Source organism: Schistocerca gregaria, chromosome 7 (assembly GCF_023897955.1).
Source record: "Schistocerca gregaria isolate iqSchGreg1 chromosome 7, iqSchGreg1.2, whole genome shotgun sequence".
Classification (NCBI taxonomy): Eukaryota; Metazoa; Arthropoda; class Insecta; order Orthoptera; family Acrididae; genus Schistocerca; species Schistocerca gregaria.
This window is the reverse complement of record NC_064926.1, coordinates 358,945,556-359,073,838: the sequence shown is the minus strand read 5'-3', so window position 1 is coordinate 359,073,838 and position 128,283 is coordinate 358,945,556. Positions and strand designations below refer to the sequence as shown.

General features: G+C 40.5%; 1 protein-coding gene across 10 annotated transcripts; it reads right to left on the bottom strand.

Moving 5' to 3' along the window:
* Positions 1-26,475: 26,475 nt before the first annotated feature.
* On the bottom strand, positions 26,476-127,448 carry LOC126281213 (SWI/SNF-related matrix-associated actin-dependent regulator of chromatin subfamily E member 1). 10 transcript variants are annotated; one of them, XM_049979951.1, is made up of 14 exons: positions 127,296-127,448; positions 122,782-122,857; positions 90,413-90,457; positions 89,057-89,103; positions 88,865-88,954; positions 86,474-86,680; positions 79,871-79,946; positions 62,485-62,595; positions 50,654-50,826; positions 50,479-50,580; positions 39,792-39,935; positions 35,876-36,700; positions 28,480-28,585; positions 26,476-27,185 (listed from the first exon to the last, which is right to left on the bottom strand). In XM_049979951.1, the coding sequence occupies exons 2-14, from the start codon at positions 122,843-122,845 to the stop codon at positions 27,115-27,117; spliced, it is 2,061 nt and encodes a 686-aa protein (XP_049835908.1). In that variant the 5' UTR covers positions 122,846-122,857; positions 127,296-127,448; the 3' UTR covers positions 26,476-27,114. The 10 variants fall into 10 exon arrangements, with proteins under 10 accessions (XP_049835908.1, XP_049835907.1, XP_049835909.1 ...); XM_049979950.1 differs by lacking the exon at positions 79,871-79,946 and adding an exon at positions 76,850-76,934; XM_049979952.1 differs by lacking the exon at positions 79,871-79,946 and adding an exon at positions 76,859-76,934.
* Positions 127,449-128,283: the final 835 nt, after the last annotated feature.

Sequence of the window (128,283 nt, the reverse complement as noted above, 5' to 3'; positions counted from 1 at the left end):
GTCAGAATATGCTTTATCTCTTTTAATTTTAAATATGATGATGCTAATGTTGTGAATAAACATTTACAATTAACAATATGAAAATAACAGTTGCCACTCACTATATAGCAGAGATGCTGAGTCGCAGATAGGCACAACGAAAAGACTGTCAGAAAGTGAGCTTTTGGCCAACAAGAATTGCATCGAAAATAAACTATATACACATACATACCCAAGCAAATGCGATTCACACATACGTGACCACAGTCTTTGGCTGCTGAAATCAAACTGCGAGCAGCAGTGCATGATGGGAGAGGTAACTATGTTATATGGGAAAGGAGGTGGTTGGGGCAGGGAGGGGGAGGGATAGCAAGGTAAGGGTGGGGGATGCTCAAGTGCTGCTTGTGGGAGTGTACAGGAATGAGGTGGAGAGAGGGTTGGTCAGCTAGGTGCAGTCGGGAGATTAGATGGAGAGTAAGAGAGAGGGGGAGTGGGGGTAGTGAAAAAGGGGAGAAGTAAAAAAAAACTGTTTTGTCCGCAGCTCGTGGTCGTGCGGTATCGTTCTCGCTTCCAGCGCCTGGGTGCGATTCCTGGCGGGGTCAGGGATTTTCTCTGCCTCGTGATGACTGGGTGTTGTGTGCTGTCCTTAGGTTAGTTAGGTTTAAGTAGTTCTAAGTTCTAGGGGACTGATGACCATAGATGTTAAGAACCATAGTGCTCAGAGCCATTTGAGCCTGAACTATTTTAAGCTAGAGAAAAATATATTTTACGGCAAAATATATATTATTATACTGAAAGGAAGTATCTAGACATGTTTTCAATTTTTTCACCTCTCTTCATTTTTAAAAAAGTGCATAATTGTGCACAAAATGTCTCAAAGGCCACAAAGCAGGGTCGAATACAATACAATACAATCGATCTTCATGCAAACCCTCATTTAAAAAGATTCATATTCTCTCATTACCATGCCTATATATCCTAAAAACGATAATGTTTATAAGTAAAATCGTCGATGTAAATAGCAAGATTGCTTTACAATGTAAATATGTGAAAAATGCAAATACTTTATACAATTAAGACCAAAATAAGAAATGTGTACATATAGATTTATCTGTGTGTTATGTGTGGTCTGTTACATATGTGTGTGCATCTGTATAATCAAGGCCAAAAGTATGAAATGTGTGCGTGTAAAATTTATTTGTGTATTTGTGAAATGTTATTCCCATATGTTATAGTTAGTTATATTGCTATATACTGAAAGCCATACAACAGTTTTACTGTTAAACTTTATTGCAAATTATTTCACTTGTCCTATATCATTATTTACCCCTGTAAGTGTATGATTCACAGGACAACAAAAAATAAATATAGAATGTATGTAGGTCTTGGTGAACAGTGAAGTTGTAACTAGTCATCCATTTAACATAAAAGCAATCATCATACAAATCAGCTAAAAAACGTAAAAAAGTATACAGTTCTATTATACCCCAATTTCCCCCATGGCAAAAAACTAGACAGCTAACTGGTCCAAGTAATTTTGATAACAGTCCAAAATGTGTATGCCATGTACAGCAAAGCATGAGAACATTAACACAGGCACAAATCTAAAGCAGAAGAGTAAATAACGTTCAATCAATAAAAAGAAAGTAGTTTACTTTGTACAAATTTATTACATGTAAACTCCTTTAGTATGCTATTGCTTAAATTAGCTTACCTTCTGAGTTCATTTCATGAGAGTGATACTCTCGATATTTGTCACTGCCACAGCACTCTTCACTGGTACTGGTACTGGTACTACTGTTCTTCTTGTACAATAATTCATCACGGGATACACGTCTTTCTTTAGACATGATTGCTGAGACTGGATTTTTACAATACATTAGTCTATGTCTGACTTAGACCACTTTAACGTCAACTCTATCTAGGTTTCATTCAGCATGGCAAATAATGCTGCCATCTGTTGGTCTAAAATCAAAGATTGATTTGGATAACTTTTTCACATATCAGAAAACGTGATCATATGTCCATGTATGGAGTTAAGTAATTTCCATAAAAGAAGTGAGCTAGACTACTTCGATTCTGAACTTGCCACATTTGCTAAGACTATTTAGTGTACAGCAAAAAAATATTTGTATTCTGGCGGTTTCCGGTGATTAAGGGTGGCAGTGTGGTACTGGTGTGCAAGACTCACACTCCCCCTTGGCTATTGAACTTACTTGGAGTTGCTTTGCTGATCTTCTTTTCAGGATATCCGGCTGAAATATCCTGCACAATTTCTTCACCAAAGATAAGATGCTACTTTGTAGCAATTTTTTCTACTTTTAAAATAACTCTGTACACTCGAGAATACTTTAAGCTCAGTCTCACTATTTTCATCACACAAAACAGTTTTCATACAACTAAAACATTTTTCGTAAGCTCGGCACTTTTCGGTCCATCGGAAACTATCATATTCATTTTTCCATAAATACAGTCTACAAATCTCTCCTAGTTTAAATCACTCCAGGCAAATGCCTGGATGGTTCCTCTGAACGGGCACGGCCGACTTCCTTCCCCATCCTTCCCTAATCTGATGAGACCGATGACCTCGCTGTCTGGTCTCCTTCCCCAAACAACCCAACCCAACCCTCTCTCCTAGTTTAACAAGACAACTGTCCGGACCTTACGAAAGTAAGAGAAAGAATGAAAAAGTAATTGTCTCTCCTCTTCTTTCAACATTCAAATGTTCACACAATAATGTATGACTTCACACTGTCTCGGTGCGCTGGACATATAGCTTTTTAGGCAGGCTCGGCGACTTCCTGCCCGCGCCAATCATCTGTCTGATACACGTCCATGTGAACACAAATAATTGTGGTGCAGTAGACACAGTTCTACTTTACCACACCCATCTCTGAAATAATGCGTGTTCGAGATGGTGGAAATACGAGGGTCTCCAGAATTTACCCCGAAATTCTCGAGGCACAACATATACATGTTCGTTATGTACATCAATATTGTATTCACATATTATTACTTTACGTTTCCATCAATTTATATAACTTCTTTTTAGCCATCGGGTACTTCATATATAGCTCTCTTTCCTTTTTCATGTTAACATCATTATAATCATGGACCTTATGATCAATGTAAGCTTTGTAAGGACAAGAATATTTCTGTTCCCTTTCCAAGCGTAAACTCCAAGTGTGCATTACCCAAGCATATGCTGTTATCTGCTCTTACTTCGTGTGATACTTTTTCTACATATGATTTATTCCATACCTTTTACAACCTGGAGGAACCCTGGGTAAATAAAGGTGTTCTTTCCAATCACTTAACTTCATACAAACATAATAATGCGAGTGAAAACGAGAATTCAAACTTACCAGAATAATCTCTACAAAATGTGTGACTTTTGTCATGATACTGCCCTTTTTCTTTAGGCACAGTACCTATACCTCACATTTGGGTTGATACTATGAAAGCACTTCCTCCTTACATTGTGGTAGGTATGCCCCTTTAAACAAATTCCTAATACACTATGGTACGGGTCAATCCCCTTCTTGGTCCCGTGCCCGCACAGTATAGGTCAGCCTTTCTTGGGTCTGCCTACCTGCCCTTTTCCATCCAATCAATGGTGGGTACGACCTCCTCCTCCGTCCTGAGTAGGCTTCATAGTCCATTGCCCTAGCATACATCTTTGTGTACCCTAGAATTCGAATATCTCTTAGAGAAATTAACATCCTACTTCACTCCTTTCACTCGCATCTCAATACTTTCTTTAACCCTTTAGAGTCTTCCATTACTCTTCCAGTTCTATGTTCCCAATAGACACCACACTCCTACTTATACTCTGCTTGTCCCATTATCTTACAATTCATCAGAATAGTAGTTAGACTGACACCAATTCTATCCACTTAAGTAGACGATGTAGCATAACGAACCACAAAATGTTCCTCCTTTTCTCATGTACACATACTAGTGTAATACCGGCATCATAACCATAAATACTTTTAGCTTTTACATATAAAAATATATCCCTGTACATATCTTTACGTGATGTGGAACTCTCACCTCACTTACCCAGGTGCGCATACCTATTACTATATGCACAATTTCCCCCTCAAACACATGACGGTTCCCACATTACCTTAAACAGTACTCTTCCTGTTTGTGTGTTTGTGTTTCATTGTGTGTATGCATATGGGTAGTCATGTAGCCTGATTCTTCGGTCAACTTATGGAAAATAAGTTGAAGGTTATAGAAAACCACAGAAATCGAGAAGGACTTCAGCGATTAGGAGTGCATGCATATGGACAGAGGGAAAGATAGACTGGTACTCAAAAGAGAAGTAAGATAAGAAAAAGTAGAAATGGTTGCCGATCTAAGAAATGAAAGAAGATAGTCCCATAGACAGGAAACCCTTCCCACCCCCTTTCCCCAGGATCCCCACTTCACCGGTACTTGAGTGAGAAGCCAGAGGAGGTATGATGTTAAACGTCTCCTGCAGAACTAACATTCTCGCCGTCACCTTCGAAGTCCCCGAAGAAAGATCTTAGCAACTCCTATGGAATGGCAAATGGTGAAGAATCAGTCATGCTTGCCTGTGAGGGTTGTGTGAAAGATGTGTGTAGTTTGTGTATGCGATTAGTGTTAACCTTGTGTACCTACACTACCCACACCCTTTCAAAATCAATACAAACCCTCCCCATTCATATGATATCTCACCAAATGGTATCAAATATTCTATAAAATTATACACTACAATCAAATAGTTTTTCAGCCAGTCACTTCATACTATACCGTTCTTAAATATACTACTATTATTTATTTTATGTCATCAAGATAGCACTCCGCTTACCAACAGATTATTATTCTGTTTGATCCAAATTATATCTTGAGATCATTGGTTATTTATGATTCCCTAAAGTAGTCACAACTGTGTACTAATGTTCGGTCACTTAAATACGAATATCACATAATAGTTTAAGAGGTTATTAATAGATTACAGAATAGTCGAAGATTTGAAGGAAATTCGGTGTAGGAAAACCAATTTGGAAGTAACAGCGAACCCAACTCAGGAACTGACGGTCGTCAGTCTACCCATTATCACAGAATGTTAACGTTCCTGGGGTATAATGTGACTCCACCCAGATCCCATGGATATGCTCTTAACCTCACTTGAGCAATTGCACACCAGCACTTCTCATTACATTTTGTGTGAAAGTCTCCCCTCAACAAAACAATTACCACTTTACTAGTCAACACTACATTCTGTGAAGCTATCCCATTCTTTATCTTATTCTGGGTAAGTTTAAATTGAGTCCACAAATCTCCTATGCCGTTTTTAGTATCAAGTTCCTATGCTAAACGTGGTGGAACGTTGTCTGTGTTTACCCTTTCGTAAATTTACGGTCGATTAATTCGTCTGCCTGTCCCTCCAGACTGCTTATATTTATGGTGTCAGAGGTTTCTAGCTTTTCATTAAAATTTCTCCCTACTGCATCTACACGAGTGTTGACCCCTGCAATTTGCGATTGGACAATAGGGATCAGTGTGTCTTGTCTTTCAATGGTATCTTTTAAGGTATGTAATCTCTGATTCACTGCGTCGAATGTAATATTACACATACTTTGAAATGACCCTAACTTCTCATTAAATTCAGACTCTATATTGGTACACCTGTCCTTAATATCAAATTCTAATCTTTGGGTCAACTTCTGAAATGAATCATCCTGCTTTTGGTCAAAGTCCGTAAACATTTTATTCATTTGTACAGTTGAAGAATTGCTTAATTCATTCTTTAAATCTACTCGTAAATTTTCCACTTTATCACTTAAATCTCAAATTTAGAATTTAAAGCTTTACCCTGTGTTTCTAACTTTTCATTTAAAGTAGTACTTAGTTTATTTCTCAAATGAGCAGTCGAGCAGTTGAAGTTACAGTCTGTGCTTCTAACTGTTCTCTTAAAGTAGCACTCTGTGCTTCTAGTTTTTCATTTAAAGCAACATATTGGTCACTTAGTTGTGTTTCTAGTTCTCACTTAAAGAATTATTTTGGTCACTTAGTCCTTGTCTTTGTACATCCAACTTAGTATTTAACTGAGTATACACTGAGTCCAACTTCAGACTTAGGTCTAGTCCCTTAATTAAAATTTGTTACTTCAGTCCAGTCTGGCATGTCCTTAGTCACTGTCATCGCCTTGGCTGTTTCTATAGTTTCTATAGGTTGTTGTTCCTTTTCCATAGTCCTAATTTTCTTCGATTTTGTGATCATTAAAAAAAAACCTCTGTAAATAATGACCACCCTAGTTTACATTCAAATAGTTATTATCTTGAGCCTACCCGGCATAGGATTGTAGGATACGTCGGTAGAAACAGCACCAGTGAACTGCACAGGTGCTGGCAGACTCAAATGTTGGTCGCAGCGTCGGCATTGGCGGTGACAGGCGCGAAGTTAGCCACTCAAACAGCAACCAGCAATGATGGTAGGTTATTGCGACTGCATCGGCTGGTTACTGCGTGTGTGAGGGTTGCTTCCTTCCCATAACCAAATCTTCTTAATCGAATATTACAGATCAATTTTTTCATCTCGTTATTATATGTTGCTATGGCAATTCTAAACTTTTTCTCATCTCAATCTTCATCAAAAAAATTCCTCCTTTCCATGTCCTGCTCTCTTTGGTCACCACGTTCTGCCAGTCACCGGTGACTAAGGGTGGCAGTGTGGTACTGGTGTGCAAGACTCACACTCCCCCTTGGCTATCAAACTTACTTGGAGTTGCTTCGCCAATCTTCTTTTCAGTATAGCCAGCTGCCCTGCACAACTTCTTCTCCGAAGATAAGGTGCTACTTTGTAGGAATTTCTTATACTTTTAAAATAACGCTGTACACTCGAGAATACTTTGAACTCAATCTCACTGTATTTTCATCACACATAACAGTTTTCATACAACTAAAACATTTTTCGTAAGCTCGGCACCTTTCGGTCCATCAGAAACTATCACATTCATTTTTCCATAGATACAGTCTACAAATGTCTCCAAGTTTAACAAGATAACTGTCTGGACCTTACAAAAGTAAGAACAAGAATGAATAAGTAATTGTCTCCTCTTTCAACAACATTCAAATGTTCGCACAATAATGTATGACGTCGCACCGTCTCGTTTACTCCTAGTAACTTGTTAGGCGGGCTCGGCAACTACCTGCCCGCGCCCATCATCCATCTGTCCCGCACACTCAAAATTGCGGTGCAGTAGACACAGTTCTACTTTACCACACTCATCTCTGAAATAATGCATGTTCGAGATGGTGGAAATACGAGGGTCACTAGAATTTCCCCCAAAATTCTCGAGTCACTACACTATGCTGCTGTCAATTCATTCTCATTTGAAACAAGAACAAATCACTGGACACAAAACACAATTTGGAAAGATGTGTTATGATATTGGGATTCTGTTATAAAGGAGATGGTGAGATTAGGATAAACCACACTAATTTTAATAAAGGTATGGTAAACACTTAGTAAGTCATGAATGATGGTGTTTGGAGATTGATCGAAAGCAAAGACAGATGCTTAACACTTGTAGGGAGGTGCGAGCAGCAGTTTCAAATGTGGCACAGGCCCTCGCTCCACTTATCATCGACTGTGTAATACACTAGAGCTGCTACAAGCTGACCAACTCGTCTTTCCATCCATGAGTAACTTCAGCCTCTCTGTGCAATCAAACCATATAAGTGGGACACCGTGCCAGCCCCAGCAGTCCTAAATATGATGGCAGGGAGAGCTGTTGAAAGCTTGAATGTTTTATTTGAAATAACACAAATTGTAAACAGAGAATATGTCATTCAGCCTGAATGTGTCATGCAAAACATGTTTTGAGGAGTGAAAAGAATTATAAGGAAATTAACAAGTTTAAGGGCAAAACAGAAGTACTGATGCAATGACACAACTCTAGCCAATTAATGCTAAACATTTGTGGAATTTATTGGCAATCACATTTTGGTTGATTACCTCAAGGCACTGCAGTAGCCTCCCTGTTAGTAATCTTCGAATTCTAGTCAAAGATGGTGACGCTACACCCCTTCCCAAAAAGGAAATGCTAGAACCATGATAAACTGGATTAAGAATAAGTAATTCAAGGAAGCAGGATGCCGAAACTGTGTGTCATCCGATAACAGTGCAAAAGTTTAAAAAAGTAGTGAATGAGCCACACATTTGGCATGCGAATACTTTTTATGGGGGATTAAAATTGTATGCTGGACCAGGATTCAAACCTAGGTTCTTTGCCTTTCGTTGATTCAAGTGCTCTATTGGCTGACCTATCGAAGGATGATTCACCTTCACAACTCTTTGGAAATCTGAATGATAGGAAAAGAGATACTGGCAGAAGTAGAGGAGTGAATGTGAGTTGTACATGGATGGCTCACAGGGTGTATACATGGACAAGGAAAAAAAATTCCCGGATTTCCCGGTTCAAAATACACTTTCTCCCAGGTGAAAATGCACTTTTTCTGCGTTAAGTGACAGTATACTCTTCCTCTGCACTGTAATACCCATCAATCTTTTGAATGTTTAAATGGTTATGGTTTTACATACTGACATATAATTTCCTGGAACTTTGGAGAAACAAAAGCCGGGGGGGGGGGGGGGGGGGAGGAGGACGTGTTTTGAAAGACCTTTGATGTGCAGCAACATGTACGCTGCATATTTTCTTATTACGAAGGTATAAATCTGAATTCCAGCAAACACCACAAGTCACTTTCCGAAGCATTGAAATCGAGTTGCGATGCCGCTTTTGTAAGCAAGTGTCACGTGATGTCGCCAGCTGATGACAGCATATGACACGCGATGCAGTTAGTCAATAGCAAGATCACTCTTAAGTAGCGCGAACACACAAGTAAGGAAAGTTAATGGTTTACATTAATATAGATAGCATTCACATAAAAAGATTAATAAGCTGGAAGACAAGCTAAGCTTCCACATATAATGTTGATCTTTTTTGCGCGTGTTACACTTTAAGATACATCACACAAATGTAGCAGTAAATTTTTAATAACGATGTAAATGTCTGATCTTCTGGGCTCGAAATTCTTCTAAATGGCCGTCCTCAAAGAGTTGATTTTTAAATGCGAGTCAAACGCTTTGTGATTAAATAAATTCATCGTACATTCTCGCACATAGTTCATCTTGCGTAAACGGAAATTTACTTTGAATGTAACGCTTTTGAAACCACCAGTGGCTACATGTTAGAAATAGATTCGTTGCAGCAGTTGCCAGACAGCGCCAGGTAACGGGCGTCAGCGCGCTGGTGCAACTGCGATGACGAAGGAAACCCGATCTTCATACGTGTAAAGCTTTTAAAAGCTCTTACATTATGACACAAAAGAAAAAAGACATCAGAGGATACGTCAAGAGCATCGGAATTCCGTGAACATACTAAAATGCAAAATTCGGCTTAAAGTGCACATTCGTGAGTCCAGATTCGGATGCAAATTTTCTTGGAGTACCAGAACTGTATTATCTCATGTTTGGTTCTTTATTATGGCATAATGCCATACGTGCACTTGAAATGCAGAGAACTGTTGAAACTAGCCAACAGTGTGAAATTAAACACTTTGTTTCAAATAAATTGACTGTCTCAGCGGAAAAGATTTAATAAAAGCCAAATCTCTTTAGCAAACCGACAAAAATAACTTCATTGTTCTGTAAGGCGATTAATGCTTGACTGTCAGAGAGGTGGACATAAAATCTGAAATTAATAACATACTTTTGGCTTCTGTAATTACGCGAACGTATTTTAATTAATTTGATAGCTCCCGGCCATAAAAATCCGTTTTGTTTTCATTTAGCGTGAGAGTAAGAAACGAGGGGGGAAAAAAACCACTGAACGTGAACACAGGTCAGATATTTTGGAACCGGGACAATACTAGATAGTGGCAGTCAGCCACATTTCTGTAACCAAAAGCAACTGTGCATACCCAACAGTTCGCCGCAACTGCTCAAACGACTCTAATTTAAACAGTTGTCACGCTCATCGGAGGCAGTTTGTTGTTGAAGCATTGCACAGTTTTTCTAAAGCCTTTGCCACACTTTGCTGTTGGCGGACACTCGTCTGAGTACTGTGTTTTGTTGTTATATATGGCACATTTCCTTTGCAACTTAAAATTTCATTTCCGTTTTCTTTTCTTTTTCTCTCTCGTTCATGTGTTGTTGCTGCAGAATTATTCTGCAGTAGCGGGATACAGTAATATCCTTTGTTAGAGTATCGGCTCTTACCGGCCAAAAATCACAAAAATTTAACAGAAAACTACAACAATGAAAAATTCCCGGAATTCTAAACTATACCCTGTTTTCTCCGGGATGAATAAATTCCTGGGTTTTTCCCGGATCGTATACACCCTGGGCTCAGTTACAACAGCACTTGCCTGTGAAAGACAAAGGTGTTGGTTCACGTTCTAGTCTTACAGGAAGTTTCAAATCAGTGCACATTCCACTGCAGAGTGAAAATCTATTCCGGAAACAATCCCCAAGCCTACGACGAAATTGTTTCCTCTTTTTTCCAAGATTGCTACTCCCATGAGGTACTGGAAAATTTTTGTGAAATCTGGAATGTAGGATAAGAGGTGCTGGCAGAAGTGTAGCTGTGAGAGTGGGTTGTGAGACATGCTTCAATAGCTCAGATGGTAGAGCATTTTCCCAAGAAAAGCAAAGATACCAGGTCCAAGTCCTAGTCAAGCATACGGTTTTAATCTGACAAGAAACTTCCATTAAACGCAAATTATGCTGCAAAGTGAAAATTCATTCTGGGGATGCCACAGTCTAAGGCATTAGTTTTGACGCACACTGTAACCTGAAAGGTTAAACGGTTGTACAGTATTGAATATGAAAAAAAAGCCTCCTACAAAAGGGATCGCAACATTTGTACATGAAATTCCGAATTAACTTTCAAAATTATTGGATGAATGATAACATAACCTTTCTAACATTAGTTGATCAGAACAATGTGAAAACATAACCTTTCTAACATTAGTTGATCAGAACAATGTGAAGGGTCTTTTGATGTTGATTATATGCAGAGATCTATCAAGCTTATTAGAAAATTTTAATCTATGTATGACTAAGTTAATAGGTTATCCTGCAATTGTATAACATTTTGTATATTTTATGAGAGGTTAACAAAGATTTCTGGGATTGCTTTCAAAAGGCACTGTAGTGAATGAAGTACACAGGATGTTCAGAAATTCCCATTACTTGTAGAGGGGAGGGAATAGGAAGCCATGTCCAGAGATGTGCCATTCCCAGTCAGCAACGGTTGCAATTCAGATGTTTAACTCACATCCCCTTCTTCTTGAGGAACTGAAGAAGGCATGACATAGCACAGTTATTAGTCAACAATTCAAAACTGAACATAACAGGGTGGCTACTAAAAAAAAATCTGTCGATTCCAGGTACGATGAGGGAGATGCTGCCATACGAATCTCCTGATAAATTAATGGTGAGCAGGTGATGGTGGCAGCAGCAGTCTTACAATAATAACTATTCTAAAATATTTAAACATCAGCAACTTGTGTGATCTAATATTCAAATAATTAACACACTTTCAAAAATTTGTGATTTACAAACCTCAATAAAATTAAATTCCAATGTTAAGTTAAAAACATAGAATCTCCTTGCAATTTTACAAAATCCCCTGAGATTTCCTTGATTTTTCCTGGTAAAATGCAATTACCTGAGAATTCCCAGTTTTCCAGTACATGATTACATTATCTTGAAGCAAAAATAGAACCCAGATACTATACATACAGAACACTACAGATGCGTTACAACAGCAGCTTGATGTGGTGACCACTAACATTGTTGCAGGATTTGTACCTATGAGGCATCCCAGCTGATGTCTGACCGATTCTAGTGCACCATACGTGGACATGTTACATGTATGGATTGAAACCGTTGTAGAATGGAAACTGTACATTTCCAGACACAAGTTCCTATTCAAAATATTATGTACTCTCACTCCCCTCTACAAGTCCTAGAAGTTTGTAACATAAATTTTTGAATAACCTGCATGGATGTAAAGTACTATTCAGTTCATAGTCCTGGTGCAGTCCACTGGGAGTCTGCTTTCTACAGGATTTTTAGCACCAGTTACAATTTGGAGAAGTTACTTTCCTCTACTTGTACAGAGAGCTGATACACCTTCCACTGTAGTTTCTTATTTGGTTAACAACCAACCTGCTCTTGCATGGCAATTCAAAGCCAGGTGGCTTGGTTGATATGCACAGCATTTTTAGTTGTTCAGTAGTAGCATTAACCTACCATGTGTTCCTGCAGCATTCATTAATATCAAAGCTGTTGTCAACTAATATCCGTCTGGATTCCAAGGGTGGGTGATTAAAACAAAGCCTTTCTTTGCTAACAGTTGGAATGCGTGCATGATGGAGGTGAGGAGTTTTCTATGGTCCCAGGCAAGTCCACTTTTTCCAGCAGAGATGGAACTCGTATGCAATTAAGTATGGGTACACCCAAAAGTACGTGTAGGTCTAATTAAACCAGTTATAAGACACACAGTATGGCTGAGCTCTGTGTTGACAAGTCTCGTATTATACATCCATTTTGGGGAGCAATATTCTGCAGGAGGGTAAACCAAGCCCAGAGCTTAAGTATGGAGTGTAGATGCAGAGGAGCCCCACAAACTGGCATTGACTTCTGAAGAATGTCATATCGAGTTTTGATTTTGGCAGCTGCTTTTAATACATGTTTGTAACAGTGTTTTATCAAGTGTGTCCCCTAGATATTTCAGGTTGCTGTTATTTCTGAGTAGAGAGTTCTTTGTTGGTGAACTTTTAGTTTAGATGAAATGCATAGACTTCTATCTTAGCAACACTTCCTTACAACCTTCATTTGCAGAAATTTTCACCAATATTTGTTCAATCATTGGTCAGTACCTATCTTGTAACTTAAGATCTCCATGTCTCATTGTGACTGCCCTGTCGTCAGCATACCCAAATTTCCCTGATGTTGTTTCAGGCATATATATGTACAAAATGAATAGGAGAGGGGCCACAGAAGATCCTTGTGGCTGCCCATTGTTTCGCTTAATCTGTGAAATAATCTTGTTTCCCATTGTTTAGCTTCATGTGTGTAGTCATCTTTTTGCCCATTATCACTTGGAAACATTGATTACTGAACATTTCATTGGTGAGATTGGCATATTTTAGGCTTGGGACAACATAGAAGTTTCAATGTGACACCAGGCCCCTCTCCTGCTCATTTTGTACATATGAGATATGCCTGCATTATAAGCAATATAGAGGTTGCATATGATCTGTCTGGAGGCAAGGTGTCATATTAACAACCAGACAATCTTCGAGATCTGGCAAACTTTACATCATTTTATCATAATGTACTATCTCTCAAGAATCTGAGCACTACTCATGCTCAGCCTTTTCTTCAAGGGTTCCCTTGTAGAAGTCAGATGGAGATATCCCAAAATCTGAACAGGAGTCCACATGCACAAGACATGCATTTACCATCAGGTCACAGCAAAAATGGGTATTGAGAGGCCAATTAATAACTGAGTAGGTGATAACAATAATAGCTAATCTCTTCAGGAGGAATAAGCCAGAATATTAGATAAGTAGATAAGAAACCTACTTTTAAGAGGAATAATGTTTAATAATAGCCTATCTCTTGAGGAGGAATAACCAAGAATATTAAGTACATAAGAATCCTCCTTTTAAGATGAATAATGGTTAATCACTACAAAGTAAAGAAAAAAAATAAGGCACCCAGTCTCCTTTCTTAGAGGAGAGATTTTGCCTTTCCTAATAATATTATTGAGAGGATATGTATTTTATTATATGATGGAATGACATGTTAAGCCATTTGAACGGAAAAACAGCACGTCTCATCAATGTAAATATTAATTTAACTATAAGATTTAGCTTTGGACTTACCTGTTCTTGATGCTTGGTGAGAATATATGTTAGTAGCACGGAGACTGGTACAGATGTCACACAGAGAAATCTTTGGCTTTTAGATTATACTGAGCCACATAACAAAACCAAAAAGGAAAAGAGGTGACTAGTACCACTGTCAAAATGCAGAGGCATAACTTTGAAAGATCACACGTGTATATTAGCATGGAGGAGGAGGAGCAAGATATGCTGTGACACTTTCACTTTATTGTAAAGAAATAATAAGGAAAACATTGGTCAAGTATCTTCAGTTTTTAAATATGACTTTTAATGATTAATTTTTTTATCCCCTACATTATGTTATTACTGACCTTCTATGACAGAAAGATTTCTATAATGTGATACTTCAGGTTTAAAATACACTCCTGGAAATGGAAAAAAGAACACATTGACACCGGTGTGTCAGACCCACCATACTTGCTCCGGACAATGCGAGAGGGCTGTACAAGCAATGATCACACGCACGGCACAGCGGACACACCAGGAACTGCAGTGTTGGCCGTCGAATGGCGCTAGCTGCGCAGCATTTGTGCACCGCCGCCGTCAGTGTCAGCCAGTTTGCCGTGGCATACGGAGCTCCATCGCAGTCTTTAACACTGGTAGCATGCCGCGACAGTGTGGACGTGAACCGTATGTGCAGTTGACGGACTTTGAGCGAGGGCGTATAGTGGGCATGCGGGAGGCCGGGTGGACGTACCGCCGAGTTGCTCAACACGTGGGGCGTGAGGTCTCCACTGTACATCGATGTTGTCACCAGTGGTCGGCGGAAGGTGCACGTGCCCGTCGACCTGGGACGCACGGATGCACGCCAAGACCGTAGGATCCTACGCAGTGCCGTAGGGGACCGCACCGCCACTTCCCAGCAAATTAGGGACACTGTTGCTCCTGGGGTATCGGCGGGGACCATTCGCAACCGTCTCCATGAAGCTGGGCTACGGTCCCGCACACCGTTAGGACGTCTTCCGCTCACGCCCCAACATCGTGCAGCCCGCCTCCAGTGGTGTCGCGACAGGCGTGAATGGAGGGACGAATGGAGACGTGTCGTCTTCAGCGATGAGAGTCGCTTCTGCCTTGGTGCCAATGAGGGTCGTATGCGTGTTTGGCGCCGTGTATGTCTTTATACAGAATTTCCCTTTTATTTACTTCAAAAAATAAATAAAGTTTCCTTATAATAATGTATTTCACCACTGACTGATAGATTATTTTTCTGTGAGGCCTACTATAAATAAATGCACACTAAGGGACAGACCAACGCATAATAGGTATCATCTTGCAGGTAATTAATGAACAACAATGGCCTTACCATGTAAAGCTCAGGTAGGCCCTAAAACAATACCTGTATAGTTTCCTGAGTCATAATCCAAGGTAATATAATGCATTCCTCAGTTTGAAAAAGTGATGCTCCTTTAAGCGATGTGACCCATCCAAACACTCATTCACTGTCTGTCTGTCTGTCTCTCCCTCCCCCCCCCCCCCCCCTGCCCCCTTCTCTCACCTTGCATAACATGTGTAGGAGCACAACAAGATGATGGGATATAGGGGGAGCCCCCAAAGGTTAGTGAAGGAAGGTACATTACGTTAAATACGAGGGGGGACCCAAAAGAAACTGGATACCGAGGGCACTGCCAATCGTAGACATAGTGCAGGGTTCTCACGCTAGATGGTGTTAGTAGAGACCTTCATGAAACAGCTGTGCAGACAGCGTCAGTGTAGAGCTGAACGTGCAAGTGTGGTATTGTGTTTCTCAGACTGTTGGCGGGTTACCTTTGCGAAGTGGTTATGGAAACTTTAAATGAACAAAGAATGTGTGTCAAATTTTGTTTCCTGCTTAAAAAAACCTGCAACGGAGACAAACCAAATGCTTCAGGAAGCTTTCCCGGAGGACGCTATGAGCCACACATAGGTTTTCGAGTGGTTTGGGCACTTCAAACGTGGTGAGGTGTGTTGAAGACCAAGCTCGTTCTGGACGCCCTTCAACATCGCGAAATGAGGAGAACATTGAAAAGGTTTGCCAAAAGATCAATGAGGATCGTCACCAAATGATCAACCAAATTTCAGCCGAGACAGGAATCAGTTGGAGCTCGTGCCAGTGGATTTTGAGTTAGGATATGCACACGAGACATGTTGCTGCTAAATTTGTTCGGCACCTTCTCACGCAGGAGCAAAAAACCATGCACATGAATGTGTGTCAGGACTTGAAAACAGAGACTGCATGTGAACCAAATTTCTTGAACAAAGTTATTACAGGGGAGGAGAGTCAAGCAAGCGTCAAGCCAGCGGAGGACTCCCAACTCTCCCAGACCAAAAAAAGCAACACAAGTGAGGTCAAATGTGAAGACGATGATCATTGTCTTTTTTGATGTTCGTGGAATTGTGCATTGGGAATTCGTACTCCCTCGCCATACTGTTAACCAGCACTTTTACTTGGATGTTTTAAGGCGTCTGCGAGAGGGTGTGAGGAGGAAATGCTCGGAACTTTGGTGATCAGGTGACTTGTTTCTGCATCGCGACAACACTTCAGCACACACGGCCTTACGAGTAACCCACTATTTGGCATCTCAGAGGTGGTCTGTCGTTCTCCATGCTCCATATTTGCCGGACCTAGCCCCGCGTGACTTTTTCCTATTTCCACGAATGAAAAAAACGCTAAAAAGGGGAGCGTTATGACTATGTCGAGGCAGTAAAAACAGCTTCGCAAAGGGCACTGGACAATATCAAACTTGAAGAGTTCCAAATATGCTTCCAACAGGGGAAGAGAGACTTGACAAGTGCATCGCATGTAATGGAGAGTATATTGAAGGTGACTGAAGTAATTTTGTAAAAAGGTTCATCGATAAATTTTTTATGACAACAATCCGGTTTCTTTTGGGTCCACCCTTGTACAGTGAAGGTCAAGCAAAGAGAAGCCCAGTTTAAAAATAACAAGCAGCATATGCAATGAATAGAAAGAGGCCTACAGAAGATAAAGTGGTAAAAACGTAAGAATTAATAAAATTTTAAGATGAGAAAGAAAGAGGGATGGAGGAGCAAGTGTGGGCTGGATGAAACTAGACAGGTTTGTGCCTAGTAGACTGCACAACAGTGTAGCAATAGGACAATTTCTATTCTACTGTTTACAAGAGGTGGGTTGCCTACTGCAACCTTCGGATTGTAATGGTCATTAAACTGAGGAACAATCAGTTTGTCACGCTCACACAGAATGCTACTTGGTAGTCACAATGTTATTTCTCAACTCTTGGGGACTGGTTAACAGTGGCCATTAATTCAGTTTCAAAAGTTTCATTGTGATATCTAGATATAATACTGCATTGGCATTACAGAATGACATGTTTACCAGATTTCCCCCAAAACAATGGAAAGAAGGATGGAAGTTTAGGGTTTTGAGTCCCATCGATGATATAATCATTAAAGACAGAGAAAAGCTTGATTGGAGAAAACAAGTCAGCTTACCTTTTTAAAGGAACCAACAGGTATTTGTCTTAGGCAATTTAGGTAAATCACCGAAAACTGAAGGACACAATTTTAAGCATTATTTTGTGTACTGAGAATTTGAAAACTGAGATGTTCGACTAACATTTAAAGCATAATTTAAAGATCGACAAAAATAGTTTTCTTCTTTTGACAGAAGACAGCATTTCTCTCGTTGTGCAATGTAACTATATAATGGCTAGTGAAAAGTCATCTGTAGGCTCTAATAACTAAGGTCTTTTGATGTGACTTAGAGTTCTCGGTAACAACTTAAAACTTTGCTTAAATACTGAAACTGCCAATGCTAGGTGTTTAGCACAAAGACTAAATTTTCTGTGTATTTTTAAAGGTGTTTGATTAAAATCATCCAAAGATTCTGCTCAAAACTGTATATATGCTCTTTTTCAACAAGACCAAGAGGCAGTACAAAATGTTTTATTCGTAGTTCTTCTTTCCACTACAGAAAGTAATAAAATATCTACACATGAAACACAAAAGAAATAACTTTTGGTAAACATGTACATCACAAATCACTTACATACCTACAAAGACAATGATAACGATCTGCGGAAGCGTTCAGCTACTTCACATAATAGGGTTACTGCAAATTTTTGGCAATAAACGTATACATAAATTAGCTCATCGTCATCAGTTATCTGCTACATTAGCAGGTCCTTTGCCTCTCCATTTTCTGCGATCCATTGCTTCCTTCTTAAGGCTGCTTTATGTTGTACCGTCCATCATGTCATCCTGTATCTGGAATCTCTTCCTTTCCCTTCTACATAACCTTCTAAAATTGTTTTTATCAGTCTGTCATTCTTTCTTGATATATGCCCAATCCAATTTCTTTTTCTTCTCTTTATTACATCTAGTAACTGTCTTTTCTCTCCCACTCTTCTCAATACCTCTTCATTTTTTACGCTGTCCATCCAACTTATTCCTTCCATCTTCCGCCATGTCCAGATCTCAAAAGCCTCCAGCCTTTCTTCCTCATAGTCCATGTTTCAGTACCATATAGAAGAACACTCCACACAAGACATTTAGTTTATGAGGCTCTTCCTACGTTCTCTGTCCAGACCGCTGCAGAAAATTCTCCTTTTCTTATAAAACACCTTTTTTGCCAGAGGTATCCTTGTTTTAATTTCTGTGATGCACTTCCAGTTGGTGACTATCCTGCTTCCAAGATACTTAAAATTTTGCATCTGTTATAGTATTTCTCCATTCAGCAGAATTTTGATTTCCTTATTTCCTCCTAGTGCCAATACTTTTGTTTTATTTGTGTTAATTTTCATTCCATATTTTTTTTCCGTTAGTTTCAATGGTGTCCACCAAATCCTGTAATTCTTTTCCTCCTGTGGCTAGAAGGACCATGTCATCAGCAAACCTCAAACATCCTACTCTTTTTCCTCCAATTTCTAAGCCTTGTCATCTAATGAGCATTGGTCAATCATATTTTCCAAGTAGAGGTTGAAAAGAGTAGGTGATAGACAGCATCCTTGTCTCACTCCTTTTCCTAGTCCGATCCAGTTTGTACTTTCTCCTCTCACTTTAACTGAAACTTTTTGATTAAGATATAATGAGTTTACAAGTCTTCTGGTTTTCCAGTCCACTGTCTTTTCCCTCATTATAGTTGCCAGCTTGTCCCAAACCATATTGTCAAATGCCTTTTCTAGATCGATGAAGCACATATATAGGTCTCTTCCTTTTTCAATAAACCTTTCTCCCAAGATTCGTAGGAGCCCTATTGCACCTGTGGTACCCGTATTCCATTTAAAGCCAAACAGCTCCTTGCCAAGATTCTCCTCCATTACTTTTTTTTAAGTCTCTTATTAATTAGTTCACTATGCCTATTTTCATCCACTGCTTTTGTACCGCATCATATTTTGCGATGATAATTCGTCACTAAGGAAAGAATTGTTCATTACACACAAGAGTGTAATAAAAAAATAAAAAAAGGTAAATTTGTTATTAATAACAAATCCCAATTCAACAGCAATAGCAATGTACATGGTTTCAACACTAGGAGAAAGGCCCATCTTCACTACTTTTGGCTAAATATGACTTAGGCACAGAAAGGGGTGAATTATGCTGTGACAAGAGTCTTTGGTCACTTACCAAATAGCATCAAAATTCTGACAATTAGCTGGCTAACTCTTAAAAAAACAAATTGAAAGAATTTCTGAATGCCTTCTCCTACTCTCAATCGATGAATTTTTTGATATCAATTAGTAACCTTAGAACTAAAAATAAAATTTTGAATTATGGCATATAAAGAAACCTTTTGTTAAACTGACATGTTCCACAGCGTTACGAAGTGTCGTGTTCATGATCTACGGAACAAGTATTAAAAAAAAAAAGGTGTGTGTGTGTGTGTGTGGTGGTGGGGGGGGGGGGGGGTGGCTGTTTGTAATAAATGTATTTTGAACACTTTCCCTTTTTCCTCTGTTCAGTGGAGTAATTACATATCTCTCCACTAAGCTGATTGCTCCAGATTAGTAGACTTTCTGTTCTACAGCAAAAGCATTAAAGTTCTTTTCAAAACAATCAAGAGAGCTGCTTAAATACCACAACTTTTGTTACAATGTAATCAGTTCTCCACTGAATTTCTTGCTTAATCATTAGAAGGACATGTCCATTCTATAATAAATCATTCTATAATTACTATTTTATTTATGGATTCTTCCATTACTTCTTGAGAGAAGAATTCCTTATTTAAGCTAAATAACAGGTACACTGTTTTTGTTCTACTGATTAACATTACGTTTGTTATTCAACCTTAAAAATGTGGTATTTGTACTTAGATACTAAAGCAAATTCCACAGGACTTCAAGTACCTGCAATTACATCTTGGCTGTTCTATTAACTACTTTGGCCTTGCACATGCAAACAAAAGATCTAAGCTTTCAAATCTTTCACTTTACATCTGCAAATTCAGTGCTAGAAGGTGGATAGTGAGATGATACAGAGTAGTCAGAAACAATGTATCTCATTGTATATGAGAAAAAGACCGCATTTTGGCATGTCCTAACGTTGCAAACATTTTTAGGGTGCATGTTGGACAATATCAATAATTTTCGTATTAATGTATTTACGGTGATACCTTTCTACCATGAGAAAACTGTAAATTAACAGGGATACCATGTATATTGACTTCATGGTTGCATGGCAGAATCACGTGTGAAAAAAGTGCAACCAGCTACACTGAATTAACAGTTTATTTCGCCATAACTATTCATAGTTTCAGGAAGTTAGTGTAAGAACACCCCTCTCTGTCCTCTGACAATGTGCCAAGGACTGAACTAGTTAAGTTGAAATATACCATGCACTCAAATAGAGTGGCTGGTTGCAAGTCTCCCTTCAGTGATATTTTTTTTAAAAAAGAGGAGCCTGCCATGGTGTTCACAAACCATCATTATCAAGAGTAGTGTGTGTGTGTGTGTGTGTGTGTAGGCACCTGCATGCATGCCCAATGCAACATATATCAACCTAAAAGGTACATCACTTATAATACATATGAATGTCTTAATAAACTCCTCCTCTGTATTTCAGCAGGGCTGACTTCCTAACTCCTGCCCAGAAGCGAGGTCCAACCCCACCTAGAATAGTTTTTAATCACCCTTTACTCTCCGAAATATCCTGGTCATACCTTAAAACTGCCAAAACATATACTTTCAATGGGAGAACCACCTGCAAAACTACACAGGTTGAGTTCCAGTTGTTACATAAACACTGTTAGGCCTTCCACATTGGTGTGAGTACCACAAAGTTAAAAGTTATGACGAATGGAAATAGACAGGCAGTCCATACTAGGCACACACAATTTCCTATCGCAAAGGATGCTCTACAACATGACAGCCATGACCTCAGTGCCGATTTCACCATGTGCCATATGGATTCTCCATCCCAACACCAGTTTCTCTGAACTCCACAGTTGGAAACTGGCTTTAGAACGTGTGCTAAATTTTTGTTAATACTCCTCCTCTTCATCCCTTTCATTTTTCTATTTATTTTTTGAATTTCCAAAGTAACTATTCTTCTCTCTTACCCCACACCTGTGTACAATGTACAGCACACACAGCTTTCCGCAGAATGTAAATAAGAGCACAGGAGACCACTTACTAAATAGAAAAAGTATTGAAACATCATAATGCACACACAAAAGAGTAGGTATATTTGTTTGTTTAGGTCAAGCTACATGAATTTTTTGTCAAGCTAGATAAGCACAATGTCAGGACACATGTAAGAATGAGTGATTGAGTAACTCTAGCTCGACAAAGGATTTATTTTGAAAGCTAACAATTAACTTAATCTTTTTGTATGTCTGTCAATGACTCAAAACTTTTGCTGTTTGGTGAGGGGTCTCCTTTGCTCCTACATTATTTAGATACTGTCAGCAATTAGTTTTCCACTCTTACCATTTCAGGAGCTTTTTTTTCCCCCCACTCACCCAGTTACATCTGCATCCGACTTTTTATGTTCTCAGGTTTTCAAATCTTGTCTGGTGCAGTCATCAACAGTCAAGTTTTTCCTTCTCATCCCATCCAGTAAGTCTCCCAAGACCTGGGATTCTGGCTGGGCAAATTTCCCATATCTATTCTCACTTTCTAAACTTCACCTGTCCTTTACCTTCATTCCTGTTCCTTGCCCTTCAACCCTTCAGTTAGATGAAAAGGCCCTTAAAACTTGAGTGTTTCAACATCTTTTATGCATTTTCTCCTGCCACCATTTGTTCAGTAGACTTTTTATCTATAAATATTATATTTTTTTCACGTTTTAAGATTTCCTGGCAGCAAAATTTGTGTGTAGACTAATGAAAACATAAACACAAAACATCCACAGAAAGAAGAGCAAGGGGAGACAGTGAGAAGGGGAATACATCAGTAGTAGGAAAATATGTTTGGAAACCGGGAAATCACAAAATTATATTGAACAAGAATCGTGCTATGGCAGCCACAAGTAGACACTACAGTAAGATTTACAGACATTATAAGAGATTGTGAAGTATAATGATGATAAGGACTTCCCCCATGAACCATGGACCTTGCCGTTGGTGGGGAGGCTTGCATGCCTAAGCGATACAGATAGCTGCACTGTAGGTGCAACCACAACGGAGGGGTATATGTTGAGAGGCCAGACAAACGTGTGGTTCCTGAAGAGGGGCAGCAGCCTTTTCAGTAGTTGCAAGGGCAACAGTCTGGATGATTGACTGATGTGGCCTTGCTGTGCTGATACTGAAAACGGCTGAAAGCAAGGGGAAACTACAGCCGTAAATTTCCCCAAGGGCATGCAGCTTTACTGTATGGTTAAATGATGATGGCGTCCTCTTGGGTAAAATATTCCGGAGGTAAAAATAGTCCCCCATCCGGATCTCAGGGCGGGGACTACTCTAGAGGATGTCATTATCAGGAGAAAGAAAACTGGCGTTCTACGGATCGGAGCGAGGAATGTCAGATCCCTTAATCGGGCAGGTAGGTTAGAAAATTTAAAAAGGGAAATGGATAGGTTAAAGTTAGATATAGTGGGAATTAGTGAAGTTCGGTGGCAGGAGGAACAAGACTTCTGGTCAGGTGGCTACAGGGTTATAAACACAAAATCAAATAGGGGTAATGCAGGAGTAGGTTTAATAATGAACAGGAAAACAGGAATGCGGGTAAACTACTACAAACAGCATAGTGAACGCATTATTGTGGCAAAGATAGATACGAAGCCCACGCCTACTACAGTAGTACAAGTTTATATGCCAACTAGCTCTGCAGATGGCGAAGAAATTGAAGAAATGTATGATGAAATAAAAGAAATTATTCAGATAGTGAAGGGAGATGAAAATTTAATAGTCATGGGTGACTGGAATTCGATTGTAGGAAAAGCGAGAGAAGGAAACTTAGTAGGTGGATGTGGATTGGGGCTAAGAAATGAAAGAGGAAGCTGCCTGGTAGAATTTTGCACAGAGCATAAGTTAATCATAGCTAACACTTGGTTCAAGAATCATAAAAGAAGGTTGTATACATGGAAGAATCCTGGAGATACTAAAAGGTATCAGGTAGATTATATAATGGTAAGACAGAGATTTAGGAACCAGGTTTTAAATTTTAAGACATTTCCAGGGGCAGATGTGGACTCTGATCACAATCTACTGGTTATGACCTGTAGATTAAAACTGAAGAAACTGCAAAAAGGTGGGAATTTAAGGAGATGGGACCTGGATAAACTGAAAGAACCAGAGGTTGTACAGAGTTTCAGGGAGAGCATAAGGGAACAACTGACAGGAAGGGGGGAAAGAAATACAATAGAAGAAGAATGTGTAGCTCTGAGGGATGAAGTAGTGAAGGCAGCAAAGGAGGTCAAAAGACGAGGGCTAGTAGAAAGCCTTGGGTACCAGAAGATATATTGAATTTAATTGATTAAAGGAGAAAATATAAAAATGCAGTAAGTGAAGCAGGGAAAAAGGAATACAAACGTTTGAAAAATGAGATCGACAGAAAGTGCAAAATTGCTAAGCAGGGATGGCTAGAGGACAAATGTAAGGATGTAGAAGCGAGTATCACTAGGGGTAAGATAAGATACTGCCTACAGGAAAATTAAAGAGACCTTTGGAGATAAGAGAACCACTTGCATGAACATCAAGAGCTCAGATGGAAACCCAGTTCTAAGCAAAGAAGAGAAACCAGAAAAGTGGAAGGAGTATACAGAGGGTCTATACAAGAGCGATGTACTTGAAGACAATATTATGGAAATGGAAAAGGATGTAGATTAAGATGAAATGGAAGATATGATACTGTGTGAAGAGTTTGACAGAGCACTGAAAGACCTGAGTTGAAACAAGGCCCCTGGAGTAGACAACATTCCATTAGAACTACTGATCGCCTTGGGAGTGCCAGCCCTGACAAAACTCTACCATCTGGTGAGCAAGATGTACGAGACAGACAAAATTCCCTCAGACTTCAAGAATAATAATAATAATTGCAATCCCAAAGAAAGCATGTGTTGACAGATGTGACAATTACCGAACTATCAGTTTAATAAGTCACATCTGCAAAATACTAACGCGAATTCTTTACAGACGAATGGAAAAACTGATAAAAGCCGACCTCGGGGAAGATCAGTTTGGATTCTGTAGAAATGTTGGGACATGTGAGGCAATACTGACCCCACGACTTATTTTAGAAGCTAGATTAAGGAAGGGCAGACCTACGTTTCTAGCATTTGTAGACTTAGAGAAAGCTTATGACAATGTTGACTGGAATACTCTCTTTCAAATTCTGAAGGTGGCAGGGGTAAAATACAGGGAGCGAAAGGCTATTTACAATTTGTACAGAAACCACATGGCAGTTATAAGAGTCGAGGTACATGAAAGGGAAGCAGTGGTTGGGAAGGGAGTGAGACAGGGTTGTAGCCTCTCCCCGATGTTATTCAATCTGTATATTGAGCAAGCAGTAAAGAAAACAAAAGAAAAATTTGGAGTAGGTATTAAAATCCAGGGAGAAGAAATAAAAACTTTGAGGTTCGCCGATGACATTGTGATTCTGTCAGAGACAGCAAAGGACTTGGAAGAGCAGTTGAACGGGATGGACAGTGTCTTGAAAGGAGGGTATAAGATGAACATCAACAAAAGCAAAACGAGGATAATGGAATGTAGTCGAGTTAAGTCAGGTGATGCTGAGGGAATTAGATTAGGAAATGAGACACTTAAGGTAGTGAAGAAGTTTTGCTGTTTGGGGAGCAAAATAACTGATGATGGTCAAGGTAGAGAGGACATAGAATGTAGACTTGCAATGGCAAGGAAAGCGTTTCTGAAGAAGAGAAATTTGTTTACATAGAGTATAGATTTAACTGTCAGGAAGTCATTTTTTGAAAGTATTTGTATGGAGTGTAGCCATGTATGGAAGTGAAACATGGACGATAACTAGTTTGGACAAGAAGAGAATAGAAGCTTCGAAATGTGGTGCTACAGAAGAATGCTGAAGATTAAATGGGTAGATCACATAACTAATGAGGAGGTATTGAATAGAATTGGGGAGAAGAGGAGTTTGTGGCACAACTTTACTAGAAGAAGGGATTGGTTGGTAGGACATGTTCTGAAGCATCAAGGGATCACCAATTTAGTATTGGAGGGCAGCGTGGAGGGTAAAAATCGTAGAGGGAGACCAAGAGATGAATACAGTAAGCAGATTCAGAAGGATGTAGGTTGCGGTAGGTGCTGGGAGATGAAGAAGCTTGCACGGGATTGAGTAGCGTGGAGAGCTGCATCATACAAAGTCTCAGGACTGAAGACCACAACAACAACAACAACAACAACAACAATGATAAGGAGGTTAGAATGTATCAGGATTCAGGTGCTGGCAATACCAACTGTAATGGTAATATTGATTTGAATTTCAGGACTAAGTTACCTATGCACGGGTAAACTGGAATGAAACTGTACCTTCATAGTGCACTACAGAGTGCATCGGCTTTACATCAAAGTCATGTGCTTCTGTTCTCTCTGAGGTCTCTTCCATAGTTAGGGATCAAACATTGATTTTCTTTTGAATCACTGGTATCATGGTTAAAATATCCTGCAATATTGGCATAATGACCCAAATGATTTTAGTATGTTTAGCCTAAATAACGTCCAAAAATGTTGACAGTACTTTTTCAAAGTGTAACAGATTTGGAACGTATGCTTGCATATTCTCATCCCCAGTAAAAGTTGTTGCAGTATGTATTCATGAATTTAAAGTATAATTTTAATAGATTGTAAGTGTAAATATTTAATAATGTTTCACATGCTGGAGGACTGTGGATTAGCACCTTCAGCAAACTTTTAAAGAGGCACCAGCTTCAGCTTTTTGCTCAGAGATCTTTATATCTGTAAACATATTCTCGTAAATATTGGTCACCTCACACAACAAAAATCCCTTGATGAGTACCCTAACCTGGAACGATTTCTTGTGTGCCATTATACAGAAGCAGAAAGCTGACCTCTTGCCTGTGGCAAATTCTGTTGGTGAGATTTGAAACCATCATTGTGATGTCACAGCAGAAAATAACTAAAATACACAATTATACAATTGTTAAAAAAGAGTAACAATAACAGTAAACAATGCAGATTTAATACCACATGTTCATTATTGTGCTTTACATCAGAAATATTCTTTTTTTTTCTTGAAAGCAGCATCAGTACTTAAGATGTCCAGTGAATTTAAATAAATGTGTGTGCTGCTAACTAGCTTTGTAAGACCACATTCATGGACCATGGAATAAATATCAGAAACTAAAGTCAAGTTTTTGGCAGTTCATCAGCCGTATATCAATAACACCTACTTTCACTACTGGTATAATTGTCAATTCTGGTACATGCACAGAACTTTATCAAGATGGAATTTGTTGAGATAAATTTATTTTCCTTGTTCTATTTTATTTGTATGAGCTGACAGTGTAGCCCTTAAGTTCATGTATAATACATCAATATTATTTGCTTTTGTATTACAACTACAAGATACACACAACAAATCTCACAAAAACATACATCTCTCTTCTCTCATGTGAGAATATTGTAACTAAATGACTACTCTTATAGTTAATTATCATTCATAAATCAGATCTCAGTAACAAATAGGTATACGTAAACACAGAACTGTCCTTGTGTTAAAGCAGCAAACCTTTATTTAATACATTGATACTCATTTTGAAATCTGTGAATTGTTGTTAATACAACAGCCTTCCTAGCTCAGTCTCCATCTTTATTCTTATCAGAAGCATGGTCAATGTCACTTGGCATTCCTTTCATTACAACAGTATCTGAAACAGCAAAATTTCTTTGTTTATGCAATTAATTTCTCTTCCTTACAAGCATGCTCAACTTTGATAATGCCTGGATGAGGACCATGCACATTCCTTGTAACACCACCTTACACTAGCCACAAAGCATAGTAACAATCAAAGATTAGATCTCTGCATGAAGCTGGCAAGTGGGATTTTCATATCATTACAGTTTAATTTCAAAATACAATATTAGCTACCAAGGAGGAATTACTTCCTAAAGGCTAACATACTGCAAGCATTAATGTTCTATTACTATCAAGCAAAGATAAAATAATTCCATCTTTAAATGTGTGTAGATCTTTGTTGCAAAGTTTCAACAGACGTTACTCTTTCATAAAATATGAAAACATTTTCTTAAATGTTGTTTCCTTGTAAATACTGTACAATACATCAAAGCTTTCTGTAGTCTTTCATGCAAAATAATGTTTGGTTCTTTTCACAGTCATGCACACACATACAAAAGCATCTTTGCAACATAAGATACTTGTTAACAAACTTATGTGCGTGTAAGTGTACTACAAAGAACAAATATTGTATTTTGAATCTCAGAATATAAACTGAAAGGCATTTTATATCCAATAGCCATGGTTTTCTTAATAAGGAGGACGCCATTGCTTGCACAGTATTTTATTTTTACAGGGTATAAGAACAATGATATGTAGGGCAAAAACATGTACAATCAATTGTAGTTATTACCTTGAGCATATGTTCAGCAATGTGCTGTGACATTGTCAACACTCAATGATATGGAATAATATTATTTGTGTGTGTGTGTGTGTGTGTGTGTGTGTGTGTGTGTGTGTGTGTGTGTGTGTGCACGCGCGCACCATTAGTATTATCCTTAATTACAGCAAATCATATTTGTTATTATCTGAAATTTTTTTATCCATGTAACTGCAATGATTTTCAAAAACCTTTGAGATTGTTGGAGGAAAACTTTTCAGACAACATCATAATTTGAAAAAAATCATTTTTTAACCTGTCTATATTTAAGTGTTCCACATCACACTGTCAATAGAGGAAAGGACAACTAACAAGAATCCCATTAAGGTTCAAACAGGTGCACAAAGTTTATTGGTAAATATTAAGATTATTACTTCTTTTTAGCAGTGTGGTAATTTTAAAGCATTGTTTCAGTAAAAGCAATACAATACGTAAAAGTAAAAGAAATATAATAATACAAAGCAGTGTCAAATGCATGCCTATTAAGAGTACAAAAATGAAGCATTAAATGATAACATCTTTAAATTTCCTCATATCTGAATGTTACCATCAGCAGACTGCTCCACTGATGCTCCACGATCGATATTAGCATCATCCATGGGAGGCCGGTCAACCTCAGCCATTGGTGAATAACTAACACTTGGATCAACACCCTGTAAGAAAACAACAAGCACCTAACTGGAGGACGAAATCTGAAAATGCAGAAATATTGACTGCATATACTGCACTTATTACTCTTTGCAGCCGAGCTAGTTTTGACAATCAATCACAAAAGGTAAATCACAGTTTTGCAACTAAGAGTCTTACAATATTATCTGAATAGTGAAAGCACAGATGGGGTATCCAGTAAGTCAGTGAGGGTGTTGAGCAGTAAAAATTATTTGCCATCAAATTTAGAAGAGAATATGACAATTGGTTCATTCCATTTTTACATGTCCCAAAGGAAAATGAATCTACATACTAACAAACGAGAACATGTGTCTAAATATTTCTTGAAATTATTATACGTATGAGCCTATCAAATTATCAGGGTAAATATTTCTGAATGAAGAAATAATGCTGATAGCATGCAATTATATGTGTACAAAACACTTCTCCACTGTGTGCCTCCAAAGGGTTTTTGTCATTAACAGATTGCTTCTTAACACAGGTCACTGGGCCATTGCTTACACTGGAAATTTGTTCATTCCTTCTCTTTATTTAGTTTTAACATGGCATCTGAGTGTTATCAGAGGATAGATACTACTTTCTCTTTTAAAAAAGAGGTTGCCAACTTTTTTAGAGCAGTTGCTGATTAAAGAACCATAAGTAAGAAAATGTGATGTAGTACAACACACACTGACCATTACAATTTAAGGACGTTGCATTCGCCAATGCTAGCAACCGATTGTGGAAAAATTTTACTAGTTATCTATTTATGCAGAGCATAATTTCTTGAATAAAATATAAAACAAACATATCTATAACATATTCAAATTTCATATTTCAATCCTCTAGACTGAACTGTTCAAATCACTAAGGCATGTTCTGACTTCAAGCACAGATACCAATGTTGCAAAGGAGTACAACTGGTGAAGTGTGTGTCTGATATAGTAAAGAAAACAGCATGTTAAACTCCAAACGGAACAGTAGCTAACAGCCCATTTTGGTAATGAAACAGAGCTTCGTAATAAAGGGTCATGAAAAGAAATTCAAAAGTTATTACAGTGATGTCTTCAATTTATAGCATCTATAATATGCCATTTTAGGTATTTTATACCTAACGAAGTGGATGTCCATCTCTTTAGACTGGAGTTAATGTCCAAGCTGTAACTGATCATCCCTTGAGACAGTTGTAAGATGGATGTAATTAGTTTTATACATCTGTATATTCAGCAATAAGTATTATTTACTTGTAATTTTATTGTATTTACGCCTCGTGGGGGGGAAAAAAAGCTTCTGGTATTTTATCACACAAACATGTTGACATTAATTAAATGCACAAAACTTACAAAATCTGTCAGACTTCCAATAAGTGTTCCAACAACAACTGAAACTGGCACAAAACTAAATTAATTGACAACTATAAGGTGAACAACAACAACAACAACAACAAAAACAACAAGAATAATAATAATAATAATAGTAATAATAATAACATGGCGGGACAACTATTTACAGCCTGTAAAAGAGAGAGAGTAATTTTTGAAAGAAAAATGAGTTTTCATATGTGTGCACAGCTATACGCACAATAATTTGCCACAAGTATATTCAGATTAATTTTAGCAAGAAAAAAAGAAATCAGACACAAGAAGACCTTCTTTCCTTCACTAAACTGGATATTGTGTGATGCTACATTTCCTGCTAAAACTCAACTCTCAGCTCTTTGAAAATACATTCAATATTTCGGGAACATACACACCAATGAGAAGCAAATTATAGTTTTTACCCTTTTATACAGAAAACCAATGGACTATAGAAAACAGAGATATGATACTACACTACTGAACATTAAAATTGCTACACCATGAAGATGACGTGCTACAAACATGAAATTTAACCAACAGGAAGAAGATGCTGTGATAGGCAAATGATTAGCTTTTCAGAGCATTCACACAAGGTTGGCACTGGTGGCGACACCTACAACGTGCTGCCATGAGGAAAGTTTCCAACCGATTTCTCATACACAAACAGCAATTGACCGGCGCTGCCTGGTGAAACGTTGGTGTGATGCCCCGTGTAAGGAGGAAAAATGTGTACCATCACATTTACTACATTGATAAAGGTCGGATTGTAGCCTATCGCAATTGCGGTTTATCGTATCCCGACATTGCTGCTCGCGTTGGTCGAGACCCAATGACTGTTAGCAGAATATGGAATAGGTGGGTTCAGGAGGGTAATATGGAACGCCATGCTGGATCCCAACGGCCTTGTATCACTAGCAGTTGAGATGACAGGGATCTTATCCGCATGGCTGTAACGAATCGTGCAGCCACATCTCGATCCCTGAGTCAGCAGATGGGGACGTTTGCAAGACGTCAACCATCTGCACGAACAGTTCGCCGACATTTGTAGCAGCATGGACTATCAGCTCGGAGACCATGGATGCGGTTACCCTTGAAGCTGCATCACAGACAGGAGCACCTGCGATGGTGTACTCAACTACGAACCAGGGTGCACGAATGGCAAAACGTCATTTTTTCAGATGAATCCAGGTTCTGTTTACAGCATCATGACGCTCGCATCCATGTTACATTTCAGATGTGTTATGACCTGTGGCTCTAACCTTCATTCGATCCCTGTGAAACCCTACATTTCAGCAGGATAATGAACGACTGCATGTTGCAGGTCCTGTACGGGCCTTTCTGGATACAAAAAATGTTCGACTGCTGCCCTGGCCAGCACATTCTCCACATCTCTCACCAACTGAAAACGTCTGGTCAATGGTGGCTGAGCAACTGGCTCGTCACAATATGCCAGTCACTACTCTTGATGAACTGTAGTATTGCGTTGAAACTGCATGGGCAGCTGTACCTCTACACTCCATCCAAGCTCTGATTGATTCAATGACCCGTATCAAGGTCATTATTACGGCCAGAGGTGGTTGTTCTGGGTACTGATTTCTTACGATCTATGCATCCAAATTGCGTGAAAATATAATCGCATGTCAGTTCCAGTATAATATATTTGTCCAATGAATACCTGTTTATCACCTGCATTTCTTCTTGGTGTAGCAATTTTAATGGCCAGTAGTGTATGAGCACGGTAAAATATTTGCATCACCTTTGGGAGTATTTTTACCCATGAAAAAGTATTATCTGGTAGTTCCATGACAAAAAATGTAGTTTGTTTCATACTTCTGGGAAAATACTGCTTTATAGTTAAAGGCTACCGCTTGTTTTCACCATGGAGCAATGTAAGACAAATAGTAACTTGCAATAATCTCTAGTGCCAAAAAGTACAAATGCAATTTATTGTGCACAGACCTACTGTTTAACCACAAAATGAGTTACGTAAGACTTGAAATAATGATAACAGCCAGACTTTTTGTGTGAAATGCAAAACATGGCCCTAATACTGCTGCCTTGGAAAGGCAAAAACCAAAGGAGCATTTGTCTGATTATACTGGGGACCTGTAAATTATCTACGATAGGACATACCTACAATACATTTATAAGTATTGCCACCTTGGTAAGTCAAAATAAGTTCAGAGATTTAAACAATACTTGTGTAATTCATGGTGAGAGCATATGTTTGAAACAAAATAGTTATTAAAAAAACAAACAAAAAAAACAAGCATATGTCAATAACAAATGGAAGCAATAAAAAGAAGGAAATAGGAAATGTGCATCACATGCAAGGTCATTTCAAAATATTCTAGTATTATCAGAAAACAGTCTGAACAGATCTTCCCTCCCTCAGTATGCTTTCCCTACATTCCACTTTTTGTAATGTTAAAGTATCTGGGATCCATATACAATTCAATTCTGTGCAATGTTCATCAGTAGAATAAGGAAGGGATACACATTATCTAGTTACCAAATTATCCCCTCCCCCTTTCCAACCAAACTTTGCACTGTTGTTTCAATAGGGTGAAAATGTAAACCAGAGCCAGGATTGTATTCCAGATCACTCTTGACATAGAAAGATATACAGGAACCAAGAGTTTCTGTCATACCTAAAATGAATAACATGTTTGTTGTTATTTTTTTAATTCACTATGGTTACCTTAGCATCCTGCCTGAAACTTCAATTTGATTATTTAGTTTTAATTTTTCACATATTTTACACATCCTTCATCTATTGGCTCATCTAGAGTGAAATAAAATATAGTGATTGATTTATTTCTGCGAAAAGCTACAGAATCAAGCAATAAATAAAGATACTGTTTTTTATGGTTGGTATTTTAAGGTTTAAGCATGTGAGTTCAATAACAACATCACAAACACAATTTCTTAAAAGCCTTACGAGTAGGAAAGTAACAACTATGATTAATTATATAGAGCCAAAAAAATATCAGAAGGAAATTGAGATCAACCTGGAAACAATATAATGCCAAATAATTGCTGTGTTGAACTGTGTGATGTATAAGGTAGGCCTCCTACCAAACAACAGTAACAGTAAGAAGAGAAACACACACAGATACATAAAAACTGTGTACGTGTCACCTGCAGTAGTTTAGAACAGAGTTAGGACTTGTTAACAAAGTTACAAAATGAACAGTTATTTTGCAACGTATATAGATAATTTTTCCTCAAATTATTTTCATTACTTCCTGTGCAGAATGACTTTCACTAAGATAACTTGTGATTAGCTTTGAAAGCCAAATGAATACTTCATAACTGTTCAGATTATGATTCCCCTCCTTCATCCTCTAACAACATGGGGCTAATCAACGTATTAAGATGAAGCCACAATACCTTATATACACACTTGGGAGTAGTGAAAGATTCCTTCAATAGTTGTATTTGGAAGGTGTGCAAGAAAAGTAACGAGACCGATTTTTTATCTATCAAAGTTTCTATTTTTTTCAAACAACGATATTGCCCTTAAACGTAGTTCCCTTTCAGTCATCGTTTCCACTTGGTAGCAGTACTGAAGGGCTTCAACTGATGTGGCCTTTACATGTCAGTCATGCTCTTTTGAATACTCTCCAGAGTCCCAAAATGACAACCTTATGAGACATTTTTTGATTTCAGCGAGGAAAAAGTCACAAGAACTCAGATCAGGTGTAGGGCGGCTGTGCAGCAACAGGAATGCCTTTTGAGGTCAGAAATTCTGTGGTGGAAGTGTAATTGTCATGATGCAGCCTCCACTTGTCTGCAACATCTGATCTCACTCAAATCACCCTTTCCTGAGCCTTCCAAGGACATGTTTCTAACAACCATCATCCTTATTGTTAAACAGCAGGAGCATGCACATGTCTGACATTTTCGTTGGTTTTTGAAGTTGAAGGTCTCTCTGAATGAGGTTCATCTTCAAGGTGTTCTCGGCCTTTCAAAGGACACATGTGCCAGTGAAAAACTTGTGCTCTTGATAAGGAATGTGCACCTTATGCTAGTTTTAACTTTTCAACACGTATAATACAAAACTTGATTGCACAATGTTGTTCTAAATTTCAATGTTTCATTTTTTAACACACAACAAAAACACAATTTCACTGATGGCACTCTCAAAAATCTTGTAATGGCTGTATGGAGCTGAAACATGGACTGAGCATCTGGAAGGGATGAACACCTTGTCACCAGATCGCTCGCAGTGCTGTCTGTATCATTACTTTTCTCACATACCTCATATTTATTAGCTATAAGAGTAGAAATATTTTTATATATTGCTAAAATGTTGATTCCTCTAGTATTGTGTAAAATTACTACAAGCCACCACTCTCCTGTTCAGTCTTATTTGACGTTTTCTGGTGGCAAAAGTGTCACAAAAAATGTGATAGTCTGCTCCTGTAGTATTCTTGAAATCTGGTCCAATGGCCTCGTTTTAAAACTTTTCAATCAAAAATGTTGCTGATGAATAATCGGGCACAATTTGGGAGAAAGCAGTTTTATTTAAGTTATTGTTAGGGAATCAGGAAGAAGTCTTTTTAATTTTGAGATGCACCACCAGGGAAACAGAAACATTGCAAAAGCACCTTTGCAACCACTGAATGAAACTTTGATACCTGGGTGGAAGGGGAAGAACTGTGTTTTGATAATGTGACACACTTCTTTCTGGTTTACCTCGACTTTAAAATACAGCTCTTCAGTTCCTTTGCTCAATAAGCAGTTAATATGAGGGAGAAGCAACAGGCACAGGAACCATTCGCTACTGCAAAATGTTTCATTTATAATGTGATCAAGGCTGGAGAAAAATTTAAGTGATTTTTTGTGAGCCATTATTCCATATATAATTTTAGTGCATTTTGTTGAGTCATGTCACCATAGTGCCATCTACAAAATGGCAGAACCTATCTCAACTGTTGTTTTTTGATGATAGTGTCTGTAAACAAAGAGCAATAAATTTATTTACTTCATTTTTCTTTGCAGTTCAGTAGAAGTAACATCCGCAAAAACAAACAACACATGCAAATGGGACAGTCGATCCTACAGAATCAAAACTTATGCTAAATATTTTGAACCCAAAATGTTTTATAGAGAAAACTTAAAAGAGGCAAATTTTCAAAGCTATAAAAGGTAGAAAAAAAAGTACATTATTGCCTCTCAATACATGTAGAGAGGAAGTAAACTGAGTATAAATTAAAAATAAATAATAATAATAATAATAATAATAATAATAATAATAATAATAATAATAATAATCTAAAATGAGAAGGATATGAAAGTGCCCTGAAAGAATTAATAAATAGGAAATAAAAAGAAACAGATTGAAAATATACAAGATGTTTATTACTAATAGTTTTTACACCTGTTCACTTCTTATTAATTCACATTTTGTGACAGTGAAGAAAATACAACATGTATATGTTTTTATGCGACATGGAAGGGGTGTGTACTTTAAATACCTATTGTCAATTATGGCGGTGGTGGTGGTTGAGGTGGCGGTAGTAGTGGAGGTGTTGCTACCGAGATCACGAGGTTTATGAATGGTATTCCGTAATCATTACATTATAAAAAGTTACCAAATTTTATATGAAGAGAGTACAAAAACAAATCCTGCCAACTGCAAAATAAAAGGTTCTCTGTGTAGTGGTGAAGTAGATAGAAATGAGAATATAAGGATACTTAGCATAGAGTGCACCATTACCCTTTACTCTGGCTGTGAGCACCTTAATCTGCAACTATTTACGGCCCTACATAATAATAAAATAAAGAATCTACTGTTTATGCCAAACATTATTATGTCACACATACATCAGTTGAATTAATGCTGCACTGTATGCAGTATTTTAGGGAGACTATTTACTCCTCCAAGATATTCAATGTTTATGACAGAAAATAATATTAAATGTTTTGTACCTGGTGTGATGCCACATCTGGATGCTGTTGAGGATGATAGTGTCTCGGAGGTATATGGTATTGATAAGGAGGATAATATGTATGAGGATGTGGAGGATACTGCGTGTATGGCTGATAAGCAGGTTGCTGCTGAGGGTATGGGGGATAACCAGTGTGTGTGTGTGGTGGGCGAGGTGGTACTGGCACTGTCTGTGGTGCATTTGGATTACCAGCTGGTCCTGGTGGTGGTGGTGGATAACCTTGATATGGTGGTCCAGGTGGTCCTCCAGTTTGTTGATGAGGGGGAGGCAGCCCTGGCTGACCTGCTGGGTGACTGGCAGGCATGTGGGGTGTATGCTGCTGGGCTGCAATTGCCGGTGGTAAACCTACTGTTGGTGGTGTCGACACTTTACGAGGTGGGGGTGGTACAGAGGGAAGTGCTGGGGATTGAGTAATTTCAGAGGGCAACTTTGTTGGTGCCATAGGACCAGGTTCAGTTTGTTGCGGTGCTGGTTGCTGTTGCTGCTGCTGCAACTGTTGCTGCTGTTGAAGAATATGCTGCTGTTGAGGATGCTGCATCTGCTGTTGCAACTGAGATTGTAATTGCAGTGGCGGATGTTGTTGTTGTGCCTGAGGTTGCTGCTGCTGGGGTTGTGGTGGCAGCTGTGGCTGTTGCTGCTGTTGCAGCTGTTGTTGTGGCAACGTTTGCTGCTGCTGTGGCAATGGTGGTGGTTGTTGTTGTTGCTGCTGCTGCTGCTGTGGCGGCGGCTGTGGTGGTTGTTGTGGCGGCTGTGTTGTTTGCTGCTGCTGTTGTTCAGGTTCATTGCTTGGCTGCACATCCATTGGCTACAACATGACAGCAATAAAATTAATGTTGCTTTAGACTCTCTTCAAAATCGCTAATATCTTGATTTGTGCACAAAATTTCTTCGGACTAGAGACCAGAAAAATGAAGATAAAGCAAAATTATGTGACATGCTTTACACAGCATATGAGACTAAGAGACAGAATCAAGAAAAGTACTAAACTCAGCACTGGAAAGAAAGTATTAAACCATCTGGGGCTGGGAGTAAGATGACTGACAGAGTCACAACACAAACATGTAGCACAGCACTTTGAAAATAAATCATAAAAAGTAAGATGCATCCAGCCAAATACTAAGAATTCAATAATGATGCAGCACATAATACTAACAAAACTATAAAGGTGGTGCTCTTTAATCAGTAACATAAGTGAATAATCTTATGTTGCATCCATATGAATGATACTGAAGCACCAGAGATTTGACTTCTATTTCTATACTTTAAAATAAAAGTTCGTCTCTTTGGAAAAGGAAAACTGGACTACTTGAGATAATTTCTTTCTTAAAAGAATAAATGACTTACAAATGATAAAAACACAAGATTAGCACACTTTTTGATTCCACTACATGTGTTAACTTATGTTTAGACAGTGTCCTGATCCTGTCACTAATTCAAGGTTGTGATAATAATGTAGTTAAAGAAAGGTTTCAGAGCATTGTCAACTGCAAATATTCAAAATGCTGCAAGCTGTTTCCAAAAATGTAACTCTCTTTAAGTTTCAGAAAAATGCTGATGCACATTCACTGATTAACTATAATAATAACTACATGTAAAATTGTTTCTTACAAATGAAAAAACAAGTTTGAGACAGTAATGGTGCATTTTCATATACACATGCCCTCTTTGATCTTTATTCTTTTGTCACTATTAAAGTCAAATATTCAGGCTCTGTAACTGAAATAAAAAGCTCTCAGTGTCATTAACAAGTTTACTTAGAAGCAAGAAATCTGAGACCACATTCACGAACATCGTATCTTACTCCCCCGCCCCTCCAACACATTCTTCATTTACACAGAATTTCAGCAAAACTTTTGTGCAGAGTTCTAGCCGAGTTTTTGTTCTGCCACAACCACAAGTGCCGGAATGAAGATGAAGTACGCAAGACCATAGAAAGCGGTGAGAAGTTGTCAGCCAACAGCGCGCTGATTTGGAGCGGCATCTAGTGGAAGTGAATACAAGCACCGTTCCTGCCAGCCTTGGCCAGATATTAGTGGATAGTATTCACAGAGAATTAGCACAGCCTAGCAGAGCACTACGAGAACAGTTATCAGTAATCCATATCCATTGTTTGTTGGGACGTTGTCTACAGGGGAGAACATTTCTGTTTGCATGTCACTCATCGCTTGTGAGACCCTTGTTATTTCAAAGTTAAGTATTGTCTCTGTCTGCTTTATCGAAATAAAACTACTAATGTTATTTGCTTGAATTGTATAGCATTCCGAGAATGCAGCATCCCTTAGGCACCCTATATGTGACAAGTGGGCAGGACCCCATAATTGACGATGAGGACTCAACAGTTTCAGCAACAAGGGAAATCGAAAACCTCACTGACATTACCCCAGATTCACTTCAAGCAATTTTTGAAGATATAAATCAGAATGGCTAGATCAGGATACAAGGCCCACAGGTTATGATACACTACCACAGTTCTAAACAGACGTGGTATAGTACAGCCAATCTACTGTTGAGCAGTAATAACAACCATTCTTTGTTAATAGTCAAACAATGCACAATGATATGGTAGGATGACATCAGAAATGGTAGGCTGACATCCTACTCACCACATCATTCATCAGATTTAGAAACCACACACATGCCATTAAGAAAGTAGAATTCTGACAGATTCTCACTATTTCCTTCTCTAATTATAAATATCATTATATTTTGTCACACTCAGTTATAATGAATATCCCCATCAACTATTAGTTATTTGTGATCATGGAGGATAACCTTTGTGCTTTGTTGGCTGAGGGGCATCTGATGCTGTACAACAGCCTAAACAAATTGGTGGGGCAAGTCATCCTCCACCCCTCCCCATACTATATGGGTGCAACAATAAATTTAAAAACAACGTAATTCAAAGTTCTTTATAATGTGCAATTTCCCAGTGTTGGAGATAATGGTTCTTACTAAAGCATGCACACAAGTTACAATAACTGGGGTACAGCAAGAGGGGTAGAGTAAAGGTGTACTTACACCTGTGTACCTTGCAGCTAGGTACTGGTAGCTGTATAGCTAGCTTGTTCCACACAGATGATGAGGCACCCAGAGAAAACACAGGTGTGAATGGTACCACTTGAATGCACATGTTGAGAAAGAGGCATGAACATAAACCCGTGCCTTTACTTGCACGTGGGGCAAGCACAGTCACACGGTGACCCGCTGTAAGGTGCACAGGTGTAAACGCACTCTAAGAGAGCCCGCAGTCTGGCCACAGTATCCAGACGCAGTGGCCGTGCCTGTGCATGGTTCTGTGAATGTGTGCGCGTTTTCTATTTCCAAAGAAGGCCTTTTGGCCAGAAGCTTAAATACTTAGTGGTCTTTTCATTGTGCTTGTCCAGAAGTCAACGCCTTCTCTATCTGGTGAGTAGCAAACTATCCTTTTCACAATAGTGTTATTTTCAATACTACTTTATGCCTGAACTTTTTAAAAATTTGAATTCACATCTTCGCGAGTAAAACAGTTTAAATGGCAGAAAATGAAGAGTGATAGTGAAAACAATTTCATGAAATCTGTGCAAGTAGATCAATGAAATATATGGTGTGAAATGCATAACACTGTGGTATGCACTACAACAAGAAGTATAAAACTGCAGCTCTGGGCAATTTCATCTTTAACAAGCAATGTCTGACATTGAAGGTAGTAGTTACATACAAAATTTGTCTAGATTAAAAACTATTATTGTGTGCATTTTATACGCTACACTGTGAAAATGGAAGCTACAGAAACTATAAACTGATGCAATTTAGAACAAAAGAAGTGAAACAAGACAACTAGCAAACAGAATATGCAACAATTTGCACTGCAACTCAAAATACAAAATTATTTCACGTAATTAAAAGCAATTATTTACCTCAGGCTTAGGCTGAGAATCTTCTGTTGTGCTTTCAGCAGTTGGAGGTGCCTCTTCCGTCTTCATGCGTTCCTTGCGAAGCTGTTCATACTGACGTTCCACCATACGTTGGAAGGTTTCATCATCCACAGCACGCACACAATGCTAGAAAAATATGTCTACTTTTAATAGTGAGATCAGTATAGTTCATCTGCAATAATTTATTTATTTTTACATGCTGCCAAGAAAGTTACAACACACACACACACACACACACACACACACACCTGCACCCCTACATGGTACTGGCTGGGCGCACAATGCTGGGATTGAATTTCGGCAGATGTACTGGGGTGGCATGGAGTAGAGATTGTTTCATTCAGGAGGCAGAGAGGGAGATGGAGAGGGAGATGTCAGGTAGGAAGAGGGTTTGGGGATGGGTAGCTCACAGTGTGGAGGGAGGCAACAGGTTTGTGATACACTGGTATTGTAGCCTGTGACATTCTAGCACAAAATGCAGGTGACATGAAGGTGTGAATTAGAAGGGGATGACAGGACAGAAGAAAGGGAAACTGTTGAATGGAGTGTGTGGGGACAGTGAGGTAGTGGAGGTTTTGGCCACGAAGGTTGCAAGAGTGAATGATTTGTTGTGAGGGTGATTCTCATTAGCGTAGTTCAGAAAAAGTAATGTTGGAGGGGAGGATCCAGATGGCACTGGTTGCAAAGCAGCCATTATCTCTAGGATGTTGTGTCCAGCTGCATTTTATGCTGCAGGGTAATCATGTTAATTGTTGGCCATAGTTTGGCAGTGGCCATTCATTCTGGTGGACAGTTGGTTTGTTGTCATACAGACATAAAACACTGTGCAGTGATTGCAGAAGAGTTGATATATGACCTGCTTGCTTTCACATGTGGCCTGCTCTGATGGGATAGGGAAGTCTGTGGCAGGACTGGACGAGGAAGTGATGATGGTAAGGGTTGGAATGAATGGATCTGCACGGGGTGTTCCATAAGAATGTGACCCTTGTGGGAAGGGGTTTGGAGTGGGAGTGGGGTATATGGATTGGCTAGGAAGCTATGTCAGCTGGGTGGGTGATAGAATGCCACTCGAGACATTGTGGGAGGATGTCCCTCATTTCCTTGTACTATGATAGATAAAGCACTGGTGAAGAACATTGTTCACATAATTCCAACATTTTTTGTCCTCAGGTGGCCAGGCCATACGGGAGTGACTTTTTGGTGTGGAAGGGGTGACAGCTGTCAAAATGCAGCTAGGGTTTAATATGGGCAAAGGTATGGATGGAGTCATCAGAGAGGTGGAGGCCAACATCCAGAAAGGAGGCACATTGGGTTAAGGAAGACCATGCGAAGCAGGTGGAAGAGAAAATGTCGAGGTCATGGGGGAATGAGGATAGGGTGTCTTGGCCCTGAGTCCAGATCATGTGGGAGGCTACACTTTATTCAATTGACTGGAGGTGTTGGTTAACAAGAGCTGAAATTCTTTTGGTAGGAGCACATTAACCAGCTACCATGGGGCAACCAGGATTATTGGGTATGTTGATTTTGGGTAGCATGTAGAAGGTGTGTGTGTGTGTGTGTGTGTGTGTGTGTGTGTGTGTGTGATTTTGCAGGGGGAAGCCTTGTGTCAGGTACCCACCGCAATTCATCATGGCAGTGGTGGAGCCTTTGTATGCACAGAGGATGGTTAGATAACGATCTACGTTGGGATAATGAATAGCTGTCCTTTCTTCTGTTGAGAGGTTAGTGTTCTCAGGAGGGGACTTGAGGAAGGATGGTGAGACCAAATTGGTGTTAAAGGTGACCAAGGAATGATTCAGTGGGTTGGGGGGATCGTGGTTGGATGGTGATATGAACTGGGAAAGGCAAGGTTAAATGTTAGGATTAGTTTGGCTTTGGTTGGTGGGATTGGCAGCAAAGAAGTGTTTCTACTGTAGGGGATGGTAGAAGGAGCATAGGTCTTTAGCAAGTGCAACATGGTTAAACTTGGGTGTAGAGCTGAATGTATGACTGAGGTTTTTTGGTGGAAAGTAACAGCAGTGTTTTGGGTTTGTTCGGGTTCTGAGTTTTGAGGAGTGTTGGTAAGAGAGTTTTAGAGGACATGGAAAATTGTGAAGATCAGCTAGGTAGGGTCTGGGCACTGAAATGGTTGACAAGGGGGTTCACTGTGGGCAGGATACATGTTGATGGATAGTGATGCTCCAAGGTGGGAGAAAGGACAGCCATACATCATCTCAAAACAAACTCTGACCTATCATTCTTCCTGCAGACAAAGTCTCTGCCACTGTTGCAATGAATCACACTGACTACCTGACAGAAGGCTTCTGCCAACTGTTGACTCCTTATCCCAACCACAACCCACACTCCATCTTCTAAATGCTACCCAAAATCCATAAACCCAACAATCCTGGACACCACATTGAAGCTGGTTATTGTGCTCCCACATAAAGAATTTCTGTTCTTGTTCACCAATACCTCCAACCAATTACCCAAAGCCTAGTCTTCACATCAAAGAAACTAAACATTTCCTTCACCGACTCCCCACCATACTCGCACTTTTACCACCTGGAACCCTACTCTTCACTGTTGATGCCACATCCCTATACACCAACACCCCTTACGCTCATGGCCTTGCCGCAATCTAACGCTACCTCTCCCACACCTTTCAGATTCAAACATACTACCTCATTAGTTGTACACCTTACAAATTATTTCCTTAAACACAACCACTTCTCCTTTGAGGGGAAGGTATATAAACAAATTGATGAAACACAGCCCTGCACATCAGCATTGCACCCTCCTATGCCGAAGTTTTATGGGCCATCTATAGAAAACCTTCCCAGCTTCTCAAAATGGGAGAGCCCTTGGGTTCAAGTTCACTGATGATATCTTCATGATCTGGACTTACAGCCAAGGCACCTTATGCTCATTTCTCCATAACAACACCTTGTCCCCCATCCACTTCACCTGGTCTCTCTCAACCCAACATACAACCTTTCTGAATGACGACTTCCACATCCGATGGTTGCATTCAACCCTCTCTCTCCATATTAAAATCCTACCTGCATTTTGACAGTTGTCATCCCATTTACACCAAATATCACTCCCAGATAGCCTGGCCACTTGAGGACATTGTTTCGCATCAATGAGAATTTGCATGCTCGGTATGTTGAAGCTAATGATGGACTTCACATGCAGGCACCCCCCCCCCCCCTCTCAAACACAGTTCGCAAACAGTTTATCCATGCCATATCCTCACACATCCCTAATACTCCCACTACCTCTAAGAAAAAATTACAAAGGAGGGTCCCCATCATCACACCATATCACCCTGGACTAGAGAAATTTAAGCATGTCCTTTGTCAGGGCTTTGATTATCTATCAAGCCTGGAAATGAGTCATCCTACACAAGATCTCTGACACCCCTCCAAAAGCGGTATTCCATCATCCTCCTAACCTATGCAACATACTGGTCCACTCCCACTTCCAACCCCTTGTCACATAGATCAAATCCCTATGGAGTACCTAGTTACAAGACTTGCCCTATCCATCACTCCAAACTTCCTACTCATGTCCTGTCATACACTTATCCTATCCCATCGGAGGCAGGGCCATATATGAAAGTAACCATTTTATAAACCAACTCTGCTGCAACCACTGTACGGCTCTCCATGTCCACATGACAACCAACGAGCTATCCATCGGAATGAATGCCCACTGCCAAACTGTGGCCAAAAACAACATTGACCACCCTGTGGCACATCATTTTCATCATGCTTCACACTTCAAATTGCTGGTTGATAATTACTAGGTTCTTCACGTTCTGTTGCCAGTACCCACCCGTTACACATTCAGCACATACAACTGCCACCCCTGCATCCTGCATTTTTGTCCAGCAAAGATGCCGCCTCCCCCCTCCTCTATCTCTCACCCCCCAACCGTACTGCTCTTGGCCTTGCCGCAATCTAACACTGCCTTTCCCACACTCTTTAGATTCAAACATAATACCTCATTGTGTGTGTGTGGGGGTGCACTTGTATGTACTCTAGCTCATCCAGGGTGTGTACGTGAACAAGGAAAAAAAAATTCCCAGATTTTTCCCACATTTCCCAGATGAAAATACACTTTTTCCGTGTTAAGTGACAGTATACTCTTCCTCGGCACTGTAAAACTCATCAGGCCTATGGTTTTATATGCGTGAGTGGAATTTTTCGGCACTTTAGAAAACGAAACTCAAGAGGGGAGAAAACACGTTTTGAAAGACCTTTGATGTGCAGCAACATGTGCGCTGCATATTTTCGTATTACGAAGGTATAAATTTGAATGTCACCAAACACCGCATGTTACTTTCCGAAACATTGAAATCGAGATCGCGATGCGCTTTTGTAAGACAATCATAGCTCCTGTCACGTGATCTCGCCAGCTGACGGCAGCATAGGACACATGATGTAGTGAGCCAATAGCAAGATCACTCTTAAGTAACACGAACACACAAATAGGAAAAGTTAATGGTTTAAATTAATGTACGTAGCATTCGCATATAATACTGGTCTCGAAGATTAATAAGCTGGAAAAGGAGCTAAGCTTCCACATATAATGTTGATCTTTTTTGCGCATGTTACACTTTAAGATAATCACACAAATGTGCCAGTAAAATGACGTAAATGTCTGATCTTTTGGGCTCGAAATTCTTCTACATGGTCGTCCTCAAAGAGTTGATTTTTAAATGAGAGTCAAACACTTTGAGATTTAAGAAATTCATCGTACATTCTCGCACAGTTTATCGTGCGTAAAAAGGAAATCTGCTTTGAATGTAACGCTTTTCAAACCACCATTTGCAATATTTTCCCGCGACCTGTTAGAATTAGGTTCGTTTCAGCAGCAGTTGCAAGAGAACGCCAAATAACAGATGTCACTGCGCTTGCGCAGCTACGATGACGCACGAAGCCCATATGTTCGTACGTGTAAAACATTAAAAGATCTTACATTATGACATAAAAGCAACAAGACATCAGAGGATACGTCAAGAGCGTCGAAATTTCGTGGACCATACAGAAACGCATAATTCGGCTTAAAATGCACACTCATATGGAAATTTTCTTGGAGTACCAGTACTGTATTATCTCATGTTTGGTTCTTTATTATGGCATAATGCCATATGTGCACTTGAAGTGAACAGTTAAAACTAGCCAATAGTGTGAAATTAAACACTTCGTTTCAAATAAACTGACTGTCTCAACAGAAAAGATTTACTAAAAGCCAAATCTCTTTAGCAAACCGGCAAAAATAACTTAATTGTTCTGTCAGGACGGTGGAAATAAAATCTGAAACTAATAACATATTTTAGCCTTCCGTAATTATGCGAACGAATTTTTATTCACTTGATAGCTCGCGGCCACAAAAATCCGTTTTGTTATCATTTAACTTGAGGGCAATAAACGAAGAGGAAACAACAAAATCGCTGAACGTAAACACAGGTCACATGGACGCTGCCCACCTCCCCACCACAACTCAGACTGCTCTGTGCATCATCCCCACATTTACTAATTTCCGAACCGAGGCAATATTAAGCAGTGGCGCCCAGCCAAACTTCTGTAACCAGAAGCAGGAGAAGGTACAACTCATACGCGACTCAACTGCGCATGCTCAAGAGCCCTCCCGCAATAGCTCAAACGAATATTTAAACAGTTATCACGTCACGTTCATCAGAGACAGTTTGTTGTTATAAAGCATTGCATAGTCTTCCTAAAGCCTTTGACACACTTTGCTGTTGGCAGACGCTTGTATGAGCACTGTTTTGTTGTTGTATACGGTGCATTTCCTTTGCAACTTAAGTTTTATTTTCGTTTTCTTTTCTCTCTCGTTCATGTTTTGTTGCTGCAGTATTATTCTGCCATAGCGGGATACAGTAATATCCTTTGTTAGAGTATTGGTTCTTACCTGTCAGAATCCCAAAAATTTAACTGAAAGCTAAAACAATGGATAATTCCCGGAATTCTAAACAATTCCTGGGTTTTTCCCAGTTTTCTCCCGGATGAAAAAATTCCCGGGTTTTTCCCAGATCTCCCGGGTCGTATACACCCTGTCATCAAAGGATTATGTTTCGTGGGTGCTTGTTGATGACTCAACACCTCTGCTACTCTGCGAGTGCTCTACTTTACACCCAAATTATTTTTACATTCTGCTAGAACTCTCCACACTATACTTCTTAATTGTGTTAATCAAGGGGAAAAAATTACCTTCGTTGAGACAATATTACATTATTTGAGAAAACAGGCAACTCCTTGCAGTGGGTGCAAATAGAATTGTCAAGGAAGTTTATCGCAATGAAGTTACACTGGACATAAAGAAAACAAATACCATGAATTTCGTGTTGAAGACAGAAAGCAACATTGTTAAATTAGATGTACATGGTACCTCTGCAGATTGTGTAGTAAATGTGGAATTTCTAGGTATGAATATTTATTCTCGGTTGATATAGTGTCACACACAAAGGTACTTGCAAACAGAATTTCAGCAGCATGTTATGCACTTACAGATTCTGTTGTCATTAAGTAACAGTCAGTATCTTTTAGTTGCATACTATCCATGAGTATACTCAGTTCTTATCTTTGAATAAGTGCTCATTGTAATCTGCTCAAAGCATTGGGGATTAAAGCTACACCATATGAAATCATTTAACAATCAGTAAAGCATATTAAAAATTACCTAGATAATTACTGAACAAACTGCTCTGCTCATGACCATGGAACAAAATATCTGGACTGAACTTAAATTTACCAAGACACAATAAAGATAAAACTCAAAACAGAATTTTCTCTTGAAGCACAAGATTTTGCAATTCATTCCCCAAGCAGATTTAAGAGATCTCTAAATCAACCTTACTTAAGATGTTGTCAATGAGTACTTACAAATCAATTCATTCTACGAGGGCATACTGAAAAATAATTTCCCTGAATTTTTTCATCCTGTTCTCAAGATCGGTTGTGGTATTACATGTTATGCATATTGTTAGGTCAACTTTCCCACTTCACTGATACAAGTTCAATCCTCTGCGGCTAGAGGGATTTAAATTGAAGTCCGTGAAATGGTGGTGTGTAATGTAACTATGTCAGTGTGTAAGAAACAGAGTACTGCAATCGAGCAAAGAAACAGTGTTGCTAACCTCATCATAGGTGAAAGCCTCATCGTATGTGACAAAGCTGGAAAGTAGATTGTATACGGCAATCAATGAGATTCAGCGGAATCGGGCTGATGAACTCGTCAGAGAACATCACTGGATAACACACACACAAAGTTTTTAGGCATGTGTGGCATAACAAAAGTGCTTGTACAGGTCATAATCGCAGAAATGGAGTACAGAAAAGTGCGTTCAAGATAGGTGTCTCGAACGCTCAATCCCAACGTGAAACAGAGGAGATTGGACATCTGTCAACAACTTCTTTTGCATTTTGAGCATTCGGGTGATGGGTTCAACATTGTGACAGGTGATAAAAGCTGGTATCACCATTTTGATTCCAAGAACAAGAAAGCTTCAATGGAGTTCTACCACAAAGGATCACCTAACAAAAAAATCAAGACCATGCTATTATCATGCAAAATCAAGCTCACAGTGTTCTTGGATTTCAAGGTGTGGTGCATACGAAAGTCATGCCTAAAGGCACCACCATAAATTCTAAGGTACTGCAAGACCATCAGAAAACTGAAAGCACAAATTCAAAGAGTTCGTTCACGTATGGGACATCCTCTCCTTCAGAATGACAATCCAAGACCATGCAAGAGCACTGCGATATCTGCACTAATCCAAAGTCCTGGGTTCACTGGCATCGATCATCCTCCGTACAGTCTCAACATGGCACAATCCGATTTTCATTTGTTTCCAAAACTTACAGAACACCTTCAAGGAACTTCACTTTGTTAGTGACAAAGCAATGCAAGCAGAGGTGAGGTTGTGGCCCTGTCAACAAAGTCAAACATTCTACAGTGACATAATCAACAAACTGGTATCACATTGGATGTTTTTGTCCCCACGGTCATAATGTTGAGAAATAAATATGTAGGCATGAAGAATAAAGATGTTGAATGTTAATAAAGTTTGTTTTACTTAAAAAGCTTAAACAGCTTCAAATAAAAAATTCAGATGCATTACTTTTCAGCACAGCATCATGAACAGTGAAGATTACTTAGATAACACAGAGCGGAGGTTTAAATTGAAAAATAATGCTAGCAAACAACAACACCACCACATCTCTGACAATTTACATCACACACTTGTACTACAATGTCTTCTTTTTTTTCCTTTCTGGCAAAGTCACTCAATCTATATTGGAAAGGTTACTCTAAATCTCCACAAACAATATTACAAACATCTTATACTCTTTCTGAGCTCAACATCTCATTCATTTTGGAGGGATATCAACTCAACTTTTCAGGCAAGCATATTGGAAGTTGCAGTAACAAAACAAAGGACATCACTGTCAACTGTTCGTGCATGTAGAGTCGCATTTTGAAATAATATATACAGAGGCTGTTCCAGAAGGAATGGTCAATATTCAGAGATACAACAGGACCGCTCATTTGCAGCAAGAAACATCATATGTACATATGTCCTACTCCAAATAGTTTTCGATACCAAACATATTTAATCAACACTTGTTTTGGGCTAGTGGTGCAGATGTGTGTGTTTTAGTCACCCAATCTTTTAAACATTTTATTCTTGCCCGAACTATCTTTCTGCTTTCAGCCTCTTTGCTTGGCGTGTCTTTCTGCCAGTGAACATGCAGTTGTTGATGATGTGTTTCAAATGAAATGGTGTGAGGGATGGGAGAGTATCAGAGAGAAGCAATGGTTAACTGTGTTTGTACACATACTGGCTAAAATGCAGCAAATCTACACTAATGAAGGATATGCAGATATGGTGTATGTTTATAGTTTCTGCAATGTTAGTGCTCCTGCTGCTGCCGAAGAATGCCATCAGTGCTTTGTTACACTCCGAATTCCTATCAGAGTTTTCAGCACATTATGTGAAACAAGATACTCTTTCAAGTTCCCATTTTCCTTCTGAACATGTAGTTCAAGAACATGTGCAATAGCAACACGTTGTTGAAATGGTTCAGTGCAGTCCTGATTTGCAGGACTAGTTGCACAAGATTGAACAGATAGTTAACTGTGACCTTATAATAGGAAACATCCTGACATTAGTTTGAAGTAATTTATGGAAACGATGGAAAACAACCAAAATCAAGATGGTTATATAGAGGTTGGAACCTTCATCATCACGGATACAAGGCCAGTCTGTTTAAAATAGTACAACATAATTTGGATTACTCGTTGTGTAGAATACTGTTTTGTGAAGAAGTTATTTCATAATTGGCCTACAAGTTCCAAAACTTGTGTAAAGAAACAAGACTCCCCACATCCAAAATTTTCTTCCTCAGCCTAGAAACAGTAGAATTTCAGTGCCACCCATAGATTATGGCTAGATCTTATGTCTCTTGTAACCTTGTTTCCTCTAAAAATGTTTAGTTTACCTTTGACTGCCCTCAAGTTAAACTACTACTACACTATGTGATCATATGTATCTGGGCAACTGGCTGAAAGTGACTTACAAGTTCATGGCACCCTCCATCAGAAATGCTGGAATTCAATATGTTTACCCACACCCTGCCATCGGATCGCCATATTGTGTATGTGATTCGTCACTCACCACAACATTTTTCCACTGTTCAATCGTCCAATGTTTACGCTCCTTACACCAAGCGAGGTGTCATTTGGCATTTCCCGGCGATGATGTGCGACTTACAAGCAGCCGCTAGACCATGAAATCCAAGTTTTCTCACCTCCCACCTATCTGTCATAGTACTTGCTGAGGATCCTGATGCAGTTTGGAATTCCTGTGATGGTATGGATAGATGTCTACCTATTACACATTACAACCCTCTTCAACTGTCGGCGGTCTCTGTCAGTTAACAGGCGAGGTCGGCCTGTACACTTTTGTGCTGTACGTGTCCCTTCAAGTTTCCACTTCAATATCACATTGGAAACAGTGGACCTAGGAATGTTTAGGTGTGTGAAAATCTCGTGTACAGACATATGATGCAAGTGACACCCAATCACCTGACCACGTTCGAAGTCCATGAGTTCCGCGAAGCACCCCATTCTGCTCTCTCATGGTGTCTAGTGACTACAGAGGTCGCTGATATGGAATACCTGGCAGCATGTGGCACCACAATGCACCTAATATGAAAAACATATGTTTTTGGGGTGTCCGGATAATTTTGAACACAGTGTGTGTGTGTGTGTGTGTGTGTGTGTGTGTGTGTGTTTTTCACTACCACTACCTACTACAGCCGAAGATCTAGTAAACCCTATATTTTATCAAAAGCACTGAACCTCACAATTAGTGAAAATAAATTAGCTCTGCCAAAAAGGGGATACCAGAAACACAAGCTGTGGAAAAACAGAATAGTCATGTGACTGATGCCTGCCTGGAATACTTTTTATCCTCCAGCACCACTCCTTTCAGATCTCTTCAGATTGGAACTTAGTCTCTTACAATGTCCACTTCTTGCTACCTATTCCAACCATTCTTTCTTCCCCCTTTCTCCCTTGTTCCCTCACAAAACAACAAAATGAATGAACGGAAAGAAAATTTAGAGCTAGGACTACATCAGCTGAAACTGTACTCTACCTTCTTAAGTTCCTCTTGAAAAGCCTCACTGCTTTCAATGAACTTCTTCTTCTTAGCTTCAAACTTCTCTTCAATTTGTTGAAGTTCTGCCTCTAATTTTTTCTAGAACAGATGTATCACATCAAATAACTATACGAAAATATGAAGACAGATTCTATGGAGTATTCACACATACCTGGTGCATTGTTAAGGACTGAACCTGTCGTTTTAGGACTTGCATGCGAGCTGTAGTGACAACAGAGCGTACATCAGGTACAACAGCATCAGAAAAAATTTCATTTATTAAGCGATGATTCCTAAGGTAGCGTGCATATGCTACATGTTTGACTGAGTACCCATCATCTTGATCTAAAAGAAAAAGAGAACAGATGTTTCAGAATTTTCTTGTCTATACCTGATGAAACACTAATCATTTTATTTCTGATCAATGTAAAGCAACAAAAAATTTACTAACAGTTAAAATTGCTCTCGTTTTAAAAATAATTGAAATTACAAAATTTGTTACATACTTAAAATTTACATTATTAATTGTACAATCTAATGCTAATTATTAAACGGCGCTGTCTTTATCATAATGCAGAAGTGGAGCAATTACCTAATGTTCAAAATAGCATGATTATTGGTTTTTGGCCTAAGAGTGAAAGCACTTCCCAACTGGCTAAGTTTGGAAATAGTTTCTGTGTCGCCATGGTTAAAGCGTATCGTGGATGGCAAAATGGCACTAACCAAAACCAGTGCTGAAGCACCTGTGGTGCACCACATGCCATAGATGATGGGTGAACAACAACAGCTGCACAGACGAGTATGGCCAAATAGACCTGCAACTGTTGAGCAACTGATTGCTCAGACAAACCAAGGGGCAACAGTGTCTTCTCAATGCCCATTCAGTGGTTGCTGCTGTATATGGACCTCCACAGAATGCACCTGGTTCACGCACCCATGTTGACTTCCGTTCGTCAGTGATGGAAGCCGGAATTTTCACATCAATATCACAACTAGACAGCAGTGTATAGCAACAGGTGGCTTTTTCCAATAAATCACATTTATTGCTCCATCGGACGAATAGTCATTGATGTGTACAATGTGAAACGTGTGAAAGCAAACACACAGCAACAGGAGGGAGCATTATGGTCTGGGGAGTGTTTTTGTGGCATTCTCTTTGTGATCTCATCATTCTAATCAGCAAAATAGATCAACAAAAGTATGCATCTATGCTTTGAGACCATGTCCATACCTACATACAGTTTCTTTTTTCTCGGCATGGCAGTATCTACCAGCAGAACAATGCGACATGACACACAGCTCGCAGTGTACATGCATGGTTCAAAAAACACCCAGGTTGAGTTTACTGTACTATTCTGGCCACCAAGCTCCCCAGATTTAAACCCTATCAAAAATCTGTGTGGCCACATCGATTGGGGTGTTTGCGCTATGGATACTCAATTGCCAAACATAGCACAGCTGGCCACAGCACTGGAGTTGGCATGGCTTCAGATCCCTGTTATTACCTTCCAGAACTTCACGGACTCTCTTCTCGCAGCAGTCCATACTAAATGGTGGTTATGAGGGCTTTTGATTAGCAGTCACATCGATGTGACTGGACAGTGTATTTCTTACACAGTTTCTCTTGTATTTGAGCATTCAATAAATACCATAGCACCATTTAGAATCAACCTGGCATGTCAAGATTCATCCAATGCGTGAATTTACTAAATTTGTGAGTTTATGCAAACACAATTAGCTACTAGTTGCCACTTCTGCATTTCAGCTGTGATAAGATCTCTCCTTTGACCTCGCAAGTTGGTGCAAAACATACTGTATGTTCTTGATGATTTATAACTTACTGCCATCAAAAGTAGTAAAAAGGTACTGTGTCTAACTTTTATCAATTTAGCTCTTTTTAGCTGTACTGAAATACAAAATAATCATATCTCTGTAATAATGATTTTAAGATATTACAATAATTTTTTCCCATGTTACTGAAACTTATCACAAGCAGAAATAGTATTCCAGTACATAGTTGACCAGGAACCATTGTTGTTTGCTGCAATTTCTATATTTTCATTGTCAGTCTTCTCAGCAATGCAGTACGTCATAGACATGTCTTCTAAATATCCAGATTTTGCTGAAGCAATTGATGATATACAGCCAGTCAAATGCATTATCAATCAGAAATGCTGCAAAGAAATATGAAATTCCATAAACTACCTTGGGAGACCTTATAACGGGAAGACAAATGGGAAAACACGGAAAAATGTTTGGGTAATAGCAAAACATTATCCTTACAAAAGTGGACATAATGCAAAACTGTTCAGAAACAAATTTCCTGGAGAATAGTGGGTGGACAGTTTCATTCATCAAAATGTCATGCTGTCAATGAGAATTTCCAGAAACATCTCTGCTAAGAGAGCAAAAGTATCAGTTTTAAACAGTCAGTGACAATTTATTTTTTGTTGTATGAAGGAATTTTTATTTTCCCTGTTTGAAATTATTACTTTTAAAATATATATCACATTGACACAGAACTATATTGCACAGCTTGAAGAGACTAGAGGGTTTTCACAGCCTCCTAACATTCAAGACCATGATGAAACCAATCTAGCTGAAGAACCTGGTAGAAAAGTTTGTATTTTCAAGCCACGAACGAAGTATCCAGGGAGAAGAATGAACCCTTCCAAATCGGCAACCACTATCAAGCTTGCTGGTGTAGCCAATGTCAAAGGCCGGCCAGCACATGTCATTTAGAAATTCGAACAGATGTGGGGTACCTGGACACAAGGAGGGCCTTCAAGAACCAGATATATGGAGTGAAAGCAGTGCTGGAAGACAATCTGTCTTCTCATTTTTCATTAGAGGTGCTGAAAATGTGTAAGAAGCACAAAATTAAATATACGTCCCTCCGAATGCCACAAATTTGCCGCAACCTCTAGACATGGCATTTTACAGACCTTTAAAATTGGATATAGATCAATATTGACAAAATGGCACCAGAAAGCAAACAGAAGACAGACTTCAGTTCCAAAAGACATTTTCCCTGCTCCTCTTAGCAGAGACCATCAATCTAGATGCAGCTGCCAACTTAAAATCTGGATTCTGAGCCTGTGCAATTTCCCATCTGAGTAAAAAAAAAAGTGCTTAATAAACTATTATTATGACAGTCTGGCATAGCAGTGTCTCCAGAATCTGTCCGCACTGGCACCGCTACAATGAACCATAAAATTGTTCCAATGCGTGACGTGAAAAATCACCAGGTGTCCGAAAAAGGCAAAGAAACATGGAAACTGGGCCAAGAAGTGTTCCCAGAGCCAGTACTGAAGGCAGAATATCTCATCCAAATGAAGAAATCTCTCATCCAGTGTCAAATGAGAAACAAAGAAATGTGGAAATATGTATGATAATGCAGATGAGTGGGAAGAACAAACCTGTAATGTTCGGATACACTATTACTATTGTCCTGCTAGCCAACTTGTTTAAATATCTAGACGTAATGTTGTAAAGTGATATGAAATGGAACAAGCATGTGAGAGCTGTGGTAGGAAAAGCAAATGATCAACTTTGGTTTATTGAGAGACTGCATATAGAACACTGGCATGACCTATTCTTGAGTACTGCTTCAGTTTTTGGGATCTGTAACAGATCAAAATGAAGAAAGACATCAAAGCAATTCAGAAGTGAGCTGCTAGATTCGTTACCAGTAGGTCTGAACAACACGTAAATGTCACGGAGACGGAGAGGCTTCAGGAACTGAAATGCGAATTCCTGTAGGGAAGGTGATGTTCCTTTCAAGAAACACTATTTTGAAGCTGACTGCCAAATGATTCCACTGTCACCAACATACATTGCGTGTAAGAATCATGAAAGTAAGATGCAAGAAATTAGGGCCCGTATGGAGGCGACATGTGGACAGTCATTTTTTCGCTTGCTCTATTTGCAAGTGGAACAGGGGAGGAAATGACTAACAGTGGCACAGAGTACCCTCCACGACATACCACATGATGGCTTGCGGAGTGTCATGTAGATGTAGATGTAGAAGCAGAAGAGAAATCATGGAAACTAACACAAAAATAAAATAGTCAGAATCCTAGTGATGGGGATGAAGACAGGCGGTAATCCACTGAAGATTCATCATATGAATGGGTTGAAGAGGAAGTAACAATTTTTATGACCCTTTCAGATTCCTGTTCAAATATCCTGAGACAGCGGATGTGAGTCTTGTTGACTATGATCAAATAGAAAGAACTTCTGCTTCTGTTTCTTTGGAGGGAAAAAAGAGTTTTAAAATTTGTTGCAAATTTTCATGACTATGATATTAACTAGGAGCTCACATAGAGGTAAACCATATTTACTATATTTTTAGGGTCATTGTATTAATTATTTCAGTAAAAACTTTGATAATATTGTGTGTAAGTTGGCAATATTTTATTTCTGAGAATTGAATAAATTTAAATTCATGAGCATGAATGTTTATAATGTATGCTCTTAAAAATATTGCAGTCTACATATTCCGATCCTAAAATTCGTTTTAAAAAAATTAAGAAATAAATAAATACAAATAAATAACATATAATCCAATAGGGATGCCAATATCGATTGGAATGTGTGTTAATATTCATAAAGTGGTAGTCAACTTAACACTGAATCCTGGGGTGAATCAACTGCTGCTTAAAATGTTTCCTCAGTGATCGTGGAAGATAATAAAAAGAAAATGAAAGGAAACAGTCCTTTTGTTGTGAGCTACAAGATACTATTTTCAGAGAAAATGGAGACCACTTTGTCTTTCAAGTAGCGTCAAAAATACCAACAAAGCGATTAACTCTAGAAGACCTGGTGGTACAGAAATTGAAAAGATTTTGAAAATTAAGATTCCTTTCAACAAAAAAATAAAATTTAGCTTACATTTGCAATACTATAGATGGGCATAAAGTTTCCACAAACAGCCATTGCTGAAATTCCCTGTGATTCACAGCCAAAGAATAACACACACATATGTGTGAAAAGATCATTTGTGACATCAACTGAAGTAATATCTGTAGCTAAGTACCACTTGATTAAATTACTGCTAGAAATCTTGACAATAATGAACTGCTAAACAATTTAGGCCAAGAAAAACATGTTGGCATTTCAGAAAATTAATCATACAGTTTTGCTCTAAAACCCACAGAGATGACAGCACACTTATGCTCTGGCAATACCACAATTTTGCCATGAATTTATTTTTCATGGAGGTTAATTCCTCCTAAAAGTTAAAACTCAAAAACAAGGGAAAAAATTTTCCCTAATCTAAGGCGCACCTGAAATTTGAGACTCGAAATTCAAGGGGAGACAAAAGTTTTAGACCGCACCTCCAAATCGAAACAAAGTTGGTCCATTGTAAACTGAGACACAACTGAGGTTGAATGGATGAAGATACAGCTACAGTAGTTTGGTTCGAGTCTTAAGATTAACAGTTAGGCCTTACCAAGTAGCCATTGCTATGTGTCAGGTGCTCCGTCCATATTTATACAGGTACCCTTCCTTTTTCCATGTGCTTTGTCTGGATGGAATCAATTGCTTATTTTACTTTGATCTGATAAGGGCTGTTCTCTTTGTTATAGGTGTTTACGTCACTCTATGTGGAAAATGCATTATTGTACTGTGTCATGCATTGTTTGTCGCTTTCTGATAATAAGTGTTTACAACCTGTCGTCACTCGCGGCATGGCTTGCTTTTGTGTGCGCTACTGCGGATTACAATTTAAAAAAAGATAGGAATTGCGTCATAAGCAAAACAATGGCAAGAGACTGCTATTTGTTGTTACTTACACTGCTGCTTTCTTTGATAATGATCAACAAGAACCATGTAATAGACAGCGTATGATAGAAGATGTTCTGAATGAGAGTTTAGCAAAAAGTTTTCTCCATTTGAAAACCTTTGCAGACGCCTCTTTAGTACATTACATTCTGAATTACATTCATCTTAGATTTAAATATCTAGTCAGTTGCTGTGCTTCATTTCTGACTGTGTCACTATTCAGCTTAAGAATAATACGAATATAAACACGACACGATAAGTATATTCTTCCGCTTTTGCTGTTCTCTTACTCTAGTTTCGTAGTTTATTGGGCAGACAGGATTTAAATGCGAGAGCAGCAAACACGAAAGAATACATGGCATAATGTTAACATTCTTCTGCCTTTTCTTTTAATTTATTTACTGACACAGAGGTTTTGGTGCCAGTATTTATCTTTGTGCCTGGAAAGCACGCCTGTGTAGAACGTACGTACGTGTGTGTGTGTGTGTGTGTGTGTGTGTGTGTGTGTGTGTGTGTGTGCGCGCGCGTGCGGGTATATACCTATCCTTTTTTCCCCTTAAGGTAAGCCTTTCCGCTCCCGCGATTGGAATGACTCCTTACCCTCTCCCTTAAAACCCACATCCTTTCATCTTTCCTTTTCCTTCCCTCTTTCCCGACGAAGCAGCCGCCAGTTGCGAAAGCTCGAAATTGTGTGTGTTATTTTATTGTGCCTGTCTACCGGCGCTTTCCCACTTGGTAAGTCTTGGAATCTTTGTTTTTAATATATTTTTCCCATGTGGAAGTTTCTTTCTATTTTATATATATAAAATTATGGAGCAAAGAATTTGCATCAAATTTTGTGCGAAGAATGGAATCGAGTACTCTAAAACACCTGAAATGTTGGCAATGGCATATGGTGAGTTTGCTCTAAGTAACATAAATAAATAAATAAATAAATAAAAAATAAATAAAAAAATAAAATAATACAAGTGGTACAAACTCTTCCAAGATGGCCGAGAAGATGCAAATGACAAACCTTGCTCTGAACATACCAGAACATCAACAACAGATGATAATGTCGAAGCTGTGAAAAAAAATTGTTTTGGAAAATAGTCGAATTAGTGTAGGAGAAGTTGCTGAGGATGTTGGCATATCAGTCAGCTCATGTCATGCAATTTTTTCAGACGTTTTGGGCATGAAATATGTGTCAGCGAACTTTGTTCCAAAACTTCTCAACTTTAACTAAAAGAACCATCCTATGATCACTGCTCAGGAGCTTTTCAATGATGTCAATAATGATCCTGATTTGCTCAAAATGGTCATAACTGGTGATGAAACACGAGTTTATGGTTATCATGTCGAAACCAAAGGCAAGTTGTCCCAATGGAAGCATCCAAGAGAGCCAAGACCAAAAAAGCATACCAAGTTCGATCAAATGTCAAAAGTTTTGCTCACTGTTTTTTTCAATTACCACGGCGTAGTGCATCATGAATTTTTGCCTCAAAGTTTTACGATTAATAACGAGTATTACCCTGAAGTTCTGTGCCGCTCGCGAGAAGCAATATGAAAAAAAAATTCGGGAATTGTGGAAAAACAATTCACGACTTTTGCACCTGCTTATTCATCATTGCTTGAGAGAGATTTTTTGGCCAAAAACAACACGACAATCATGCCTCAGACACCATATTCACCAGATTTGGCCCCCTGTGACTTGTTTTTGTTCCCAAAACTGAAGAGACCTGTGAAAGGACAAAGATTTTCAGTGATTTATGAAATAAAAACTACGTCGCTGGAAGTACTCAAGACTGTACCAAAAAGTGCTCATGAGAAGTGTTTCAAGGATTGAAAGAAGCGTTGGCACAAGTTTACTGTATCTGAGAGGGATTACTTTCAAGGAGACAACATGAATATTGATGAATAAATAAATATTTTTTTAATAAAAATATAAAGTCACATTACTTTTTGAATACACCTCATATGTTTCATATGGTGAAACATCAGGAAGAAGTTTCTTGCTTATAAATTAATTTAACTGAATAACCAAAAATTTTAACTTATCTGATAACTGGGTGTTAGGCAAAAGCCGTTAAATGTATTTAGAGCAATATTCAGGTGAACAACTCCCTGTGTAACATCGTATTTCTATATTTCTTCCATGTATCAGGTGCAAATGCTTACATTAGAATGAATGAAATTCCGGAGACACCACGGGAAGGTTTCAAAAATGTAGCGAATACACGCAGATGTGCATTTTGTGTAAATTTTAACCAAAAAATGTTACATAATGGACAATCTTTGATTTGTGATTGTCAGATAGAAGAAGAAGAAGAATATAATAATTCCAATCCCAAAGAAAGCAGGTGCTGACAGATGTGAAAATTACCGAACTATCAGTTTAATAAGCCACGGCTGCAAAATACTAACGCGAATTCTTTACAGACGAATGGAAAAACTGGTAGATGCAGACCTCGGGGAGGATCAGTTTGGATTCCGTCGAAATGTTGGAACACGTGAGGCAATACTGACCTTACGACTTATCTTAGAAGAAAGATTAAGAAAAGGCAAACCTACGTTTCTAGCATTTGTAGACTTAGAGAAAGCTTTTGACAATGTTGACTGGAATACTCTTTTTCAAATTCTAAAGGTGGCAGGGGTAAAATACAGGGAGCGAAAGGCTATTTATAATTTGTACAGAAACCAGATGGCAGTAATAAGAGTCGAGGGGCATGAAAGGGAAGCAGTGGTTGGGAAAGGAGTGAGACAGGGTTGTAGCCTCTCCCCGATGTTATTCAATCTGTATATTGAGCAAGCAGTAAAGGAAACAAAAGAAAAATTTGGAGTAGGTATTAAAATTCATGGAGACGAAGTAAAAACTTTCAGTTCGCCGATGACATTGTAATTCTGTCAGAGACGGCAAAGGACTTGGAAGAGCAGTTGAACGGAATGGACAGTGTCTTGAAAGGAGGATATAAGATGAACATTAACAAAAGCAAAACGAGGATAATGGAATGTAGTCAAATTAAATCGGGTGATGCTGAGGGAATTAGATTAGGAAATGAGACACTTAAAGTAGTAAAGGAGTTTTGCTATTTAGGAAGTAAAATAACTGATGATGGTCGAAGTAGAGAGGATATAAAATGTAGACTGGCAATGGCAAGGAAAGCGTTTCTGAAGAAGAGAAATTTGTTAACATCGAATATAGATTTATGTATCAGGAAGTCGTTTATGAAAGTATTTGTTTGGAGTGTAGCCATGTATGGAAGTGAAACATGGACGATAACTAGTTTGGACAAGAAGAGAATAGAAGCTTTCGAAATGTGGTGCTACAGAAGAATACTGAAGATAAGGTGGATAGATCACGTAACTAATGAGGAGGTATTGAATAGGATTGGGGAGAAGAGAAGTTTGTGGCACAACTTGACTAGAAGAAGGGATCGGTTGGTAGGACATGTTTTGAGGCACCAAGGGATCACAAATTTAGCATTGGAGGGCAGCGTGGAGGGTAAAAATCGTAGAGGGAGACCGAGAGATGAGTACACTAAGCAGATTCAGAAGGATGTAGGTTGCAGTAGGTACTGGGAGATGAAGCAGCTTGCACAGGATAGAGTAGCATGGAGAGGTGCATCAAACCAGTCTCAGGACTGAAGACAACAACAACAACAGATAGAAGCTATGTGCTATGTGGCATCCAGCGCTTCTCTCTGGACACTGCAGATAAACTATGAAGGAAATGAAATAATGCAGTCTGATGTAAATTACCTGACGAGATGGACATGTATCAAATTCTGTATGACAGTAATGGAGCTACTGCTGGAAGTCAGCCATTTTCTGAATTAATGGAGGAAGTTAAAAGACATTAAATATGAACATTAATTACTGACATATAAGAAGAGTACGGAAATATACATCACTGCTTAAAATGAAGTGGTGATAATGATTTTTTTTTTTTTTTTAAGTGATACTGTGTACATGAATTCTGAGGTGGTGCCCATTGGAATTGACATTCAGACAGGTGGACTTTGGTACAAAATCCACAAGCCTCTACACAGCAGAAAACTGCTGGGAGAAATTTTGTTCACCGCGAAAGTGTTTTCCTTCTTTTTGAGATTTTTCTTGGATGGATGATACAACCAGATTCCAGTCTCGAGTTGTGTCATTGCACAGACCACTTCCAAACATTCTGTAACAAGGAATCTAATTTCTTTTGGGGTTATAGCCTATGACAAACTTACCTGTGGAACATCGGGCATCAAAAGAATAATTTTGCAGAGTTTCAGAGAGCAATTACTAGATAGATGTGCCTCTTAATGAATGCACTGACAATTACAAGGAAATTACCTGAATACTTAGGACATTATCTCTGATATTGCTAGCATATTCCAGATAACAATTGTTATTATTATTATTTAACAACAATAATAATTATTTTTTAACAATAATAATGTCAATAATGATAAACACTACCATTCCAAGTGATAGCAGGATCGACGAGGAAGAACTTAAACTTGCTTCATTACATGACTTGAAAATCAAACGACAGCAATTCCGGTGCAAAACAGTGGAAGTGTCCCATTGGTTTGATACACTGGGAGCTGTGTTGATCTTAGTGGACACTTGAAAATGTTTGGCATGGATAAAATATCCATTTGCAAACTACAAAAAGCCACTTTACTGGAATTTGCACGAATTATCCGCTGATACACCACACAGTCTTAGGCATTAGGGAAGTGGCCAAATAGTGATAAAATATGAAACCCAGCATACTGAACTCATTTGCTGCACTTACTGTATAATAATAATAATAATAATAATAATACTTTGATGAAGGACTCATCCGAAAGCTGGTAATGTTCTGTCTTATTTATGTACCTGTCAATGACTCAGTACCTGAATTGCTCTGTGAGTTGTTGCTATCCCTCCTTAAATTACCTATGAAAATATTGGTGTTACAGATGACCCCCATGAAGACCAATAACAATTAGAAAAATCTTCATGGAAATAAACTGTGTCAGTTAACTCTATAATTCCAGTTTTGTATGAAATATAGTATCATCTATCTGAACAATAGTCAGATCCACAAATGATGGCAGTTCGTGCAGGTTGAGACAAGGATGGGGAATGCAATGTTGCCGGTTCCAAGTGACAGTTGAGGTACACCGATACATGTGCTTTGCACTTGATGTAAGTGTGCATCCTGCAACTTTTAGGTCTCTCACTTCCTTGTGTAGAATTTGTCGCTTACTGTCACCATCAGCCATGACAACTCACAACAAATGGGGTAAAAATTCACTAAATAACTCACTGTCATCACGTTAAATAGTTGCACTGCATACAACACTCACAGCACAGCACTCAGAACACTGCTGTATGCTCATTGGCTGTCGGAGAATGCGTGACGTATGTGCGCAGAATGATCCTAAACTTGACCACCATCGTTAGTGACTGCAACTATAGCTAGAAATGCCATCACAATGACACTTAATGAGAGTTTATACAAATTCTGAAATATAATACAGTTGAAAATAATCAGCTTTGGGACGTATAACTGGATAGATAAAAATTTACTCAACCAACTGATGGTAGGAGAAAATACACAAGTTAAGGAAATGTCAAGCTTTGTACCAATGGCTCCTTATTCTGGCACGGGGATCGAAGGGGATGAACAGCAGTGAAAGAGAAGGACTGGCAAGGTTTACAAAATGGGAAGGGGTACAGAAACATTATACATAACTCCAGGTCAGGGGACCCTTGCTGGTAACTCTCGCCTTACTCGAGATTCATGTGACTTTTCCGTAAAACTCTTCTGATTTCCTAAACCTCGACAGTTCTTTTTATCTTCATCCCTCTTCTTTTCCCTTAACCCTTCTGCCAGGAGCAGCAGCCGCCACTGGTTTTGAAAGCTTGCAAATTTCCTTAACTTTTATGAGTGTTTTCTCTTGACCCTATCCAATATTTTTTAAAAACATTGTTGGATATTTTTTGAAGCACAGGGGTTGTAGAAGCACTAGGCAAAGCAAAATGTTCCAAATGTTAAAAAATGTTTCCAAATAACAAAACTTCTTTTCCAGATCCTTTCGACACTGTTACCCATTCCTGATAAAATTCTTCACCCAATAATTATTTTAAACGTTTCCACTCAATTCATTAATAAGATGATAAAAAAATCAAGAAAGATAATCAAAATATCTTGGATCATCACAATGGATGAACTTGAACAATATCAGTTCTATAATATACCTTCTTCATCTTCTGCTGGTTGAATATCAATGCGCCTGTCAGCGGCAGTTTGTTTTGCCTGCCCGCCTGGCGTTCGTTCATGTGTTTCTCTTTCTTCTGCTGCTTGCTGGGCTGCAATTACATAACAAAATATTTTGTTCATTGCCAGTTACAAAATATAGGTTTACTCATTTAACCATTTAAAGATATACCTGCTTAAGATGCAAGACGGGAAAAACGCTGAAAGTTACATTACGATAAAGAACATTTCATTAGCTATAAAAACAGAATTATTATGGCACTCTGGAATAACATTATCAATATGTATCTTTACTAAGATATCATTAAACTGTTGACAAGAAAACTAAACTTTCTGGGGCTAATTCAATTTATTTGTATGTAACTTGTATTCAAAATGACTGATTGCCAGGGACCTTTCGAACACCACTAACTAAGCAAAAAGACAGTTATTGGTCATAATAGATATGTTTAATGCTATAAATGTATGTCGCTGAGGGTAATGAATCTTTTATGAGTATCTTGTTTAGGATATGAATTTAATAATTTTTCCACAGCTGCTGATCATTCCTCTGACAAATATTGTCAGTTAAAGAGACGTACAATATGAATGAGACTATAATACTATGAGTAGTATTTGTGATTTCTGAACTACTGTTATTTGTGTTTGTTATGTTGCATTTTTTTGAAATCCATCAGTGGAAATATTTCCAGGATTAACAAATATGAAAATTAAACACTGGCAAGCATACAGACAGTTTCAATTATTTTGAATGAAGGTTATTCACAGCATGAACTAACTGTACAGAATGATTACAATTTTCATGTGACATTTTTTATGTCACATACAACTGTTCCGTGAAGAATAATAACATTTTACATTTTGAAGCACAGTGAAAGACACACTTTCATATCAAATGTCTTATGCAGTTCAATAAGCACTCTCATGATGCATTTATCCAGTTGACTCTCTCTTTTAACTATGTATGGCTAAGGACTTGTCACTTAAAAAAAAAAAAAAAAAAAAAAAAAAAAAAAAAAAAAAAAAACATTATCTGCAAGATGATTTACTGTTATTCTGAAACTCTGCTTATAATGTGTGACAAAAAAATCACAACTGTAATGTATAAGATGTGCAGAGAAGAAGTCATACCTGAAAAACACCAGTGTAATCTGCAATACACGATATCTGATTATTAGTGAATCACACTCTTTGTAGAGTACAACAGCTGAAATAATCATCAAAGTACAGAGCAACAGTTCTTACAAACTTTCAGGAATATAATAGTGCAAGAACATAAACCACCAAAGATAGCAGGAGTATTACACAATGATTCTTGTCCATAAATCCTAATCAGTGTAAATGAGAAGTGGCAAATCTGTATCTTAAATTTATTTGTTGATTCTCTAACTGTTATGGCATTTCGGATGTTTTGCTAAATATCTGCCACAGATAAAAATAAATTGAACCTTTAATTTTTCATATGAATTAGTATTTGAGTTGAAGACAATTGTGTCTCAGGCTGTTTCTATATGATACTTTTTAAAAGTCATACTGAAGAGACGGCAGAAGTCTACATGCAATTGTAAGTAAACAATATCTACACATGATAATTTAAACAATTTACTGCTTAAAACATGGAATTATTGTACGACACAGATACCAGGTAATATAAATTATGCAACACAGCATGCCAAGAAACCACACAGCAAACAAAATTGTTACAACTGTATATATCCAAACAGAGTGAAACTAGTTAACCTTTATAGATACCACAAAAATTAGGAAGTGAAGGTTTCCAAAAATTATGCACTACCATACAGCCAAAACAATTCTGTTTTGCACAGATTGCCTGACAATAAAAAGTTACTAACTTCTGTATTTCATTGCACTGAATTTTATGATTAGGCAAAAATGTGGGTTAGGTACACAAAACTGAGAAAGCTGTTAGCTTATTAAACAGTACATAAGCGGCAAGTAGCTTACAATTTCAAGCACATTATGTTCAATAATACTTTTAATTTCTACACCCAAACCACATTACTTTAAAAAGAACTGAATGATGAAGGATATGTCAATGAAAAGAATTTTCTTCTAAAAGAGAAAGCCAGTATGAAACTATTAGTAACTTAGTGTATATTTTATTTGTGTAAGAGAATCACTTATTCTCAAACCTCAAACTTATTTTTATATAAAAGATAACACCAATGGTCTACTTTTTTTGCAACTAAGTAATATTCGTTATTACTGAGATTTGATTTACAACATACGACATATACCGGTAATAAACAAAAGAGTCAGGGAGTGGAGGTGGGTGGGGATTGTTCTAGTTTTCAATCCTGGAACTTAATGCATTGCCACTACGTTATCAAGTCTTCTAAACTAAAACGTTTTCCCACTAGGGGAAGCAATATTATTAACTCTGTGCAAATGGGCACACTACTTGTCTCATATTGAAACCAGTGCTCAATTATGTTCCGATGGCAATGTTTAAATATATTCTATGATATGGTGAAAGCCATACATTTTTGCACAGCACAAACTACATGTCATCTAAAGTCCATGAAAGTGTGTTCTGCACAAGCCTATTATTTAACTGTTTAAGGGAAAAAATGTGGAAAACAATTTATTCTGCAAATTTCAACAAGTTGCATTTTCTTCACAGCCTCCTTGCGACTCTTCTTAATGTTAGCCTATTCGAAACCTATGAAGTGACTAACCTACAATCCAAATGTGTAGGGAACAAAGGACAATGTCGATTAACGGGTTTGATTCCCAGCTGGAGTGAGGATTCTCTCTGACTGGGGATGTGTGTGTGTGTGTGTGTGTGTGTGTGTGTGTGTGTGTGTGTGTGTGTGTGTGTGTGTGTGTGTGTGTGGGCGCGCGCGCGTTATCGTTACCATCATCATCATTTGGGCTGTGTAAAAGTTGGGGTTTTGTACGGGCGATGATGACTGCGCAGTTGAGAGCCCCACAAACCAAACAAACGAAATACCTATTAAAAAAATATCTTGCCAAATATCCCCTAAAATACTTGCTTGTTACAAAAACAAGACAGCTTCTATTATTCAGAAATTATCCGGTGTAGTGTTTAAGTTCGTGGCCTTTTCAATCCTTAATTGTGTCCCCGAGATGTGCCACGTTTCATCAATAACAGTTATGCAGCTGACAAACAATTCAATGCAGATATCTTATGACTAGTCAAAAGGAGAAATGGTGGACGTCCTGTGCGTTCTCAAGGAATACAGAGGGCAAGTAACATTTTGAACAGAGAAATGAACATACACAGTTGTCTGTGATCTCAAACGGACATCTGTTCAAAGACAACCACCAATAATGGAACACACTTGGGACGTACACAAATTTGCATACTTTATACATGACATTTTCGGGCAGCACTGTCGCCGAGACAACTGATTCCAGTTGCACTTGTCACAGTGTAAACCACATTGTCTGGAACCAAAGAACACTTGCAGAATTGTATGGCAAGACAAATAGTTCTTAAGCAATGATGAAGTGTAGCTTTCATTCTGACAATTAAAACACTGAATTAGTACACATATCCAGTTATACCCATCTGCATAATTTTCTTTGGGGGAGGGTGGTGAGGGATAGGGGATTGTTAGTTAATTCAGAAAGACTTGCTTTGTTTCATTAGCAACAATATTACATAATGTTTTCTGAACAAGAACTTTGCACCTGTTGAATGACACCCTGGTTGTGCTCTAGTAATCAATTAGCTGCACAAATGGCTATCAAAAGTATTGCAGTAGGGGACGGAAGGTGTAACAATGTGGAATGTATTAAGGTAAAAAGGCATGTTTTCATTATATTGGTACACACTACAGAATGGTCAGGTGTCACGATAATCAGCAGAATAGTTGTGTTTAGGCACGTATTTAAAGTAAGTGTGATTCACTCATCTGTCAACCAAAGGACTCTGCTATAAAATATTTTTTAAAAAATATCTATTTTGTGCGGGTGATTGTCATAGGAAATTTGCTGAAGTTTTGTAAGTGTGTGTTCCTTAATTTTAAATAGTTAGTAAATGGCTGAGTGACTGAATTAATTCATACTGTATTCATATTGAAGGTGATTCTTATGATTCCTTCGAACTTGCAACCACAGATGACAATGTGTAAAAATGTGCAACACAATACTGGGTTATTGGCAATTAGAAGTTTATGAAATAATATATCAGACATTTCAGAAGAAAGACAATGGCATTTTCTATACAAAACAATTAACTGTGAGGAGCTTTCTGCAAGAAGTATGTGACGTTTATTCAACATCTCCCAAAGTAAATGTGAGAATCAATTTTTCAGCTAAGATTAGCCATTTTAAAAACAATTCAACTGATATTGTGTGTGTATTTGCTAATTTTAATGACCTGTGGATTCACCCATTGCCCCTCCTTGCAGAAGGAAATTATAGATGACAGATGGCAGTCTTGTACCAAAAGAGGCCGTGCAGATTTAATTGGGCTGAAAGGTTATTTTCAACGTTTTATGAGTTAAAATTTTTTCCCCACTGACTACCATGACAAATCTTGTAGACTTAAAGGCTGCAAAAATGTATGAGAGAAAAACTATTTGCTGAGGAAATATATCAACAGTGTAATGCATGAAGGTACTGCAGCAATGGGAAAATGGATAAATCTGAATTTCAAAATAATGGAATATCTACACTAACTACCAGGTTTGATATCCTTTGACATTCACAAAGAGCCACATGCAAGGAAATTTGTAGTTGGAAAACTAAGAATCTAGTGAGGAGGCACAGTTACATATTTTGCACAACTCCCATAATGATACATCACTTCCGTGATGAAATCCATGCACTGCAAAATCCTTGCATTAAGTGCATTGGCCTCAAACAGGACTATTTTTAAAAAAGTTAAGTGCATGTTTATCTAGTAAATATAATCTTTCACACTAAAGTCGAGAGATGACCTTGTAGACTTTGAAAGAAATGAATTTGTCACAGAGATCTCTCAACATTCAATATTCATTAGTTCAGACAAGTCTGATCAAATTTGTGATATTATGTGAAATTTGCTAATCAAATAAGACTTCATAAAATTCACAGAAGAAATTATACAAGTTTCTATTATTTCTCTCCACTATTAAATCACATTTCAGCTTTATTATTTTGTCAAAGTAAGTAAGGACTGTTCTGACCGCAGTCCTGACACGATTTATCTATAGAAAATCACACTGCCAATATGGAATTTCTCTGCATTACTCTATCCCTTCCTCCCTACCTAGTGTGTGTGTGTGTGTGTGTGTGTGTGTGTGAGAGAGAGAGAGAGAGAGAGAGAGAGAGAGAGAGAGAGTGAGAGAGAGAGAGAGAGAGTGAGAGAGAGGGGGGGGGGGGGGGGGGCAGGTGGGTGGTATACAGCCAAGTAACACTGGCTTTGGCTTTCTTTGTGTCCAACTGCAATGCAATTTCCACTCTGATCACATGAAATATTCACCAGCTGTGTACATCAGTTTTACCGTTCACAGTTGCTTTGCACAGTGCATGGGAGGGGAGGGGGGGGGGGGGGGGGAGGATCCTCGACATATCAAGTTGGCAAACACTTCATGAGCTACATGAGCAAGATGATGATTCCCACTTCAATAATTCCACTTCTTAAAGGCAGTTTGCATACTCTCTGTGCTGCTCTCAAAACATTCCTACCAAAGTGCCAAAGAAAAAACTGACGTTAACTACATCCCTGGAAGTGAGAGCAGGCACGTTATTCGAAAGAGGAAGGGGAGGATGTTAATTCACTTGTGATCACACTTATTTGATTTTGTCACTCTCTCAATAAAGAATCAAAGGATCTGTTCTCAGAGGACCTAGTTCCTTTGTTGCTAACTTTTCCTGGTAGTTTACTTTTCTGTTCCCAGAATAAGACTTTCACTCTGCAGTGGAGTGTGCACTGAAATGAAACTTACTGGAAGATTAAACTGTGCGCTGGACTGATACTTACGCTCGGGACATTTGCCTTTCACAGGCAAGTGCTGTCTGAGATACCCAAGCAAGACTCATGACCCGTTCTCATAGCTACACTTTGCTGTTAGCATTTAAAATAGATTCAACATAGTTCAGTTTTACACTGCACATGAAAGTGAATTACCGAACAGTAAACAACCAACTAAAACCACAAAGTGCCATTTGTGGAAATGATTACACTCAAGCAGTAATATCTACTAACATGGTCACTTAACTAGAATACAAATGAGTCACTAAGATCCATAAGGGTCTGAAGCACACGACCGCCGATCCCAAATTTAAGTGAATATCAGAGGAACCAGTGATACAGCTATTCGTGAATATTCACATAATTTGTGCCTACATCACAGATAAAAACTGACTCACCATAAGATAAACAGATTTCAAAAACATGAATAAATGCTACAGTCCCACAATCGACAGCAATGTAGTATAGGCCCTTACTATTGTCAGCACACCAAATGGATTATTGTATGACAAAATTCAAAACTTAATATACTATAACTCATTTAGAAATATAACTCATTTAGAAAGCCACAAAATAGGTTTACTGTCAGTACAAATTTAACATAAAGGGGGAGAAAAATTGTGTCACGAATTTCTAATCCTAATAATACTAATATAACTAATGTTGTGTAGGTTAACAATGCACAATTTTTAAACTACGGAAACTTAGCACCACGCGCTACGATTGGCTGTGGGATTCCCTGTTGCTGGATGCTCAGGACAATGCACGAGCGGGAATGCTTTGCCTGCTAGAGATAGCGATGTATCCAAGGTGGCCAACATGCTCGATGGTAGCGTGCCAGCCTTCCACTCTGGAGGCGAATTGGACAGGGTCGCAATACATCCATTGTAGTTTCATGATAAGAAATATCGGGAACAAACTCAGCAATAGCGGTTAGTTTGCATACAGAAAGCTTTTAACAAATTGTGTCAGCCCTGAAAAGGGGCTTTTTTTCACTAGGACATTGATCCATTAATTCCTCTCTGTTTGTAGGTGGTTCGCATCCGGGTGGGTGAGGTCTGGTGATCATGGGGGCCATGTCCTAAGAGCACCTCTGCCAATTACCCGGTCGTGGAAGAGTTCTTTTAAATATCCACGCACAGAACAACTGTTCCGTGTGAGCACCCCATCATGCTGCAATGACATGAGGTACCGTCAGGAACTCGTGCAGAACGTCACAGAAACCACCGGCAAAATTTTAGCCTATGTTCATAGTCCACCGCAGGATTTAGGTCATCGACAGGGTAGACACTAAATGGATGCTGGCCGTCATCCCTCAAAACCTCCTAGACTAACAGATGAGTGACCCCCACGTCGTGTCCAACTACTCGAGTACTTGTCGAATTTTGCTGGGTACTGTTCCTCATACAACCGTCGAGCTTCAAACGCATTTCCGCCAGCTGGCCCATAAACAAAAACCTCTTCAAACGAACACTGTGCCACCATGCTTACTGTATAATGAAATCGTAGGGTGTGTGTGTGTGTGTGTGTGTGTGTGTGGGGGGGGGGGGGGGGGGGGGGCGCGCGCGCACACACACATGCGCACTCCGAAACAAAGCGTACATACGAATGCCTCTGACATGAGGTGGACACAAACAGTAAGACCTATTCGACACATGTAGGTATCACATTGGGGCTTTGAAAGGGCAAAGGATGTATGTTTCTGTGAACCACCAACCATAGCACTGCCTGTCAAATGACAAATGGCATCAGGGAAATCCCATGGCCAATCGCACCAAGTTTCTGTAGTTAAAAAATTGTGCGTTGTCGACCTACACTACATTAGTATTTTTCGTTCCTGATGGCATCGGCTATCCCGTGTTAAAATTTCATGACAATTTTTCTCCATCCTGTATACTGATGTCCGATCTAATTTTATTACACAATGTGTGAATTAGCATATCTGAGGTGTGAGCTATAATCTAGCAGGATTTATGTGAATCGAACGGGGATAAAGGCCTGCCGCAGTGTGCTACCACCTAGTGGCAATGATGTACACTTGGCAAGGGCTAGCTGTGCACACAGTGAACCGTGCACATCGTTTATCAAATCCATACATATTTGGCCCATAAGGCAATTATGTCATATGAGTAGCGCATGAGCAAAAGCTTCTTAAAACATGCACAAATGAAGTTGTGCTCGTGACCAAGTTGCCAAGTTTCACAGAGACTAAAGGAGCAGTAGCATGGTAGATTTAAGTGAAATATCATTCAGATTGCAACTTCTATGTTACACTTAACAGCCTTCAAAGAAAAATAACCAATAAGTCACCAAGGTGTTAAAAGTTAGGGTGTTCCACGCTCTTGCACTCTTACATAGCAGCTGCCACTGGAAATCTGTCTTGCCCTTTCAAAGCAACCATCCGAACATTTGCCTGAAGTAATCTAGGAAAATTACGGAAAACCTGAATCAGGATGGCTGGACGCTGGTTTGAACCATCGTTCTCCCAAATACAAATCCACTGTGATAACCAATGTGCCACCTCACTTGGTAAATGTCATTGTGTCTGGCTGTACATGAGCAAGTGATCTCATATATATATATATATATGGCAGAGTGGGGATGGGGAGGAAGAGACATCACAATAGAAAGGGAAGTGGAGGGAAGAGTGCGGAAGGGAAAGAGTGGAGGGGCGACAGAGGCGTGAGACCGGCGGGGGGGAGACGGGGGGACGTGGGAGACCGGGGGGGCGGTGCGGGAGACCGGGGGGGGACGGGGGCGGGAGACCGGGGGGGGGGGTGGGGTGCGGGAGGGGTAGACCGACGGGAGGGGAACCAGGAACCGGCAGAGGGGGGTCAGAGAGTGGATCGAGGGGAGGGGCAGTGAGGGGACGCCGAGGGGCAGTGAGGGGACGCCGAGGGGCAGTGAGGGGACGCCGAGGGGCAGTGAGGGGACGCCGAGGGGCAGTGAGGGGACGCCGAGGGGCAGTGAGGGGACGCCGAGGGGCAGTGAGGGGACGCCGAGGGGCAGTGAGGGGACGCCGAGGGGCAGTGAGGGGACGCCGAGGGGCAGTGAGGGGACGCCGAGGGGCAGTGAGGGGACGCCGAGGGGCAGTGAGGGGACGCCGAGGGGCAGTGAGGGGACGCCGAGGGGCAGTGAGGGGACGCCGAGGGGCAGTGAGGGGACGCCGAGGGGCAGTGAGGGGACGCCGAGGGGCAGTGAGGGGACGCCGAGGGGCAGTGAGGGGACGCCGAGGGGCAGTGAGGGGACGCCGAGGGGCAGTGAGGGGACGCCGAGGGGCAGTGAGGGGACGCCGAGGGGCAGTGAGGGGACGCCGAGGGGCAGTGAGGGGACGCCGAGGGGCAGTGAGGGGACGCCGAGGGGCAGTGAGGGGACGCCGAGGGGCAGTGAGGGGACGCCGAGGGGCAGTGAGGGGACGCCGAGGGGCAGTGAGGGGACGCCGAGGGGCAGTGAGGGGACGCCGAGGGGCAGTGAGGGGACGCCGAGGGGCAGTGAGGGGACGCCGAGGGGCAGTGAGGGGACGCCGAGGGGCAGTGAGGGGACGCCGAGAGGCAGTGAGGGGACGCCGAGGGGCAGTGAGGGGGTATTGTGCACAAAAGCTGCAGAGAGTGTCCCAGTGCCATTTGTGACTCACAAACTATGCAATTTGTGTCCAGCGAGCACCTTCTGTCTTCTGTCGCTTGTCACACTACTTATTGCAGTAGCTAGAAGTGTACTGTGCCTATTTTGCATGTGGCTATGCCATATGTTGTCAGCATTGCCAATGCCTGTCCTGTGATATTGTTAAATCTGGAGTTGACACCATTTGTTTTTTATGTTGTGTGTTTCAACATAATTGGCAAGAATGCTGGGCATTGTTTGTGCTCGTAACATAACCACAAACTACATGCATCATGCTAAACCAAGTGTGTCAATGGAAGTCGTCATGGTACAGTAAGTTTGGCAACAGCAGTTATAGAGGTAGAAATGTCAGGAAGCCTCGTCCATATTGCCCTCCTGGCCATTGGCTACTAATCCACTACTGTTCCCACCTTATGACAATATGGTGGACGAGTGGGAAGTGTAGGAGAAGTGTCTTTCATAGGACTTTGCCACATTCCAGGTAACAGATCGAGCCATAATAAAATCAATTTTCTGTCGTGGATCTCACCCAATATGTAGCAGGTTTTGTGCAGCTTAGAGCTGTTCCACTTAAAGGACAATTCACAATCGCAGCAACATACTAAAGTGTCATATAGCACCACACCTTTCCTGTGGTTCACAGCATGGATACAGACCATCTATTTGGCCTTGATTCTTTTCCCCGTTTTCAGTCCAGCTGGGCACAGAAACAGGATTGTTTTGAGAATTGGTACCCATCAGTAAGGATTACTCTGACATTCTCTCTTGCGCTCTACAGAAAGGGAAGAACTTCACATCACCAATTAAATTAAAGAAATCAGTGTGACCTTGCTTCTTCTGTGGATGATCTGTGCCACTCAAACCATGTGATGATGTGAAGAATGAGCTAGACTCATTGAGAGCCTTGGACATTATTGAATCCATGTCTGCACCTAAGTGGGCAAAATCTTTGGTTATAATGAAAAACCATCAGGGAAACTGTGTGTATGTGGAGACTAATGTTACGGACAATTCTCAGTCAGAGAGTGACACATTTGAAAACCTGACAACCCACTCACTGCACTCATGGGAGGCCAGTTTTTTTTTTTTTTTTTTTTTTCAAAGGTCGTTCTTTCCATAACTTACCTATCTGGATGAGGATGAGGATTTGCAGAAAGTCCTGGTGGTTAATTTGCAGCACAGATTGTGTCATTCCCAATACCTAGTTCTTGTGGTGGTCAGTGCCCCACCATTCTTTCAAAGGTTCTTCGAACAACTGCTGTAGGATATTTCGGGCTCTAGAAGGTATCCAGGTGTCATTGTAGTGACAGGATCCAAAACAGACGAACACTTTGGAAAGTTGCAGTGGCTGTTATACACCCTCAGTTTGCAGGCTTCAATCTCAAACAATTTCTCTTTTCTCAACTGTCCGTGGAATACCTAGGGCTCATCATCTCTCACAAAGGTATTAAGCCCCCACACAAGCTGGTTGAAGCAGTCTGTGCATTTCCTCGGCCCACAAATTTGAAGGAGTCCCTTTCCTCCTTGGGAAACAATGTATTATGGAAAATGTATCCCAGATGTGCGGTTTATTATGCACCAACTCACAATCTGCAGAAGAAGTGCATGTCTTTCGTATGGCCGACATGCGGACAGGCATTCAAGGCACTGAAGCAGGTGCTCCTGTTGGCATTATGTCTCACCACATTTCAAACTGGCAAACAACTAGTGGTGGCACCAGACACCTCTGAATGGTGGCTGTGGGTTGTCCTGAAGCACACGCACACACGCACGCACGCACACGCACACACACACACAAGTATCGGAGTATCAAATTGCATTTGCATCAAAGAAGCTCAATACCATGTAAAACAGATATTCGCAAATGGAAAATAGGGGCCATTGAGATCTTTGCAGTGAAGAAGTTTCAATTTCACTTCATTATTAATCTCACTCTTTGGTCCTGCAGCAAAGCTACCTGAGACAGAGGATTGTCCACCAACTCCAGGACTGGGCATTTGTTCTCAGCAGGTATAATTACAAAATTCACTTCCGCAATACCATTAAACGTGCCAACGCAGATGCCCTGTCCCATCTCCTGACGAGTCCCAATTCAGAGGTTGACAAAAGTACGATCTTACGCTTCAGTTGGACGAAGAGGCTCAACAGGCAGTGGACACTTTTTTCACCCATAACTGTGTGGTTACGGCCATGGTCAAGAACACCAGCTTACAACAACAGGGCTGGCTTGACTGCACTTCAGGTTGGGACTCCCATCTGTTGTAGCATTATTTCCACCTCTGCCACAGGCTAATCCTAATGGATGGAATTATCCCACTATCCATGGACCACAGGTCTCCACTGGTAGTTCCGTTGGAACCTCTGTGGCCAACAATGTACAGCTTTCGAACCAAAGTCACAAGGGAGGGCAGGGTTCTTCATGACCTTAACTTCTCATCTGGCACCAGGTGTACTGGCCATGCCTAGACCAGCAAGGCAACATCCAGTCTGCAACTGTCATCAGTGTGAACAAGAGCAAAGAGGCTCCCTGCCAAACATTCTCACCCTGGCTGACGCCCTCACGTCAGTGGGAGTGGATTCACGTCAACTTCATGAGCCCCTTTCTGGTTGACTGTCCTTGATTCACACTTGACATTTCTGTACATAGTCAATTGCTGGTCTACAAGTGCAAAGGTTATGGTCACAGTATCCAGCAGAATTTTCATTACTGAAGGACTTCCTCTCACACTGGTGCTGGACAATAGACCACAATTTCGATGCCATGTTTGTGAGGAGCTCTGCCACAGGAAAGGCACTGAACACCTATCGTCTCTGTCTTTCCGCCTCCAAATAAATGGTGAGTATGAAAGATTCATGCAAACATTTGAATCACAGATGAACAAGGCCATCAGCTCTGCGCATCCTCCATCTCTCTCTGCCAATGTCTGTGGAGCTGTCCATGGCACTGTCTCCAGACTTCCAGCTGGGCACCCACAAGTGGGTGCGAGGTTTGGGACATTATGAAAAATGGATTCTGGCAGTCTTCTGGCAGTAGTATTGACATAGAGAGTTCACTCTGACCGAGGTGGACTCAATGGTGGCATGTCATCAAAATCAGCTCTGTGTGCCGAAGGGGACCTAGCCATCATTGCCTCTGAGCCCACTGGTAGACATGCATCATGCAAAGCCCCCTTTCATTTCTCTTCCACTGGGCCCGTTCTGCTCCGAGGCTGTTCCTGCCCTTGGTTCTCAGTCCTGGTCAAATCTCTGTCTTATTCTGTTTATAGGCTGCCCGAGATGAACTGGACAACAAAAGATCAGGCTGCTGTACCGTGTCTGCCAGCACTGCCCCAAGCACTGCAGTTCCCTACTGCGCCAGAACTTAACATGGATGTTGAGTCGTTTCCTCTAACAGTTTCAGAGCTACCAAGAATCCAACTGCACTGCTGGGTCATGACCTTATTCACTGCCAGGCCATCTAACACTTACGAAGACAGCAGCCTGGTTTGGAGCACTACCTGTACACCTGGCCAGGCGGGGATTAACTCAGCATGACACAGTTGCTGCTTCCCCATGGAAGAAGGTACGACGTAACCCACTGGGCTACCATGTTCACATCTGGCACCAGTCAATGTCTCCAATGTCGGCTGTCACTCCACTGCTGGCGCACGCAACATGACAGTCACTCCATGTTGCCAGTTTGAGACACTGCGGCCAAGCAACGGCACACAATGACTGCGCAGGCACATCCCTGCACCAACTGCGACACACCGTCTACATATGTGATTGCCAGCTGGCTATCGGCCTCAGTCTGCTCTCGCTCATCATGCCCATGCATACTATCTGCTGTGAGCTGTTGTCCTGTGATATCATTAAATATGAATTTCCTGGAGGTGTTGTCTCGTTTTTTTATGCTGTGAGTTACAACATGGAGGGCCAATCAGAGACGGAGGGGCAGGGGAGGTGGAGGAGATTAGTATTTAACGTCCCGTCAACAATGAGACCATCAGAGACAGAGCACAAACTCAGATTCGGGAAGGAAATCAGCTATGACCTTTCAAAGGAACCATCCCAGCATTTGCCTGAAGCGATTTAGGGAAATCACAGAAAACCTAATTCAGGATGGCCGGCGACGGTTTTGAACCTTCGTCTCCCGAATGTGAGTACAGTGCGCTAACCACTGCGCCACCTCGCAGTCAGAGATGGAGTAAGAGGAAGAAGTATTGGGAGGGGAGGGAGAAGTATTGGGAGGGGAGGGTGAAGTATTGGGAAGGGAGGGAGAAGTATTGGGAGGGGAGGGTGAAGTATTGGGAAGGGAGGGAGAAGTTTTGGGAGGGGAGGGAGAAGTATTGGGAGGGTTGAGATAGTGGTAAGGGAGGGGAAGGGAAGCACAGTCGGAGGGGGAAGCAATGGAGTGGGGCAGGAGAGGCTATGCAAGAGACAGGGTGGTGTTGGAAATACGAGAAGTACAAGGAACAGCTACACACCTTGGTGTGCAGCTTATGTGAAGTTCTCCGCATGAAATCTAATTTTGAGAGCAGTTCTGTGCTGGCAAGTGAGGCTTAAGACGCTTTTTATAAAAAAGCAATTCCATTAATGTCTGCTATATAACACTGCAGATAACAAACAGTGAAATTGTCATTTAGCCACTATGCACAGGATTTCTGACTAGTGATAGTGCATAGCTAATACACTAAGCTACATACTGGCTTTTCTTTGTAAAATATTCTAAAACACAAAACACGAGCATGTATGATATGAATGACCATCGAAATTGGTGAAATGGGTTTTTGACCTACCGGACTTACCACGATTCTTGGCTGCTATGTACGCCACATAAGCCGGGGAATTGTGATACACTTTCAAATTTTTCTCATACTCTAACTGAAACATGAGAAGAAAAAAAAAGAAAGGAAGGAAAAGAAGATGTCAAGTGTGTACTATGTCTCTTTGATGAAGAAGATTAAAAGTCAATTATGGCCTTGGATCTGCTGGGAATATCCAGGTCAGTATGCTGTCAAAGGAAGAAGCATGAGTGACATTAAATGAAACCCTTGCGCTGGCACACAAAGTGGGACATCTATGTGGTTTGTTGAGTCTGTGCAAAGAAGCGTTCTACAGATATAAACAAATTATAGCACAGGGTTAGGAACACACAACATCCTAAGCCTCAGCAACTTTTTGAATAACTGTGTGCAGATGTGCATAAAGCAAGCGAACACAACCCTGCTGGATCACTTATGCATTGTCTAGCATGTTGCAGATCTCAGCACCACAGTGAAGACCACTTTGATGATGAACTGATTACATCCAGACTGATTTTAATGGATTGGTGCACACAATGATAATGTAACTAAATTCTGCGCAACAATCAGTGCACCCATTTTGGTAGTAGTCAATAATAGCTCACAAATTCCATGTATGTGAGGACTGTGGAATGTGTTTCTTCACAACTGCTTGCTTGCATATAATAAGCACACTTTTGGTCCACATAGCTAGTTCTTTTTCCTGGAGGGGGGGGGGGATTTAATTCCAATATTATCACTACACAAAATACAGATAGAAATAATGTCATTATATGAAACTGAGGGCCCCACCAAAATACATGCAATATTAAGGCAAAATTGTTTCTTAAATTTATTTACATATTCTCAAAGTCAAACACAAACTCGTATGCATCACTGAACACAGCTTTCATTTTATTTAAAAGTGATATACACAACTGCAGCAGACTGAAATTACATGTATGCACAAAAGCAATTTGAGGCACAGTGCATTCACAAATACTGTTTTATTTTATTTTCCTGTCCCAAATGTTCAGAAATTTTATTTTGCATGCAGAGTGGACCAAAAGAACATGTTATAAATATCGACAGTTGGAATCTATTACAGAAAAATAATAAGTCCTTTAAAAACAAAACCAGCGAATATCAGAAACTAATAACACAGTTGCTAGACTGGGGACATGTCACATGCAAATTATGTGCCTGAATATGAACACTGCTAAGATAATCATCATTTCTAAGTGATTTGCTGATGTCAAATATACGACTGGAGTGAACCTCAAATGAGTAATTACTAGTTTTATTACATTTACCTTCCCCACAAGAAAGGCAACGATTCTTTATAGAAATCCCCTCACTTTTACCCTAGATTCCACAAAAAGTAAGTTAATAGCCAATAATGTGCATCAATGTTCAAAACTAACTTTAAGAAACATTGATGTTGGTTCTCTAACACAGCACATACACTGTGGAAATGGGAAGCGGCCCATCATGTAGTAAAGTAAAGACACTTGTTTGTATCCAACAATTAACATTCGAAACAATCTTCATTAATATACATCCACTATCAAACTGCTTAATTTTTCTGGCCCTATCAATTATACATTTGTTGCAACAGTTACTGACTGCCGAAAGATAATTACCTGAGTTCACCAAATATTGTGTCATTTACTGTGAAAATTGTAGTTGGGGAAGTGGGATTAATTATCTTACAGATTTCAAACTACTGTCTATGAATGAAGACTGATGACAGGACAGTAAAGACGGCAGTTGACAGAGACTTCACATGGCACATTTCAAATTATGTTAACTTCATTCATCCATTATTAAAGATCATCCATTACACTGTAGAAAATACTAACACTTCAAAAAAATGAAGATATCATAATTCGTTCAGTATAAAATGACAGTATAGAACATCTATTTTACACTGTATGTGTGTAAATCAGATACAACCGAGAACGAATTGAAAAATGAATATTGAAAGAGGTCTTCTGTGTGAGAACACTACCCCAATTCTAGCCATTATCCAGAACCTACATGACTTACTGATCATACATTGGGTAAAAACTGGAAGACAGAAATCACTATTTTGTAAAGGTTTACTTTTTTTAATTGTCTCTTGACGTATTTCTCACAAACAGTTAGATAAAAAAATGGATTTGCAACAGATTCACAAGCTATCGAAAATCCAGACTTTGTAAATAAAAGTGTGTTAATACATGGTAATATGTTTTCTAATAGCTGCTAATAATGGCATTTGGGAAAACTGGACAAAACTGGAAAGATTATTTATTCTAAATTGTTCTTTCCCTCCACATGCAAGCTTAGTGTGTTACTGCTTGCCTTTAAAATTTTTATATATATATATATTTTTTAGTAGTTGATAAACTGTATATATTTCATAATTTTGTGATTCCGTGCATCAGTTTTAGTTATCTGCTTAGTGCACACAATCTTCAGCTAAAGCAGAGTGGGTCAACCATTAAGGGACTCCTCATGCACTATTTCTGTAAAATGTGGAATTCAATAAACTGAGTAAGTGGCAAACTGATCGCTAGTAAGATCTACTATATCAAGGCACAATCCAAGCACTTACAATGCACTCAGTTTGCTGGAAAAGTGTAGAAGCAATTCCTACATAGTATATTAGGAACTGGCCTTTTATCTTGTTTACATGAAATCAGGTATTATTGACTTTCAGATTTCTGAGGCATATAAGCTATGAAACTGAGCTACAATTCCACACTCTTACTGGCAAATTACTATTAAAGAATGACTAATTATACCCTTAGCTATGAAGCAACCATTATTTACAGGCAGAAAGTCATCAACACAAACATGAAGGCCAGCACCTTTTACCATTACACAGAGGTTTATATGTATGCCAGTTCAAAGGTTTCATAAGAAGCAGGTTTTTATAACAAAGTGGGTTCAACAGACACAAGGGAATGTGCCACCCTGCAGTGACAGAGCGGGTCAAGACAAAATGAGGTGTGTATGCCCAGGGCCCACCATCAACTTCTGGTGGCCTACCTTTCGTCTTTGCAGTCATCCACGCCACATATGCTGGAGAGCTGTGATATGATTTCATTGCGTCGTTATATAACACCTGGAAATAGGTTCACACACAAAACAATATCACCAGACATCAACAATATTAAGAATAATGGATATAAATTACAAGAATTCATGTGCTGGATCATCTGAAGACCTAAATAAGCAATTACTTTTAATCATACTGTGACCCTGTTCAACAAAATAGATTCATAAGTCATAACCAAACAGATTTTAATTTACTCTATTAATAGGATTAATACTGGAAACAAAAGCTTTAATATTCTACAAGCTGCCTCACCTAAAAGGTTACCTTCAGCGTACAGAACACTAAACATGGAAGATAACATGTTTTCTGACTGAAGTAACAAGTTACGGTAAGTGAGCAACTACATACGGAAAGGAATGAGCAGTGGTTCAGCAGGACATATAAAAGTGACTGCAACTAGTAAACATGCAGTCTTCATTTAAGAGCAAACCCCCCCCCGTACAAACACGCGCGCACACACACAGACATAGAGAGAGAGAGAGAGAGAGAGAGAGAGAGAGAGAGAGAGAGAGAGAGAGAGAGAGAGAGAGAGAGAGAGAGCTGTCCAATCCCTGAGTTTATGTGGCCTACTATTCAATGTTTTGCCTACGAGGTGAGAGATTATCTTTCCTTAGTTTTTTGATCTTCCATTCAGCATGCTCCATTTATTTGGACATATACGTGTTTCATGTAGAATCACCTCTAATCCTCTAGACAAAGTAGAAAACTTTGTACATAATAATTCCGCGAAGTGAAGGTTTTGTTACGATCTGAATTACACTGCTCTTTCTCATATGCTCAGGAGGAGAAATAAATCACTAATGACCATCCACTTTCTCACAAACAATTACTGAGTAATACACACAAAGAAAAAAAAAATCAACAATGTTGGTGTTTTCCCTTTGTCAGTCTCAGTCTGAGATATCTCCCTGTACTGAACTGCTTTTGACGACTGATTGGCTGGTTCGTTGAATTGGGGAGGGGACCAAACAGTGAGGTCATTGGTCCCATTGGATTAGGGAAGGAAGTTGGCTGTGCCCTTTCAAAAGAACCATCCCAGCATTTGCCTGAAGCAATTTAGGGGAATCACAGAAAACCCAAATCAGGATGGCCAGACATGGGTTTGAACCCCGTCCTCACGAATGAGAGTCCAGTGTGCTAACCACTGCACCACCTTGCTTGGTTGATGACTGATATGTGAGTTCTGAGCTTCAAGTATCATGAACATAAGAAAATACAAAAATCCAATCGCTGCGTGGTCTCCCTGTAAGAGTTCACTGTATACATAGAAGGTCCAAAATAGGTCATCACATCATTTCTGAGATGTGACTGTCTCTTCAAATGACGAAACATAAAGAAATGCTTTTTGTTATGAAAGATGATTCACTGAATAAGAATGGACTTTCTAAATGAGCACTGAAAATGGTTAGTATAAAGGAAGACGAGAAGCCCTTAAGCTCAGCGTCTTCTAGCTGACAGAAGTGACACACTTCAACAGAATTCTCTTCTCCTCAATTTGATGATAAATTAATGACAGCAGTGTTATATGCAAGTCAACATCCTCAATTCTAAGACTGATTTTTATACCCAGAGACTTAACTAGGCATGATCTTGTTGGAAGTGGTATGTTTTCAACGCATTTACCTGAACAGTTATGGTTTTAACATGAACCCCAGAGGACAGTATATTTTTCATATACAGAAAATCACCACCAGAGGCAAAAGACGAGAGAAATCCTAGAACTAACTGGGAAATTAATCTTGGACCTTTGGCACTGAACCATCAAGCCAAAAATATGCGAATTATGAACATTCAGCGACAATTTGGAAGATCTCATCACATACAAGAACAGGTTGTGGCATAAGTTGGACCTTATAAAAGCTTCCAACCTTTCTTTCAGAGATTTGAAGCATATAAAGAAGCAGGCTTATTCACAGTTACACTGCAATATAGAATACTCTTGTCAGTACTTCCTGTAACCATTTTGATCACAAAAAGAAGAGAGATGATTGAAGAATGACAATTTTTAGCTGTTGTGTATGAACTTAGATATTTCGGGGGAGCGGGTGACAACTGAAGAGTAATAGACTTTCTTTCAAGATTTTTTACCCTTCTTAGAATATTTGCTGAAAGAAATAATGAAACATGGAATAATGGTCTTGGCTTTGACAAATTAAAGATAAGTTGATCTTCTGAACTGTGAAATATTTTCTGTCAGTCAGGCAGATAAGCCTTCAAATAAGTGGTAGACTACGAAACACAACTTTATTACGGAAAATGATATCACTTAATAACAGAATAATGTCCTCTGTTTTGGATTTTTTTTATTCATGTCGACTTGACTGAACATACATTTTTGGCATATCAAATATATAAAGTAACTACGTAAGATATGGTACACATGTGACTTTATATGAACTTCCCCCACCTCCACCCCAAGGAAAATAGTAACATCCAATTATATAACTAAGGACCAGAAAAATTCACATTTTGTAATAAATGCGAAATAGATGTGAATTCTACATCAAAATGCGAAAACGCGAAAGTACTTAATAGACATTGTTTCACAGTGAATTATATTCAAATAAGCTATTTATCAGAGATAGTTTGAAATAGCTTTATCTTCTGCATACAATATCGAAAATGTAGGCAGTTACTGGCATTGTACATAAATTGGAAAGATAATGTGTGCAACATACTAGCAAAATAAAACGTACGGACATAAAGACGTATCAATGCATCAACAATCCAGTACCATGCCAGCTGTTGATGGGGTTGAAATGGTATGGTTAAGTTCCACGTTGCATAATACAACGTGGTACTTAGCCATGGGACTTGCATTTTAAATGAAAGACATGAGTACATTCGTTGGTTCGCTAAAGCTCAAAAGATAGTATAATGCAGACAATTTTAATGTGGCAAATTACGTGGCGGATGTTTTGAACTGTAGTTGTATCGAATACCACTAGAGGTAGGGCCTGAAGTACATCGTTAACAAAACTCTGCTGACATTAACAAACAATTGCACTGTAGCTGTCCTCAAATGCTATGTGCTATGTGTTGCTTTCTTTTCTTATTTTGAAAAAAGTGAAGCGACTAATCCTGGTCAAACATGGATTTTGATTACAATTCTTACAACACTAGAAGAGACTGGCAATCCCTGTTACAATGTGTCAGTTCTGCTGTAGGATACTGCCCAGTGAAATGGAGGTGGGGGTTTGTTTTCCTGCACTGCTCCTTCCATTGTGGTGGTCAAAGTTCTCATCCGTTTACACTCATGGCCATCTGCAACAACGGCCTACAGCACCTATCCTCAGGACAACAGCAATTGTCGAACAAAACCTGTAAAATTTTTCGACAGCGCCGAAATTCTTCCCGTAACATTAAAATCAGGTTGCTGTACACTCAGTTCTGCTACTACACTAAGTGACTTGTCAGTTCCATCTGTAGCATTGCCAAGCATGGATCGTAGGTCTATGAATGCCCACAAAAGGTCGAAATTAGTAGTGTGCAGATGTTTTTGATCTTCAAATTGGGCAGGAGAAGACAAATAATGTCTGGAAACACCATATATTGGACACGCATTCACTTAACTGGCAGGAAAATGCTGCTGCCTTACAACGGACCAATAGGTTTTGAAAGCTTAAGTGCAGCCAAACGAAGAAAACAAAGGCCTTTATGGAAGAAAAAAAGTGTTGAAGTTTTTGGAAAACTGAACATTCAATTTTCCAATCAACATTTTTTTTTTAAACAGTCAATTCCAAAGAACTAATAATTTGTTTGTCTTCACCTAAGTAGCGAGACAACTGTTTAAATTTGTGCATCTAATCATTCAAACAGAAAATAAATGCGACGTACTTTCACAAAAATAGACATGAATTTTGCCCAAAATCGATGCTAAATTTTTCCAGTCCCTAAACACATCTTCACACAAGCCATAGTTAAGCAAAACACGTCTCTCCCATGGCATAAGCACTATCATATAGTAACTTGGTTTCATGCTGAGCTCACAAACAACGAAAACCATGAGATTCATTCATTAAAAACTGACAAATTTTTGAAAAATTTCTGAAATATCATCTGAGGAAGTAAACAAAGGGGCCAATGTTTGTTCTTAAATCTACTAGTTTATCAATATACGACGTGCTATCCAAAATTTTCAGGACTGGTGCTGCCATCTGTTGAAAATGTTACCTTTGGACTAAAGGTCACTGTCACCCTTGAAGTAGTTCCCATCCACACGTACACACTGGTCCTTGTGCTTCTGCCACTGGTCCAACGTTTTCTGGGAGTCCGGTTCTTTGAGGGTGTTTATCACCACCAGCGCTGCTTCTTGAATCCTTTCTTGAGTGTCGAATCGGCTGCCTTTCAACTGAAGTTTCAGTTTTGTGAACAGAGCGAAGTTGCAAGGTGCCAAATCTGGCGAGTACGGTGGGTGGGGTACAACCGCTATGTTGTTTTTTGCCAGAAAGGTCCTGGTGAGCAAGGACGTATGACAGGGTGTGTTGTCATGTTGCAACAGCCAGTTCCCTTGACGCCAAAGTTCGGGCTGTCGTCGCGGCAAGTTTTCAAGGAGCCGACACAAAACAGCACAGTAGTATGCAGAATTCACTGTTTGATTGGGGGGGGACAAATTCTTTGTGCTCAATTCCCTTGGTATCAAAGAAAACGATGATCATAGTCTTCACTTTGTTCTTCATCTGTCTCGCTTTTTTGGGTCTTGGAGAGCCCGGGCTCCTCCACTGGGATGATTGCTGCTTTGTCTCTGGGCCACAACCGTAAATCCAGCTCTCGTTGACGGTGATAACCAACGACAAGAAGGTTGGATCATCAGATGCGGTCTGATAAAAGTCCACGCACACTTCAACACGCTGTGCCTTCTGATCGGCAGTCAAGATTCTTGGCACAAATTTTGCGGTGACACGATGCATGCCCAATTCATCAGTCAACATTCATTGACATGTCCCATAACCAATACCCACTCCATCTGCAAGGTCTTGAATGGATCCATCGAAAATCGCCGCACACCAAACACATAGTATTACGGAAATCACTGTGGACACGCAACATGTCCTCCCAGCTGAATGCCACTTTGCACACTGACTCGTCAGATGTGCAGCTCTTGCCACCTAGCGGTGCAAAGATCTACTACTCCTACTTTCCAGATCGCAGTACCAGTCCCAAAAATTTTGGATTCCACCTCATATCTACATCCATTCTTGGAAATAATTTTCCCAAATGGAAACAAATAAATGCATTACTGTGACACTGCCAAGGGAAAAAGAATGACATAAAAAACAACAACTCTCTCCCAAACACAACAGCTCTCTCCCCCTCTGTACACACACACACACACACACACACACACACACACACACACATACACCGTTTCACTGGTTGGGCCACCAATTGGTGTGTAGTACAGTTTTTGCCGATTTCGTTACCTGTATTTAAACTGTCTAAGGTGAGGGGCTCGGGTGTAAAATGTAGCTGACATTTTGGGCAAGAATGAATTATGCAGGATATGATGCAGTATCTTGCATTTAGAGTTAAACATATGAGTAAGTTTGGAGGGAAGATGAATGTGAACAATACTGAAGTGTTAGAACGGCTATTAAGCATTGATTAAGAGTTTGATGACTCTGATTAAAATCCATTTTGCCAAGAGACAGAAAATAAAAGACATGAATGTAGTTGTAAGGGAGAAAATTTGGTAAGGAGTGTCACTAATCTCGGATGTACACAATGACATCTGCTGTAGTTAACATGTTATACATGGTATGCAGAGGTCCATGACCCACTGAGGCAATCTAACTTAATGATGTTCTTGCCTTGTTTCCAATACTTACAAGATATTGAAAGTAGCTAAGAAATCCAAAGCAAATGATGAGAGCAATGAAAGTGAAATCTGAATACCAGTATTAATGTTTTCAAGTCAAACTTAGTAAATTTAATTACATTATACTGTCTAGTTAATATGTTATCTTAAATTATTATCGATAATTTTGAATGTCAAATTTTCCTGTGGTAAGTGAATATTGCAATATCACGAATAAGACTGTATCTACATTTCACGACCATGAATAAGATGGTATCAACTATATAATTTTTGTTAATATCTTGTGTAATGTTTCTTTTTTCTAATTTAAAAAGTTTTGATTTTTTAGCCTTACAGGTGAATTCTTTAATGTTCAAATATTTGATATAAAATATGAAGAAACAATGGAATATTGCAAATGCAAAATTATATTTTTCATAGATTTTATAGCTAATAACTTCAAAACATTAAAATGTCATTTACCACGTTTTACATCTGAGCCCTCAATTAATATAGCAGATATATAGAAATTAATATCCACTTCTTGTGTAACAGCAATAGCATGAATGGCAACTGACTGGTCTTCACTGCATAAGTAAATCCACTTATTTTTAACTACTCTAACACTGAAGTTGAGAAAATTACCTCTCACAAGCAAAATGTACTACTTCCACTTCTCAATGCTGAAATGTGGCTTTTTTCACACAGTGGGTAACTATTAATAAGCATACTGTACCTTCTCAGCCTCATATTCTTCAACAAATTCAGTTTTTTCCTCTTCTGGAAGGTCTCGCCACATCTGACCAATAATTTTTCCGATCTCCCATAGTTTCAGCTCAGGGTTCTGAGCTTTTACCTGATCCCATACTTTTCGACTGTACCTCATATATGGCATCAATGGCTTCTCTGGAGGTTTAGGTGGCTTTGGTACTCTTGTGTCACCCTAAGAAAGAAGATGACATATAAAACAAGTTTTCAATTCAAATAATTAAATCTAATTTTTCTTTCAACTACGAACAAAAAGTTTTCTAAGCAGACAATGTCTTGTAGGAAGCCTCAGCTGTTATTTCCATTCAATTCAAAGAATTAAACCTAATTTTTCTTTCAACTATAAACATTTTGAAACACGGCCAGTAAATTTTCTAATCAATGTCTTGTAGAAAGCCTCAGATGCTATTTCCATTCTGATTCATAAATTTCTTAATCACATGGCAAACATTTGTGCTTCTAGTATGTGACCTTAGGTCATCATTATATTTACAAAATGTGTCAGTGTACATAAGAAATGTTTGTAGACTTCAGTATTCCACTTTGAGATGAAAGCCAACCAAAGTATAACCAACTTCTGTTTCAGATCCATCAAAAATGGTGGACACCAGCACCCTCGTTTGTCACAAAGCTATCATTCCCAGCCACTTGGTAAGAATCCACCGGGGTCATTACTCCTCTGCCAACCCAATGATTCAACAGTTCATTATAATACAAATGGACCCAGCATAACAACCCTGCACTCCCAATGTCACCTATCCGCTAACTGAGTTTTCCTCATCGTTCGGTCCTGCCAACACCACTCACTCGATCCTTGAGCTCAACACCTGTACAGCTCAGTGGATTTTCTAATCCAAGCCAATCTGGAGGTGCTCAGGCTTCCCTGAGCTATTTCTGCCATATTCCTTTCCATTTCACTGCATCAATTCAAAACCTGTCAAAACCTGCTACATGCATCCCCCAATTCCCTCTGTTCCTTTCCTGATATGAAAGACTGAAAGATCATGCCATGTGTTGCTTTTCAATGGCCTACATTCTCAATACTGCTTTCAAGGGGAAAGAAGGATGGGGGGGGGGGGGGGGGGGGGGGGGAAAGAAACTGTTTACTAGTATTTCAGGCTGTCACCACACTCCTATCAGTGAATGGTTTTGTATCTTTGCATTGTTGTCCAGCATTGATAAACTTGTGACAGAATAAAAGCTCTGAACACTGCTACACCTCAAACAATGAGACTGGAAAAAATATGACAAGTTAAAACTTGGTTCTGGAGCAGGTCTCACACCCAGACTAGTGCATTTTACAGGTAATGCATTATTCAATTAACTTATCTTAAATGTTTTAGTCCTGTATATGCTCCATTAATATCAAGAAACCTGCAATTTAAATAACAAAATTACAACCCAGTAATTCGTTTGATTGGTTGGCTCTTTTTACTCCAGAAGACAACGTTAATTACTCAATAATGTAAAGCAATGCAATATAAATACTAAGTCTCTATTGCAGCAATTGGCATAAATACTGAAAATACAAATAGTGATAGTCAAAAACTTTTTATTTATTTCCTTTTTCTCTTCATGTTAAATGTTCCAATGATTGTAAACTGACTGAAAACAGGACACTTGTTTTAAGAGGAGGAGCAACGAAGATAATCTAAAATGACTGTAGTACTTGCCTAACAGGAAGCTATACTAATAGTTTAAAGTCCTATCAACACTGATGACCTTACAGAATCAGAAATCCAACAGGAACAAACAGGGAAGGAAACTGTTGTTACATTACTAAAGAAACTGGCCTCCCATCTGCTCGATACAATTCAATGAAACTCTAGAGAATGTTTAAGTGTTTTAACAATAGAATGTACCTGAGAATTTCATGTGTTTTGATGGCTATGACAACCCTTGGAGTACAGTAGCCTAACTCAGAAAGGCTTTCTTTATTCACACACATTGGGTTTGCCTGTTTAGCACAGGTAATGGATGAATGTAGTGTACGTGGAGTCTAGTATCATATTTGTGTTCTTAATCGTGAAATAGATGAGAGAGAGAGGGTGAATCTCAACATGAGAATATATCTTACACCTCTCAAGTAACACAATTGGGCAACCAAGCAAACTACCCTTCCTGATACAGAAACCACCACCACCAACAACAACATCAGCTGGTCTTCTGTCTATGAGTTATGGAAAAAAAAAACTAAGGACTTTAATGCACACAGACACTGGAGTTTTAAATTCTCTTATAATCTTCCTTTGTCACCATAGCATTGTATCATTTGGTAATAAAATGTTTACATCAAGCTGTATTCCATTATATACTGCAACTGAACAATAAACCAAAAGAAATCTTGCAGATCACTTACACCAGCTCCTTTTCCAACTTTCTGTGGGTTAAATCCTGGATGCCCATGAGGTGTTGTGATGAATGGACTCTGATTCGCAGATGCATCTTTCTGAAAAAGTAACTTCCATTTATAACAGCATCTTCATTGATAATCACACCATAAGAGAAAATAATGCTCCGTTAATTTAAAGTATTATTGTTTCTTTCTTACCCCAGAACTAGATGAAGAATTTGAAGCACTAGTTGGTCTCAGCCGCTCTGTAATTAGACAAAAAGGAAAATGGATAATTACCATTTGTTTCTAGAAAATGTTACAAAAATATGATACACATGCCTGAATAGAAAACAATGTTGTCATTCGATCTCCAAAATATAGTAACATACCTGCAGAAATTAACAAAGCACAATACTATACTCATTTTTAATAACAATTTATTGTTATAGGTGAACTCCAATACACTGTCACAACATTTCAAATGTACATGAGGAGTTTATCTAAGACGAAGGCCACAATTTTAATTTAATTTTCATCACATTATACTTGCAGGGAAATTAAATGTCCAAACTTACATCATATTTACACATTAGAAGAAAGAAGATACATGCAGATGTTAAAAACTAAAAACATTCTTGCACATGCAGAGAGAATGTCAGCAATTCTCAACTGAAAACGTGTTTATTACCTGATCATTGAAATCTTGCAGTGTTGGCCTCTTTCGGTATAAGTTTTATCTGTACTATACTAACAAGGACAATATTTCTCCCTGAGCAATCCATAAATAATTTTATCACAGTTTTCATTAATATGCACATGCTGTACGTTTGTCACTAATAACAACAATCAAATATGTTTTTCAACAATATCACATCATCTTAACAGCGGCACTATGAGAAATACATTAGGAAACTTTCCACCTGTTAGTGATTACCACATACATCTGTAAACATTCTTTTTTTGTTACTTTTTAGCAACATGTAAAGTAAATGAAACAGTGAAGCATGTGTGTCAGTGTGAAAAAAGAATAGTAATTATTACGACTGCTCGTCATTTACATTACTGGCATCTTTCAGTAACAGATTGAAACTAAACCTAAACTGCCTCATTTCTTCAAGATTAACAATCTCTTTCAGTTACTGTTTTTGCAAAAACCCACAAAGTGCAAATTTCAAATTAATGTAAAAATATGACAATCACAACATACGAAACAGCACGTGCTAAACAAGAGTAGTTTGAGAAGTTGATGATAATACTCACAATGTCCCATTTAAGTTAAACACTTTCTACACCTTGTACAGTTATACATAGAAAGGAAAGAAAGGAAGCAAAGAAATCCCCAACACCACACCTAATGCAGGCATAACATTATTTACTGGATGACAAACTCACATCCAACACCGAAGCCTCTTTGTTTTTTCATTTCCTTTTTCATTGAGTAATGATAGCTGACAGATTTTCATGTTAAACATTAATTGCAAATAAATTAACATAAAGTGCAGCCATTACTACCACTGGTAATGGTTAATTTTTCTCACTGACAAGAAAAAGCAACAGCAAACCAAAACTTACCTCTCAAAATGTTTAAATTCATAGGAGGTCCAGCTGACAGCAAATCTAAGAAATACAAAAAAGCATTTCATAACAAACTGAGCTACAGGAAGGAAGTAATTCATTAGCTAAAGAAAACAATGTTAGGTGTGTACAGATGCAGAAGCCTCTTTTTGAAATATGTTAAGTTCACAAGTAATGAGTGGGCACATCATTCTCACCTAATGATACAATGCAAACTACATACAATAGGCTGGGCCATTCTTTCGCAAACCTGGTCTGTGTTCATGAAATAACTAAATACATTGGGAAAGAAGAAGCTGTAAATCTTTTTCATGCAGGCTTTACAAACTAAAGGCAGTAATGAATCGATGGGTATCATATTTCACAGATTCCTAGACCCCTCTCTCCAGTTATCTGCAACACTTCATATTCAACAAAACTGGTAATTTTTAAGGTACAAATGTACTTAAAAATTGTATATTTGCTTTTTTGCCCAAGATTCAACCCAAGCAAAGCATAATTAAAAAGGAAAAACCAGTCTTGCATAACAACATGAAAAACTGTATAAGTCACAGCTGTGCACTAACAAGGTTAGTAGTTTCAAAATGTAGCAATGAACTACAAAAGCCCTAAGCAGCTTCTGTAAACACAATTCTCCACACCATTTTTGGTGAAATGAGTTGTAACTCCGTTTCATGAATTTTGTTTGTACTGTGCGCAGAACCACGAGTTAAAGTGTAAGGAAATAATGAATAAAGGAAAACACATTCACCAAATGTTTGACAAAGACTTCTGTTTACATACACACAAGATAGAAGAGGGCAACATTCACAGAAAATGTAAAAATGTTATGGCTGTTAAAGTGCTGAGTAAAAGTAACAGTTTCTGAGTGACTGAGACCATTATATACGTAGAAATTTTGCTTACAACATGTTTTGGTATACCAGAATTGCTGATTAATGACTAGCCTTAACATTGGCTATTCTGTGCCCTGTAACATGGACAGAAAATTCTGGGGTTAACGGATTCTACATAGTTAGCTGCTAAATTATTCCAAACATTCCTGTCCTGTGGCTGGTCACTTCTCCTAAAAAACGAAGAAAGAGAGATGGTTAGTAAGCGTAGAAGAATACAAGTCATCTCTGCATTATCTAAGAAGAGTATTTGAAAAGGAGGACCTTGCCATTACCCTGACCATCTCAATGTAGTTGCTTACTTCAGCGATAGGTATACTACACATCGCGTATTAACAATTGTGAAAAGGATATATTACTACCACCATAAAAATGGCATGTGCATTAAGTTGCAGACAGGCACAACAAAAAGACTGTTACAAAATAAGCTTTCAGCTAAAGCCTTCTCCTGAAGAGAAAGGAAAACACATACACACATCACACAAGCAGGCACACCACATATACACACGACCACTATCTCCGGCCACTCCAGCCAGAATCAAACTGTGTCGCGTCAAACGGGAGAAGCAATTCGGAGTGGGGCTGGGAAGGGGTGAGACAGCAGGGTATGGTTGGGGACAGAGATGTCAGTGTTGTCATGTGGAGTATGCAGAGATTCTATGGTGGCAGGAAAAGGCTGTCTGGTGCAATGTCAGCAGGCTTGGAGGAGCGGAAGAGGAGAGGAGCAGAGAAGGGAAAAAGAGTAATGGGTGCACTGGCAGAGAGTGTCACACAATGAGGATGAGGAAGTACGACTTTAGGAGGAGGTCATAGGATAGAGGGAACGGAAATTTTTGGGTGGAGGGTGCAGGGACAATAAGTTATTATAGGCTGAGGATGGGATAATTTCGGGTGCGGAGAATGTGTTGTAAGGATAACTCCCATCTCTGCAGTTCATGAAAGCTGGTGGCAGAGAAAGATTCCAGATGGCCTGAACTCTACTATTCCTGCTCCCCCCCCCCCCCCCCCCCGTCCTCCTCTGGCCCACTCTGAATTGCTGCTTTAGATCAACAGTTGCAGTCTGGCCAGAGCAGCTGGATAAAGCAGTCATGCTTGCAAGAGGTGTGCCTTCTCGTGAGAATGCATGTGTGTTTTCCTTGTTACCAATAAAAACTTGAGAAGTACTGCTTTAACCATAGCTATGGTACTCATCACAAGGAGAACTTCAACTTCTCTCATATCACTTAAAACTTTAAGCTCAAACACCACTGCACACACGGCTAAAAATATATAACAATCTACAAGGTAGGAACATATTAAACGTGGACCTCGATTCTTTGAAAATATTACTCCATAATATTGTATGAGAAACACACTACTATACCACTGAAGAAATCATGGAAGTCAGTTTTACACTTCAAACAATAGAAAAATGTAGACAACTAATGTTGTAATAAATGTTGTAGTGTTACATTATTTTTATTAGATGTACTCTTATCACTGTTAATCTATAAAGTGTAACTTTCTAATAACAATGGAAAAAGATCTTTTTTAAATCTTTATAACCTTTTCCAACTTGACGTGTCTTCTGTACAGCAGATCTAATTACCTGAGCACTGTATTTAAAGAGACTAATAAATAATAGTTCACATTTTCTTTTTTGAAGAAAGCTTCAAAAGTCCTTTCCTTGTTGGCCAGATGCTTAGTTTGTAAGCCTTTTTGTTGAGCTTGTCTGCAGCTTAATGGGTCATCCTTTCGCAATTGTTGATACTCCAGCCAGGACTAAACTCCATATTTTTTCGGCCCAAATTGTTTTTATGCACACAGTGTACTTCCTCATAAAAATTAAGTGCATTATGAACACAAATGGTCAGTAGTGTCCTTAAATAGGGATATGCTTTCATGTATTTTCATGTATGTTATCAATGAGATGCAGTTAATACAGCACACAAGAAAATTCACTCTCTGGAGTGACAAATGCCTGTGACTATCAAAATTCTTGTCGATGGTCAATGTTTCGGTTTTAAAATACTGAAATTATAAAATGAACAGGACAAACGCGGAGGGGGAAAAAAAAAAAAAAAAAAAAAAAAACGGTGCTCCACAGATACGTGAATAAAATGTCCTGTTTCAGGTCACACTGATATAATATATTTTAATTTAAAAATAAGAATCCAACACCACTGTTGCACTGAATTACAAATTGACATTTTCTTATTTTTATAGACTGTACATGAAGAAAACAGATAAATTCTACACATTCCTTCCACACTGGAACTAATTAAGCTGGCGCTGTTAGATATGCCATGAAACTACACTGCATGCCATTCTACAATGCAACTAGAAGTATGCAAGACTAATAATACATGATTCAATGGAACATTTTGTTCAGTTTTGACATGCTACCTGTACACTATAAAGCACAAAAACAAACCACAGGTAAGCACTAACAAACACAGAACATTCTTCTGGTAAATTAGTTAGGAACATAAATTCTGCAAAAACATGTTACGGTTTTACAGTAAATTGAGGCGAAAAACTACTACAGGTACACTACAAAGAATGATACCCCATTGAGACAAAATAGGAGTTTATACTCACCTACTTCTAAAACTAATACCTGGAACACAGCTTACATATGCTCAATTAAAAAATAAATGCCTTTCGCTATAGTTTTCATAATTTTGATCAACTCGTCTCAAAACCATGAGCAAGAGACCCAAAGGGCACAACTAGGATTCAGATGTTACAACTGACAGCTAAGATGAAAATTTTCACAGTACTAATAAAAACACTGTTTGAAATCAATAAGTTAAAGGCAAAACACACACTTTAAGAAAATAACACTGTGCAAAAGGAAATAAAATATAAAGGCAATTTATTTTACCAAAGGTCCCTTACTGAACTATACCACAACATACACCACCACAATTTGCAGAAATATCAACAGCAATTTCCAGAATCAACAACAGAACACATCAATAATATGGCATCCAATGTATGCAGATCTCTCTAACAGAACTGAAATGCTGCATTAAATACAATCTATGAGGATTGAAATTCCGAATTGGCCACAACCATCCACTGAAATAAATTCAATAGTGACAATTTAAGATTTGTGGTGGACCAGGACTCAAACCTGAAAGAACAGACATCACACTATAAAAAATATATATGCCTTGATGGCATTAATGATCATGCAATACAGATGCATTCATCATCCACCTACTTGCAGGAATCAGCATCAGGCTACAAGCAATGAGGGTAATGGACAGGGATTGCTATGTATGAAGTACACAACAACTTTGGAATTTGAGTTGAACGGATAGTGTGTTCAGATGGCCAAAGTGGTTAAGGCGACCACTCCCATAACGCATGACATCCGGGTTCGAGTCCTGGTTCAGCTCAAATTTCCACTTGTAGCCATTGAATTTATTTCAATGCCCGAATGTGGCTAATGTTGGGATTTCAATATCATCATGTATATATATGGCTATATGATAAAAACACACACATAAAAACACAGAAACACATACATATAAAAAATACAATCCAGCCTGTTGTGTGTAACTGCTTGCAAGTGTAGAACGTGATGTGTTGGAGAGCCTATGAAAATTGCAGAACAAAGGAATTACTAATGTCAACATTATACTCATTTGAAGTAGGCAAGCAACTCAGCTGTCACCATGCACTGCTTCACTTGTAGGCATTAAATGAAATGGAAAAAGATACCTGCAATGTAATACAGGTTCCAACCCTCTAATGCAGGAAGAGGGTAGTGACTAACATTAGAGCGTCGAATACTTTATTCACCAGGAACGTAGTTTAAGAAAAGGTTGAGGTCTCACATTCAATTTGCTGGATGTCAATGGAAATGCCTTACACAAAGTTGAGCACAGTAAAATTTAGCATCACCACTGACTCGCCTAATGTTGCTGTACAGAACATAATGTGATCAGTACAAATGGCAGCTACTGAATAAAAAAAACTCTAGTGGACTGATTCCCTCCTATTTTTACTGAGACATAGGGCACCAAATGCTCATTGAAAGTGCACAAAAACAGCTGTAATATAACCAACAGTCCTCTATTTTTTGAACAGCCCTCTAATCCAAAGGAAGTAACTATCTCCTTACAAATTAAAATAAAATAGTAGAAGTAAATTTTATTGTTCCATACCAACCTTTTATCATTTGGCATTAATATATTAAGCTCTTATACGGTTGTTCTTATGTGTGTATCACAGAGCAATTTTTCATTTCCCACTGTCTGTATATTCAATTTTTCACTCAAGGGAGGGTTCAGTTTCCACATCCATATGGTATATCATATTACAGAATTTTAGTAATTTATGATTTCCAGTCACATTTTTTAGTGTGCAATGTATTGCAGCACATACGTCTACACTTACATCAATATTACGCAATCCACCTGACAACGTGTGGCGGAGGGTACTTCTGGTAATAGTAACTGATCCCCTCTTCCCTGTTCCACTCATGTGGGGAAAATGAATGTTGGTAAGCCTCTGTATTTGCTCTAATTTCTCGAATTTTTTTTGTTATGATTATTTGCCGAGATGTACGTGGGAGGAAATAATATGTTATGCAACTCATTCCAGAAAGTAATCTCTTGAAATTTCAATAGTAAAGCTCTTTGTGGTGCACAGCACCTCTGTCGTAGTGTCTCCCACTGGAGTTTGTTGAGCTTCTCCATAACGTTCTTGCACTGACTGGACGATCCCCTGATAAAATGGCTACTCTTTGTAGAGGCCTGCCCCCCCCCCCCCCCCCCCCCCCTGCTGCAGCCAGCAGAAGCACTACGCCCAAGTACTCTCAAACACAGTGACCTCTTGGGTTGGTAATCTTTTTATCCTACATCAGTTTCATCTCTTCACACTATGATTTGCATTGTGGCCAACTCTTGCAGCACCTGCCCTGGTTTTTTCCACAACTGCTGCCACTTGTTTCTTCCAGGTCATTTTCTGACAATTCCAGGAAACTCTACGACTTTCACTACATATGTGCCATAACTTTTTCACCTCCCAACATCAAAAGCACAGTTTTATATGGGAAGAAATTCATGACATCTGTTTCCACTGATTGTATTACACACCCACATTACATGAGCTTAAGTCCCTTACAGCCACATGCATAACAGGGCATCAGAGCATATTGGTTGATCTCTGGTTTATCCTTGTTAGACAGCACAGGTATGCTCCATGTTTGTTGAATAGTAATTAACTATCAAAGTGGGCTGCTTGTGTTTTAAATTGGCTCACTTCCCTTTCTTCAAGTGGAAACAGTGAAGTTATTTTTCCGCCGTTGCTTTGCTCCAGGAATGCTGCCACTCCTACAGGAGCCATACTTTTATTTCTTCTTCAGTTGATACAGGTTGTCCTGTGATTCTCTTCACCCTCTGGATGTCTTCCTTCTTCAGTCAGTTCTCTGAACCTTTCCTCCCCCCCCCCCCCCCCCCCCAAGTATGTATGTTCACAAAATTTCCAAACTGACTAGGGTGCCCTAGCAGGTGCAGTACTACACGCATCTGTGAAACTCAGAAACACACTTCATTGACTATGTAACAGTACTTGTGCTGGTTTCACCAGCTGCCGTCTTAGGGCCCAGATGATTGCTCGTGCCTTGCAATAGATTGGAACGGCCTCGTGATATATTCTGACAAAATTTGAGAGGAGATAGAATCTCTTCTGTTATGTACCTGCTAATTTATTTGTTATGTTAAGTACTTTCCTTCCTTTTTTGGGGGGGAGGGGGGGGGGGGGGTTCTGAGCACAAAAACGACCAAGGTTATAAGCACCCATGTCAATTTTGGAACACAAATACAATAGGTAAAATAAGTTAAAAGCGACTATACACTAAGCCCAGTTGATAAAACGATCAAGAGCTAAAAAGAAGGACTTTCCCCTTGGAGAAAAGTCCACAAAATACACCATAGAGACAACAGAGCTCCCTAATCAAAGAAATAGCCAATAAATCAGACGGCTAATATACACTATAACATGTTGTTGTTGGTGTTGTGGTCTTCAGTCCTGAGACTGGTTTGATGCAGCTCTCCATGCTGCTCTATCCTGTGCAAGCTCCTTTATCTCCCAGTACCTACTGCAACCTAAATCCTTCTGAATCTGCTTAGTGTAGTCATCTCTTGGTCTCCCTCTACGATTTTTACCCTCCACACTGCCCTCCAAAACTAAATTGGTGATCCATTGATGCCTCAGAACATGTCCTACCAACCGATCCCTTCTTCTGGTCAAGTTGTTGTGCCACAAACTTCTTTTCTCCCCAATCCTGTTCAATACTTCCTCATTAGTTATGTGATCTACCCATCTAATCTTCAGCATTCTTCTGTAGCACCACATTTCAAAAGCTTCTATTCTCTTCTTGTCTAAACTATATATCGTCCACGTTTCACTTCCATACATGGCTACACTCCATACAAATACTTTCAGAAATGACTTTCTGGCACTTAAATCTATACTCTATGTTAACAAATGTCTTTTCTTGAGAAACGTTTTCCTTGCCATTGCCAGTCTACATTTTATATCCTATTTTATACACCCCTCTACTTCGACCATCATCAGTTATTTTGCTCCCCAAATAGCAAAACTCCTTTACTACTTTAAGTGTCTCATTTCCTAATCTAATTCCCTCAGCATCACCCAACTTAATTCGACTACATTCCATAATCCTCGTTTTGCTTTTGTTGATGATCATCTTATATCCTCCTTTCAAAACACTATCCATTCCGTTCAACTGCTCTTCCAAGTCCTTTGCCGTCTCTGACAGAATTACAATGTCATCGGTGAACCTCAAAGTTTTTATTTCTTCTCCATGGATTTTAATACCTACTCCGAATTTTTCTTTTGTTTCCTTTACTGCTTGCTCAATATACAGATTGAATAAGATCGCGGAAAGGCTACAACCCTGTGTCACTCCCTTCCCAACCACTGCTTCCCTTTCATGTCCCTCGACTCTTGTAACTGCCATCTGGTTTCTGTACAAATTGTAAATAGCCTTTCGCTCTCTGTATTTTACCCCTGCCACCTTCAGAATTTGAAAGAAAGTATTCCAATCAACATTGTCAAAAGCTTTCTCTCAAGTCTACAAATGCTAGAAACGTAGGTTTGCCTTTCCTTAATCTTTCTTCTAAGGTCAGTATTGCCTCACGTGTTCCAACATTTCTACGGAATCCAAACTGATCTTCCCCGAGGTCGGCTTCTACTAGTTTTTCCATTCGTCTGTAAAGAATTCGCGTTAGTATTTTGCACCTGTGACTTATTAAACTGATAGTCCGGTAATTTTCACATCTGTCAACACCTGCTTTGATTGGGATTGGAATTATTATATTCTTGAAGTCTGAGGGTATTTCGCCAGTCTCATACATCTTGCTCACCAGATGGTAGAGTTTTGTCAGGACTGGCTCTCCCAAGGCAGTCAGTAGTTCCAATGGAATGTTGTCTACTCCGGGGACCTTGTTTCGACTCAGGTCTTTCAGTGCTTTGTCAAACTCTTCACGTAGTATCGTATCTCCCATTTCATCTTCATCTACATCCTCTTCCATCCTCTCAAGAAACTTACAGCAAGAGCAGTTAAAAAAAGGGCACTGGGTCAGGAAATGCTGAACCACCAAAGGTTGATGACAAGTGGTGGGGAGCACAACTCAACAAATAGTGATGGTTAAAAAGATAGTGCCCAATACGTAACATACTTAAAACGATCTTGTGACATGACGGCCGAAAAAGGGTGTCAGTCAAGCCATGGGAAGAGGTTTAAGTCCCTGGAGCTTATTCCGGCGAAGAGAAGACCAGTGGTGATGCCAAACTGACACCATCTGCTGACAGGTGGCAACACAGAGCTCATTTGAAGGGATGGAAGAGCTAGCAGGCCAAGGTAGGAAGACTGGAGCATGAGCAGGAACCCACATGAATATCACAGTGGTTCCCTCAACGGTGACAAAGTGGAAGCTTTCTGTTACTCAATTCACTGTGGGATGGTCAGTGTACAGCACAGAGAGGCTCTGGAAGGGCACTGAGAGAATCAGAGCACATTACACAATTAAAAAGCCCATGTTGTTGGATGTACTGCGTGGCCTGATATGAGTGCGAAGAACTCTACTCTGTTATGGAAGCCAATACCAAAAACAGTTGGTGCCAATGCTGAAGGCACACCCAACACCATGGTCAGTTTGAGAGCCACCAGTGTACACGGAGGTGCTAGTGCTAAGTTGCGTGCAAAGCTCAAGAAACTTACAGCAAGAGGTAGAATCCAGAGTAGTATCCTTGGCAAGCGAATGATGTCCAAGATGAAAATGGACTGCTGCATGGAGCCAAGGTGGTCAAGATCCACACCTATTGGGAATGTGACATGCAGTGTGAAGTTAAGCTGCCAAACCAGTAGGCCTAGCTGAAAGTGAACTCTGGGAGGTAACAGAGAAGAAGGGCGCACCCCAAACTGGCAGTTAAGGGAGTCATCGAAAAAGATGGCATGAGACAGGTGGTTAGGCATGGGAGACAAACAGCACGTGGATCTGCTGAGGAGGATATCATGACGGTATGACAGTGTTAGATCAGCAGTTTCTGCATAAAGACTCTCAACCAGCCTTGTGTAAACGCCTCCATAGACTAAACGTATTCCACAATGGTGGACTGCGGACAAGGGATCAGTATAAACAGAGGAGAGAGGTTGGATCCACTCCCCAGAAAGTACCGCTTAAGACACGTATGACACTGAGGGACCCGGTACAGCGTGTGGCCAGTTAAGACTCATGGGAAGACCAAGAAAGCTTCCTATCAAGCATGAGCCCAAGGAACTTCTAGTGTTGGAGAACGTAAGAGTAACAGGCTCACAATGTAAAGACAGTAGATAAAACCCATTCTCCGCCAAAAATTCAAACAAATGGTTTTCTCAGGGGAAAAGTGAAAGCCATTGCCGATGCTTCACGAGTAAAGAGATAGAGACATTGCTGAAGATGCTTCTCATGGAGACTAGTCCATGGAGAACTGCAACAGATTACAAAGTCGTCAATGAAAGGGGAGCCAGAAATGCCTGCTGGGTGACAGGCCACAATACCACAATAAGGTTAATAGCTACAGCAAAGAGGATGATGACATGATGGAATCTTGAGACACCCTATTCTCCTGAATAAAGGTGCCCAACAAGGCCAAACTCACACGTATCTTAAAAACTCTCTCTTTTCTTTCTTTCTTTTTTTTTAAAATCATGAAGGCAATGGAGCAGGCAACCTCTGAATCCCCATGTGTATAAGTACAGATGATACCAGTCCTCCAGCAGGTGTCATAGGCTTCCTCCAAATCAAAAAATACAGCCACAGTCAGGTATTTCTGTAGTGACATTGGTTCACAAGTTGCCAAGATGGTCAATTGCAGAACGATGTGCACGAAATCCATATTGTGCAGTGATTAGTAGATTGCAAAACTTGAGCCATCATACTAGCCACCCATGAATCACGTGTTCCATCGCTTTGAAAAAAAACAGCCAGTGTAGGAAATGGGGTGGTAGCTAAAAGGAAGGTGTCTGTCCTTACCGGGCTTAGGCATGGGTATGACAGTGGTTTCACACCAGTGCCTGGGAAATATACCATCTGCCCAAAAGCCATTGTATGTATGAATGAAGGACAAAGTGCTTCCCAACATATGAGAGGCTCTGCAACATCTGACTGATCATCACGCAGCACTGGGGTGAAATATCAGGATGAGGTAAGAGCATGGTCAAGCTCCATCATAATGAAGGCGGCACAGCAGAATTCACGATTCTGAGGGAAGAATGATACTATGGAGCTCAATATCTCCGCAAAATAGCGGCCCAAGGTGTTGGAGATAGCAACAGGGTCCACAATGATATCGACTGCTACAGTCCAGCCAGAAATCAGAGAACAAACCCTGGTCCCAGAGAGCCAAAAAAGGTTGCCCAGGACAACAGAAGAGGGAGTGAAACTGTTAAAAGAATTAGTGCAGAAGCCCAGCTACCTGTTTTTATATCCTCAAAAATGCGAATACACTGTGCACACATAATGAATACAGTTTGTCATCGTAGGACAACAGTTAAAAACATGGAGGGCATATCTCCAAGCACGAACTGCGTCAAAGCATCAGGGGACTGCAACACGCCGTGGTAAACAAGAACTGCGCTGTATTAACATTCGTTAAGGTACTCTACCTGATTATCATTATTCATCTAAGGTCTCCAAGGAGGAGTAAAATCCCCAGTGCCCTTAGAAAGTTCCCAAATGGGTTAACACACAGATGGGGTAGAAGTCAACAAACAGTTAGCACATGGAAAATGCTTGGTAGAGTATGTGTTGGAGAGAATAAACCTCTCAAGATGACAGGCAAGCTGGGCGCTGCAAAATCAGAGGTCTAAATGGAAATAAGTGTGTGTGGAGTCTGACAGGATCCTGGGTGCTCCAGTGTTAAGACAGATGAGGCTGAGTTGACTGAGAAGGTCAACTAACAGGGAACCCCACAGACAGGTTCTCAAAGAGTCTCAAAAGGGACTGTCGGCATTAAAGCTACCAAGCAGCAAAAAGGGATGAGGGAGCTGACCAATAAGCTGCAGTAAGTCTGCCCGGGTGACACCAAGTGACGAAGGGATGTAGATGTTACAAAGAGAAAGGGTGAAACGAGGAAGGAAAATGCGGACTGCAACAGCTCGCAGCCAGATGTTCAATGAGATGGTCTGGCTATGGACATCATCCTGAATGAGCAGCACGGCTCTCCCCTAAAACGAAATACTGGGCATGAAGATCTGGTGGCCTGTTGTGCAGGTGTAGGAGGAGGAGACAGGGACACTACCATAATACTGGGTGAGTTCATAACTGAAGTATTGAGTTGGAGGTCACAAGTATGCATGGCCATGGTCGACCCAGGGCTCGGAATTACATACCACCCAGTCACCCATTACATGTCAAACGTGTTGGCAAACCTTCAGGAGTACACACAGAGGAAGAAGAAACAAAAAGATACCTCAGAAGCTGAATCAGCGGATGGGGAAGAGATGGAGAACAAAAAAACAGACGAAGGACTGTTTTGATGCCTTGCTACCAACACTTCAGAAATTTTTCTTGAAAATACCTCAGATATGTTTCCCAAGGGAGGGGAGAAAGAATAGGAGGAGGATAGGCATGCAGCATAGAAAGGGAAGAGATGCTACACAGGCTGGGGCCCCATGGTAGCCAAGTACGAATTCACCGATGAGTGGTGAGACCCATGGAGGAAAGTACTTTCTTGCAGACATGTTGGATACCTAAGGAGAACCTTTTTCATTTTTTAACAGAAACCTCTAATATCCAATGTAATTTTCCCCCTTTTAATTGTTTTTGATTCAATTGTACTGAAGGATTTCCACTTCTTTAGATCTTCCCTTTAAGCAGTAGGAGTGTCTTAAGCGTGCGCATCTGCAGTGGTTTTCTGTACATCACACTATCAGTGTGTGTAGCACGTTTTGGGTAAGTATATTACTTGAGCTGTTTACTGATGTTAGAGCATTGTAAATCACATTAGTACTGAACAAGTATGTTGCACTTGAGCACCAGCTGTCATACAAGACTATCACAATTTATCATGTACAGAATCACAACAACATGTAATACACCAGCCAAAACCAAATAATCACCCAGCATATTACCTTTGCTTCCCTTATCTGGAATTTAAAATCATGATGTAATATCACAACTTAAATATGGTGAAACGTGTATGTTCTATTGAAATATGAACTGTATAATGGATGTTCATAAACATAATATGTAAGTCCATACATCATCATAAGCAGAGTTTAAATGTCAGAGTATATAAATCACTCATTAACTGGAACAAATATTATTATAAGTGGTGTATAATGAAGTAACACATCTGCTTTCTACCATACACTAATTATACACATGATCTTCCAAAGCCAGTTCAGACATTATAAAACAGTCTATAAAAAAATTTAGCAAATAAGATTACGCTGTACCCTATACTTCAACTTCATGCTGAAACTAAGATATTACATTTTGTACTTTAAAAGTGAAATGATCCCAAAAGAAACTTATAACATTGGTGGCAATACTACATCTATCACTTAACCCCTAGATCTCCTGCAATACGTAAATTTAAATAAATTATATAAATAGTTCTGATGAATACAGTTTCTTTGTCCCTAAATATAACATCTAATTTATTTACATGAAGGTACACTCAATTACTGCATAACATTCAAAATAAAAATAAAGACAGAATACAACTAGCCACTATTTTCTGATGCATATGGGAGGATTTGTTCCCTCACCAGGAGGCATTTCCAGCGTTTAGCTCAGGCGAACAACTCCTAAGAAACCAAAGCCACCGAAATATCTGCAGTTTCAAACATCTTCGTTGTGTACTTTCTGAACAGCAATATCATTGCCTTCTGATGATGGAGCAAAGAATTCAACACGTGTTGAGAGAGAATAAAAAATTGTAACTCGTTATACTGTTTAAGTATAACATTTACTGTAAAAAGATGTTCTCACACTGCCATTCAACAGAAGAATTATTAAATTAAAAATACTGTCACCTACTACATGGTGACCCATCTCCTGGATGATTATCTCTTTAAGAGAAACTCGGTAAACCTTTGAAGCAACCTCAAAAACTTATCACTGTGGCAGGAAAAAAGGTATGTATATGAAACGAAGAAGGTTGCTATCTATTTTATCTACTACCCTGCAAGTCTACGATTGTAGCCTCACTTAACTTGTCTGCCTAATTCTTCCTTTTCAGCTTGCTTAATGAGTAATCAGTGTGACTTCATCTGGCACAAACAAATAAATAAAATCCAAATTTAGATCCTTAATGCAAGATGCTGTATTATTTACTCATAGTATCAATACTGCATGTCATTAAACTATCTTTTCCATGCTGTTTTTATTTTTCATGCTGTTTCTTCATACCAAATAACAACTTGACAAAAAATCTTCTTACATTACAGAGACCTAACAAGAATATGTTCTTAGATCCTTACAACAATATTGTGAAAAGAAAAGTTGCTACTCACCATATAGCAGAGATGCTGAGTCGCAGAAAGGCACAACTAAAAGACTATCACAAATATAGCTTTCGGCCAGTAAGGCCTTCATCAAAATTAGATGACAAACACACACATACACACACACACACACAAATGAAACTAACACACACACGACCGCAGTCTCGGACAATTGAGGATTCGGTCTTGTGACAGTCTTTTTGTTGTACTTATTTGTGATTTAGCATCTCCGTTATATGGTGAGCAGCAACTGTCCTCTTCACAATATTGTTACATTCCATCCTGGATTTTCCCTTGTTTGATTCTTAGATCCATAGTGCAACAGTATGATTCTATTCTATCCATCTCGTTAAAGGACCTTTACAAGAGATGAGTATTTCAATTACAGTTTAATGACGTTTCCTCAGTCTTCTTGTTTTACAGTGTGGACAGCAACAGCAGAATAAAAAGAGAACATCAGTAAAATATTGTTCCAAACAAAGTGCAACATTCACATGGATGCCAAGTTCATAATTTGCATTTGTTGTTGTGATCTTCAGTCCGAAGACTGGTTTGATGCAGCTCTCTATGCTACTCTATCCTGTGCAAGACTCTTAATCTCCGAGTAACTAATGCACCTACGCCCTTCTGAATTTTCTAAGCGTCTTCATCTCTTTGCCTCCCTCTATGATTTTTACCCTACACACTTCCCTCCAATAGTGAATTGGTGATCCCTTGATGCCTCAGACTGTATCCTACCAACCGATCACTCTTTCCAGTCAAGTTATGCCACAAATTTCTCTTCTCCTCAATTCTGTTCAGTACCTCCTCATTAGTTACGCGATCTACCCATCTAATCTTCAGAATTATTCTGTAGCACCACATTTCAAAAGCTTCTATCTCTTCTTGCCCACACTGTTTATTGTCGATAATTCAGTTCCATACAAACACTTTCAGAAAACCCTTCCCAACGCTTAAATCTACACTCAATGTTAACAAGTTTCTCTTCTTCAGAAATGCTTTGCTTGTCATTGCCACTCCACATTTTATATCCTCTACTCAGATCATCATCAGTTATTTCGCTGCTCAAACAGTAAAACTCGGCTATTAATTTAAGTGTCTCATTCTCTAAACTAATTCCCTCAGGATCACCAGATTTAATTTGACTACATTCCATTATCCTCATTTTGCTTTTGTTGATGTTCACCTTGTATCCTCCTTTCAAGACACTGTCCATTCCGTTCAACTTTTAGTTCCCCCAGAATTTTACGAAAGCCTGGAGACACTTGTGTTCCAGCCGTTTCGAACATGTGTTATTTTAAAGCAGGGCATAAGAATGAGCATGGGATACTGCACCCATTTATCGTTTGTGCAGGCGAAACTGGAAGGGAGATCATTTGTCGGCGCTGGCAAGCATTCAGCGTGACCTGCCAAGAATAAGCAAATACAGCCCGGAAGCTCCATGGCTGGCTGCAAAGAGTAATGTAGCATTGTACTGTTAAAAAACAAATGGAGAGACTCGAAATAGTGAATGTTTATTAGACGTTGAACTGCTGTTGAGAGTACGTGGACTGGACGTGGATAGTCAGCCATGATAAAAGCTTATGTATTAATTGTGTTCAAAAATGTGTAATAACTGATTCTGGGTGCTCGATAACGTGTGGGCTTATGTCATAAAGTTCAGCTTTCTTTCTTTCTTTCTTTTTTTTACAAAGTGGAAATAAATGTTCTGGTGCATTGAATGATATTCCAAGAGTAGCGTATTTTTTAAATAAGAAGAGAGAGAGCGAGAGAGTGAAAATTTCCCCTTCCTAGCAGTCAAATCTTTGGAGAAGACATCGGCACTGCAAGAAAGCAGTACCAGCATTCTTCAACAAGTAAGTCCACGAAAACGCTTAAGCTGTACAGAGAGAGCTTAAAATTACACCGGGCCACCACCAGCTGTTCGTCCAAGTCCCTTGCTGTGTCTGGCGGTATTACAATTCATCGGCAAACATCAAGGTTTTTATTTCTTCTCCCTGGATTTTGATTCCTACTCCAAATTTTTCTTTCGCTTCCTTTACTGCTTGCTCAACGCACGCAGGTTGAATAACATTCAGAGATAGGCTATACCCCTATTTCACTCCCTTCCCAGACACTGCTTACCTTTCGATACCCCTCAACTCTTTATAACTACCATCTGTTTCCATTCAAATCTGATAGGATACAAAACAAAAACAATCGATTTTTGAGAATATAATCAGATAAATAAAAAAATTAATCAACAGGTGGTGACAGGAGGAAACACACTTTTTTCTTCTTTTTTTCCGCGCAACTACGGGGTCATTAGCACCCAGACTAAATTATGAATGCACTGCGAGGCACAATGTTAAAACAGCAACTAGAAAGGATAACACTATAAAAGGCACATTAACAGGCAAGGGATTAAAAGAAAACAACGTAATCAAATGTCCTTAGACAGGTTTGTCAATTAGATAAAACGAAGAACGTGAGCAGCTGGTCCTGCGTCATCCACTAAAATTTCATCCAGAGTACATGGCAGGCCAAGACCAATACGCAGTGTATTAAAATTCAGACAGGATGTTAAAATGTGGCATACGATCAGCAATTGCCCACATGGGCAGAACGGTGCCCGCGCAGCCGTCAGCAGATGGCGGTGGCTGAACCGGCAGTGTCCAATCCGTAACCAGGCCAAAAAGACCTCCTCCCGCCGAGAAGGGCGTGAAGAGGTCGTCCAAGCCATAGGGAGAGGTTTCAAGGCCCGAAGCTTGCTTTCAGTAAGTGTAGACCAATCGGAATGCCACAGTGCGCTGACAAATGACCCTGCTAAAATCAGATGAAGGCAAACAACAAGAAGCCTTGGCTGCGGCGTCTGCAGCTTCGTTCCCAGGGATACCAACATGGCCAGGAACCCACATAAACGTAACCGGAGAACCGTCATCCACCAGCTGCTGAAGAGAGCGTTGGATCCGGTGCACGAAAGGCTGAAGCAGATACGATCACTGAGGCTTTGTATGGCGCTCAGGGTATCTGAGCAGATGACGTAAGCAGAATGTCAGTGGCGGCAGATGTAAAGAACAGCCTGATAGAGGGCGAATAGCTCAGCTGTGAAGACCGAACAATGGCCATGGAGCCGGTATGTGAAACTGTGTGCCCCGACAATAAAAGAACACCCGTACCGTCATTGGTCTTAGAGCCAACTGTATAAATGAAGATCATATTAATGAACTTCGAGCGAAGTTCGACAAACAGCGAGCGGTATATCGAAGCTGTGTTAACACCCACTGGGAGTGAGCAGAGGTCAAGGTGAACGCGAACCTGAGCCTGGAGCCAAGGTGGCGTTTGGCTCTCGCCCACTCTACAGGTTGCAGGGAGTGGAAAATCAAGTTTCTGAAGGAGGCGACAAAAGTGAATTCCAGGGGGTAGCAGGGCAGATACATACAACCCATAATGACGGTCATCAAAAAAGGAACGACAAGACAGGTGGTTTGGCAATGATAATAGCTGACAGGCATGCCCACAAAGCAGTATATCGCGCCGGTAGGTTAGTGGTAAATCACCGGATTCAGCATGAAGACTCTCGACGGGACTAGTATAGAACGGTCCGATTGCAAGACGTAGCCCCCGATGTTGTATAGAGTTGAGGTGGCATAAGATGGACGGCCTTGCAAAGGAGTATACAAAGCTTCCATAATCCAGGTTTGAGCGGACAATCGACCGATATGGGCGAAGTATGGCGGTTCGATCTGCTCCCATGATGAATCGCTGGGAACACGGAGGACATTTAGGGAGTGGGTACAACAGGCAGCCAAATATGAAACATGTGGAGACCAGCTAAGTTTCCTGTCAAATGTACGATGTAAAAATTTTGTTGTCTCCACGAATGGGAGAGCAATGGGACCGAGATGTAAGGACGGTGGGAGAAACTCTTTGTAGTTAATACAGACCGTCTTCCCGGCAGAAAAATGGAAGCCGTTGGCGACACTCCGGGAGTAAAGACGGTCAAGACAACGCTGAAGACAGTGGTCCAGGAAACATGTACGCTGCGTGCTGCAGTAGATGGTAAAATCGTACACAAAAAGGGAGCCTGATATATCAGCTGGGAGGCAATTCATTATTGGACTGATCGCTAAGGCACCCCATTCTCCTGGCGAAAGGCGACAGACAGGACAGAACCCACACGTACCCTGAAATGCCGATCCATTAAAAATACACGAATAAAAAGGGGCGGCGACCGCAAAGGCCCCATGTATGCATGGTGCGGAGAATGCCCGCCCTCCAACAGGTGTTGTAAGCCTTCTCCAAATCAAAGAACACAGCCACTGTCTGGCACTTCCGCAGGAAGTTATTCATAATGAAGGTTGACAAGGTAACCAGATGGTCAACAGCAGAGCAGCGCCTACGAAATCCACATTGTACATTGGTAAGGAGGCGTCGAGATTCGAGCAGCCAAACCAAACAAGAGTTAACCATTCATTCCATCACCTTACAGACAAAGCTGGTAAGGGAAATGGGTAAATAATTGGAAGGCAAGTGCTTGACCTACCCCGGCTTAGGAATCGGGACAATAGATTCGCGCCAGCATGTGGGAACATGGCCCTCAATCCTGATGCGATTATAAGTACGAAGAAGAAAACCTTTACCCGCAGGAGAAAGGTTCTTCGGCATCTGAATATGAAGAAAATCAGGCCCCAGAGTGGAGGACCATGACCGCGCAAGTGCACTTTCGAGTTCCCGCATGGTGAATGAGGCATTATAATTTTCATGATTCGAGAAGCGAAAGTTAGGTGGCCTTATATTCGGGGGAGGAAGGCAGGGTGGTAATGAGTGGAGCTCGAAACCTCTGCGAAAAATTGGCCGAAGGCATTGGAGACATCCTCAGGGGCCACAAGGATGTCATTCGCGACCGTCAAGCCAGAAACTGGTGAGTGGACCTTGGTGCCATATAGCCGGCGCAGGCTACCCAAGACAACAGAAGGAGGAGTAAAACTGTTAAGGAGCGCTTGAAAGCAGCCCAGCTGGCTTTCTTGCTTTCTTTAATAACACGATTACACTGCGCACATAATCGTTTGTAATCAATACAATTCGAAATTGTTTAAAGGCGTGTAAAGCAAATCGACGAGCACGTATACTATCTCTACACCCTGTGGTCCACCAGGGGACCGGTACGCGACGTGGATAAGAAGTAGTATGAGGGATGGAAGTTTCAGCAGCAGTGAGAATGACTTCCATGAGATGTGCGACCTGACTATTGCAGCTTGCTAAGTTTTTATCCTGAAATGTCGCCCTGAAAGAGAAGAGCCCCCAGTCTGCTTTGGAGATGTTACGAATAGTTGAGCATGGAGATGAGGTATGATGCAGGAGATGGATAACACAAGGGAAGTGGGCGCTTGAATACGTATCAGAAATAGTGTACCACTCAAACCAATGTGCAAGTTGGTTAGTACATATAGAGAGGTCTAAATGGGAATAGGTGTGAGTTGTGTCCGAAAGAAAAGTAGGGGGCCAGTATTGAAGCAGACAAGATTGAGGTGGTTGAAAAGGTCTGCTAACAGGGAGCCTCTCGGGCAGGATGCTGGAGAGCCCCAAAGGGGATGGTGGGCATTGAAGTCTCCAGTCAACAAAAATGGTGCAAGTAGCTGACCAATAATTTGCATCATGTCTGCCCTAGTAACAGCAGATGACAAACTGTAAACAGTACAAATGGAAAATGTGAAAGTGGGGAGAGTAATTCGGACGGCAACTGCCTGCAGATCGGTGTGCAATGTGATGGGATCATAGTAGATATCATCCCGGACCAGTAACATAATCCCTCCATGAGCCGGAATATCTGCCACACGGGGTAGGTCAAAATGCACAGAGGTATAGTGTGCCAAGTCAATACAATCGCATGGGTGTAGCTACTATGAGCAGACAGTGCAAGCGTAGCAGCAACTTTAAGTCCTCTCGGTTGGAGCGAATGCCGCAAATATTCCAATGAATAAGTGCCATCGTGAGAAGAAAAAGGAGAAGCAAGAACGGGTCACCTCTAAGGCCGCTGAGGGCCTGGCTTCGAGCGAGCACTGCTGCCGCTATCAATAGGCGAAGAGTCATCGTCCATTTTTTCAATAGGTTCCTCTACCACCATGTTAAGATGGTCAGGAGGGGGAGCTTCCTCCGCCGGTGAATGGCCAGATGTTCGGCTACCAGCACTGTGGCAAGGCGAAACGGATGATGGCCTGGGGCAGCAACCGCTGGGTGGCGCAGAAGAAGATACGTGCCATGGCGGAGAAGGAGAACTTTTCTTCATATGAGCCTTCTTGGAAGGTCGTTTAGTCGAAGTACTGGTTGATGGCTGGGAGTTCGGGGTACGTAGGAGGTCTGCACGAGACAGTTCCTTCTTGAAGGCCTGTGCATCTGAGTTCTGGGTCTTAGTCTTGGGAGAGCTGATGAAGGTGCTTGTGTCCTAGGGGTGATGGGAGCAAGAGGAGACATTGATCTTAGCTTTGGCTGAACAGACGACCGTAGCGCTAAAGGTCAGATTGCATAGTTGCATCGATACCTCCCAGATAGGCCAAGGAGAGGCGAGGACAGTACTGTATTTCTCCGCTGGGAGCTGTGTGGGCTTCCTACTAGCAAAAGGCTTGCGAGCAGCCGAGGTGGACACTTTCTCTTTGACCCGAATTTCCTGTATACAGCGTTCATCTTTGTAAATGGGACAGTCACGAGATGATGCTGCATAGTCACTCTGACAGTTCACGCAACGAGAAGACATAGGTGGACAGTCACCCTCATGGGCGTCCCTGCCACAAGTGACGCATTTAGCCGCATTAGAACAAGACTGGCGGGTGTGTTTAAAACACTGACACTGGTAGCAGCACATAGGTGTCGGGACATAGGGGCGAACAGAAATAACCTCATAGCCCGCTTTGGCGCATGATAGCAGCTGAACACTATCAAAGGTCAAGAAAAGTGTCCAGGTCGGTACAAGGTCATTGTCGACCTTTTTCATGACCCTAAGGTCAGCCGTCACGCCCTGCTCAGCGAGGAAAGACTGAATCTCCTCTTCAGTCAATCCATCGAGTGATCTAGTAGATATCACACCACGCGACAAATTCAAAGTGCGGTGAGCCTCCACCTGGACAGGGAACGTGTACAGGAGTGTGGCCCAAAGGAGTTTCTGTGCCTGAAAGGCGCTCTCAGTTTCCAACAACAAGGTACCATTACGCATCCTGGTACAAGACTTGGCATTTCCGGCTATGGCAGCTATGCCCTTCTGAATAACGAAAGGGTTGACAGATGAAAAATCCTTTCCATACTCAGATCTAGAAACTATGAGGAACTTTGGGGCAGGCGGTAGTACTTTTGTCACTCATGGCTGCTCAAGATTCCAGTTTTGGGCAAAAGTCGAGAGAGAAGAAGAAGAGAAATCCATTGCGAATGAATCCCCAATGATTGCCAGAATCTCCGATGGCGCGCTCCTTCCTTATGGGGACCCTCTCGGAGGGCGCTCCAGCCTTAGGTGAATGTTTACACCTCAGGTCACACGTCCCGAGAAACAGACGGAGAGACCAATCGGCATGGTCAGAAGGTGTCAGCTTGGCCAATCACCCCTCCCTGGGCCTGGCCTTTACCAGGGGGTACGTACGGGCCCTACTTGTCTACCCAGGGTGGGGAATTACACTTTACCCCGACACTGGCTAGGCGTGCGAACACGTGGAAAGAAGAATAGGAAGAAAAAGGGAAAGAGGGAGAGAAAGGACAGATTGTCCCAAACGCCGAGGCGGAGACCATAGGGTGTACAAGGCAAGGAGAAGGAGGCAAGGTAAAAAGTAAGGAAGACAGTGAGAGAAGGAGAAGGACAAAGAAACGAAACAAAGGAAGGAAGAAACCAGAATGAGTGAAAAACCAAAATGACCACAAATGTAAGTCACTGAACGTCCGTTTCCGGACGCAGGCACAAACTACTTCCTTGAGGGGGAGGGACTCCATTTAGTTGCCTCTTACGACAGGAAGGAATACCTCAGGCCTATTCTAACCCCGGACCCACAGGGGGAGCAATGGTTAATGAAACATACAAGATTTCGGAACCAGTGGCTCCTTTTGGCAGAAGGGTTGAAGAACAAGGAGGAGGGATGAAGGAAAAGGGCTTCTGAGGTGTAGGAAATGGGGGAGAGTTTTGAAAAGTCACTCAGAACTTCACACCAGGGAATGTGGGCAACTTTCACGAACTCCCCCCCCCCCCCCCCCCCCCCCCCACCATTTCCCAAGCCTCGCCAAGCTTTCTCTTCATCCACCTTCCTTCCTGTCCAACCTTTCTGCCAGAAGAAGGAACCACTTGCTTCAAAAGCTTGCACATTTCATTAACCTTTGTGTGTGTTTCTCCGCCACCCCTTGGTTATTAGATTTCTGGAAGAAGATTTGCATGAGAGAACCAATTTGATGACTGAAGTATGTGGTTTCTTATTATATAAATTAATATCAGTGACATAACTTATAGTCACCTCTACAACCTGATAGTGGTATCAGCCAAAATTAGAAAAAAAATTATTCAGAACAGGAGTAAATATACTGGTCGTGTGACACACTAAAACACCCCAAAGAATAAATAATTGAAAATGATGGTACATGAGGGAAAATTTTGCTGCTCTTTAGCATTAATTAACTGGTTGTCCTTTCCTGTTCATCCCACAAATTTCTCATTTCGCATGTTCTTGGTTGTTATATGTAATGTATGTTGGCAGCAGTAGAAACATTTAGGAGTCAGCTTCAAATGCCAGTTCTCTAATTTTTCCCAATGGTGTTTCTCAAAAAGAACTTTGCCTTCCCTCAAGGGATTCCCATTTGATTTCCCAGAGCATCTCAGTAACACGTATTGTTCGAACCTATCAGTAACAAACTGGCAACCTGCCTCTGAACTGCTTCAATGTCTTCCTTTAATCTGACATGGTATCGATCCCAAACACTCGAGCAGTACTCCAGAATACGTCACACCAGCGCCACACATGCGATCTTCTTATCTCTTTTGCAGGTGAACCACTCTTTCCTAAAATTCTTCCAATAAATCGAAGTCGACCATTCGCCTTCCCTACCACAGTTCTCACACGCTCATTCCACCCCATATCGCTTGGCGATGGGATACTTATCTGTAACTTACCTGATAAAACCAACAAATATAATGTAATGAAAATAACGAAGTCATGTTGCAATACATACTTTAATTCCATTCTGATGGCCTCATTGGTGAAAGCAGGGTGGTGGTTGTTGTTGTTGTTGTTGTTGTTGTTGTCTTCAGTCCTGAGACTGGTTTGATGCAGCTCTCCATGCTACTCTATCCTGTGCAAGCTGCTTCATCTCCCAGTACCTACTACAACCTACATCCTTCTGAATCTGCTTAGTGTACTCATCTCTCGGTCTCCCTCTACGATTTTTACCCTCCACACTGCCCTCCAATGCTAAATTTGTGATCCCTTGATGCCTCAAAACATGTCCTACCAACCGATCCCTTCTTCTAGTCAAGTTGTGCCACAAACTTCTCTTCTCCCCAATCCTATTCAATACCTCCTCATTAATTACGTGATCTATCCACCTTATCTTCAGTATTCTTCTGTAGCACCACATTTCGAAAGCTTCTATTCTCTTCTTGTCCAAACTAGTTATCGTCCATGTTTCACTTCCATACATGGCTACACTCCAAACAAATATTTTCAGAAATGACTTGCTGACACTTAAATCAAGACTCAATGTTAACAAATTTCTCTTCTTCAGAAACGCTTTCCTTGACATTGCCAGTCTATATTTTATATCCTCTCTACTTCGACCATCATCAGTTATTTTACTTCCTAAATAGCAAAACTCCTTTACTACTTTAAGTGTCTCATTTCCTAATCTAATTCCCTCAGTATCACCCGATTTAATTTGACCACATTCCATTATCCTCGTTTTGCTTTTGTTGATGTTCATCTTATATCCTCCTTTCAAGACACTGTCCATTCCGTTCAACTGCTCTTCCAAGTCCTTTGCCGTCTCTGACAGAATTACAATGTCATCGGCGAACCTCAAAGTTTTTACTTCGTCTCCATGAATTTTAATACCTACTCCAAATTTTTCTTTTGTTTCCTTTACTGCTTGCTCAATATACAGATTGAATAACATCGGGGAGAGGCTACAACCCTGTCTCACTCCTTTCCCAACCACTGCTTCCCTTTCATGCCCCTCGACTCTTATTACTGCCATCTGGTTTCTGTACAAATTGTAAATAGCCTTTCGCTCCCGGTATTTTACCCCTGCCACCTTTAGAATTTGAAAGAGAGTATTCCAGTCAACATTGTCAAAAGCTTTCTCTAAGTCTACAAATGCTAGAAACGTAGGTTTGCCTTTCCTTAATCTATTTTCTTAGATAAGTCGTAAGGTCAGTATTGCTTCACGTGTTCCAACATTTCGACGGAATCCAAACTGATCCTCCCCGAGGTCCGCATCTACCAGTTTTTCCATTCGTCTGTAAAGAATTCGCATAGTTCGGTAATTTTCACATCTGTCAGCACCTGCTTTCTTTGGGATTGGAATTATTATATTCTTCTTGAAGTCTGAGGGTATATCGCCTGTCTCGTACATCTTGCTCACCAGCTGGTAGAGTTTTGTCATGACTGGCTCTCCCAAGGCCGTCAGTAGTTCTAATGGAATGTTGTCTACTCCGGGGGCCTTGTTTCGACTCAGGTCTTTCAGTGCTCTGTCAAACTCTTCACGCAGTATCGTATCTCCCATTTCGTCTTCATCTACATCCTCTTCCATTTCCATAATATTGTCCTCAAGTACATCGCCCTTGTATAAACCTTCTATATACTCCTTCCACCTTTCTGCCTTCCCTTCTTTGCTTAGAACTGGGCTGCCATCTGAGCTCTTGATATTCATACACGTGGTTCTCTTCTCTCCAAAGGTCTCTTTAATTTTCCTGTAGGCAGTATCTATCTTACCCCTAGTGAGATAAGCTTCTACATCCTTACATTTGTCCTCTAGCCATCCCTGTTTAGCCATTTTGCACTTCCTGTCGATCTCATTTTTGAGACGTTTGTATTCCTTTTTGCCTGCTTCATTTACTGCATTTTTATATTTTCTCCTTTCATCAATTAAATTCAATATTTCTTCTGTTACCCAAGGATTTCTAGCAGCCCTCGTCTTTTTACCTACTTTATCCTCTGCTGCCTTCACTACTTCATCCCTCAGAGCTACCCATTCTTCTTCTACTCTATTTCTTTCCCCTATTCCTGTCAATTGTTCCCTTATGCTCTCCCTGAAACTCTGTACAACCTCTGGTTCTTTCAGTTTATCCATGTCCCATCTCCTTAATTTCCCACATTTTTGCAGTTTCTTCAGTTTTAATCTACAGGTCATAACCAATAGATTGTGGTCAGAGTCCACATCTGGCCCTGGAAATGTCTTACAATTTAAAACCTGGTTCCTAAATCTCTGTCTTACCATTATATAATCTATCTGATACCTTTTAGTATCTCCAGGGTTCTTCCACGTATACAACCTTCTTTCATGATTCTTAAACCAAGTGTTACCTATGATTAAGTTAGTAGGGTGGTGGTACCATTAAATTCAATATTTCTGGCTCTGTACCATTAAATTCAATATTTCTGGCTCTGTTAAGAGTCTGAGGCAGTTGATGATTACCCGTGTCATCAATACATAGTTTCCCTGAATAGATAAATGATGGTGATGGTTTCCCTTAAATATGGTACATTCCACAAATCCTTGACGCTACAGCACACAAAAATTCCAGTGCGCTTGTCACCACTGAGTTGGCATGTGGCATGACCTAGACTTTACATACCCAAGATCTGGCTGTAATGCACTTGCTTGGCTGTGACTGTTAGTACAAGGTGTGATGACATGCCGTCACATGACCAAAAAATTTTTTAGATTCACCTTTGTGATAGGAATAATCTTCTTCCCAACACAGAAACTATCTCAAATTCGACTGCTCACAACTTTTTTTTTTTTTTTTTTTTTTTTTGTCAACATACAGTTCTTGGATTGCAATGTCTTTAATTACTAAGTCACAGACAACTTTCTTTAATTACAAAGTCATCGACAATTGTAACTTGCAACACATCCAACAAAAATTATGGGTATACCTCTTTGCCTTGATTTGTCAGAAGATCTTTCGATACTTAGTTGAAATTTCCTTTATTTTTCCTCAGCATTTGCCTTGAGTATGATATGGTCCACTATTAATAAGCAATCATCCACTGACAGTTGGCAATTATTTCACTTGAACTCTTTTACAAGATGTTCTTACCATCACTAAAAGTATTAGTTACCGCAAAAGTGGAATGTTTCCTGCAGCATACATCTGAAGTGTGTAAATGTTGCTCTGTAATGACTCGTATTTTAATTTTGCCATTTCAAATAAGTTGGTTGGTTGGCTTTAAAAACAAGAAGAAGAAGGGGGAAGAGGGGGGCAGGGAAGGGGGGGGGCAAACTGCTAGGTCATTGGTCCCTTGATCTGAATAAAACAATGCCAGGGCACAAGGGTGCCAATAAAACAAGCGAGACTGACAACACAAAACGGAGAGAAAGAAAAAAACCACAAGAATGACGGAAGGGTAACAAACACTTAAACGGACAAAATACGAGAAGAAATGCACAGAATCGCAAGAAACAGATAGAAGAGATTAAAACTACAAAACAAATTACAATAGCTTGCTGACCACGAGAATAAAAAGGAAAAGCCAGCTACTGTGCAACACATTAAAACCTCCACCCTAAAAGCACTAGAGTGGAGGACACAGGGACAAAGCACACACGCTAAAACTTAGATCAAATGATAAAAGCCACCCTCACAAATGAAATGTAAAGCTAACTCAGCCGATGAGGCATTGTCAGATAAAATTAGCAGCAGCTAGTCCGGTAACAGAATATTTCCGTCGCAGGGCAATCGAAGTGGGACAGCGCACCAAAATGTGGGCCGGGTACGGCACCGACACTCAGGCGGGTCTTCGTGGCACAGGGCGTAGCTGTGGGTTGCCCAAGCATGGCCAATGTGGCAGAGTCTCTCTGAGAGGACTGCCACACATCTGTAGTCTCCTCAATGGCACGCAGATTGTTGTGCATACTGAGACTGTGTCATTCCGTCTCCCAAAGCCGAAAAACCTGGCCGTGTCAAAACGAATGCAGGACAGTTAGTGGAATGCCAATCTCCATCAGCAGTTTCCATGTAGCCCGTTCGGCCAACCTGTCGGCAAGTTCGTTGCCTGGTGTTCCGATGTGACCTGGGGTCCAGACAAACACCACTGAATGACTGGACAGTTCCAGGGCATAGATGGACTCCTGGACGGTCGCTACCAAAGGCTTAAGAGGGTATCACTAGTCGATAGCTTGTAGGCTGCTCAAGGAGTGTGTACACAAAAGAAACGACTCCCCAGGGCACGAAAGGGTGAGCACGAGATATAGCCACCAGCTCGGCAGTGAAAACACTGCAGCTAGCGGGCGAGGAATGCTGTTCGATACGTCCTCCATGGACATACGTGAAGCAGACTTGAGCATCGGCCATTGGGTCGTCAGTGTAAACCACTTCTTGACCTCTGTACATGTCAAGAATCGAGAGGAAGTGGCAGCGGAGAGCCGGGGGGTAAACCGCGTCCTTAGGGCCAAGTGAAACGTCCAAACGAAGCCACGGCATAGGTGTACATCGTGGAGGTGTACATGAATGGACCTCAAGTATAGGTGGTAAAGGCGAGGACTCCAGTTCGGAAAGAAGGAATCCGACACGAACTGCAATTGGAAGCCGAAATCTCGGCTGCCGAAGCGGGAGATGAACCGCCGTGGGTGAGAGGAGACGGTGATTCGGATGCACAGGAGAACTAATGCATGTGTGAAACGTAACTGGCCAGCACTTGTGCACTCCTAACCTGCAATGGAGGGACTCCGGCCTCCACAAGGACGCTGGTCACCAGACTCATCCTAAAAGCTCCTGTCGTTAGGCTAATGCCACAGTGTTACACTGGGTCGAGTAAACGCAACACTGGGGGTGCCGCTGAACCATAAACCAGATTCCCATAGTCAACACGGAATTGAACAAGGGCTCTGTAGAGCTGCAGCAGCGTAGAGCGATCTGCAGCCCAGTTGGTGTTGCTCAGGCTGTGGAGGGCATTGAGGTGCTGCCAGCACTTCTGCTTAAGCTGACAGAGGTGAGGAAGCCAAAGCACCAACTTGGATACGGAATATACGAAGCGACAGGAAATTTTGGATAAAAATCAGGAGCAGGACTCCAAAACCCCACTCATATAATGTGCCAAAGATATGATGTCACCAGGTTGTGTCATACACTTTCCGTAAATCGAAAAAGACGGCACCCACATGTTGGCATCTGGAAAAGGCTATTCAGATGGTAGGCTCGAGGGACACAATGTTATCAGTGGTAGAGCTACCCTGGTGGAAGCTGCCCCGACATTGAGCCAGTAGGCCACATGACTCCAGGACCCAACCCAACTGCCAACACATCATACTATCAAGCAGCTTACAAAGAACATTGATGAGCCCGATGGGCTGATAGCTATTCACATCAAGCAGGTTTTTACCAGGTTTGAGCAATGGGATCGTGGTGGTCTCTCGACATTGCAATGGAGAGATACCTTCACACCAGATCCAGTTGAAAATGACGAGGAGATGTTGCTTGTAGTAAGATGAGAGATGTTTAATCATCTGACTGTGGATCCGATCTGGCCCAGAGGCAATATCGGGGCAATGTGCAAAGGCACTGAGGAGCTCCCACTTTGTAAATGGAGCATTATTCACTATGCATGTAGTGAACAAGAGGACTCTCCCTTCCACCCACCGTTTGAGAGTGCAAAAGGCCGGAGGGTAGTTCTTCCAACGCAGACGCTCGAGCATAGTGCTCAGCAAAGTGCTCGACAAACGCATTGGCGTCGGTAGATAATATGCCATTTATGTTAACGCTGGGAACACCGGTTAGGTTCTGGTACCTGAAAACACGTTTGACCCTTGCCCAGACTTGGGAAGGTGATGTATGGCACACAATGGTCGAGACATATCTCTCCCAACACTCCTGCTTCCATCGTCTGATAAGTTGACAAATGCGGGCACGGAGCTGTTTAAAAGCTATGAAGTGCTCCACGGAAGAGTGCCGCTTAAGCCGCTGTAGAGCTCGCAGACACTCCTTAATTGCTTCAGCAACTTCCGGCTACCACCAAGGGACTGCCTTTTGCCGGGGGCACCCCTAAAGAGTTAGGGATCGCGTTTTCTGCCGCAGAAAGAATTGTTGTTGTCACCTGCTCAAACCATCACATCGATGTCCCCATGTGGGCAAGATTCAATGGCGACAGCAGAGGTGAAAGTTTCCCCAGTCCACCTGGTTTAAAGTCCATTTGGGCAAGTGTCCATGGGCCTGACGCCGGGGCAGTGACAAGAAGATGGGAAAGTGGTCACTACCACACAGGTCATCATGTGCTCTCCAGTGAATAGATGGGAGAAGTTCTGGGCTGCAAATTGATCAATAAATGGCCAAGTAACTACCATGAGCCACACTGAAATGTGTGGCGGCCCCAGTATTGAAGAGGCAGAGGTCGAACTGAGACAGTAAAGTTTCGACGTCTCTGCCTTGGCCAGTAAATATGGTGCCACCCCACAACAGGTTATGAGCATTATAATCTCCCAAAAGTACGAAAGGTTCAGGGAGTTGATCAATCAGTGCAGGAAATGAGTTCAGGGGCACTGCACCATCTGGAGGAAAATATACACTGCAGGCAGTTATTTCATGCATCATCCTTGTTCTGACAGCCACAGCTTCAAGAGAGGTTTGAAGGGACACAGTTTCACTACAGACTGAGTTTAGAACATAAATGCAAACTCCACCTGACACTCAATTATAGTCAGTACAGTTCCTGTAAATATCCCATATAGGTGCAGAGGGCAGGGATCCGCACTGTCAGGAACCAATATTCCTGGAGGGCAATGCAAAAAGCAGGTGTAAAGCTTAACAGTTGCCATAGCTCAGCCAGGCAGTGGAAAAAAACTGCTGCAATTTCACTGGAGGATGACATCATCGTGAGACTGGGAAGGCATTGAACATTCAATGAAGCAGTTTACGCCCCAGGGCCACCTGCTGCCACAGACTTATTGCCTGAGCAGTCTATATCCATTGTGTCTGAGGGTACGGTGAGATCTAGGTCCTCAGCAGACTCTAGAATCTCCACCTCATCCGCAGGTGCAGAGCTTGTAGGTAGCGCTGGTGTGGGTGCCACCATCCTACCACACTTCCCTTGGTCTTGGGCATCTTATTTTTTTATTTCTCTCACTGCTCCTTGGGTTTTCCTGGCTGAGACAACTTCACTGGCTCAGACTCAGGGACTGCGTAAAGCCCTAAGGCCAACTGCTTTTGGACACTTCAGACACTCATGGGTGTCATCTTTCCCACTAGCAGAAACATGGGAATGGAGTGACCCAAGGGACCTTTTCCTAGCGAGAGGAACCAAAGAAGACTTACGCTTCTCTGGCGCAGAAGTGGGGACTGGTATCCCCAATGGTTGGGGGTTGCTCACGAAATAGGTGGTGCAGGAGCAACGGGGAGGAAAGAGCCCCCACCATCAAGGGGGCAGGTGAAGTCTTTCGGCTCTGAGAAGTGACTGGGTTGGCAAAGCTGATGGTGCTAGAACTGTTGTAGCGGCAGTGTAAGACAATGTCGTATGGACAGGATGTAGGTGTTCAAATTTCCTCTTAGCCTCAGTGTAGATCAGTATGTCCAGGGTCTTGTACTCCATGATTTTCCTTTCTTTCTCGAGAATCCTGCAGTCAAGCAAGCAAGGCGAATGGTGCTCTCCGCAATTGACACAGGTGGGAGGCGGGGCACACGGAGTATTGGGATGTGATGGGCGTCCACAATCTCTAAATTTGATGCTGGAAGTACAGCGGGGAGACATAATGCTGAAATTCCAGCATTTAAAGCACCGCATTGGGGGACTGATATAAGGCTTTACATCACATCAGCAGACCATTACCGTGACCTTCTCGGGTAACGTATCTCCCTCGAAGGCCAAGATGAAGGCACCGGTGGCAATCTGATTATCCTTCGGACCCCAGTGAACACGCCGAACGAAATGTACGCCTCGCCACTCTAAATTAGGGCGCAGCTCATCGTCAGACTGCAAAATAAGGTCATTGTGAAATATGATACCCTGGACCATTTTTAAGCTCTTATGGGGCGTGATGGTTACAGAAACATTCCCCAGCTTGTCACGAGTGAGTAACGGCCATGACTGACACAGACCTCATTTTGGACAAGCCCTCCACCTCCCCAAACTTGTCCTCTAAATGCTCAACAAAAAACTGAGGCTTCATCATCATGAAAGATTCCCCACCAGCTCTCGAACATACAAGGTATAAGGGTGAATAAGAGCCACTGCCATCATTAGCCTGAAGTTCCTCCCATGGTGTGGACAGGGAGAACGATTTGGGGCCAAACTTCTGTGCGTTGAACTGAGCCCATGAACGCTTACAGACTGCTGGTGTTTGACCACCAGCAAGAGATGATGTACTACTCTTCATCGCATGTCATCCACCCTGATGCCACCCACTCCAAGCAGGGGCCCTCCCCAAAGTGCCACCCAGCCGCAGCAAAGGCCACCTGGCAGGATGGCCATTTCTGGGAGTCCTGATGCCCCAGGGTGACGGGCATTTACTCCTCGACATATGTGAGGAGTGAACGGCGCAGCAGAGCAATCCCTATGTGGTCAGGGAGCTACAACCAACAGGGTGCATGGCGGCCCAACCACAACGGACTGGCTACCGTGCTGGATATTAGGTGCAACCAAGCAGACAAGTCCACTATCATCGTAAGCATAGAAAACAATCCTGCACAGCTGATGAAAATATATGCACCCAGGAGGTGACCTCACCGAACAGTTGCAGAATGAGCAGAAGTGCAGACCCACGTCGACGAAGGATGTGATAGGTCTCAGCACACAATGGACAAGATGCACCATGTAAGGCACCCTTCCCCAATTGCCTCGCTCTTCGGGAAAATTTTGGGAAATGGAGGTCAAACACTACAGGGGACCAGGACCATCACATAAAGGCCGAAATGTGTGAGACTCCTTTTAGTCGCCTCTTACAACAAGCAGAAATACTTAAGGCCCATTATAGCCCTCGGACCCGCAGGGGGTTCAAATACATATGAAACATTAAACATTCACCTGAAGAAGTGAAAATGCTGAGCAAGTAACCAACTTCATTAAAGTTGCAGGTTTGCTGAATTAAAAATGGGTATATATTTCTTAAGACATTTACAAGAGTGTAAACTCATCCTTAAAACACATTAAATCCTGTTAATTGTTTGTAAGTTTGATACTATGGTATGACAAAGGTATAGAAATTGAAAAGAAGGCTAACTATTGTACCTCTAATTGTATCAATCATCATGAATTAAAAACAAATCACTTTCACAATGTGATAACATTAAACACACAGTCAGTACTTACGTGACCCTGAAGACTGGACTGGAGAGACAACAGCAATTTGTTTATAATTGGGTGGTAGAGCCATTCTAAGCTGAAACTGCAAAAATATGATTCCATAAATATGCAACACATTCAAGTATTAAAAAGGAAAGATAATAAAGGCAAATATTAACTGACCTCCAATTTTACATCCCTAGTTTTGGTTCTAAGTGCATAGACAAGTTAGATTACAAACAATATTTTGGCAGATAAGAACAAAACTGAAACTTCCAAAATAATCAAAACTGTATGCCAGATCCGCCATGTTTAGATAAGCTGGTTAAAATATTGCCTGGCAAGACAAAGACCAAGTTCAGGTACCAGTCTAGCACATAGTATTAAAATGCCATGAAACATGCAACAGAAAAGATTATTTGCAGTACCTTTTGCATTGTTGTTCTTTCTCTAATGAATGTACACACATTCTCTCATACTACCACACAGCCACCCAAATGTACAGACCTGAGGTGAGACTAACTGTTGATTAGCAATTACTAAGAACAGCTGCCTTTCAGATGGAGGTGGGGGGAGGGGGGGGGGGGACGACGATGACGACATATGAAGCGAAGAGAGAGTTGAGGGATAGTGTTGGCAGGTCGTTTGACAGATAACTCAGTGGCTGCACAACAAGACAAAGGAGTTAAGAGGGAAGAGAACTGAAGAAAGGGAGAGGGGGGAGGGAGAGAAGAGGCGAAGGAGGGAGAGAAGAGGCGAGGGAGGGTGAGAAGAGGGAAGGGCAAGGGGGAGGGAGAGAAGAGGGGAGGGGGAGGGAAAGGGAAAGAGGGATAGGGAGGGAGAGGAAGGAAGAGAAGAGGGGAGGGAGAGGGCAAGGGGGTAGGGAGGGGTAGGGAGAGAGGAGTGATAGGGAGGGGGAGGGAGGGAGAGGGGGATAGGGAGGGAGGGTAGAGGGGGAAAGGGAGACGGAGGGGGAGACAGGTGGAGAGGGAGAATCTGAACAGGTAAGGAGATGTGTGGAGAGAAGAGAAATTGTAAAAGGTAATGTGAGGCAGTACGAAACAGGTTAGTGGAGACTTAGGGCAGGAGGATTTTGAGGCATATTTTTAGATCCACTGTTCATATCAAGTGCATCTATCACCAACAGTACCTCCACTTTGACAGCTGCCACCCATTTCATGTCAAAAAGTCACTTCCTTAAAGCCTCACCACCCATGGACATTGCATCTGCAGTGGAAAGCAGGAGTTGTTGAAATATACTGATAATCTTATCAGATCCTTTACATCCATAAACAAATCACCTGTACCATCTCCTTCTCTTGACACCAATAAACCTGTTAACCAGCCTTGTAACACCATTCCTCTGATCATCCAGTATCACGCTTGACTTGAAAAGCACAACCACACCACTCATAAGCACTTCAACTAACTCTCATCATGTCATGAGATGAGGCGTATTCTACCCAGAATCCTACCCACATCACCCAAATTAGTGCTCTGTCACCCACTCAACCTAAAGATTATCAGAATATTCTTTCCTATTCCAATCCTGCACCCCATGGCTTACTCCCTTGCGGTCAACACAAGTGATAGTCCTGTCCCATACACCCACCCACCATTTCCTATCACAGTCCAGTCACAGCTATTTCCCACACTATAAAAGGCTGGGCCATGCGTGAAAGCAGCCATGTTGTAAATCAGCTATTTTGCAATTACTATACAGTATTCCATTTGGGCAAGACAAGTAACCAACTGTTCACAGGAATGACCACCACCAAATCGTGGCAATCCACAAACTTTAGCATCCAGTTGCCAAACATGCTATGCACAACAACACAAGTGATTTCAAACCAGCTGCTTCACTATGCAAGCAACATGCATAATGTGTTTCAGCACTTGTTTCTCTGAACTACACAGATAGTAATTCTCTCTCCAGCACATCCTGCACTCTCACGCTCTCCCTTGCTTAAACTCCACTAACCTATTTCCTACTGCCTCCTCTTACGATTTCCTTCATTGTTTCTGCCCAGACACTCCTTTCCTGATCAGATTATGTACTGCCTTCTCCCACCACCATTTCTCATCCAAGTCCCACCCCCACCACAAAAAAAATCTTTTTTTCCTCTTTTCTTTCCTGTCACCCTTGTTATCTCCACGTTTCTCACCTTTCCTCCACTCCCTACTTCTTATATGTTGTACCCTCTGAACTCCTTTCATCCTGTTGTGCAGCCACTGGATCATCTGTCCAAAGACCAGGCTCACACTATCCCCTCCTCATGAAGCCAATGAATGTGAATGCAGAAAATCTGTTAGTAGTAACAAATTGGCTGCAGCAAACCCTATGTTTACAGCTGTGACATTTTTAAAAAACGGTGTTGAAAGCAGGCCAGGATGAAACCACAGACGACCACTGCAGTATATTTTAGAAAATAATGACATTCATGGCAAACCTACGTTTCTAGCATTTGTAGACTTAGAGAAAGCTTTTGACAATGTTGACTGGAATACTCTTTTTCAAATTCTAAAGGTGGCAGGGGTAAAATACAGGGAGCGAAAGGCTATTTATAATTTGTACAGAAACCAGATGGCAGTTATAAGAGTCGAGGGGCATGAAAGGGAAGCAGTGGTTGGGATAGGAGTGAGACAGGGTTGTAGCCTCTCCCCGATGTTATTCAATCTGTATATTGAGCAAGCAGTAAAGGAAACAAAAGAAAAATTTGGAGTAGGTATTAAAATTCATGGAGACGAAGTAAAAACTTTGAGGTTCGCCGATGACATTGTAATTCTGTCAGAGACGGCAAAGGGCTTGGAAGAGCAGTTGAACGGAATGGACAGTGTCTTGAAAGGAGGATATAAGATGAACATTAACAAAAGCAAAACGAGGATTATGGAATGTAGTCAAATTAAATCGGGTGATGCTGAGGGAATTAGATTAGGAAATGAGACACTTAAAGTAGTAAAGGAGTTTTGCTATTTAGGAAGTAAAATAACTGATGATGGTCGAAGTAGAGAGGATATAAAATGTAGACTGGCAATGGCAAGGAAAGCGTTTCTGATGAAGAGAAATTTGTTAACATCGAATATAGATTTATGTATCAGGAAGTCGTTTCTGAAAGTATTTGTTTGGAGTGTAGCCATGTATGGAAGTGAAACATGGACGATAACTAGTTTGGACAAGAAGAGAATAGAAGCTTTCGAAATGTGGTGCTACAGAAGAATACTGAAGATAAGGTGGATAGATCACGTAACTAATGAGGAGGTATTGAATAGGATTGGGGAGAAGAGAAGTTTGTGGCACAACTTGACTAGAAGAAGGGATCGGTTGGTAGGACATGTTTTGAGGCATCAAGGGATCACAAATTTAGCATTGGAGGGCAGCGTGGAGGGTAAAAATCGTAGAGGGAGACCGAGAGATGAGTACACTAAGCAGATTCAGAAGGATGTAGGTTGCAGTAGGTACTGGGAGATGAAGCAGCTTGCACAGGATAGAGTAGCATGGAGAGCTGCATCAAACCAGTCTCAGGACTGAAGACAACAACAACAACAACGACATTCATTGCAAAATCCTGGGACTAGTCAAGAAGGATAAACTGATAATGGAAACGTCCGATTCCACCCGTCTGGTTTGACCAATGACGTCACCAATATGGCGGAAACGACCATTCACAATAACTCCCACTCGAGACTATGACGTCATTATATAAACAAGATAACATACACAAAAATAGATCATAAAACCATCAAACACATATTCCTCCACAAATATAATCAAACTAACGGAACAAACGGTGGAAATAGGGGGTTTCTGGGTGGGGACAAACTAAAAATAAACACACGCCACTAATCCAAATGACAAAAACGATAAAATAAAACCATCACAACACTCCCAAAATCAACCAAAAACAATATCAACGGGATTCGAACACTTCACTTGACCTAATCTTCAGGGTCACATTAGGCACCTGCTCTTCCACAAGCATGTGTGGAATCTGCCGCTTTTTAAAAGGAATAAACTAAATGTGTCAACCAAACTCTAAACTAGTTAAGGGCATGAAGCCACCCAAAATGCTTCAGGGAAGTTCCATCCACGTTAACCAGCCAAGACCATTTTATTGAAATGCAAGTCAACCCAAACAAATGCATTTGGCGGAGTCTAGGAAAGAATGGGTACTGCTGAATGCAGACCTCCACATAGACGTGTCAGAAGAGGTCATTACGAAATAGTCGACCACACAACACAGCAAGTGCGAATAGGTTCTGGAATGTTACTAGATAGGAGGTATCCTTAATTAACGTGGCGGCATGACATTTCTTACTGAACACAAAGTTTCAGACTTCTGCATAAGCTTATAGGTCCAGCTCAGTTTTCTAATAACATAAAAAGATTTGAGAAGTAGGATGATGCGCGAAAATTAACGTATAATAAGCATGGAACGATAACAATAACACTGACAAGTTTGTTTTCACTGAACTCAATATTGTTATACATAGAAATGAATGCATTTTAGTAACATTGTGCATTTATGAAAAAAAAGGCTTACCTGTTTTGACAAATGGTCCCAATTAAATAAACCTTTCCACTCAACAATAAAGTGAAAATAGGTACCACAACTTGTCACTGCAACCAAACTCCTCTGTTACATTACCGCGGTCATCATGGCTACCAAACGGCACCACAGCTGCGGGCAAGTAAATATCTTTGTAAAAGCCAGCGACAACTTTGGAATATATTTACACTTGTATTCCGGGGTAAGGCCCGTCCCCACGCAACGATCTGCCTGCGCAAATGTCTGCGCACATCACATCTGCGCAGACAGATCGTTGCGTGTGGACAGAAGATTTGCACCAACCTGAGGTGTGTGCAAACATGGAAGTTCGAGTTGAAGGTTTGAGCGAAACCTCTCAAATCTGTGGGTTCAAGCCACATCTGCGCAGACAAGTTGTAGCGTGTAGACAGGAGATCGCCGCAAATCTAGCGCGAAACAGCTCAGTCTAGTGTTTGCAATTTGTGCGCACAGGGCATTAAAATGACTGATAACTCGTCAGTGTTCTCGAGAGTTTGTTAGTGAATTCATTGAAATATATAGAAACCACCCATGTTTGTGGAAGATTAACAGTAAAGAATATAGTGACGGAGACAAAAAGACAACACCATACAATGCTCCAATTGAAAAACTGCGGGCAGTCGACGCCTCGGTAGACAGAGAAACAGTAATAAAAAAATATTCGTTGCGAACTGTTTACCGAAAAGAGTTATCCATGACGTAGAGGAAGAAATCAGAGGTAGTTTGGTTTGGTTGAGTGCAGCAGTCCGTCAGAGTGCTTCATCGTGATGGCTTGGCCAATGTACCACTCTTTTGATGTTTGGTGGCAGGCATGAGGCCTGGGACAGGTAGCAGCCACTCAGTCCATCCGGTTCTGGCAAATTTGGATGGGCCAAGACATATCGCCATGCATGCACTACAACTCAACACAGACTAGACAGTGTTTTACATATTTGAACACACGATGAAGAAGGCATCAAACTTA

What these genes read in the sequence shown, in the direction of transcription:
- LOC126281213 (XM_049979950.1), bottom strand. Translation starts at nt 122,845, where the DNA reads ATGGCTCTACCACCCAATTATAAACAAATTGCTGTTGTCTCTCCAGTC. An exon ending in CAAGAATCGTGGTAAGTCCG is followed by an intron (nt 62,596 to 76,849) that starts GTAGGTCAAAAA and finishes ATGTAATTGCAG; the next exon opens with CCCAGCAAGCAGCAGAAGAA. An exon ending in ATTCTCAGCCTAAGCCTGAG is followed by an intron (nt 36,701 to 39,791) that starts GTAAATAATTGC and finishes GTCATGTTGTAG; the next exon opens with CCAATGGATGTGCAGCCAAG.